General features: G+C 34.7%; 13 protein-coding genes and 4 long non-coding RNA genes across 21 annotated transcripts; 10 read left to right on the top strand and 7 right to left on the bottom strand.

Moving 5' to 3' along the window:
• Positions 1-18597: 18597 nt before the first annotated feature.
• On the top strand, positions 18598-19649 carry LOC131012019 (uncharacterized). Its single transcript, XM_057939925.1, has one exon. It carries the CDS (start codon positions 18741-18743, stop codon positions 19428-19430), a length of 690 nt encoding a protein of 229 aa, XP_057795908.1. The 5' UTR covers positions 18598-18740; the 3' UTR covers positions 19431-19649.
• A 30457-nt stretch (positions 19650-50106) lies between these two features.
• On the top strand, positions 50107-55217 carry LOC131011175 (uncharacterized). 4 transcript variants are annotated; one of them, XM_057938973.1, is made up of 13 exons: positions 50107-50559; positions 50963-51040; positions 51713-51870; positions 52374-52449; positions 52652-52716; positions 52862-53117; positions 53326-53439; positions 53528-53634; positions 53712-53765; positions 53862-53945; positions 54301-54464; positions 54613-54761; positions 54966-55217. In XM_057938973.1, exons 1-12 carry the CDS (start codon positions 50265-50267, stop codon positions 54758-54760), a joined length of 1599 nt encoding a protein of 532 aa, XP_057794956.1. In that variant the 5' UTR covers positions 50107-50264; the 3' UTR covers position 54761; positions 54966-55217. The 4 variants fall into 4 exon arrangements, with proteins under 4 accessions (XP_057794956.1, XP_057794958.1, XP_057794957.1 ...); XM_057938974.1 differs by having other exon boundaries at positions 50137-50559; positions 54990-55217; XM_057938975.1 differs by lacking the exon at positions 50963-51040 and having other exon boundaries at positions 50130-50559.
• Positions 55218-57224: 2007 nt separating this feature from the next.
• On the top strand, positions 57225-60396 carry LOC131011177 (uncharacterized). The gene is made up of 2 exons (XR_009096777.1): positions 57225-59978; positions 60060-60396. It is a non-coding gene; the product is annotated as an uncharacterized LOC131011177 (long non-coding RNA).
• A 3558-nt stretch (positions 60397-63954) lies between these two features.
• Positions 63955-65448, top strand: LOC131009683 (uncharacterized). Its single transcript, XM_057937095.1, has one exon. The coding sequence runs from the start codon at positions 63955-63957 to the stop codon at positions 65446-65448; it is 1494 nt and encodes a 497-aa protein (XP_057793078.1).
• An 8750-nt stretch (positions 65449-74198) lies between these two features.
• LOC131011170 (uncharacterized) lies at positions 74199-75036 on the bottom strand. The gene is made up of 2 exons (XR_009096773.1): positions 74827-75036; positions 74199-74680 (listed from the first exon to the last, which is right to left on the bottom strand). It is a non-coding gene; the product is annotated as an uncharacterized LOC131011170 (long non-coding RNA).
• Positions 75037-78798: 3762 nt separating this feature from the next.
• On the bottom strand, positions 78799-82419 carry LOC131011185 (uncharacterized methyltransferase At1g78140, chloroplastic-like). Its single transcript, XM_057938983.1, has 8 exons — positions 81932-82419; positions 81446-81549; positions 81150-81290; positions 80566-80650; positions 80059-80252; positions 79845-79956; positions 79359-79466; positions 78799-79256 (listed from the first exon to the last, which is right to left on the bottom strand). Exons 1-8 carry the CDS (start codon positions 82136-82138, stop codon positions 79116-79118), a joined length of 1092 nt encoding a protein of 363 aa, XP_057794966.1. The 5' UTR covers positions 82139-82419; the 3' UTR covers positions 78799-79115.
• Positions 82420-85679: 3260 nt separating this feature from the next.
• LOC131012014 (uncharacterized) lies at positions 85680-88496 on the top strand. Its single transcript, XM_057939922.1, has 6 exons — positions 85680-85877; positions 86226-86358; positions 86487-86590; positions 87060-87231; positions 87320-87460; positions 87531-88496. The coding sequence occupies exons 1-6, from the start codon at positions 85834-85836 to the stop codon at positions 88302-88304; spliced, it is 1368 nt and encodes a 455-aa protein (XP_057795905.1). The 5' UTR covers positions 85680-85833; the 3' UTR covers positions 88305-88496.
• Positions 88497-88670: 174 nt separating this feature from the next.
• LOC131012015 (ATP synthase delta chain, chloroplastic-like) lies at positions 88671-89855 on the top strand. The gene has a single exon (XM_057939923.1). The coding sequence runs from the start codon at positions 88941-88943 to the stop codon at positions 89685-89687; it is 747 nt and encodes a 248-aa protein (XP_057795906.1). The 5' UTR covers positions 88671-88940; the 3' UTR covers positions 89688-89855.
• A 6682-nt stretch (positions 89856-96537) lies between these two features.
• LOC131012012 (protein EPIDERMAL PATTERNING FACTOR 2-like) lies at positions 96538-97436 on the top strand. Its single transcript, XM_057939921.1, has 3 exons — positions 96538-96705; positions 96799-96854; positions 96963-97436. Exons 1-3 carry the CDS (start codon positions 96618-96620, stop codon positions 97146-97148), a joined length of 330 nt encoding a protein of 109 aa, XP_057795904.1. The 5' UTR covers positions 96538-96617; the 3' UTR covers positions 97149-97436.
• On the bottom strand, positions 96700-97126 carry LOC131012013 (uncharacterized). Its single transcript, XR_009097162.1, has 2 exons — positions 96990-97126; positions 96700-96875 (listed from the first exon to the last, which is right to left on the bottom strand). It is a non-coding gene; the product is annotated as an uncharacterized LOC131012013 (long non-coding RNA).
• A 100-nt stretch (positions 97437-97536) lies between the features above and the next one.
• Positions 97537-100234, bottom strand: LOC131012011 (uncharacterized). The gene is made up of 5 exons (XM_057939920.1): positions 99727-100234; positions 99196-99270; positions 98191-98330; positions 97953-98090; positions 97537-97878 (listed from the first exon to the last, which is right to left on the bottom strand). Exons 1-5 carry the CDS (start codon positions 99992-99994, stop codon positions 97675-97677), a joined length of 825 nt encoding a protein of 274 aa, XP_057795903.1. The 5' UTR covers positions 99995-100234; the 3' UTR covers positions 97537-97674.
• Positions 100235-101260: 1026 nt separating this feature from the next.
• On the bottom strand, positions 101261-102125 carry LOC131012010 (probable E3 ubiquitin-protein ligase RHA1A). Its single transcript, XM_057939919.1, has one exon. The coding sequence runs from the start codon at positions 101945-101947 to the stop codon at positions 101465-101467; it is 483 nt and encodes a 160-aa protein (XP_057795902.1). The 5' UTR covers positions 101948-102125; the 3' UTR covers positions 101261-101464.
• A 7104-nt stretch (positions 102126-109229) lies between these two features.
• On the bottom strand, positions 109230-112005 carry LOC131012009 (membrane-anchored ubiquitin-fold protein 6-like). The gene is made up of 3 exons (XM_057939918.1): positions 111204-112005; positions 109958-110128; positions 109230-109485 (listed from the first exon to the last, which is right to left on the bottom strand). The coding sequence occupies exons 1-3, from the start codon at positions 111331-111333 to the stop codon at positions 109430-109432; spliced, it is 357 nt and encodes a 118-aa protein (XP_057795901.1). The 5' UTR covers positions 111334-112005; the 3' UTR covers positions 109230-109429.
• Positions 112006-117457: 5452 nt separating this feature from the next.
• Positions 117458-121053, top strand: LOC131009682 (uncharacterized). The gene is made up of 2 exons (XM_057937093.1): positions 117458-118082; positions 120896-121053. Exons 1-2 carry the CDS (start codon positions 117458-117460, stop codon positions 121051-121053), a joined length of 783 nt encoding a protein of 260 aa, XP_057793076.1.
• Positions 121054-121939: 886 nt separating this feature from the next.
• On the top strand, positions 121940-124044 carry LOC131009681 (uncharacterized). The gene is made up of 4 exons (XM_057937092.1): positions 121940-122239; positions 122858-123194; positions 123328-123657; positions 123761-124044. Exons 1-4 carry the CDS (start codon positions 121940-121942, stop codon positions 124042-124044), a joined length of 1251 nt encoding a protein of 416 aa, XP_057793075.1.
• A 5953-nt stretch (positions 124045-129997) lies between these two features.
• On the top strand, positions 129998-130803 carry LOC131012008 (uncharacterized). The gene has a single exon (XM_057939917.1). It carries the CDS (start codon positions 130174-130176, stop codon positions 130687-130689), a length of 516 nt encoding a protein of 171 aa, XP_057795900.1. The 5' UTR covers positions 129998-130173; the 3' UTR covers positions 130690-130803.
• A 3442-nt stretch (positions 130804-134245) lies between these two features.
• LOC131012007 (uncharacterized) lies at positions 134246-138074 on the bottom strand. 2 transcript variants are annotated; one of them, XR_009097161.1, is made up of 3 exons: positions 137929-138074; positions 137487-137794; positions 134246-134971 (listed from the first exon to the last, which is right to left on the bottom strand). It is a non-coding gene; the product is annotated as an uncharacterized LOC131012007 (long non-coding RNA). The 2 variants fall into 2 exon arrangements; XR_009097160.1 differs by having other exon boundaries at positions 134246-134470.
• Between the last annotated feature and the right edge of the window lie 6105 nt (positions 138075-144179).

Raw genomic sequence — 144179 nt, 5'->3', positions numbered from 1 at the left:
TGATTCTCATTTCCTGGTTTCTGTGCTGACCCGATATTTTTGGAGTAGGGTGGCTGATGAGATCCTTACTCCTCATCATATATGACTTAAACAACGTAATATAGTAAAAAAATTTAATTAATTATTTAATATGATGTACTTAATTTTTTTAATTATTTATAAAGTCGAGCACTCCACAAACTTAGCCACTCAAGTTGCTTTCAACGGACAACTTCTGAAGTCAAATTTGAAAGTTATTTGGATTAGGCGCCCAAACCCAAAAGTAATTGCATTTGATTCAATTAAAGCTCACAATTTACACTAGTTCCTTTTCTAAATATATAGCCCAAATTTTAATTTTTAACAAAGAGTGACAATATCACGAGCATTCTATGCTAAAAAGAGTATGCAGATCATAATGAGTGGCAAATGCAATTCTTGCAACTCAACTTCCAATAATCAGGCCAATCTCATGCACATGCACCATCATACTGTATAATTTTTCTTGCCAACACAATATCCGCATTACTATTTCCCATAAATAACCCTTTACCACATTAATCGAGTCGAGCTTAATCTCTTTCACTACAATAGTATGGCCTCCGAGTCTCCGACAAAAGTGAGGGACGACCGAATTAGGATCAAGATGGAATCCCCGACGTCGGACTACTACATGGTGGTGGAGGAGACGACGGAGGTGAAGGTGTTGATGGAGTCCGTCAAGAATCGATGGGGCAAAGAATACTTCACTCTTCACCATGGCTCGGAGCTCATGGAGAGTCGCAAGAAATTAGCTGCTTATGGTGTGAGAGATGGCTCCATCATCAAAGTTGCATATTTTGCAGAATTTCCCTATCCTTAGTTATTACTTACATATATCTTGTGCTTTATAGTAATAGCCAGGGAAACATAAAATTGAGATATCTTGTGCGCAGTCACGGGCATATATGGGGTGAAATAATTATTAGTATTAATTAGTATTGTAGGTTTATCGGAATCTTGGTTATCTCAAGCTCCTCACAGTGTATTTTGTTGAAGCATGAATGATGAAAATTTACATTTATATATGGTTGGAAATTGGAATGCACTCTGAAATCTGAATTATTTGATTTGAAGGGGCAAGAATACATTCTGAAATTGAATTAAAAGTATATATTAACGAAATTATAAAGAGAATCTATGACTTCTTGATCACATACTTTTTTTTTTAGGGAAATAATCACATACTATCAAAGATGAGCAAGATTAATTGTGTTTAATACCAAATTTTAATCGAGTTAAATTTCAACATCTCGAACGGGACATGCTATCTTTTACATGTAACAAACTGTCAAACACCACTGGATCTAACTAACAATTAAATAGCACATATACATAGGAGACAAATAAATGCAAAACTATTAGTATTCTGCTGAAATAAGATTTTATTAAAAGAAAAGAAACGTAACAACGGAGAACCAAAAACCCTTGAAAGCACAAAGCTGCAGACTAAGGGCCGAGCCTCGTTAAAAACCTCATAACAGCTGAGGAAAAAGAGTACTCGTCAAGGACCAAGGTTGACAGAGCTGAGTTAGGAGGTCTCAAGGATTCCGGCCGAACCATTACCCTTAGACCTCCCGGCTCACAACCGATCCAGAACCAAGAGAAAAAAAAACCAAAAAATTAAGCGAATCGAGTAAAATAGGGAATAGAAACATCTTCCTTGACAAAATCATTTAAACCAGCAATGGTATGAGGCCAAAAACCCTCCTCCGAAGCTTGTGAAGCCAAAAAATCCGCCGATCTGTTGCCCTCGCGAAAGATGTGAGAAATGCGCCACGTGAAAGTATGGAGTTTGGAGAGAGCAAGCTGCCACCGAGGCTTGAATCTCCAAGGAACCGTCTCAGAAAGCGACCGAAGAAGCTGAACCACGTAAGAAGAACTATTAGTATTCATATATCAACAATATGCTAGAAGCCTAGAATCAAGTTTCCAATTGTGGGATTTAGAGTCCTAAATTATTTGAAAGACCAAGAATATTTTTGGATAATTCCTGGAAAGAGTTCTTGTTATAGAACTAGGGTGATGACTGGTATACAAGAACATAATTAGATGTGAATGAAATTGATTTATGAATGAAATGATGATGAGAATGGAATAAAATGAAATATAGTATTCTTATGGATGGTATCTACAAAGAATGAACGGATATGAATTCAATAGAATAAATACAATAATAATAGAAATTATTATTATTATTATTATTATTATTATTATTATTACTCCCTCTGTCCACAAAAAAATAATCCTAATAAGGGACGACACGAATTTTAATAAAACTAATTATTGTATTGTGAGTGAAGAATATGACCCACTTAAAAAGTACTATAATGATACTCCATTGTGAGTGGAGAATAGACCCACCATGTGATTAATAGTTTCCAAAAATGTAAAGAGACAAAGTTTTGTGGACATCACAAAATAACAAAAGAAGACTATTTTTTGTGGACGGAGTGAGTATTATTTTATATTTAATATTTTTGTTATTAATTATCATTTTATTATTTGACTATAAATATTTTTTAGGGATAATTGCGTGAAAATACACAAACTTTGCAAAAAATCCATATTTGACGCGAAGTTAGGATTTTACATTTTAATACACCAACTTTCGTTGTTGTTCAAATTTGACACAACTTAATTCTTAAAAATTCAAAAAACAACCCCTTTTTGTAAATAATTATACAAAGACCCACTTATGTTATTATTTGGGACATTTAAACCAAAACAAGATATTTCTTTATGATGTTTTCTTTTAATCTTTGATCCGCGCCTAAAATGATTTAAAAGAAAACATCATAAGGAAATATCTTGTTTTGGTTTAAATGTTCCAAATTATAACATAAGTGGGTCTTTGTATAATTATTTACAAAAAGGGGTTGTTTTTTGAATTTTTAAGAATTACGTCGTGTCAAATTTGGACAACAACGAAAGTTGGTGTATTAAAATGTAAAATCCTAACTTCACGTCAAATATGGATTTTTGACAAAGTTTGTGTATTTAGGTGCAATTTTCCCTATTTTTTATTTATTTTCTTATTATTATTCCTTTTATTTTATTATTGTTTCTACTATTATTACAATTATTTTTATACTATTTATTATTATTATTATTATCATTATTATTATTATTATGTGAGATTAAACTTGTAAAAATAAAAAGTAAATAAAAGAATTTTTATTAAAAAAGAAATAAAAAATTATTTTTGAGAAATCTTATATACGTGGGAATACACAACACCATGGTAGAGGAGAAGGGCTGATCACATATTAATTAGGGATATTTACCGTAAAATACACGAACTTTCAGCAAATTCTGGTTTTTCCCATAACCTTTAAAAATTGAAAAAAAATACACCACCTTTCGATTTTTTCTGATTTTTCCCACGGGTATGAAATACCTTCAAATAAAAGTTGATTTTAGGACTTTTGACTTAGATTTTTTGATACCTAAACATGACGGATAATAAATGTGGCATAATAAAGTCGATGCATCGGCTTAGGTATCAACAAATCTAAGCTAAAAGTTCTAAAATCAACTTCTATTTGGAGTTATTTCATAATGATGGGAAAAATCAGAAAAAATCGAAAGGTGGTGTATTTTTTTTCAAATTTTAAAGGTTATGGAAAAAATCAGAATTTGCTGAAAGTTCATGTATTTTACGGTAAATATCCCTATTAATTAATGGAAATAAACATTTTATCGAAAATGATGATTTTCATTATAAAATTCGTATCAATCATAGAATTAAAAATGAACGTGGAAATTGTCATTCCATTTCCATTTCATTCATGCATGCCAATCATACGTATTTGTTTTAAACTCTCAATGGTCATTTATTTTACTACAAAGCTCAATTCTCTTTTCATACATCAAACTTTTAACTTTGCCACTAACTTATATAATCTGATTTTAATTTACACATACAGCAATTGTAAGAAAGTCGATCCCATATTAGTTAAATATATAAGATTCATCAATTTAGAATCTTAGCTTGATCACATAAAACCTATAACTATCAAGATTGTGGACGGAGTCACGGAGGAAGTAAACACAAATCAAAATACGCAATTGTAACATAAATCTAACACCTTACACGCAAAACTCAAGTAATTGACACATAATAATCCTTCAACATTCAAAACAACAAACACTTTATACGTAAAACTCAAGTAAATGATATATAACAATCCCCACCATTGATTGGTAAACAACAAACACTTTATACGTAAAACTCAAGTAAATGATATATAACAATCTCCACCATTGAAGACTACCAAATCACAATTAAATATATAATTCTTAAAAGTTCCTGATATTAAAGTCCTCACACGAGTCTCAAGTTCCTTCGACTATTATTGATAAGTATGTTCCATGTTCTTAGTTCATGCAATAATAATCATCTTCCGATATCAAATTAAAGCAAATAATCATGCAAAATTGGTGATCAATCAACTAATCAAACAATAACTACACAAGAACATGAAAATGATGAACAAGTCTTGATTAATAGAATTAAATTTGTTTGATTTCCTGAATCTGTTGAAACCATGGCCCTGAGATATATATTCTTCATCAGTTTTATTTCTTCTTGCTTGTGTGATTTTATTTTCTGCTTTAGTTATTTTAATTGTTTAAAATCAAAACTTACTTTCTGTCACCCAGATAGAGGAAAATAGTTTAGGATAATACTCATTAGGAATCAATTTCTATGGATTCGACCTTTCTTGCTAATATACACAATTACACTCGTACACTTGCGATGGTAAAAAAAATAAGCGAATAAGTGTACATGTGACATGAAAGATACATAATTATCCTTAATGACGAAGCTAAACTCAAACAATTAATTTATTCTCACAATTGCGATTTAAAGTAATAAGAGCATCACTAACGCATTACTCGAGTGCCTACTCGAGTAGAGTAGTGCACTCGAGTAGGGCGTTGCAGGTGAGTGCTACTCGAGTCTTCGAGTATATACGAGTAATTTCCTTTTTTTTTTCTTTTTTTTTAATTCTCTTCTCCTCTTTAAAAATTTATCTCTCCTCTTTAAAAACTAAAAAAATCAAGTAGACTATCAAGTAACCCCAATGCAGCACTACTTACTCAATAACACAACCACTATCAAGTAGGCTATCAAGTAAGCCCATTGCGGATGCTCTAATATCATTTCTAACTTATAACAATCCCCAACCATCAAACACAACAAACAATGTATTGTAAAATTATTAAGATCATTCATTATCTTTTACTCATACATATAATCTTGTACATAGTCAGCTAATTCCTTATGCACTTCATTAATGTCCAACCTGGAGTATAAATTGCTTTATTGAACTGTTGGATAAATATACATTACAATGAGATAGCCAACCACCAAATATTTTCAATAAACTTCAATTATAACAAATACCAATTAATGCAATAGACTAGTCGTCTCAAAAAATCACCAAACTCAACTATTTCCTTCATGTATTTCATTACATAGAAACAACACTGAAAATCGTCAAGTTGTTTAGAAACCTACATTCGAATGCAAGTGTTAATGATTAGTTTTTTCTTTATCCACTTTTTTGAATCAAGTTACATATACAGTTACACGCCTGAATTACTAACCACACAAACATCTTTTTTCCTTTCCTCTATTTTTCGACATTGAAATTATTTAATGCCCTTCATATAGAAGATGTTAATAGTTTAATGCAAGGATAATTATATGTCACACCTCAATTTTTAAAGGAATAACTATAATCAAGGTGCAACCAATTCATAGAAATAAATAAGGAAACAATCTTGTAGAATCCGAATAATATGATAACAAGATGGTGGCAACGCCCCTTTGAATGATAAAAGATAGATATCAAATGATACTAATTAATCAATAGCGTAGCTCAACCTTAAGATCACAAGTTTTGTTTCATGCTTTTGATAACCAACATTCATTAACACAACTCTTAAAAGCTAAGAATCTAATCTTTACAAAAGATGTCATTCAGAAATACAACATAGAAGTCTTAGGTTGTATAAGCGAAATACAAAATAAGAGCTAGTGCTACAGCGGAAGTCAAAATACAAAGTTGAACCCTAGCCTCAGCTTTGCCCCGTCAGCACCAACTTGTCAACCTGAAAACATTTAAAAATATTTGGCCTAAGTACTAAAGTACTTAGTGGGCTACATTTTTTATAAAATTTCATAATTCGTGAGAGCAGTTTATCCAATCATTCATGACATATAACTTATAAGGTTTTAAAGTAAAAGAACTTCTAAGCATGTTAAAGCATTTTATTTTAGTAGTGCATTGTTGTCACACTCTATTCTGTTACTCATTGTGATCCGGGACTGTTGGGAAATAGAAGAAATATCATATCCCAGTTTTGATGATCCCAAAACCCTTAGTTTTCTTTTCCTAGACTAGCCTCTAAATTTGAACTTAATGGTTAGAGTTCAATCTTTTAGCTAGACTGAAGGTTACAGGTAACTGAAGTTTCTCCTTATCGAAGACCGAAGAAACTGAAGACTGAAGACTTAGAAGATCAAAGCCTAACTAAAGATAGAACAACTGAAGGAAGATACTGGTGATACAAAGGATATCCTGAACTAGAGACGTTTAGTTAAATGGAAGACAATTTAACTGAAGACAACAACTGCTCAAACGAAGGACAAAAGTTCTAACTGATTCTTCAGTTAAACTCAAAGACTCACGTGCAAAAACGTGTAAACGACGGAGCTTCGACTTGAGTTGATCAGTCAACATTCTTCATCAGACTGAAGCGCTGGCGCTATCATTAAATGCTCCGAAAACAACATTAAATGCACCAGATATGAGGATCATCCTTTCCAGTACACCAACTTTCCTTTTCCATGCTAAAGTTCAGAAGCACCCTGCTCCAAGGACATAAATGATTCAGACCTTCAACCAATCAGGAGCTAAGAAGATTGAAGCCTCAGCCCAAAGCACATAATGTCTCACAACGGCTGAAATCCTGAAGACCATCTCTTCAACGGATATATTCGGGACTTCACCTATAAATAGAGCTCGAGGATTGCCTTCAATCTTTTCCGATTCAAAAACATACGCTGAAGCTCTGTCAAAATAACAAGCCAGCCTTAACTTTGATAAAACTTTGAATCGAAGAAGAGAGTACCTAAACGCTGTAAAATCAGTTTTACTGATTACCTAAACTCTCTTAGAAATCTAGGCAACCCCTGTTTTATCTTAAGCCTAGAATCGATTACTTGAGAGTCTGTTCTCAGTAATCTTAGTTGGAAGATTTCGAACCCCTTTTCAACCGAGCGAAAAGAGTGTTTCAGTGGAGAGGAGTTCAGACCAGGGCTCTGACTCCAGAGATCTTAGCCAAGCGCTACAAAGGTATTTGTGTGTCTTAGTGTGCTAAGAGCGAGCGAGAAATCCAACCCAGTGTGTTGGTACTGAAAATTTGATTTTCAGTTGTAAGGTTTGCTGTGCACCCGTAAGTATTAGCCCATAGTGATTGTCAGACTAATCATCTGACCGTGGACGTAGGAATTTGTTTTCTGAACCACGTAAAAATTCTTGTGTTCTTTATCTGCTTTCAGTTATTCCTTATCTGCGTTAAACTTGTTTTACTACTGAACTGGCTTAACTGAAAAGTGTAACTAAGGATTTTGTTAAGTGACAAACTCTTTCTAAAGGCTATTTGGATTAAGTTTAAATTTTCGCTGATGAGTTATTAGTCTAACTAATTAATCATTTGATAGTCAGTAAGATTAGTAACTCTACTCTGTTTTACAAACTCTAGACTGAAGCCTTACGTGGATATCAGTTAAAGCTCTGTGCTTAACTGAAATCAAAATACTAAAGTTACTTCAGTATCAGTCTACAACCATTTTCCCAACTGAAATTTGGTTTGTTTGTTTTCGATCCGTGAAAAATAGCCTGCAGGTGTATTCCCCCACATACACCTGTTCAGTCAACCCTCCGGGACCCAACAGGGACCTTTTAGCCACCAACAGATCTCTTACTCCTCAGATACTTGAACTGAGAGCGTAACCCATACAAGTTTAATTTAAGCTCGGGACGCTACCCAAATAGGCCTTACATAGCATGCTCCGAACACATCCTGTCGAGCATTCTTATCACGCCTCTGGTTAGTGTTCGGTTGAGATAAGCCCATTGGGTCAGCTAGCAAGTGTAAATAATTCTCAAACAACGTGTTAAGTCATAAGAGAACCTCGAACGATTTATGTGCGAGCCTTAAACATGGTAAAGTGCACAAAATATTTATTGGATAAACAGTTTGCATTTCATGAAACATTTAGAACTTAATAACTCAATCATATTTAGAAAATTAGGCAAAGCCCGTAGTTTAAGAGTAACATGTCTTGGAATAGCAGTGTTAATCCTTCTAATCCACAAAGCCTACAAGAAATTATATTCTTAATAGGTCTCATGAAGCTAATCTTAAATCATCGTGGAACTGCTAAACATTCTTGATTTACCACGTTGAGTTTCCAAAATTTAACTTAATAAAAATTGAAAACTAAAATCTTGAGTTAAAAACACTAACAATATTCTTGCTCGGCTTTTCTTGGATAATTGGATTTATGAAAACCAATTAAAATCATATTTGCTTTAATTTGCAAAAATGCGAATCATGTCGTGCTTATATAAAATAAATAATTATACTTAAAACTAAGAATATTCTAAAAATAAATTAAATTTGAGTTTTCAACTTATCTGAAATTAGCTTAGCCAAAGTTGGCTTGCTGAAAAACCAGCTCAGCTAAGATAATTTAGCTCGAAAAAAATAAGCTTGCTCATAAATCAGTTTAAGAAAATCAGTTTGGGCTTAGTTCATTAATAAACATCAGCCAACTTACTGTCCTTTCAGCCCAGCTGAAAAGAAATTGAAGGTCCAAATCAGTTTAGCACAAAACCCCTCCTCCTTTCTTTGTCGACTTTGTCAGCCTCGTTCTCCCTCATTCGAGTTCTAATTCCGTCGTCCTTTGCGCTCATGGATTCCTTTTGAGATGTATTTTAACTTTCTATTTTCACAATTTTCCAATTTATTTTTTATTTTTCCTGAGAAATCACACAAAAATTACATTCAAGCATTAAATCTTTGTAACACCCAACTAATTAAAAATTTATTTTAAAAGATAAAAAAAAATATGAATTCGAATCTGGATCCGAGGCCCTATAAAATTTTAAAATCTAAACGTGAATCTCACTTTTTCAGATCTAATAAATTTAAACTGGGTCAATCATGATCCGATCCAAATCCGAATTATTGCCATCCTAAAATTTTTGTTTGAAATGCTAGTTTTTCGCGTTGGTTTGATGCTCCTAGTTTCTTTGTTCCACTTGACGTAGGGACGAATAATTAGTGGTGGGGTGTACGAATCTCACCCAAAATACTTTTGTACATTTGAGTCTTCAAAATTAATGTGGCTTATTTTAATATTGTTTGTCCAGTTTATGTGATTTGCAATTTATAATACATGAGAGATTTTATTTATTATAAAAAACATAGAAGAGTCATGTTTGTATTGGTTTAGCGATAATTGGTTAATATCTAAGGTTAGATGTTTTAATTTTAAGTCCATTGTGATTATAATTTTCTTATTTAAATATCTTATTTCTTTTCCCTCATTTTCTATAAAAGAAAATTTTATACTTTCTTGTTCCTCATTTTCACTTCAATGAGTGATAATATTATCACACAAAAAATGGAGGGATATTCTCTTTAGAGTGAAAAAATGAATGAAAAATGATGAAATTCTCTTTTATAGAAAATGAGGGAAAATAAAAAAGATATTTAAAAAAAGAATTTATCAACCAAAGAGAGCACGTCCTAAAAAAACAAAAGAGTTTAGGTTTAATATCATTTTTTGATCTTTATGAGATCAAATTTAAGTTTTTAATGAAAAATGTATACGAGGGAGACAAGAGCGTTGAGTAAACATTTAATTATTGTGATGTTTGTTGTAATTATTTTAATTTGAGGGTGTAATCATATACTCCCTCCGTCCCGCCCAACATGCTACATATTCCTTTTTTGGCCGTCCCAACGAAGATGCTACATTTAAGGAATTTTAAATACTTAATTAACACTAATTAAGTATTTTCTTATTATCTTCTCTCTCTTATTTTATCACTTTATTACCTTCTATTCCTTACTTTATCACTTTCTCTCTCATACTTTATCACTTTATTATTACACACTTAAAACATTGATCTACAACTCCTTAAATCCCGTGCCGAAAAGCAAATGTAGCGTCTTGGCCGAGACGGAGGGAGTATGAGATTATACCTGGATAGACGACTGATTTTTTCGTTAGACTTTCATTAATAGGTTATATGAGAAAAGAGACCTGGATTGGATACTCGAAAACCCACAAAAATTCTTAAGTAAATAGAAGTTTTTGCATTTACCAATTCAATTACTTTTCACTACAAGATTTTCACTAAGGTGCGTTCTCTTTATTTGTAAATTTATCGTGAAAAAATTAGGGATAAATCAAATTTCACCCTTTAAATTTACAACCAAGAAGAACGCACCCTAATAGACAATGAATTTTGTTTATTATATGTAAGACTATATTTATTCACGATTAATGACAATCGGTCGTAGAATAGAACAAAAAAATTATAAAATATTAAATGATAAGATAACCGATTGTGTCTGCATTTTGCAGACCAACCTTTCACTCACCTTTTTCAATCAAATAACAGAATGACGTTTGATATTTTATAGTAATTAAAAATTATGATAATAAATAATAAAAAAAAGTAAAAATATTAAAGTTGGAATGAGTTATTAATAAAGTATAAAAAATATAGAATTTAATTAAATTATAGGTTGCGTATGTGAAAAAAAAATATATTTTTTATTAAAAGATTGGGTTGAGATAAGTTGATAAAATAATCGTATCGACCACTTGTAATTAAGAAAATTACAATTATGTCACTTTAGCCATTTTTCTTATATCGGCAAACAAATGATTAAATGCTGCAATTAATTATCACCAGAAGATTCACATGTATAGGAAAAGAAAATTTTCGTAAAGTGGTAAATTCATGTTTTTGGCAATATATATCATCTCCTCTCCAAAAATAAAAAAGATTTCATAGCTAAAATGAAGAAAATGACAACCTAATTGCTAACAGCAAAAACATTAGCGTTTCAATCACATCATCTGCAACAACAAGAGGGTCCTATCAATTTCGAGTTCACTTAACAGTCACATGCATATCGCTTTTTGTAGATTTGATCATAATAAATTCGGAATTAAAATAATTTCGTAATATAATAAAGGGGTTTTGGCCTATATATACTCGAACTTTTCTCGTTTTCTGGTTTTGCACCTCAACTTTATAATATGTCCATAAATACCTAAAATTTGAATTCTTTCTGATTTTACAATCGGCGAATTTTTACCTACAAATCGTTGCTGACATGACAGCCGAATTAAGAGGAAAATTTGAAGTGCATAATGAAGCATATACGTTTGTTGTCAATGTGAGATCTATAACATGTAATTGTACGGTTTGGGATGTCAATCCGACTGTCTTATCAGCAATAATTTGAGGTTTAAAATTCGTCGGGTGCAAAATCAAAAAGAATTCAAAGTTTAAGTATTTATAGGCAAATTTTAAAGTTGGAATGTAAAACTAAAAAATGGTAAAAGTTCAAATATTTACAGACCAATACTCCTAGAATAAATACCAAATTTTAGGGTTCGTTACACTTTATCTCTTGATCTTTAATTGAGTCTAAGTTACAAATATATTACTCCACCGTTGGCTAAATTAATTCATTATCTCTTTTGATATTTTAATTTGTTTCTCAATTTCTTACTTTTTTTTATTTTTAATAAAATTACTTCACATAGTCTCATAAAAGATGGAATCCTTCATTTTAATCAATTTAACAACTATCATAATTTATAACTGCTCAATCTTTATTCCACTTACAACATTATTCAACCATTTTATTTAAACATGTGACATTCACAAAGAAGCATGAAATTAGAGGACGAGGGAGTATGAAATCTAAGATATGCAAACAAGAAAATAAAAAATGTATAAAGTAAATGATCTTCTTAAAAAAATTGCAAATTTGGCAAATAAGTGAATAACAAATTATTTGGTCTCAAAACATACGAGCTAGGACGATGGAAATTTGTTTCTTGCTATATATACTTTAGATAATTTTTGTTGTGCCGCCTCTCTGTCGCATTGTCCGTCTCTATCTCTCTCAGGTCTTGAATGCAGTCAATGTTCGACACTCGATGCTCAAGTGTTGAGCAATAGTTCAATTAAACTCTTGTTCGATGTTTGATGCTAGACGCTCAAGTATCGAGCGCTGCTCAATGCTTGAGCAATAGTTCAAGCGTCCAACATTCAAGTCGAGTATGTATAATGGCAATCGTGGTGGTGGCTCTGTGTATTGGTGGATCGATGGTGGTGGTAGTGGTAGTGGTCGACTTTTTAATTGTGGAGATGGGTGGTGGCATGGTGGATTTGCGAAGAGTGACGGTCAACAATGAATTTGGGAAGCGCATCGATTGTCGACGAATGGCGGCAGTAGGTATTATTTTTTATGAAATTAATAAATCAAATATCAAACTATAGAATAATTTAAATTTAAATTGATATAAGGGAAAAATAATTAATGGGTAGAATTTATATTTTTGTAAAATATTGTTATATTTTATGTCTTGTTTTTCAAAATTAGTATATCTTTTTTCCCCTTATTAGTATTTGTGATTTGCGGTTGCATGGTTTGAAATTTCATAAATATTATTATTATATTTAATATAATTTGGAAATATAGAAACGCATGAAATGTACGTGCTACATATGTATCAAGACAAGATTCACCTAATGATAAATTATACTCCCTCCGTCCCTAAAATAACTTCCTCTTTTTCCATTTTGGGACGTCCCCCAAATAACTTCCTCTTTCTTTCTTTTCATTTTTGGAAACCTACCCCACCACTAATAATACTTTATTTATTCTTACTTTTCACTTTTCACCACTCCCAATACTAATTATAACACTTTTCACAACTTTCAATAATAATTATATCACTTTTTCTCCATTATCAATACACTTTACAACTTTTTATTAAAACCCGTGCCGTCCCCAAAGAGGAAGCCATTTCAGGGACGGAGGGAGTATATAGAATAGGCCCCCAACTCAATAAAATACCACTAGAATATTGACTATTATATGAAAGGAAAATTGAAAAAGTAACCTAACTGGCATGCATCATGAGTCGTGACCACAATTCAACTATTAAACTAATAAATTAGTAATCATAGAAGCTACTCATAAGTAGTGAAAATCAAGAATATTCGGTGTATAAAATTTATATTACCAAATATATTATGCCAATTTAATTTATTTCAATGTTGTCTAAATAAAATTTCCATATTAACGATTTAAAATTTAAAACGTACCTTTATAATTACAATCTTATGTTTTGGACAAATATTCATGTTTTGAATTCTTGTACTTAATTATTCACATTTTGAGCAAATAATGTCATTCTTCTACAATATTTGAACGTTACTTTATTTTATCAATCTATAATTCTATATCATGACCTTTGAATCGTATTTTATTTTATCAGTCTATATCGGGCGCATATATATGCATGTACAATATATAATAACTACTAGCTATATATATGGAGTCACTAATTAAAATTTTTGTAAAAATATCAAAAGTCACTAATAAATTGGTGTGTTCTGAATTGCATGCTGAATTATTTGCGAACTAGTACGTATAATTTTGAATCAGGGAGATATATAGAGTTAGATATGAATTCGTTAATTTGCAACATATAGTAATACTATTTTGTTTGTGAAAATTACTAATTAATTAATTTATATTGGATTTTAATTGCCATTAATAATATAATACCTATGCTCATTAACAGGCTCTAAACATATAATACTTATGTTTTATAAAGTTGCTAACTAAAAGTTGCACAAGTAGTGTTTTATATATATTATTTAAAGAAAAGGGTTAAGGTGCAGATTGGCCCCTGAAGTGCGAGCCCTTATAGCGATTTGCTCCCCTTATTCACTGTGTGTGTGTTAGGTCCTGAGGGTCTCGAATAGGTGTATGGGGGGGGGGAATACACCTATAGGCTATTTTTGTACAATCTACTGACCTCAATCAGAGGGATCTCAGTCAGAGATCAAAACGAAACTTTGCACGCAAATAAGGACTCTTGTTTTACTGAAATCAGTTTTGACCAACAGGGTTGACGACTGTTACTGAAAGCTCTTCAGTAATGAGTTGTCAGTTAAGTTGCTGGAACTTAACTGATGCAAGTAAGGGCTTCAGTCGTGTTTGCTAGGATAGAGATGATATCACTCTTCCTGACTATCAGAGGATAGTTCAGTCAGATCGATATCATGCGCAGCGGAAATTAAACTTAGTTTCGTAATAGCCTCGGTGGAGCAGGTTGTTGGATTAAGGTTTCTCTTTGCTGTTAGTCAGTGTTCAGTTTTATCAATTGAAATAGCACAAGTAAGAATGTAAAACTGAAAGCTGTAAACAACACAGAGACTTTTACGTGGTTCGAAAAAACCCTTTCCTACATCCACGGTTGGTTGATCAGACCAACAATCCACTCCGCAAGTGCTTCACTGGTGCACTGCAAACCGTACCCGTGTGCTTGCCTGGTGCACACAACCGTGAACTGAAGAAAACCCTTCTTCAGCACCCACACAACCTCGCGTAGGATTTCCCTGCTAAGCACACCTCGTGCTCAGACTTTTCACTCAGAGTTCAGAGTACCTTCCTGAACTCCGAACCACTCAAACACTCTTATGGGGGGAGGTTTGAACGAGTGCCAACTATACTTACAAAGAACAAGTTCTTTGAAGCAAGTTTGACCTTTGGCTTCTGGGTAAACAGATATATGCCTAGGGTCTAAGAGAATGTATGTAATCAGCAGTGGCTGATTTTGGCTTTGAAATTCTCTTCTTCGATTCAAGCTTTGGGGAGGTTAAGCTTTAGGCTGAGTAGCAATTTTAGCAGAGCTTCAGCTTATGTTGTTGAATCGGTGAAGGTTGAAGTGATCCTCGAGCGCTATTTGTAGGAGAACTCTTGAATAGATCCGTTGGCGTAAATCGTCCTCAAGATTTCTTCCGTTGGAGAGCAATTCGAATTTGGGCTGAGGCTTCAATCTTCGAGGTTCCTTGTCTGTGTGGAAACGGCTCTCTTTGATGGACATGAGATGTGACGTCTCTGAAAAGTTACCACCAGATAGGAATGACCTCTGCAGAGATAAGATATTCTGATATCTCTGCATTTAATGCGGCTGTACTTGTGCGTACGTGGCTTCCTCTGAACGTTGGAAGATCAGTCCTAGGAGGAATGTTCAACTGATACTTGACTTTAGTATCAGTCCATTGCGCGCATTAAATAATCAGTCTTCAACTGATTCTTCAACTGATACTTCAGTTGGTATCTGCAGTCTTCAGTCTTCGTTCTTCAGTCTTCAGTCTTCAGTCTTCGACACCGCAAGCTAAACTAGAAGCGAACTCAAACACTTAAGTTCAAAACGATTCTAGTCTATTACATTTAAGTCCTATGGATTTTGGTATCATCAAAACAAGGGTTAGGATATTCCACAAGGTTCCCAACAGTGTGCATCCTCTAAACTTCAAAAAATCGCACATTTAAGCCCCTCTGACCTAACTCCGTCAGTCAACGTTAGTTAGTAATTTTTTTTTTAAATTCTAATGGTGGGGCCCACCTTCCTTTCTTCTTCTTCTTCTTCTTCTTCTTCTTCTTCTTCTACCTTTACACTAATGGCTTCCGATCCAGAATCCACTCTAACAACCTCACTTTTAATCTCAACTAACGAACTCGAAGACGATCTCCGCGCTTCCTCCTCCTTCTCCGCCCTCCTATCCACCGCCTCCCACCCCTACCCCCCAGGAAAACCGTCGCCGCCACCCTCGTATTCATCTCCCTCGTCATCTCTACCGCCGTCGCTCTCTCCGCCGCCACCGCATTCTTCTTCCTCTTTTTCTCCTCCGCATCTCCCCCCGTCCAAAACCCTAGCCCGGGTTCAACCGCCGCACTCTCCCTGCCCCTCGCCAAGTTCAAGCACCTCGTCGTCCTAATTGTGGGGCCCACTCCAAGCTCAAGCACATCTCCTTCCTCTTTTTCTGTAGAATTGATCCCTAATTTGTGAATTAGGGATTTTGCAGTCCATTCAATGGCAAAACTCGGGGATCCTTTAATCTACATGAGAGAGAAAGAGAATGAGTGAAGGATTAGAGAGGGTGGCGGGTAATGGCTTGTTATGAGGCGGTGGTGGCTGTTCTTCTCCGTTCAGACGAGGTAGTGGTGGCGGGTGTTGCCTGTTGTGGTGACTCGCGGTGATGGGTAGGCCGATTTAGTGGCGGATAAGGCGGCCGTGGGTGGTGGATCTGGAATTTTTGAGGTCGTTTTCTGACATTGATAGAGAATTGTAGAGGAACACTTATTTTGGGATTAGGTTCAGAAAACCCTTAACTGATGAGCTTGAATGATACCCGAGCTGGAGAGGGCTTTGAGAGGCGGTGGCGGGCGACTGGTGTTGCCGGAGTTCCGCCGGAGAGTTTTGAGGAGAAAAATAATCGGTCGATGGAAATTTCAGGGTTTTTGGGATTTTTCTTTTTTAGGGATGAAGAAATTTTGCAATGAGGATTGCCCAAATATTTTGGAGATTCGTCCCTTCTTGTCGGAGAATTTCGGAAGAAGATAAAATAAGCAATTATTATTACCGGAAACTGGAAAAGAAATAGCTGGAAAACATGAAAATATTGCCGGAGAATTAAACATTACAAGTGGGCCCCACAATTAGAATAAAAAAATAAAAAAATAATTACTAACTAACGTTGACTGACGAAGTTAGGTCAGGGCTTAAATGTGCGATTTTTTAAAGTTTAGGGAGTAAGTTGCACACACATTGAGTAAGGGGGAGCAAATCGCTATAAGGGCTCACACTTCATGGGCCTATCTGCACCTTAACCCTAAAGAAAATGATATTTATCAAATCATCTTCATTATAACCTACTGGTTGCCCACAAAAAAAAAATTGTGACCAGCGATATTAATATGATATATTCCATATACATACAAAGGTTTAGACGACCCTTAATTTCATATATGAAGTTTTTTCCTTTGAATTATATATAGGGTTAGGTTCAATGAAGAACACCAAATATTCAAAGAACAGAGAACATTGAACATGTCAGTAATTCCCGTTGAACGTTAAACGTTCGTCCAAATAATTTTATTGAACGTATGAGGTTTATGGGGTTCAAACCCTGATATATAAATCCGTTCAACATTCAATGGAGAAGTAAATGTATGCAGACATGATATCTACACCACACAAAGGTGAAAAATATAAAGATGAAAAAAATATAATACACCTTGAACCCAAGACCTCTCACAAAAGAAAATCTTGTGGTGCTTCAACTTTGTCACTAGTGTTAAGCCTCATTGTCAATTTCATATATGAAGTTATTAATCCTACAATTTGTCAAATAATTTTTTTAATTTGTTTTTCTTGAAAACATCAATCCCACCAAACAAACTAAAATTTCAACCCAATAAATATTCAAGGTGGACCTTGATTATTAAACATCAATTAATAAAATACGTATATACCTTGCAGAGACGTACTACTTGGACTAATCATAATTAGCCACTGAACTTAGAAGTCACTGCTAAGCAGTACAGATCAAGCAATACTTCCAACTTTATATTTGTATTATATTCTTTCAATATGCATCTTCTATACTATACAACTCATTTTAATAGTAGATGTAATGATATTATAATGTTACCAATTTTTTTGAACGGGAGAGTTTTTGTGTAAGATAATTAATCTTATCAGTCGGAATTTGTAAAATGGATTAAGGTATAGATCCAAACATGTTAATAAGATATTAACGAAGTCCCCAAGGGGACACCAAGCTGTGCGACCTCCTGTGTGTGAACAGTGAGGTCTCAAGTACTTCTCCTCCCTAACTCTCCCAAGTCAAAAAATAATAATAATAAGATATTAACGAAATTACAAATATATTATTGGTTAGGCTTAAACCTGATTTTTTATTGTTTTGCGAATTTCAAACCCTAAAAACGATCTTTCACAATTAAAATATAAGAGCATGCATGCTGACACATAAAATTAGCTAGACTGTAGAAAAATGTACAGAGAAAAATATAACCAGTTCTTTTTTCTTGAAACATAGATTTATCGTCAATTATACAAGTTATTTCTTTCTTGGTGATTTCAAATTAGTACTTTTTTAGTGGACTAGTACAATTTTTTAGAAAAAAAAAAGAGTAGAAATAATTAATGTGGCTTTATTATTGGATCAATTAAAAACGTTAATTTTTGACCCAAATATTCTTATTAGTGGAAAAAAATTGACCACCAATTTAGTAGTTAGCACTACTCATGTCCATGTAATGCATCCCAACCACTCAGCATAACTTATAAATTTATATAATAACCATTCATAATATGGCCAATATTGAAATATCCACATCACACCCACTTCTCTTATTATTTAATTTAATTCCCATTTTCTCCGCTCCTCTCTCATCACAATGAGTTGATGCCTTTTTTGTCATTTCACTATTCTTGTACATATCATTATCATCCATTCGCCAAAGTCGCACTATTTCAAAACTCTAAATTTTATTAGTATATGATGATAATAATTCATAATATCTTAGCTAGCCACGACACATTTTCTCCCTCCCCAAAAATGGTGCCTACCTCTCCAAACGGCCACACCACCCCACTCCTCCCAAAGGAGGCGGAGCCACCACATTCCGCCCCTGTATTCCGGCGGACAAGGCGGCGGACGCCCTCGTTCTCCTCGTCATCGCCTTCGAGCTCCTTCGACTCATCCTTTCGATCATCTTCATTCTCATTCAACGATGAATTCCCTCCATTTAGCCCAATTAGCACTCCTCTCATCAAATTCAAAGGTGTCCCATTTTCTTGGGAGCAAATTCCCGGAATCCCTAAACAACATTGCTCAAAGAAGGACTCCTCCGGCCACCTCCTCCCTCTCCCGCCGGCCGGGGCCACCACTGCCTCCGCCGCCAAGAAGCAAGAGGAAATTTCTCCCAAGAAAAGCAATAGGTTCCAAAGGGACGATCCATTCTTTGCAGCCCTTGTTGAATGCTCCAAAGACGGCGGCGACGACGATCATTGCTTGAATTCCGGCAACATTGAGAAGGGCAGCTCCAAAATCACAAGATCTTTGAGTGATCGTTTTGGATTGATAAACATGTACACTTCTTGCAAGAGAACATGTGCGGTTTCCGAATCAATCGTCAATCTTCCAAGACAAACCTCCCATTACCTTCTCGATCGTCGATCCAGGTAATTAAGTAGGTTACTCTCCTCATCCAATGCGATCAATAGATTAAGTTAAGTTAAATTCTTATCACTTTCGTCTTGCTACAAAATTAATCTCTCTTTAATTAAATGATCGAAATATTTTCTTGTATGCTTGATTTTGGACACGTCCCATCTGTCCGAAGTCATATGATGTAGTAAAAACAAATAGTAATTTATTGATCGTTTTGAACATTGTTACTAGAAACAAGAGCATGTTACTAATTTTTAATATTTTATTTAATTTTGTACAAGTGCTGCAAAATTTGTCTCGTTTGTAAACGTTATGCAAAGTTGCAATTTTATTGGGAATTATGGCATCCTTTCTGGAATGCATGTGAGTGATAATTTGGAAATGCAAGTTACAAAACCCCATGTGAAAACTGGACCACACATGTCCATTATTACTTACATTAATTAGTATTTAATATATAAGATAGCAATTATGCAACTCTTTTTATAAGGGCTATTGTATAGCAATTAGGTAAGTTTTGTACATAATAATTGTTGGAAATTAATGTTTGTTTTGTGGAAGTCAAGGTTATCGTAGCCCTATTCTCTTTTACCCAAGCTTCTAGGTTTTGACTTTTCTTGGTAACCAAAAAGAGGTTTTGTAATTTGTGAGTATGGGAAAATTTGTCTATCGGAACCCCACACATGATATTGAATTATGAGGGTAGTGGGATTAAATTGTAGTACAAACTGACTAAATAAAACTAACAAGTTGTGATTAATTAAGTAATGTATTTAGAAAAATTAAAAATATAGATATAATTATATATGGTTAGGTCGGATGACTTGGAACTAGTGTGATTGATGTTGCATGCATTAATGAATGAGATTTTTGCAAATGCATCCTATTCTTATGTACTAACTAATTTTGATGTTTAATTCTCGTTGATAACTGACTTAATTTAGAAATTTTATAAAACTTGAACATAGATAAAGTATTTTAACATATGAATTATATATAGTGTACAATTTTTAGCAGCATCTTTAAATATGTAAGAACATCTGTAATTGTTCACTCTATATTTTTAGCAGCATAGACTAAAATGTAGAGTAATTTCATATTGCTTTTCAAAAGTCAACTTTATATTTTTCACTATACAATAAAATATTTTTTTAAAATTTTCTATTATTATTAACTAATATTTTTATATAATTGTTAAATATTACTCCCTCTGTCCCGGTCAAAGTGGTGCACTTCTTTTGGGCACGGGATTTAAGGAGAATAAGATTGTAGTGTAAATGTGTGTGAGGCCACATTGTTTGTAGTGTAAAATTATTACTAAAAAATGAAATGCACCACTTTCGGTGGGACAGCCTAAAAAGGAATACGCACCACTTTCGGTGGGGCAGAGGAAGTATATATATATTTAGTTAAATTTATATCTATGCTAAATCTGTTTTATTTATGTTGTTGCATTTCTTCTTTTATGAAATGTCTTTTATATAAAAGTGATTTTGTATTTTATGTTATTATCAAGGATCAGTATTTATTTAAATTAAGTTCAATAGAGTAATCTTTTTCTATGCAATAATTCGCGCTAATCAATTTAATTTGTCCATTTAGATTGTAGTTCACTGAAGTAATGATAAACAAAATAGAAGGAAAAAATGAATTTTCAAAACACGGGATTCTTAGAAAGAGTGGATTGATGCCAAATCAGATTTACTCCCTCCGTCTATAAAAAATAGATTTTTTCAGTCATTTTGGTACGTACACAAAAAATAATTATATTTATAGATATCACCCCATAATATATTATCATCAATATTGTATGTATTTATCTATTCTATCATGTGATGGATCTCTTTCTTCACTCACAACACAATTAATTATCAATATTAACGTTATCCATTACGAGATCCTTTCTTCAGTTATAATACACTTGATCGCTTTTATTGAAACTCATCGTCTCATTCAAAAGTTATTTTTTGAGGACGAAGTGAGTATATTAATGATTAAAACTAAATATAAATAATGATTTAAGAAAAATCAATATCATCAAATTATTTTAAAGTGAAAGAAATAAATTCTACAAACAAAACAAGAAAGTGGTTTTGGCAAATAAAACAAAATAAAGAATAGTTCGTTTTGATAAAAAGAAAACAAGAAAAGGGTTTTAGCATATAAAATCACGAACTATTTCGAAATTGCAATTTTAACATGATTTTTGAAGTGTGGCGAATTAATTCACCACCTTTTCAATTTTTGTAATTTCATCCCCCCAATTTTCTTTCGGTAGCTGGAATATTGAGTTAGAGCCTACATGGATTAATAAAAACGACGTTGTGTTTGTGAGGCCTAAACAATGTTGTTTCGTACAATTTCAATTAAAAATTTCTTCAGATTACAAAGGGAATGTATCATGTATCGCACTCTAATTTCTAATATTCAACAATTTTATTGCAAACGACGTCGTAACATGAATATTATGTTGCGAACTAATCCACGTAAGTTTCAATTCAACAATTTTTTTTTTATCAGAAAAATGTAAAAGTATTACTCCCTCCGTCCGCCAAAAGTGGACCACTTTGGCTGAACACGGGATTTAATAAAATTGATGATAATTTTGATGTAGTGGAGAAAGGGTCCCACCACTTTATGAGATGTGCGGTTGATATTGAATTTGGGGTGGTTTTTTTTGTAAATAAAGAGTGTTTGTAAGGATAAAAGATTAAAGTGGATGGTGAGCTCATTTCTATAAAAGGAAAGTGGTATACTCTTTGCGGACGCCCGATATAGTAAAAGTGGTCCACTTTTGGCGGACGGAGGGAGTACCAAAGAACATTGGCACTAGAAGTACCAAATGCCCAAACAGAAAGTACATCCCAAGGAGGTGAGAATTCACCCTCCCGAAGAAAACACAAGAATAAGAAATTTGAAGCCAAAAAAACAGCAGCTTAACAGTTCCCCAAATTCATCAAAATTGAACCCTGCTCCTAATTAATCAAATTTGCGTCCCAGAACCATCTTCGAAAATCTGTGCTATGAATCTCCAAGTTATAGACCTCTTTCCATCCCCAAACTCTTGACTTAATTTCTGCCACCATCTTCTCTACTTTTCATTCACCTTGGTTGAATTTACATTCATTTCTTCCTTTCCACAAGCACCAAACAGCACACAACCAAATGCCAGAGAGAAAAGCACAATCTTTTTTCCTTCCCATGTTTGTAAACGCAAGAAGGTGTTATTTTGCTTTAGAGTGAAGAGCACTCGAAAAACCAACCCAAGATAGGAGAGCGTACCAGACTTCAACTGATCCACTACAGGAGAAAAGAAGGTGTTCCGAAGTTTCCATTTCATCCTTGCACACGAGGCATACCGCATCCGAAATTTGGTTAATGATTTGTCTTTGAAGGAGGTTATCACAGGTCGGCTATCTCCCTTTAATGATTCTCCAGCCTGTGGTTTTAATTTTGAAAAGTACCGGTGCTTTCCAGATTGTATTGAACTCCTCCATTGCTGCACTTTGGTTCCTGCTTGCGTCTGCCCCGTGACTCAAGCTTTTATATGCCGATTTTACCGAGAAAACTCCTGATGCCTCGGCCTTCCAACTCCAGCCGTCTTTTGCTCCTGCAGTAAAATCAGTATTTTGTAACACAGAAAGAAGATTATGGAAAAGATCCACTTCTCTTCCCCGCAAATCTCGCACCCACCCTAGCTTCCACTCCCAAACTCCCTCTTTCCATCCTCCCATGTTCTTGATTATCCCTTCTTGTTAGTCACTTAGTCTAAAAAGTCTTGGAAACCTGTCTTTAAGACTGCTCCCCCCACCCAACAATGATGCCAAAACAAGAATCTATCCCCCTCCCCAATTTTAATAGTAATATTTTCTCTAAGCCATCCCCCCATTTCTCCCCGACTCAAGCCCACGACTCTCTTCCACCATCCCAAAAACGCTGCTCTTTTCCTTTCAATTCAACAATTTAACGACTGAAAATAATTGGATGGGCGGAATGGATTGAAAAAATGATGATTTAATTCGTCAAGTTAAAATTGTAATTTTAAATAAAATAATTCATGATTTTATTTATCAAAATTTCAGCAAGAAAACAAAAATTAGAAAGTAAATTTTTTTAAAAAAAGAACCTACTGTGATGAAGAGTACCCCGCTCCAACTACAAAGGTGTCGTTCATCTCTGTAAATTATAGAGTTAAGTATAGTGTCATTTAAAAGGTTGATTAGTTCACGACAAACTAGTGTAAAGCAACAATTTACAGTGTTAACAGTTGCTCTAACTCATATACTTTTGTCGTAATCTTTCGCATTCATAACTAATAGAATAAATGGAATATGCGTTTGTGTATATGGTTGACAAGATAATTGAGTTACTTTTCTAATTTATTTGACTGATCATAAATTAGACTTAGAGTGCGTTTACTTTAATGGATAAATTTATTGTGAGAAAATAATAGATAAAAAAATTTATGCCCTTAAATATCTTATTTCTTTTTTCACATTTTATACAAAATAAAAATTCATCATTCCTCTTTCTTTGTTTTCACTTCAATGCTTTAATGAGGGATAATACTATCCCTCCATTTTTGATAATCAAATAAGAAATTTTATATTCGAATATAAATATATATATATATATATATATATAGGGGCGCGCTCCAGTGAGACCCCCCATTTTTCGTGTAACATGAGTACAATGAATAAAACATATAATACTAATGAACAAAACGTATATCTAATGAACAAGATGTATATACTGATGAAAAATAAAATTTTAAAGATTCGTAATGAATAAGACATATAAACTGATGAACAGGGCCGTATATACTGATGAACAATGCAGTATATAATGATGAATAACAAAATTTTAAATATTCTGCTCCCTCCAGGATTCGAACCCTGCGAAAAAAAATCACCCTCCAGATACAATATCAGCCATAGGATTAATAAAATAAACGCACCAGATCGCGCCCTAGATCTCACTAAAATTAGGGGGTCTCATTGGAGCGCCCCCCTATATATATATATATATATATAGGGTTTGGTTCTAGAGAGAACTACATTATTTGTGAGAACGAGAGAACCATCAAATCTAATGCATCCACTGTAAAAATTAATGCATTCGCTGTTAAAATTAATGCACTAATTTTTTTTTAAAAAAATGCTCCCTTCAGGATTCGAACCCAAGATCTGCATTCATCCAATAAGATGATGCATCCACCGTAGATCTTGATGATCGAATGGCTGAAAATGGTTCTCCGGTCTTCTTTTATTTATGGTTCTTTCTTGAACCTCTCCCTATATATATATATATATATATATAGGGGGCGGTTATTCAATAAACCATCCTTATTTTAAGAATTACGAACCAGCAAAAAGCATGAATTTTATGTATAACACGCATGAATAAACTGTATAAACGTATGAATTGCGAAAAATAATTTTTTGCTACCTTTGGGATTCGAACTCAGGACCATGAATTTATCCAACAAAATGATGAATCAGCCGTAGATCTTGATGATCTAATGGCTGAAAATGGTTCCTAATTTATATTTTAAGAAGCATTCTTATTTTAGCCTTTCCCTATATATATATATATATATATATATATATATAGGGTGCGGTTATTGTGAGAACCACATTTATGGTGAGAACATAAGAACCATTAAAATCAATGCATCTACTATATAAATTAATGCATTCGCTATTAAATTTAATGCATCCGAAAATAATAAAATTTTTGCTCCCTTCAGGATTCGAACCCAGGATCTGCATTCATCCACCAAGATGATGCATCCACCGTAGATCTTGATGATCGAATGGTTTAAAATGGTTCTCTGTTCTAATTTTATTTAGCGGTTCTTATTTGAACCTCTCCCTATATATATATATATATATATATATATATATATATATATATATATATATATATATATTCGATTATTTTCACTTCAATGCTTTAATGATCCCTCCATTTTTGATAATCAAATAAGAAATTTTAATGAGGGAGTATTATTCAATTAGTTATCAAATACAATTTCAAAATCATGATATGTGATTCGGTATTTACAAATATTCGATTATAATAAGGTTGCTATTTTTCGTGAAACATGAGAATAATAAACAAGGCAATATATAGTGTTGAAAAATGATGTATATAGTGTTGAATAACGATATTCAAAATTGGTTAAATTTTGCTCCCTCCACGATTTGGACCCTATGTAAAATTTCACTCCTCCATGTAAAATGTGTGGTCTAGATTTGGTACTACATATTACCTATCCAGGTAAAATGTGTTGGGTTTCGGTAGCACCATGTCCTTAGGTAGTATGTAATACCAAATCTAGACCACACATCTTATACACGTGGCAGAGAGCTTCAAAAATCTTCAAAGGCAAAATCCGCATAGAGGTAATATTAGAATAAAAATCACGGATATTAAAAATAAAAATCTTTTTTTAAGCTCGCATATTTTTTATGCCTAAGTTTTTGCACACAAAATTACATTTTATTTTGCAACCAATCAGATACTATATTTCTTATCGCTAACCCCTTCCCCTCCCACCCATCCCCTGTCATTTTTTTTTATTTATTTTTTGCATACAAAAATTCTAAACATAAATATGCATAACATTTCACACAAAAATGCATGAATTTTATGCATGGTTCAGATGAGGGAGGGGTTTAGCGGTGAGAGGTACCGATTGGTCGCATAATAAATGCCTTTTTGTGTACAATGTTATGCATTGTTGTGTGCAAACTTATGCATCAAACCCATGTCAGCTTAAAAAAATGAATGAAACGGGTGGGCGGGTGGATAGTGGGTGGCGGGGTTTAGAGGCAAGAAATATATGATCAGTTGCAAAATGCAATGCATTTATGTGCAAACTTATGCAGTAAAAGTATGTCAGCTTAAAAAAATTAAAAAAATGACGTGGGGGTTGGGGGAGGGGGGTGTCAGCGGCAAGAAATATCTGATCAGTTGCAAAGTACAATGCATTTTTGTGTGAATGTTATGAATTTTTGTGTGCAAACTTATGCATCAAAAACATGTCAGCTTAAAATAAAATGATCTTGTTCTAATATTCAAAAATTTTATTTCGATTTTACCCCTGCGCGGATTTTGCTTTGAAAATCATCTACCGCATGTCACGATCTTGGTGTACCACATGGACAAAATGTATGGTCCATGACGTTAAAAATACAACCCTCAAATTCATTAAACCATAATCAATTGAGTACACTAATTACAATTCTATTTCAGGACGTTTAAAGATGAGTTTAGATAGAGGATGAATATATAAGCGTGTTGCGAATGAACCTCTAACGACACTTCCAAGCCTTCCAACGCTATGTAGAAATCATTGTCACGTCATGGAAGGTGCTCACTCTAGGGACGATTGATGTTTATTTCAATCAGTTTATGGTATGCGTTTGTTTAATTAATTTTCTAACATTATTATATTATTAATGCTATATAAATTAACATCACCTAAAATATGCAGAATGCATTTCAATGAGACTCGTCTGTGTATTTTAGAGATGTGATCTACAAGGCATGGATCAGGATGGCTAGGACTGCATACAAAGAATTTCTAAGCTCGACGAAGAAGAGCATCCTTAGAAAGACTACTTAAAATGCGGCTATTATTAAAAAGAAAAAGAAAAAATCTAAGGAAAAACCCTTGAAAGCACAGAGATACAGACTAAGGGCCGAGCCTCATTAAAACCACTTTAAAGAAAACCCAAAGGGAAAAACCTTAAAGGGGAAAAAGAGTACTCGTCTAAAGAACTTCACACACGTAAAGAAAATAAACAAACAGCCAGTGGAAAGGGGAAACAACTTCAGGAGCTCCGGCCTAACCATCGCCCCCAAGAGTTTCTGAACTCCCCACTGGCAAGAACAAACCACGGGCGAAACCAGAAAAATAAAATCATGACTAATGAAAACAAACTTCCAGAGGTAAAGACCTCGCCAGATAGATCGTCGACGACCAATCCATCTATCAGCGGAGGCAATAACCGTCGCCAACTCAGTCCGCAAGATGACACTGGACCAAGTTTGACTCCACCAATGAAGGCAACCCCCCCTCTAAACCCCAGCCGCTAGCGCACCAGACGGCTGAAAAAAAAATTGAGGGGATCCTCCAAACCACACCCCAACAACCGAACAAACAACTAAAAAAAGCAAAAACCTCTCGCCGAGCAATCTGCATGCATGTCGACAACCCATCACAACCCTCCCCAAAAATCGAGCAAGCACCCTACTTGTTCGAGCAAAAGCGAGCGCCCCAAAATAGCAGCTTCAGGCCCGAGAAACCCACGCCTGACATAAGGCAGCAAACATCTCGCATCTTACCTCCAACCAACCCTAAACCCGAGAGTTCACAGCCCCAACACCAAGCTTCCATCACTGCATGCCACCTGTTCGACGAAAGGTGGCAGACCCAAACATGTCGCTGCATTACTTAATCATCCTAATATGGCTATGAGAAGCCATATCCAACGCCACCGCACTTCTAATCTCCTCGATAGGGAAGGGCCACAGCCTTCAATACGATCCTCGTTCGCCATAATATCAGCGGGCTTATTTTCTTCTCTATAAATATGTGTAACCATAAGGTGAAACTCTCTCAAAATCTGCAAAATCGCCTTCCACGATGCAATGAATCTCCATGGAACATCACAAAACTTAGAACTGAGAAGATTAACAACGTAAGACGAGTCAGACTCAACCTACAAATACAGCCAGCCACGTGAGTGAGAAATATTAATGGCTGTGATAACAGCTAACAACTCCGCCTCAAAAGCAAAACCCGAACCCCCTTTCACATGAAAACAGTCGCGGACAACCGCCCACTTATCACGAAAGACCCCTCCAGCCGCAATGTAACCGGGAGAACCCGAAGCGAATCCATCAATGTTCACCTTCATCCAATGATTGGCCGGGGGCCACCAATGAACCTCAATCATCGAAGGAGGGGGAGCCACACGACTAGCGATACCAATACATCTTGTGATGAGATAATCAGACCAAGTTTTATGAATAGCTTTTAAATGTTTGAAAGTCGCATCCATCTCACGAAGAGCAATTTTGACAAAAGCAATAACACTTCTCGAATTGAAGTTCTCATTCTCAAAGAGAATTCTATTACGAGTATCCCACAGCTTCCACAAAAGATTGATAATCGCCGCTTTCTAAAGATTGGCAATTTGAGAACTAAACTTACTACTCCAAGCACCGACAAGAAAAGCATGAATATCCACACTCTGCAAGAGCTCCTTACCAAACCAACCAAGTAACTCGCGCCAAATAGGACTAACACGATCACAACTCCAGGAAAAATGCGTTATCGACTAGGTAGTCATACTTGAAGGCAAGTAATTTGGTGGACGTCGTATACCACCAAATAATTCCTGCAATAGCTAAGAATTAGAATAATATAGTAGCAAGCAGGGTCGAACCACAGAAAACGGAGTAATCACAATCAAATTCCTAAATACCTAAATTGGTGTAACCACCACGCCTTAAATTGAGAGAAAAATTAATTAGCTAAGAAAACAAATAAATCAACGAAAATAACTCTAGAAAATAATCAATGAAAGGTAACTCGGATCGAATAAATCCATATTAATTTAATGACTTTGTTCATCGACGCAAAGATAAATTAATCCCTATTAACCAACCATTTATAGGATACCGTAAACGCACTGACATACCCCAATTCCTACTTACTGTGTCGATAGACAGCTGTAGACGTCAGACCTACCTATTTCTCTTATTAAAACACAACCTAGTTGTAGACGCCAGACCTAGATTTAATGTTCTAATAGCATTAAGATGAAGGAACCCATTTTAGACAAATTACCCAAGAAACGCAAGTAATAATTCGTCTACCAATTTAATCCTACTACGAAATGGTAGTTTTATCATTAATCAGCCATATTCCAACAATTAAGAATTGGCATGAACTGATTGACTTTAATCTAATTAAATCTAAGTTGATCAGGTTCAAATAAAATCAGAATTGTCTTTAAACACAAGGAATAAATCGGAATCAACAAAAATAAATTATATGCTCAATTAGGTCTCACAGATTATTAAATCAATACTTCATTATTCTTGCCGAATTAAGAATTTAGCTACTCATAATTAAACTAAGAACAATCAATAAAATAAAAGCAAGCATTAACTAAACGAATAAATTAAATTAAAAAAAAAAAAACAAGAGTCACCACAATGGAATTAACAAAAGTCGTCTTCTGCCAAGTCTTGCCACCAATACCAAATCCAAAGCAAGAAGAATTAAAACCTAATTCTCAAAGCAAATTATAACGGGTGTCTCAAGAACTAAAACTAATCTATATATATTACTCCCTAAAGTGGCGGCTATGAGTTTAGTTTTATTTGATTATTTGCTCTATTTTTCCATTATTGAGTTTAGTTTTAATTCTTCATTCATCCATCTTGCTTGAGTTTGCCGGATATTGTTGGAGTTCTTATTAGGATTATTTAGGGTGATTTCGTTTATCAGTACTCGTGAATACGATACTTTACTTGTTGTTTATTGTTACAACTACACATTTATAGTTGCAGATTTCGTTGCTAATAAATTAGTGATCAAGCCCACGTAGTAAGGACGGGAAGATACCGTCGATGACCTGTCGTTAATATTATAAGGACGGGATTACCCACCGTTAATCATTTTTCTCCACTGACGATTATTTCCCGTTGGGATAATTTTAACAACGGGTGCATTAATTGTATTTTACGATGGGAATTTTTGTAGTTAATAACGATTTTATTTATTGTTGTATTTTTATGAGATTTTATAAAGGGCAAAGGTGCATATTAGCCCCCGAACATGACACCCCTATAGTCTTTACCCCCCAGGATCGGTTAAGGTGCGTTGACCTCCCTGAACTTTCAAAAAAAGGGTTCTCTTAAACCCCTCCGTTAAACGGCCGTTAAACGAAGGGTTAAACGTCGTTTTCTTTTATTTATTATTTTTATTTTTATTTTTGGCCGGATTGAGCACGATTCAGTAGATGCTAACGCCGGAGGTGTCCGCCATCCTGGCCCAATCCATCGCGGAGGCACGCCGCCGCAACAGCAGCAGCCCCTCCTCACCGTGCCTGCAGAAATCGTCCCCAATATCGTGTTGATATATCCCAATTTCCAATTACGTGTCAAAATCTGTAAAACCTCTAATTTCTCTGCACTCCCTCTCGTCCCCTCCGCCGTCGTGCCTGCAGAAATCGAAGCTCAAAATGGCGCCGAAAGCGGCTGCCGCCGCGGCCCCCACCGTGCCCATTGAAGATCTCTTCACGTCCCTCAATCGCCACATCCGACGCTCCGAATTTCACCTCTCCGGTAGGGTATCAGATCAAGGTATGTAGAACCAATTCGCTGGTTTCAACATTTTAAATCAGCCCAGAGATCTCGTATGTAAAATCGCGATGCTAATTTTCCTTTTGATTTGGTTGCTATTTTAATTCTCATTTTAATTTGATTTATGTTTTGTGGTTTGTTAGTTCTGTCGATTGCGTCGGGAAATGAGGATGCGATTCTATGTAAAGTCGTGGCTCTGATTAAAGACGATAAGATTAACGATGCATTATCCGCCATTGAAAACTCCTTGAACACCTCTGCCGCCTCCCTTAACTACGCACCCACCTTGTTTGCTAATCCGCCTCCATTGTCTCGCAATCGAAATGCGTATTTGAATCCTCGGTGGTGGCGGAGATGAACAAGGTGGTGGAGATCATGCAGAGGAGCAAGAAGAAAAACCCAATTCTCGTCGGAGATTCGGAGCCGACGGCGGTGGTGAGGGACACCGTCTATTTCCAAAATAAAATTAAAAAATAAAAATAAAAGAAAACGGCGTTTAAACAACCGTTTAACGGAGGGGTTTAAGTGCACCCTTCTTCGAAAGTTCAGGGAGGTCAACGCGCCTTGACCGATCCTAGGGGGTATAAGTTATAGGGGTGTCTAGTTCAAGGGCTAATGTGCACCTTTGCCCTTTTATAAATACAATATATTTAAGTTTATATAAATAAATAGATTATACCAAATTCAACCGTTCACTGTTTGACCTAAATAAGCCGATTCCTTTTTATATTCATAATTAATTGTTTGCCAGCGGTATAGTGTGTGTGTGTATATATATAGTGGGAGTTTTCAAAATGAATATAGGTCTAGATTATATATGAAATTTGTATGAAATATTATGAATTAAAAGAAATTAATTTTTGCCACCTTTTAAATTTAAACTACGAATTATAAATTCATAATAGATCTTCACATTTTAAGAGCTACTAAAATAGTTCATATTTTTTACAATAAATATTTGGACTCATTTTTTAGTTATAAAAATGAATATAGGTCTAGATTATATATGAAATGTGTATGAAATATTATGAATTAAAAGAAATTAATTTTTGCCACCTTTTAAATTTAAACTACGAATCATAAATTCATAATAGATCTTCACATTTTAAGAGCTACTAAAACAGTTCATATTTTTTACAATAAATATTTGGACTCATTTGTTTAGTTATAGTGAGAATGATATGTTTTATGAGAAATGAGAATAACAAATATATATCAACAAATAAAATGCTTCTAATGCACGAATAGTCATATTCAATTAATGTGGTGTGATTTTAACTCCTTCGATCGGGATTCAAAGCCAAATTTGAATGCGTTATTCATGCATTACAATTTTATTCGTAGATTTATATTATCTTATTTGTTATTATCATTTCACAGGATTAAAGATCCTTTCTATATAATATATATATATATATATAGGGAGAGGTTCAAGAAAGAACCATAAATAAAAGAAGACCGGAGAACCATTTTCAGTCATTCGATCATCAAGATCTACGGTGGATGCATCATCTTGTTGGATGAATGCAGATCCTGGGTTCGAATCCTGAAGGGAGCATTTTTTTTTTAATTTTTTTAGTGCATTAATTTTAACAGCGAATGCATTAATTTTTACAGTGGATGCATTAAATTTGATGGTTCTCCCGTTCTCACAAATAATGTAGTTCTCTCTAGAACCACACCCTATATATATATATATATGTGTGTGTGTGTGTGTGAATAATATCCAATTCCTCATATGTAGAGTCTAGGGCTATATGCAGAAAAATTTACCGTGAAGATATATAATTTTCTAAATTTTGAGTTTGAGTTTTTGAAAAGATAACTTTCTTACGATTTAATTTATTGATGGAGATTGTTATACAATGATTCACATTGATAATTTGATAATTTTTAAAAAATAAATAATTAAATAAAATCTTTTGTTTGCTGGGGTTTAACTTTTAAGCCCCTAGCTCCTCTTGGATCCACCGGTGCTCATGTCCTTAAGAAGCTGATGCTAGCATATATGAATAATTTTAAAATAACATATATTTACCAGTATAAATAAATTGAACCCAGTCGAATATACACGTATTCGAGTTTTTTTAAAATATTTTGGATTTTAATAATTACATTTGAACAAATTTATCCACTAAATCGACCTTACAAGAGATTTAATCCAATAGAACTGGAGTAGCTTAATTAAAACATGATTTAACATAAGGTTAATTGCATGTAATACACCAAGTTTAGCCAAAATTTATTTTTGACGCACAATTAGAAAGTACAATAAGATACATGAAATTTATTAATTTGTTCAATTTTGTCTTCGATGAGCCACATAGACACCATCTAGACGTTATGTAGATGTCACATAGATGTCATGTAGACGCCATGTAATTTTTTAACTTGGAAAAAATAAAATCAAAGTTGAAATTGAATAACTATATAATAAAATTTATACTCCCTCCGTCCGCGATATCGTTTCCACATTGTGGATGGCGCGGGTTTTAAGAAAAGTGGTGGATAGTAGTGGATATGTAGTGAGTGGAGTTTGGGTCCCACTATTGTTGTGAGTGAAAGTTTGTGGACCCTACTTCTATAAATGGAAGTGGAAACGATATCGCGGACGGACCGAAATGGCAAATGTGGAAACGATATCGCGGACGGAGGAAGTATATTTTATTGAATTTTTCGGAGTATGTCAAAAATAAATTTTGACCAAAGTTGATGTATTTATATGTAATTATCCCTTTACTACTATTTAATTAACTTCAGCTTGATTCGAGCTTACTTATTAATCGGAGTTCAAACTAACACTTGAGTAATGATCACGAATTGAGCATATAATCATTTAGCTAGTTTAATTTCTATGTTTAATGCTAATTGAATAAAATATAGAATTAAAATTACACGATAAATTGGAATTAAATCAAACTGCTTTTTGGTGACAAGGATCCACAATTCTAGCTCCACGCAGTCTTTTCATATTAAATGCTTGTTCTGTTTTAAAATACTATATCTGCCATAACTTTTTTGTAAAGTAATTTAGTTGGCGAATATTTAATTTATAGGAAAATATTTTCATCGGTGCTGGAGTATAAAATTTTCTGGAGTAAAACTGTTATTCAAGATCTTCATTATCATTTGAATAATAATAATAAAAAAGATCTTCATTATCATTTTTACAAAAAAAATAGTAGTATTTATTATGGGACAGAATCTAATTTTTACTTATTATGTCCACAAATAAAACAAATATTTAATTATGATTGCAGCTTTATAGCTTTATCAATAAATGTATGTTTATTGTTCCCAAAAAAATGTATGCTAATTGAATAAGACGTGGCATCAACTTCATTTCTATTTATAGATTACAATTTGCAAATAAATCAAATAAAAATAAGCTGTTAGATGAGACATCTACCTACAAATCTATAAATTATGAGCATCTATCGACATATCTTTTTTCTCCGAACATTTTGAGAAACTAAAGGTATAAAGCAAAACTAATTAACTCATCAGCCACTTTATTTATTATATCTCTGCGAATATGATAAAATTCAAGAACCAAATATTTACGAGCGTATTCAAACATTTTCTATAAATCATCACACAATGAGTTCGAACCCCAACAATTAGCATATAAGAGGCTGAGCATCAACAATCCTTCCACCCATACTGGGTGTCCCACTTCTATTGCACCCACTCCAGCAATGGTATTGCACCTACTTGGGTGCAATGGATTTTATTTTATTTTTGATATATTTTATTCTGGTTTCCATTTTAAATTTACAATAATTGATAAATTAAAATTTCATTCAATTCAAATTCAAATCCTACATTGATTGAATTAAAGTTGCAATACAAAAAATTAAAATCCTAAATTACTTAAATTAAAACAAGCATAAAATAAAAAATCCTAAAAATCTAGCGGATGTTGTTTCGTTGCTTGATCTCCGCCACCTTGCACATGTGAAACGCCAATTCGTCCGGATTCATTTGAGAGGTGTCCCGGCTCATCAACATGCTATCGGCGAGGTCACGTTGAACTTGGGAGAACGTTTCCATTGCAGTCACCATATTCGCCATGTACCCGAGAGCTTTTTGGTTATCCTCCGACTAGGGATGACAATGGATCTTGGACCCGGTCCAGATCCGTGGATCCAGATCCGTAAATTTTTTTGGACCCGCGGATCTGGATCTCATTTTCTAAAACGGATCTGGATCTGGATCTTGAAATTTGAGATCCGGATCCGACCCAGATCCGACCCGTGGATCCGATTTTATTTAAAATATATTATTTATTTTTTATATCTATTTTATTAATAGTATTAGATATATTAAAAAAATTAAATTAATAGAAAAATTAGCATAACTTTGAAAATTGAAATCACTCTCTAGTCTCAGACTCTCGCTTCCTCTCCCAATCTCCCTCACTCTGCCGCCTCAGCCACTCTCCCTCGCCCAACCGCCGCACGCCGCCTTACCAGTTCGCCGTCTGCCGCCTCACCAGTTCGGCCGCCAACCGCCGGCGAAGGCGGGGACAGCAGCAGACGTCGTCTTACCAGTTCGCCGCGGCGCCGCCCCTCTTTCCCTTCTCAGGCCGCCTACGTCCGGTCTCCATCTCCATCTCAGGCCGCCTGCGACCGGTCGCCGCCTGACTCCACCACCGCCAGTCTCCGATCCATCTTAGGCCAGTTTCTGATTTTGTCAAAAGTTGATTTGATTCTCTGATTTTGTCTAATTTTTTTACTTATTTTCTCTTTTGCAACTCTCAAAATTTATTTGGAGCTAATACTGGGACCGTGTGATTTTCAAATTGGGTGTTATCTTGTTGTTATCCTGATTGAGAGAAATAGTTGATTATCTATCTGAATTTTGGTAGATTAGCTCGATTGTGTGGTTAATATTGATATATTTTGCTCATGCTATGAAGACAATTGAAATATTTCATTATGAAAATTAGATGTTGTTAATTTTGTGATTTATTATTTAATTTAATTTAAAAACAGTAGATCCATGGATCTGGACCCGCGGATCCGCGGATCTGACGGATCTGGATCTGGATCCAAAATTTTCAGATCCGCGGATCTGGATCTGGTATATGAAAACGGATCTGGATCTGGTATTGACCAGATCCGGTCCAGATCCGGCCCGTTGCCATCCCTACCTCCGACGTCTCTTCGGCCTTTTTCTTGCCTTTGGTTTGTCTCTCTTGGCCGCCTTTTGCCCTTGGGGCCGGGTGGAGATACTCGCGTCGCTAGAAGTCGTTGTGGGAAGACCGTCGGAGCCCTTGGATCGTTTGTCCGAATGGACATCGGAGTGGACATCCTCGCCGAGACTTGCAAATTTTTTGGACTCGCGCAAGATCTTCCATGCATGCGGATACCGGAACGGAACACGGAACTCGGCTAGCCACATTGCCTCTGCTTGCTCCGTGATTTGACCATCACTCATGCCTGATTTCCATTGATCGTGACATTTTTTGTGTATGGCCTCAAACCTCTTCGAATCCTTCACCACCCGTTGAAAGTGAGATTTGATTTGCGTGACGTCGCGTGAAATAGATCCTCGGGGCTTTTCAGCGTTGTATTGGGTGCAGAGGGAGCCCCAAAAATTCGCCCCTTTTTGGTCGACACCCACCACAGAGTCGTGGGTGTGCTCGAGATACAAACGGCAAATTATCACCGTTTCTGGCGGATAATAGTTGCTACGTTTGGTGGCCGCCGGCATAGAAGCAATCTCCTCCACGTCGGGCTCGGGGTCGGCAACGGCGGCAAAGCGGGGGTTCAAATTGGTGGCCGCCGCTTGAAAGGCATTCGATTCTTGCGTGAACGGCGAGAATCCTTGCCTGGAAGCATTTGATTCGTCGGGGGATGGATTTTGAGGGTGTTCACGCCAATAGTTGCTCCAATCGCCTTCCATTGCTATTTGTTGAAATAATGTAAGTAAAAGATGAAGAAGAAAATGAGGAGAATGATGAATGTTTTTGGTATTTGTTGATATATATATAGGTGCTAAGAATTTAAAAAAAAAAAAAAAAAAAGGCAACAGATAGAATAGAAACGGTAAGAAAAAACGGCTACTGCCGATTTATTTAAATTTTAATTTTTTTTTCAATTTTCCTTTTTTTTTTGGTTTGAAAAGGGGCGCGTGTCAACACGCCCCCTCCTTCGCTCCCGTTTTGGTTTGAAAAGGTGCAGCAACGCCGACGGGTGCGATAGGCTGGATTCGATCCCGCCATTGCACCCGCCGTTGGAGGTGCTCTAATACGTGGATAGCGAGGGACGAATTCGTCAAACAAAACAAAAATCAATATTATTGCATGAAGTTTTCTCATTAAATTAAACGATTGCCGTATAACCAATGCGTTGGCTGGCAGCCACCGCCACCTTACCACTGTGATCCGATTCCCTAAGACTAAGATTGATCCCAAACCTCTGTCCATCCTCATCAAAAGCGACATCAAGATGCAAATATTTAAAAGGGTTAATAGTATTTTATGTCTCGAATTTTTAGTATTTTTTATAAAATATCCCGAACTTTTATTTTCTCCTAAAAAGTCCCGAACTTTTAACTTTTTCCATAAAATATCTTGCAATACAAAATTTGGTGACAAAAAGATAACTTATCTCGCGCGGATGAAATATTTTGAAAATTTTCATTGTTAAAAAACCATATTAGGCATCATCGTTGGTGTAAAATGTTGAAAGTTCGAGATTTTTTGTCATCTTTCCATCATCGAATTTTGTATAGCGGGACATTTTATGGAAAAAAATTGAAAGTTCGGGATCTTTTAGGAGAAAATGAAAGATTGGAACATTTTATAAAAAATGCTGAAAGTTCGAGACATAAAACACTATTAACCTGACCTATTTAAAAACTATTTGATTGGTTGTATTAATAGAAAAAATTTAGAACGATCTCATTTTTGTCTTCACAGCCACCATAAAAGGAATATGAATTTTTTGTCTTCACGGCCACCATGAAACTACTTATAACTCATTATTTTATTTAGGATACTTTTATTTTGGTGGCAAAATTTTCATTGGAAAATGATGGATAAGAAAAGACGATAAAATATTATCTTTTTTTATCATATGTATTAGAGATGAAAAAATAAAAAAAAAATGTTGAAAAATATTTTCATACTCCTACCATAAGATAATATTATTCAATATTAAAGAGAAAATGAGTGAAAATAAACTGCCCGAAAAAATATTTCACTTTATCCAAAAGAAAAAATTATATCATAATAAACATATGAAAATGATGAAAAATCAGTAAACATGTATTTTTCCTTCTTTTTTCATGAAAATAGTCTGATATTGACAACAATATATTTAAATAATCTTTCACTGTCCACCTGAAAAAAATAATCTTTCACTGTCATTTCCAAAATATAAGGCCTCACCTATATTCGAGACTCATGTTGACTTTTAGTTACTACTGTTTTTTGGTTTCGGAAGCAACTTATTTATTTCATTAATTAATTGTTGGGTGCGGCGATTCAAAGCGGTGGGAACTGATTAATTCTTGTTCGGTTATTTATTAAAAAACGGCACAAGAGTACGAGTATAATTGAGTGTAATAATAATTAATAAGTAAAGTTGTATTTTACAAAAATTTAAAATTATAGTAATAAATTATTATCTTGAATTAAGATATTTTATTTAGAGGGTGTTTGACTGAACGTATAAGTCTTTAAAATAGCTTATAAGTTGTTTAGGAATGTCTGGCAAAATAAGCTCCTAAAGAGCTTATAAGTTCTAAAAATAAGTTCTAAGAGCTTATAAGCTCCCAAAAAATAAGTTCCTCTACCCCCAACTTATTTTCTCATTATCTTATAAGCAACACTCATTTTACAAAAATAATTCAATTATGATTTTTTATTTTCATCATATATCATTCTAATTTCATTTTTCTTCGATTTTCTTTCTCTAACAAAGATTTTCTCTCACTAACTAAAAATCATCTCTCTAGCTTATAAGCTCAATTATCCAAATACTTTGACAACTTATAAGCTCTTAAGAAACTACATCTTATAAGCTCCAAGTGCTTATAAGCTCTTTAAAATAAGCTTAGCCAAACACCCTCTTAGACTAATGAAAATTTAGATTGATTTTAAATCTAAAAGAAAAAAAATAAAATAAACAAGCACTGTAAAGTCAAAGAGAGTTCAAACGAACAGAAAAATATTATAGAGCTTTGGTTTTAATAGATTCGGAAATCAAATAAATTCAGATCAATTAATCATTCTGAGACTCAATTCTTCCTAATATAATCACGGATAAAGTTTACACCTACTATTATAGCGTATAAACAATAAATTACATGCAAAATTGTGCTCCACACATATAAGACTACAATTTCCATATCGTATTTAAACATTAAACATACAATTATGTATTTGATTTAATTAATACAAAATTACGTACAACTTCAATATTTGTAGATTAAATGTATATGTGCGGGTTGCTATTTGATCCACTGATTCTTCTCTTCAAGTTGATTCTTGGATGCTCTTTAAGTAGTCATTGAGATTTTTTGGTGAAATATGCTTCTGATTGTCTTGAACTTGATCTTTAAGCTTTATGCCATTAATATAGAGGGTATTCACCTTGTTTCTGGATCGAACGGTGGGTTTCATTTAAGCTTTGGGTTTTGTAATGTTTATGCAGAGGGCTTATGCCTTATTTCTGAATCAAACAAATGTTGAGCTTGACTTGAGCTTTGAGGTTTGTAATGTTGATGCAGAGGGCATGTGCCTTGTTTCTGGATCGAAATTGGGTTTTACTTGAGCTTTGAACTTTGTAATGTTGATGTTGATGGCTTATGCATTGCTTCTAGATCGAACGTTGGGTTCGATGTGAACTTTGAGTTTTGTAATGTTGATGCAGAGGGCTTCAGCATTATTTCTCGATCGAACATTGGACTTGATTTAAACTTTGGGCTTATCCCATGAAGAACGCCTCGAACCTTGATGAGACACCTTGAATATTGGAGAGAAATTCATTGTAGAGAATTATCCTCCAATTTTTGAACTCTTCAATTATGATTTGTATGTTTAGAACTGATATAAAGACCTCCATTTGTAGTTGTAGGAAGATCCAAACTTTGGGCTTGAGCCCGTATAATTATGGCCCTAGCTAGAGCTGATGTGGCACAATTTTATTGGCTCTTGAAGATTGATATATATTAATATCAAGACTTGGCTTGTACAATATCTTTATTACTAATATAATATATCTTATTTAAGATTCCAAAATAAACAAAGATATCAAATTAATAAAACTATACTCCCTATGTCCCATTGATAATGTTTCACTTTCCTTTTCCGTCTGTTCCATTGATAATTGCATGTTCCAAAAAAATGGACCATCATCTCTCACAAAAATTTGTGGACTCCACCACTTTCTATAACTGTATCGAACAATATTGAGCCATTATCAATGAGACATATAGAGTATTTATTTTCTAAACAATTCTCGTGTCTACAACAACTCCCAACGAATCCTAAGATTATAAGTATCACACTAATCTTAAGTACTTCCTGCTAATATTGAAAAGCATGTTTCATGTTCCCGTTCAAGCATCAATAATCATCTCCCAATATTATCGAATTAATGCAATTAATAATGCAAAATTGGTTGTCATTCAATTAAGCAAACAATAAAATCAAGAACATGAAAAGCGAGAAAGAGCCTAGCTATTAATCAATCAAAATAAGTTCAATAATCCATCAACTGTCAACTCTCGAACTCTAGGACAAAAGATTACTAGTCACACATAGACATGTAAACTAGCAAACTATAAACAACGAAAAACAAAATCATTCAATAATAAAACCTATAATAAAATTTTCAGAATCTCGCTATCTCTTATTTTGATTCAATAGATCTTCTCTTCTCGTCTCTTGAGCTCTACAATGCAAAAGTTCAAAATAGTAAAGGCTAGGGTCTTTTACTTACAGCTTTTTGGGGTATTTATAGTCCAGGGTGTCAGCTACTGAAGATTTCATTCAAGTAAAAGTAGAATTTGGGTAAAACAAAATCACATCAAATCGAGGTTAAACCTAGTCGAATTTGACACTAATGGACCCATCACTTTTGAAAATAACGCCGCCAACTACCATCACTTTTTTTAATTTGTGAGACTTCTCTTTCACTCACCAAATATAGAATCAGTTTTTCTTAAAACTCATATAATCTCCTTTTAAAAAGATATTTTAGATAGGCGGATGGAGTAATATTTATTTATTCTTGAGCTTAATTATTCACGATCAAATTTTATTTGAATTCGAGGAAATTTAATATTTTGTTTGCTGCATTTTTTAAAATTTGGACTTGTAATAATAATAAGGGAAAATTGCACCTAAATACACAAACTTTGCCGAAAATCCATTTTTGACGCGATTCCAGAATTTTACATTTTAATACACCAATTTAAGAAGTTGTTCAATTTTGACACAATTTTGAATTCCGGCGACCGGGATATTGACGTGGCAGCCGGAATCGCCACGTCACACACACACACACACTCCACCATCTCTCTCTCTCTCACACCCCTCTCTCTCTCTCTCTCCACACGTTAGCTTCCCCCCACCCCCCGGTCGAACCCTCCCCCTCCCCCAGAACCGCGTCGCACCGCCGTCGTCGAGCCCCCAACCGCAAACCCTCCCTCCCGCCATCAGCCACTTCCCCCATCCCAGAACCGCGTTGCACCCGCCGCCACTTCCCTCACCGGCTTCCCCCACCACCATCACTCTCTCTCACCGCCTCTTCCACCGCCGCCCCTGCTCTCCCCACCACCACACCTCTTCCTTCACCCCTGCTCTCCCCACCACCACACCTCTTCCTCCACCGCCTTCCCCACCACCGCACTCCCCACGACTCTCTCCCTCCACCGCCCTTCCCCACCAACAAAATCGACAAGGGATTAGGGCTCGATTTCTCCTCAAATCCAAAACCCAAAACCCGAATTCACCTCTGCAATTCCCCGATTCAGTACTCCGACAACGCGTTTCTGAGGACCACGACCCCGATTCGGTACTCCGACGATGGGCTCGGCGGTTGTGGGGGAAGTGGCGGCGGGTGGTGGGGGAAGAAAAAGGGTCCGACGCGGTGGGAGAAGGGGACGCTTCTTCTCCAGCCCCCTCTGCTGGGGCGGTGGATATGTGATGGTGGTAGGGAAAGGAAGTGGAGGAAGAGGTGTGGTGGTGGGGAGAGCAGGTTCGACGCAGTTCTGGGGAGGGGAGGGTCCGATCGGGGGGTGGGGGGAAGCTGACGTGTAGAGAGAGAGAGAGTGTGTGGGGTGTGAGAGAGAGAGGGTGGAGTGTGTGTGTGTGTGACATGGTGATGACGTGGCGATTCCGGCTGCCACGTCAATATTCCGGTCGCCGGAATTCAAAATTGTGTCAAAATTGAACAACTTTTTAAATTGGTGTATTAAAATGTAAAATTCTGGAATCGCGTCAAAAATGAATTTTCGGCAAAGTTTGTGTATTTAGGTGTAATTTTCCCTAATAATAATAAGAAGAAGAAGAGGAGGAGGCACTCGAACCAAATGCTCCCTAATAATCTACTTAATTTGATTTTGTGATTATTCGAACATCCCTAGACTTCGAAATGAATATGCAATTAAGAATATATTTTACATTGATAATTTTTTTTAATACAACAAATTAACCAATTTAAATTTAACATATTTATAGATTTGAGAGAAGATATACACCACTCATTTGGGCCGGACCCTCTAGAAATAGCCCATAGCCACAAACAATGTAATTTCAGTTAACAAATTAGTAATATATTTGGGCTAATATTTTTAACTTAATTCCCTGATCAAGATTTGACTTTGGCCCAATAACCATAGATGTGTTGACAAATATAATACTCCCTTCGTCCGCCAAGATTATGTAAAATTACTATATTTGGCGTCCGCCAAGATTATGTCACTTTCCTTTTATGGCAATGGTCCCACCATCTTCTTTAATATTTTATCCTTACTAACACTCTTTATTTACAAAAAATCCACTCAAAACTCAATCTCAACCACACATCTCATAAAGTGGTGGGACCATTTCTCCACTACATCAAAATCATCACCAATTTTATTAAATCCCGTGTCCAAGCAATTTTACATAATTTTGGCGGACGGAGGGAGTAATATTCAGCCCTTCAAGTTCAGTTTTCATTTCAATACATATTGGAGCAATTTTATTTTATACTCCCAAGTCCCGGTCCAATGTATTTCTTTTTGTGACGGAGATTAAGAAGCTTGTATTTTGAGAGAAAAGTAGTGTGCTTTATTTTATTTTAGCCATTAACTACACTCCTAAAATAAAAATGAGACTATTACAGTGGGACGTACTAAAAAAAACAAGATTATTAGAGTGGGACAGAGGGAGTATTAATATTTGAACTAGCGTTTTCATATATTATTGTTAAGATTATATTAATTACTCTCATGTCTACAAAAAAAAAGTCTTTTTTTGCTATTTTGGGATGTCCACAAAAATTAGTCTATTTTTAATTTTAGAAACTATCTATCACATGGTGGGTCTATTCTCCACTCACAATACATTTAATTATAAGGGGTTATTGCCAGAAAATACATATACTTTGTCAATTTTCTGGTTTATATCACGACTTTATAATTTGGCCAGAAAATACATCAATTTTCAATTTAATTACAATTATAACATGACTTTATAGTCTGGCCAGAAAATACACCAAGTTTCAATTTATTCTCAATTATAACATGACCTTATTTAGATTATTTTTCATCATAGATGTATTAATATTTATTGTATTTATATTAAATTGTTATGTACAAAATATTTATAATTGATTGATTAATTTTTATAAAAATTAAGTTAGATGATTAATTATTTCATAATATATATATGTATGTATTTTTAAGCCATCAATATAATATCTTGTTTTATATATATATATATATATATATCTACATTTTCAAGACACAAATGCATATATATATATATATAAATTTTATTTTAATGTTCTATTAATATATTATATATATAATAAGTATTTATTTATTTAAATTATGAAATTATAAAATATTTGGACCAATAAAAAAAATTGCGTACATATATAATAGAAACTATGTTAAAAAGTAAATAATATTATATATTATTTACATATAGATATATATTTATCAAATATATATGTATTTATATATAGTATATTGTGAGATGAAAAGAAAATTAAAAATATTTAATGTATTAAACTTGATATTATTATACTAAATTAATTATAAGGTCATGTTATAATTGAGAATAAATTGAAACTTGATGTATTTTCTGGCCAGACTATAAAGTCATGTTATAATTGCAATTAAATTGAAAATTGTTGTATTTTCTGGCCAAATTATAAGGTCATGATATAAACCAGAAAATTGACAAAGTATATGTATTTTCTGGCAATAACCCCTAATTATAATTATAAACACTACTTTTTAAGTGGGCTCATTTATCCACTCACAATAAATAAATAATTGGGGGAGGGTGGGTGGGGGTGGCGAGAAAAATTTAAAAAAAAAATAAAAAAAAATATTTTTTTTTGGGGGGGGGGGGGGGCATGGGGTTGGCAAGAAAAATGAAAAAAAAATAAAGGAATGAACCAGCCATAGGATTGAGAATGGACGCAGGAATCACTATTTGGGGTGGCGAGAAAAATAAAATAAATAAATAATTGGGGGAGGGTGGGTGGGGGTGGCGAGAATATTTTTTTTTTAAAAAAGGGAAAAGGTGCAGATTGGCCCCCGAAGTAGTAGCCCCTATAGCGTATAACCCCTCTTACTCACTGTGTGTGCAACTAAACCCTTGAACTCTGAGAAAATGGTGCAAATTCCTCCCTCTGACCTAACGTCGTTAAGTGTCCGTTAACGTTTGGGTTTAATTGCACCATCTACTTCAGGGGTGGATCTGCACCTTAATTTTTTATTTTTTTTTATAATTTCAGCAACCCACCTCCGGCATTAACTTAACCGCCCCCCGTACTCATCGGCTCCAACTTACACTTTGTCAGATCACACGCGCTCAATCTCTTGATCGTCGACTGCTTACTGCCGACATGCAGCAGCATCACCAACTCCAGATGTGGACCTGGATCGAATCTTGCTTGATCCAAATCCATATCCGTATTTTTTTACTTAGGTCAGGATCCGGTCCAAATTCATTAGGTCCAAAAAAACGAGATTCATGTCCAGATCCATTAGATTCACAGGGTCTCGAGTCCTGACCCGGATCCATTCTTTTTTCTCTTTTAAAATAAATTTACAAATATTAAATTAACCAAAAATAAAATCATAGTTATTATCTAGAGTTTTAATAATTATTCAAAAATAAATAAATAAAATTTAAATATATATTATATAGATAAATATATACACGATTAATATCATAAGATAAGCCTAAAAGGTTAAGGTGTTGGAGGAGATGCTGTTGTGCGGGGCGGTGAAGAAGCTGGTGGCGTTGCTGCATGTAAGTGGTGGGCAGTCGACAACCAAGAGATTGGGCGCGTGCGAGCTGACAAGGTGCAAGTCAGAATCGATGAGTACGGGGGCGGTTAAGTTGATGCCGGAGTTGGGTTGCTGAAATTATAAAAAAACAAACAAAATAAAATTAAGGTGCATATCCACCCCTGAAGTAGAGGGTGCAATTAAACCCAAACGTTAACAGACACTTAACGGCGTTAGGTCAGAGGGGGAAATTTGCACCCTTTTCTCGGAGTTCAGAGGTTTAGTTGCACACACAGTGAGTAAGAGGGGTTATACGCGCTAGGAGCTACTACTTCCGGGGCCAATATGCACCTTTTCCCAAAAAAAAAAAATGGGAGGGGGGGGGGGAGAGAGAGAGTTGGGGTTGCAAGAAAAATGATTTTTTTTTTGTAAAGGTTAATTTAGTAAAACAAAATAATTCTATTTAATTCCTAGAATTTATTTTTAGCTACCAATCATAGAAATGGAATCAAATAAGGAATTACAATTTCATTCCTTATGCATACCAAGCAAAGGAATCACCATGGTTTGTCATTCATTTCCCCTCCTTCATTCCATTCCTATCTTTATTCTATTCCACCCTCATTCCATTCCAGCATACCAATCACCTCCTAAGGGTATAGCTGGTATGCAAGAATGGAATGAGAATGGAATAGTAATTCATGCGTCCATTCCCAATCCTATGGCTGGTATAGTCTTTGTGATGAGAATCGTCATCCCCGATGGAATTTTATTCCCATGCATATGGGATTAGCCATTCCTCCCCTCCCCATGGTATTTTGTATTCCCACAGATATGGTATTACTCAAAAATAAAAGTTTATTTATTTTAAATTAAATAATAATAATAATATTAATAATATAATAATTTTAATAATAATAAAAGATTATTAATAATATGATAATATAATATAATGTTAATGTAACAAAGATTAATAATATAAAAAGATTATTAATAATATAATATTATATATTGATATATAATATTAAATAATAAAACGTAACAATAATTAAATTATATAATATAATAATAATAATTAATATTATTTTATTGTGAGATTACTCAAAATAAAAAAAATTATTTATTTTAAATTAAATAATAATAATAATTGAAATAAATAATTGTATAATAATAATAGTAGTTGTTTATTATTATTATTATTATTTTTATTATTATTTTATATTTTATTATTATTATTATTATTATTATTATTATTATTATTATTGTGTTAATTTTATTTCATTCATATCCATTCATTCCTTGTAAATACCAACCATGGGATTACTACATTTCATTCCATTTCATTCTCATTGTCATTCCATTCCAAAATTCATTCCATTCCTTTTATTCTAATTCCATTCCTACATACCAGCCATCACCTAAATGTTTGGTTTGGCAACTGTAGTTGATAAGGCAGTTTTGTTTATGATGGAGTTATTTGTTTAGTTTGGCAGTGCATATGAATAACTAAGGCAGCTCTATTTATTCGGATTTTAAATTTACAAATTCTTTCTTGTTGTTTTGTTTTATAGTTTGCTATACTGTTATGGAATCTTCTCGCAATAGTAATAGAGTTCGGGAAGATGATATTGATATGAATGATAATATGGATGATGATGGGTTAGAGCATATTCCTATTGGCGAAGACGGGGAAGAAACAATACAAACTGGAGCTCAAAGTGGTGCATTAAAGAAAAGAAAAGGAAGTGCACGCTCAAATCACTGGAAAGCATACTTACTTTTATGGGTTGAAGAAGGTGATCATCCTGAGAAGACGCACAAGGGGAAGTGCAAGACATGTGGAGCTATAATTAGCGCTGATTCATACCGTAATGAGACGAATAACCTCAAAAATCATACTATTTCATGCTCTAGAAAGCATAAAAATGCAACAGGTGGTCAAACTGTATTGCATTTCACACCTACTCGCACGGATGGGACTAGCGTGTTGTCAGCTTGGAAATTCGACCAGAAGTTTGTTCGGCTCACTTTGTGTGAGATGATTATCCTTGATGAGCTCCCATTCATACATGTGGAAAAAGAGGGTTTCAAAAAATTTGTTGCTGCTGCTTGCCCAATGTCCCATATTCCATCAAGGCAGACGATTAGAGCTGATTGTGTGAAGGTCTTCTTAGAGCGGAAAGATAGATTGAAGACTTTCTTCAGCAAAAAGGGCATGGGTAGGGTCTCATTGACCACAGATACCTGGACTTCATTTTGTGATTGTGATGTATTTGAGTATTTGACTTTGACATTTGTTTATGTAACAAGTACTAGGAGTACTTTAGACGTTCGTTCAATTTAAAATTTTAAACTTGGGAGCTGAGATTTGTGCTTGTTGATTTTTGATTTGTTGTTATATGTTACTCCGTATTTGTTAATACAGGGAATTGAAAACATATACGATTATGTAGGGCAAGGGCTGAAAGGGGCTACATTTTCGATTTTTTTTTAAAAAAAAAATCGAGTATTAGGGTACCCGAATACCCTATTAAGCCAAATCGGGTAATTTGGGTACCCTAATACCCGATTTACCCGAATTCACAGTTTGACTTTGAAATTTGCCATTTTGACTGGGTAATTTGGGGTACCCGAATATCCAATTTTTTCGGGTAGGGTACCCGATCCCGACCCGATTCTCAGCCCTAATGCCATCCACTCCTAGAACTATTTTTGGTGGACGGATGGAGTATTACTATATGACAGTTTCATTTGAAGAGTATACTTTCTTTTAAAAGTAGAGATATTAAATTTTGGGCATATTTTGATTTTAATCTCTAACAAAAGATTTTGTCTATAAAATTTAAAATTTAGGGCATATTCTGGTTTTAACTTCTAACAAACATTTGCGTATAAATTTAAACTTTTAATTGTTTTTTATTTTAACTACGAAAACAGTATCTGACCATATATGTTGATTTAATATAAGAGCATCCACAATAGAGAGTCAAGGTGGGCTCTTAAATGTGGTCCCCATCATTTAAGAGCCCATTCTCCACAATGGGAGAGCCCACCTTTGGCTCTCTAATTTTTTTTATTTTGTATTTAATTTTAATTGTTGTTTTTAATTAAATTTCAACAACTCAAATTTCATTAAATTTAAAAATTAATCATACATTGATTGAGGTCGCGTTGAGTTTGGGAGAATACTCCCATTACCTTCACCATCTCCGCCATGTATCCGAGAGCTCGAGTATTTTCCTCCGACGTCTCCGCCTTCTTCTTATTTTTTCCTTTGTCTCTCTTCGCCGCCTTTTGCCCTTGGGGCCGTGTGGAGATACTTTGGTCGCTAGAAGTCGTTGTGCCGCAACCGTCCGAGCCCTTGGAGCGTTTATCGGAGTGGACATCTTCGCCAATGCTTGCGAATTTCCTAGACTCGCGCAATATCTTCCATGCATATGGATGCTTGAACGATGAACGAAACTCGGTGATCCACATCTTTTCTGCTTGCTCCATGATTTTCTCGTCACTCATGTCGGATGCCCAATTCTCGCGGCACTTTTTGTGTATGCCCTCCCACAACTTACAGTTCTTTGCAACGCGTTGAAAGTGCGACTTGATTTGCTTGATGTCACGTGGAATGGTGCCTTGGGGCCGTTGAGCGTTGTATTTGGCGACAATGGCGCCCCAATACTGAGTGAATTTTTGGTCAGTCCCTACCACAGAGTCATTTGTGTGCTCGAGATACAAACGACATATGAGTATCGTTTCCGGCGGAGAGTAGCCACTTCTTTGTTTGGTGGTCGTTGGCATAGATGTTATCTCCTCCACCTCGGGATCGGGCTCGGCCGCCGCCCCAAATCGGGCGTTCAAATTTACGCCCACCGTTTCAAATGCATTTGATTCTTGAGTGAAGGGCGAGAATCCTTGGCCAAATGCATTTGATTCGTCGGGAGATGGATTTTGGGGGTGTTGGTTCCAATAATTTCTCCAATCTCCTTCCATGGTTTTTGTGAGAAAAGAAAGAGAAGAAGATGAAGAATAGTAGGAGTAGAAGATGATAGAAGAAGTTGAAAATAAAGAATGAGAGCATCAATTTATAGATGAAAGAAAGAAATAATAATAATAATAATAATAATAATAATAATAATAATAATAATAATAATAATAATAATAATAATAATAATAATAATAATTAAATGGCCAACATCCGAAAGAAACGGCTACATTTGCAACGGCCACATTCTGATTTTTCTGCCAAATATCTTTTTCTTTTTTTTTTTATAATAAAAAAGGCTGAATATGGGGGGTGGCTTGCACGCGCCATCCCTTTCTCCCATTTGAGCCCGGAGCGGAGGGGCGCAGCGGTTCCGCGGGCCGCTGGTGTGGCAAAGGGGAAGGGCGCGCAGGAGGGGGGCTTGATGCGATTTCTGAGCCCTCATTGCTGATGCTCTAAGGTACATTCTACATGATTGTAATTAGGGTAGATTTAATTTATTCATTTTTTAAAGTATGAAACAATGCCGTTTTAACATTTATTAGCCACATCAGCTAGTTATATGCCACGTAAATTAAAATACCACGTATATTGCTGATATTGTTCTCGTAATTAAAATAAAAAATAATTAAAAATTCAAATATTCATACGTAATTTTTTTGTTAAATATTTAAATCAAAATATGTCTATAGTTTTGATTTTACATGCCATTAACTCATAATTATAATTATAAATTAATAATCAAGCATATGTCTAACTAAATATTCATTGGTCTAAAATTTTGTACTATAATTTATGAAAAAGAAAAATATACTCCTATATTCATTTGGCTCTTTGAAACTAAACTAAAACCCCGGTCACAGAAAAAAAAATAAAAAATAAAATAAAATTCTGAAGCTTTGTGAATCTCATTAGTCTCTCTCTCCTCTCTCTTTCTCTCTCTCTCACACACACGCACTCACATCCAACGATCTTCGTTAGATTGATGCACTGAAATCGAATTTCTTCCAGAAATGCCGCCACCTGATAAACCCACCCGTAGATTCTCATTCTTCGGCCTCAATTCGACCGCCTCCTCTACCGCCAGCGGCGGCGCCAATGTAAAGGCGCCGCAGCTGAAGTTGGACGCGGACAAGGAAGTGTACAGACCCGGCGATTTGATCACCGTCACCATCGAGATTAAAAACGCCAGCAGTTCCTGGTCACTTTTGATCGAGAAGCTCAACTTTGAAATCAGAGGGATCGAAAAATTGGATACACAGTGGTTCACCACTCCTAAGCCTAGTCCTGATTCTAGGCAGCGCAGAGGTAATTATTTTCATATATATGTTTTTAAAATCTAATTTATCTTCTCATTCATGTGTGTGTGATTGTTAGCTTTGAAATGTACGTGTACTGATGCGTAGGATTTATAGCAAGCTACAGAGAAAAATGCAAGTAACTTAGAATTGTGAGGAATGAGGTGAATTAATAAGTACAGAAGCTGCAGATGATTCTAGACTTCTAGTTATCAAGTGAAATGTTTACTCAAATGCCTAATTCAGTGACATGTCGAACTTTATATGTAATGCTCAATGTTGCATTTGCATTTCTTCTTTCTAAAATGAGATGAGATTGAAGGAAAAATCCAAAGAAGAAGAGGAAAGAGAGGAAACCACTCCACAAGGTGTTATTCTGCATGTGTAATTCTTTTTTATCCTTTTCTCATCAGGTGAGTATGTATTTTTGGATAGCTCGAGCCCAACTATAGTTTCAAATCAAGTTCTGTCCAGCGAGGCAACTGGAACTTGTAAGGCTGATTAAAATTGATAGTTCATGTTGTATATTACTTATTTGCACTGATAGAATGTCGAAATTGGCACCAGCATATTTGGGATATGTAAACTCGAATTGATGTCAGTCCACACTGCTCCACTATTATTGTTGCATGCTTCTTAATGTATTGTAAATTGATATGGTTGCCTTGCCAGTTAAACCATTTTCTATTGATACATGTCTGCTAATCGTATGTTGTTAATAAACCTAAATAACTCTTCCAGTGTGGTCCATATTAAGAAACATCAATTGTCTTGGTATGTTATGTATTTGGTGCTTCTCCTGGTAAATGATGCCAATGGTCAAATCAAGCTTCGTTTGTCTAAAACTACCCGTCAATGCCCTTGCAAAGGGCTGTTTGTGGCTTGACCTAGCTTTAATTAGAGTATGTCTAGAAATTACTTGCATCTCCATTTATGTCCAATGATTTGTCAGAGCAGTTAAATGTATGGGTTAAATTTATTGCAATGGTTTCAGTAATCTTATTCCATGTTCCTGTTGGTATCACATCTGATTGTAGCTCTTAGTTCTAGCTTGCTATAATGTAATTTCTTAAATTTATTGCAATGGTTTGAGGAGTAATCTTTTTCCATGTTCCTACTGGTAGCATATCTGATTGTAGCTCTTAATTCTTTTTAACTTGTAGATGTTGTACGGACCCTTCTACCAAGCCTTATACCTCCATCTTACAGAGGTGCAACAATACGGTATTTGTACTATATTAAGACTACATTGACTGGTCAATATCTGGTCTCTGAAAATGGAACCTCTCGAGTAGAGTCAAGACAAGAAGTTCCTGAACTGGTTAGCTTCTCATTTTTCACGGCTTTTATGCTTGCTGCTGTACTAGTTGTTTCTATTGTACTGACAAGTACTACTTCAAATCTTCTGGTGATGTTTATACTGTCAGCTCTTGCATATTGTAGCCATTAGATATGTTGTTAATTGGATCCTCCTTTATTTTGATTTATCCTTTATGTTACATTTAACATACCAACTCATTTGTTTCATCCTTACTCAGACTGCAGATTAATAGACCCAAAATGTTCTGTTCCTTTTTTAAGCTGTTAGCTCTCTCCTAATTTCTCTTCTGAATTCCTTTTGCGCACTGTAAATGGTGTAAAGATCTTATGGGTCATGTATTTGTAGTTATCCTTTTCTCTGTCAACTGAACTTGGTTAATTTTGTTGTCTTTTCACTCATGAATAATCCGATATCTAGCTTCACGCTTTCTTCCTTTTAATTGATATTCTTCCATTTCCTGGCGCATCTACTTTGGTCATGCTTAAATACCTTTGGAATTCCAGGAAGAACGTCTACCCCTACAGATATGGGTTACTCAGAAATCCAATGGCATGGTCGGTGAAGAAGGTCACACTGATGGTAAGTTTATGTCATGTCCTTTTCCATTTTGTTCTTATTCCTAAATAAATGTATTGGGTTAGATTATATTCCAAATATTATCTAAGAGCTTAATTAAACTAAAAGACTTGTCTTCAACTCATACCTCATAACAATTGGCTTTATATAGTATTTCCCTTTCATTTATGAAATAGTTTTGTCTTACATTGTTTGACTTTCTCAGGAATAGTTCCTGTAGTACCAGCCCTCTTGGATGTATACTGGAAAGAACTTGGTGCTGATGAGTGGGTAAATCCGCTCCCTCTCTTCCAAAACTGTTCCTTGACTTTTAAGTGTTTTAAATCTGTTCTCCATAAGCCTAAGAGAACACGAGGCAATGGGTAACTTCAGTTCTGGTATAGTGATTATGGATTGTTTGGTTCTTTCTTTATAGGCTAAAGTGAATGAGTCTTCTGATGGAGTTGAAGAAGGGTATGAAAGTTCAAGGGATGAAATTTCATCAGTCTCTTCCTATAACCCTATGAAGGAAGATTTAAGTAGAACTTTTGGAAGTTCATTGTCCCTGCAGTCATTTTCTGGGAGGTCTTCAAATCGAGGTTCTCTCTATGTTGAGGGACGTGCTAGCATAGCCTCAAATGCAGGACTTCCTAGGCTGTCTATAGCCGAGGTGTTAAATGATTCAGCTTCCGGTAAATGCTCTCTCTCTCTCTCTATATATATATATATATATATAATTTGTATTCTTAATGCTTACTATAATACACGATACTACATTTGATAGTTTAACCACCTATAACAAAGTTTGAACTGTTACCCTTTGAGAAAATTCTTAGTAGTAGGCAGCTATTTGTGTTGTTTGCACTTTGAGGTGTTGATGAATTTTGATACTGTCACCAGACAGGTCTCCAACTACTTTATCTCCCAGTCAACCGCCAAGACATCTTAAAGCTTTTTCTGCAGAAGATGACTCAACCATACAATCTGCCTCTGTACCTGTTGAATCTGGAACATGTAAATTGTTTTCGGTTTTCCAATTTCCTGGTATGTGAGTTACCCTTGATTATTTTAAGACTAATGTTTCTGCTAATCTTTTCTGCAGCAGAAGGTTTTGTTAGAGGAAGGTCGTATAATATCAGACTCGATGATCAAGTACTGCTGAGATTTTCACCTAAGAACTCTGAGTCAACTTACTACTTCTGTGATATGGTAAAGCATGAGAGTTTTTCTACCCAAATTTCATTCTTCATTCTCTAGTCATCAGTCTATCCTTTTGTAATGCGCAGATCGGTGGAACCCTTACTTTCTTTCATGAGGAAGGGACTAGAAAATGTCTTGAGGTATTGGTGAATTTTCAGTACTATAGAGTTGTAAACAGCCTTTCATTAATATTTAATGCTTTCGAAGTTGACTGGGATATTTTATGCCACTTTTAGCTGTCAGTATCCCTGGAGATGACAGAGACTATAAGTCGGAATTATGTACATCATTCTCGAAGACATACTCCCACTATAACCAAGGTGCATACTTAACTTGCAAATTGACTGCATATTCCCTCTTAAGAATTAGAAGTCTTGTGGACATCAATGTGATGGTTGTTCTGAAAGTATGTCCACACAAGCTTTGCTTATAGCACAATATTGTTCTGTTTCGAGGTTTTACACTACTGCCCAAGTATTTAGAATGTTCTACTGCAGTATTTTCTAAATCTGGGTGGTCCTAGGCTACAGATTGAGACCACTGGAAGCCATTAATTTAAGTGCATTCATGGCGTAGAAGTAAACAATATTAAACAGTGATTCTGAAAATAAGAACCACAACTTCATTTTCAATAGCAGCAACTAATAGCTGCCGTCTCTACCTTGTATTCTACAGGTTTTTAGCGATCACCATGAGGTTGTGGCTGATTTAGTCCAGACAAGCTTTCTCTTTTCCATTCCAATGGATGGGCCCATGACTTTCACCACCCGCTATGTCTCTGTGCAATGGGCTCTCCGATTTGAATTTCTTACAAGTCCAAGGAATATGGACTTGACAAGGTATGATTCTTTTACCGACGAGTGTGTGGTTACCTGCTTATTAAAGTAGAAAGGGATCAACATATTACTTCTGTTCGATCTTGATGCTGTGGACAAGTTCTTTTTACCTTTTGGTTTCTCAATCGATTTTGCTTCCTTTCATGGATAGGTACGAGCATCCTCTTATGATAGAGGGGAGGGATAAATGTGAGTGGATTCTTCCAATTACTGTGCACGCACCTCCCTCACGAACAGCATCATTGCAGAACAGAAACGACAGGACAGTCTCTTTGGACCCCTTGTGGGTTCGGACATGAGGTAAACTGATAATTGGACTAACCTGTCTCAAATCCGAAGCACAGGAGATATTGTGGCTTGCACACATGCACACTCGTGTGAAAGAAAATCGAGCTTTATGAGTGTAATTGCATTAGCATCTGAATCAACCTGCCTGACTGTACTTTCGCCTCAAGGGGCTTGAAGCGAGATCCTGACAGTTGTTCCTTTGAAATATTTACTCAGGGTTGCATTTGAACAATTTCACAGGTGGGAATGCTCGTTCCTCGTCGAATATCGAAGGTAGCTGAATTTTTTTTCTTCTGTGCTTGTGTTCTTGAAGATCATGATAGGACCTTAGTTTTAATCCAATGCACTCCTTTCTCACTCTAGTAAATGAGTTTTTGAGATTCTCTACTTTTTAGATTTGTTGTACTATAAAAAATAGATATTTTTCCAACAATTTTACACACCTGAAAATGGCAGAATTTTATACCACATTATTGTCTCCTCTGCAACTAATTTATTTTAGTTTTTTCTATTGCTATGCCGGAAATTATAACCTTAGAATATTCCTGGTTTAGTGTAATAAATTTTCTTGGTTTAATCTCATTTTATTCTTGGAGTGGAAAAGGTGTTAATTAAGTCAATTTTACACTGCGTGCCGTCTTTTACTATCAATGTTGGTTTTTATCGTGATCTTGAATTCTTGTCCTTCACAACTTACCAGTATTGTACCTGTGCATGCACAATATACGTATAAAAAAATTTATAAGAAGGGAGCCAAGCAGTAAAGACCATTTTTATTAATAGAGAGAGTTATGATTCAATCTCCAAGGTACCCCTCTTCATCCAAAAAAATTTACAAACTTATTGTGTATTAGTGTATAAATTATACTATAAAATATAAATTCATTAATTTGAACTTTATTGTGTGAATTATTCTAGATGAATTTACATAATTTTTTTTTATAATTATATTTTGAGAATAATATTTTATTCTTGTATAAAAAATAAGATCATTCTAAACATAATAAATATACTTTCTTAATATTATAATTATACTAACTATTTTATTCTTATATGCAATTTTGTAAAATAACCACCAATTTAATATTATAAGGTTCATGATATTGACCATACTAAACATAATAAATATACTTTCTTAAGATATCATAATAAAAAAGCGGAAAAAGTTGAAAAGTAAATATAATTGCAGCGTTATTCTATGGTAACTAAAATTATACTCCCTCCTCCTTATAAAAAGTATCCATTTCGAAATGGCACTAGTTTTAATAAAATAATTGAATATGTTGTGAGTGGAGACTTACCAAAAATAGACTGGATACATTTTACGAGGACGTACGAAAATGACAAATTGGACACATTTTATGAGGATAGAGAGAGTATATAACTTCACTGCTAAAAGTATATTTTGTACCAATATGTTACATAACATGAATATCTTATAAAATTTCTTGTGTATAATGGAATATTTATATGATATATTACAATATATATTAAAATTATACAAAATATAATGATTTGTTCATCAATTAATTATAGGAACCAAAAATATTTTTAAAATATAAACAATACTATAAACATAGTTTATGAGTATTTTATGCTTTTTTTTCAAATAAACTATTTTGATATTGGGTCAATGCCCATTTTATTTAATAATTTAACCCATCACTAAATGATTATAAAATATTTTTATTTATTTGTTTATTAAGAAAGTATTTGATGAATAATAATCACGATCCATTAACCAATAATTAAAAAATTAAACCTAATATTCATTGGGTTATTTTTTACAATCAAATTCTTTGATTTAATATATAATATACATATTGGACTTCATCTGAACTTCTTTTCTGTTATGACTACCATTTATCACAAAATTTACACAGTATTTTTTAAAGTATTTCATAATAGGTTATTCATAAATTATATTCGAATTTTGATTTTATGGTGTTATTTTAATTCGAATTTAAAAGTATTATGAATATAATTTGTATTGATCTCTTTTGTTTATTTAATGGCTCAATTCAATATTTCTGATCAGATTAAGATGATGCGTCTATTTATGAATAACCCTCCATAGGATAAATGTATATGTAATGTATTTACAATTATTGAAATTATAATTCCTTTTCATATGCTTGTAAGTGTAATCAGGGTTGTCGATCGGTTCGGTTGCCCTTACCCAAATTTTCGATTACCCGAATCCGATATATGTTATATTTTACTAATCGTTTCCGAATCGTTTTAGATGTTCGGTTACCCAAATAACCGAATCGGTTTGGATATCCGAATACCCATTTAAAAAATTAAAACTCTCAATAATTTGCTAGTTAGATGATTTGAACACTGATCTCCAAAAAACACACATAACAACTTATCCATTAAAATAAAACTCATTTTTATACTTTAAATATAACGTAATTTTATTTTAGCTAAAAATTGATTTTTTAATTAATAATTAAAAAATATATAATATATATAAATAATTAATTAAATAATTTTTATTATTCGGTTAACTCGAATAGATTATCGAGTTAACCGATACCCGAATTTCTTTTTAAAGTGATAATCGAAACTGATTCAATAATCAAAAATTTTGATTATTAAATACCTGAACCTGAAAATTTCAATTCGATTAATGAATTATCCAAAACTCGATAATCAATTAGACAGGCTAACGGCCCTAACCTGTAATAAAGTGCTTCTTACTTTACAGATAAGACTCAAATCATGTATGGGACAAACAAATTTAAGAACACACCAAATTTTAACACTTAATGGGCCCACACTTATAATTGCCGACCGGGTTGACTCATTTGCAGAACCAACCCGCAACTTATGATTCTTGATACTATTGTGATAACAAATTATTCATTTGAATTTTGACAATATCATGTGCCCATTTAATTTTATGGAATTCGATAAATATCATTTGCCAACCCACCCCACTTGGAGCACCTTGTCACCTTTTAAAAATAAATATTGTTTTTTTTTTTTTTTAACTCTTATCTTGTAGGTACAACTAATTAGATTAATCTACTACCTTTTGGAGGTGATGGATGATAATGCTGGTATGATAGCTCAATCAATGCATTTAACTTGTTCTATATTTTAAGTTTAGTTTAGTTATTAATTTATACAACATCTTCAATGTTGTAACATGTCATCATCACGGAAGTAATAGGTTAAACTTATTATTACTCCCCCCGCATATGAAAATAATGGCAATTTGGTTTAGTAGCGATTTTAGTATAATATTTGGTGAATTTTATGTAATTGAGAAATCGTTTCATCCATTTGATGGACGTTAAAAATAATAAAAATGTTAATTTTGATGGACAAAAGAGTATTATTATAAAATTTTAAGTCGGAAAGGAGGTGTTGTGACTTGTAAGAATTGAATTTGGGATTATTTTTCACTTAGGACTCATTTGCTTGACAATATCAGATAAAGTAAAAATATTTGAGTGGAATGTCTTATAACTTATAAGACATCAATATTATGTTGATTACATATGTTAAATTATTGAATTTATAAATAAATTATGTTAAGATAATAAAAATTTGAAAGTTTAATCTATTAATTAATTAATAAATGATATAATTAGGATTTATATTATGTATTCCATCTAAGAGATAGTATACAAAATTAGAAGGATTTGTATAATACATATTGGACTTGCTTTATAAAGAGTCTAGTGTTCTTAAGCAAACATAATACTCCCCCGAGTCTCATTAATAACATCTTAAAAAATTAGATCACATAAGGGCATTCACATTGGAGAGTCAAGATTAACTCTGAAAAGTGGTCCTCACCATTTAAGAGTCAATCCCCACATTGGAGAACCAACACCTTGATTCTTAAAATTTATATTTTATTTTATCTTTATTTTTATTGTTTGTTTTCAATTAATTTTAACAATATATTTAATAACATAAATTTTATTGAACTTAGAATTTAACACTACGTTGATTGAAAATAAAATTGCATTACAACAAAAATAAAGTCCTAAATTACTTCAAATTAAAAAAAATATATAAAAAAACCTACAATCTATGGGAGATCATTGCGTTTCTTGATTTGTGTGTGAAAGTGAATAGAAAAAGGAAACAATTTATAGAAACAAAATAATAGATAAAGAAAAGAAGAAAAAAAACCACAAAGAGCCGTTTGGATTGGCTCTATACCAGATTTTGCCCGCAAAGCCGTTGCAAAAATTCAAATTTTAATTAATTATTTATTTTTTATTAATTTATTTTAATTAAAAGGCTGAAATTTTTGTGATTGGACCATGTATATCACGCGCCCAATCAAAAGGGGGATTGCTCCAGGTGTGGAGGGAAGGTATGGGTGCGGACATTGGGGGTGCGACATTGGGGGGGAGAGTGTGGGGCGCCAAGCTCGAGCCGGCGTCCGCGCCCCCAGTGTGGATGGCCTAAGGAATAATTGTTTATGGCATAAAGTAGTGACATCTCACTTGTTTAATATTGAGAGAGAAAACAAAAATTGCTTTAATCAAAAAGTGGGAGGAGTCCATATGTTCCTTTTAGTATAATTAGGAGCCTAATTTATTTTCTTATGAATTGAGACATTATTGATGAGGCAGATAAAGTATAAGATTGTCAGTGACTCGTAGGCATACACTAATCCTCTCTAACAAACAAGCTCTTAAATAATAGGGTTAAATAGCAAAAACAACCTCAAGGTAGTCCCGTATTTTTTTAATTTCATCCCTCACGAATCGTAAGTGGCATGGCAGACCTTATTGTATTTTTTAAAAAATTCCGTCCATGTTTGCGACGTTCGATAATCGTCCGTCCAGTATTTATTTATATATATTTTTAATTTTTACTCGAAAATGGGCCCCACTTACCGTTGAAACTCTTAATAGCGGGATATGTCATCCCCAATCCTCAATCTTGTATACACGAACCCTAGTTTTTCACATTCTTCAATTTTCAAAGTATTAGATGAAGAATTACACGAAATTTGCACGATTGAGCTTGGGGTTTCTCTCCCTTTAGTCAACACATAAGATGAGTTCCAATATGTCTTGCAATTTGCGGGGCAGTTTGGCAAGTAGGAGTAGGAGCTCAAAGATGGATATAAACTATGAAGAACCAAGGTATTGTTCATGCGTATTTGAAGGTAGGAGGTTGAAAGCCCCTAGAATGACATCTTGGACCGACGACAATCCCGGTCGGAGGTTCTATGGCTGTCAAAACTGGAAGGTATTCAAGTACTTGTAATTTTGACATCTTGGACCGACGATAAATGCTTGTGTAATTTTGTTGTTAATACTCCCTCTTCAGACTAAGAATTGCGGGTATTTCGAATGGCATGATGAAGCATTGTGTTCAAGGTAGAGATGTTATCATAGAATTGAGGAAGGAGAACAAGAAGTTGGTGAATGAGTTGAGCCAAGCAAAGAAAACTTTAACATGTGAATTGGAGGATGAACTCGAAAAGCTATGGAATGTAATCCAAAAACTGAAAGAAGAAAACAAGAAAGGAAGAAAAAAGATTAGAGTGACATATGTTGTTGCAATTATATCTTGGTTGATCTTCCTGTATTTATTTTCTTTTTAGTGTTAGATGGTCTTCTTGTAACCCACACTTTGAATGCAATAAAAGGATTTGCTTTGATCATCATTCAAGTGCAAAATAGGATTGTTAAACTGAAATGCAATACAATAATGTAAAATGAAATGCAAAACTAACATGTTCATTCTTCATAAACAAAATTAAATGACAACAAGACCTGGATTCAAGTTCAGGTTCTTAAATAACACAAAAAAATAATATTTCAAGTTCAAAAGAAAGCCATAACAAGGCATGGTCTGGTATGACTGTTTCAAAATATTGATTCACAAATAAACCCAATTCAATTACAATCTTGTATCATAAAAACACCTCATAGCCCTGTGTAGTTGTGGATGCAATCTGTGATGACTGAGTTGCACTCTTTCCCCCTCCACTTCTTGTCCTTTTTTATATTCATTCATCAATGAGGTGTTGTGTGGTCACAGATCTTTTGCCTTTCCACTTCAAACCTGGAGCTTTGAATGGCAATTGAGTTGGTAATCTAACTTCAATTCCTTCTAGTTAGCTCCATTGAATCGAATTTGGCTCCCTGCTCTTGTGCTTTTTCTTATTTCTCTTTCTTTGTCTAAAACAGCTATGCTCCATGAACAAAGTCTTGATAGTTAGTCTGCCATTCTCACCATCCTTAGAAACTAACATCTTGAATGGGCAATTCTCAGCATTCAAGCAAATAACTCTAAGTCTTGATGTCTGATTCTTCACAAACTTCAACTTATACCTCATACTTCACTCCATAGTCATTTAGGGCTTGTCTTGCTTCAATCACATTTGCAAATGACTACCCTAAATTGAAAGTTCCATCACCATTGCCTTCATTCCTAAAATTCTTTTCAAGTTACTCGGTTGTTTCATCTTCAGGATGAACTTCTACAGAAGCTTCATCTTCATCACCATCTCACTTTGTTCATCTTCCTCACTTACATATCGAATGGGATTTACATACCATGTGTCAATACCCTCTGCCCCAGCTAGTTCATCTTCATCTTCCCCTCTAATATCTACCCCAATGTCCATGCCCTCTCCCCTATTACTCTCAATACCCTCTGCCCCAAATCCATCATCTCTCTCAAGCCCTAACTCCCGCATCCCTCTCAGTTCCCTCTGCCACAACTCCCTTAGGCCTCTCAGAACCCTCTACCCCAACACCCTCATCCCTCACAGTACCATCGACCTCAGCTCCACCATCATTCTCAACACCATCAGCCCTCTCAACATCCCTTGCCTCTGTTAAAGCAGTGACTTCTCTGCCATTCCCCATTTCGGTTTCATTCTCTGTTGGCAATTGAGCCCTAGTAAAATATGTAGGCAAGGGTGTTTCTTCATCATCAACGAACATATCTATTTCCTTAAAACCAAGGGCATCTAGATATTGAATCACTCTCTTACAATAAACTTCATCTTAAAAAAAAAAAAAAAAAACCCTCTTCAACTTCCCTATCAGGATCCCAAATGTATTTGCCATTGGGATTTGGAAACCCTAGTTCACTAAACTGATTCTGGATACGAGAAAATGACATTTCCTCTAAACAAGCAACTACCTTATCCAAATCATAAGTTTCGAATAGCCATTTATCCTTCTTCTCCCAATTCACACCAAAATGAAAATTGAATTCATTTGCATCAATCATACTGTTACAATAAAAAAAACAAGAAAAAATAATAAACACTGTGCCATTCAATATCGAGTTGTTCATAATGATCAACGAAAACACATAAAAACTATACATTCGACATAAACAAGGAAAAGAAACTTTTTAACTTACCTTTGTTTTCCTTTATCTTCGCCGGCCATTACATGTAAAAAATCGCCAAACTCCGACTAGATTCAAACGCAAAGAAGTGGTGAAGATGAGAAGTCGAAGGGTTCTTTTTGGTGTGGTGTTCTGCATTGAAGGCGTCTTGCTTCTCCCGGGGTTTAAACAGTTAGTGGGGCCCGTTTGAAATTAAAAAAATAATGATAATTACTGGACGGACGGTTAACGGACATTGCAAACGTGGACGAAAAATTAAAAAAAAATACAATAAGGTCTGCCATGTCACTTACGATTCGTGAGGGATGAAATTGAAAAATACGGGACAACCTTGAGATTGTATATGCTATTTAAACCCTATGTTGCATAGGTACGGAGGTGCGGATGCGGGGGCGATACGATACGAGTACGGGGATACAGGTTTTTAAAAATTATAGGGTGCGATTCGGCAATGATACATCTAATTATTAAAATTTTATGATATATAATGCTTATAAAATATATACAATTTAAATTTTTTTAAATTAATTATATGTAATTTACATTTTATTTTACCCAAAAGTTAAGTATTTTCAATTATATAAGTTAATTGAGCAACAATATAATGATTCAAATATTATTAGTCCAATATATAAGTCATAACTGAAAATAAAATTATCAAAATAACCTTGTGTAGGCTTTTCGTACACGAGATACGTGAATTTCGCCTATGGAATTTGTGAATCCGGTTTATTTTTATAAATTGTTTTAAAAGATATGCTACGTGGCGAATCGGGTGCGAATCCGAGAGAATCGCACCCTAAAAGAATCCGATTAACCGTACATGCTAATTTTTGAAAAATCCGTGCATCATAGTTTAACCCTAAATAATATAGTGATTAGATGCTTACCTAAAAATTATTTAAATATTGTTAAATCTGTGACAAAAAGAAAAGTTAAGCTCTTACGAGAAAAAGTGTTCACTCCTGCATCGATCTTGTGAACTAATTTTGTTTAATTGCCTCGTTTTTTTTCTTATTAAATACTTTATTTGTCTCACTAAAAGTGACATGTATTCTATTTTGGACCGTCCCATTATAAGTGACATGTTTCCATAAATGAAAAATTTTAACTTTTAAAAAAATATAGGCACTATAATTTCTAACTAATTTACACATTCTCCTTAATTCTGGTGTCCAAAAATTTTGAGCCACTTATAGTGGGACGGAGGGAGTACTATATTTAATAAATTGTTGTGCATAGAATATCGGCTTTCAGATTAATATATACTTCTTTCGTCCCAATTCAATAGGTCACAATGTTTTGATATAGATGTTAAAAAATAAATATTAATTTATAATAAAAGGAAAAAAAAGTAATTTTTTAAAGGATATATTTGTCAAAAAAGGAAGGAGAGAGAAATGAAGATATTATTTTTCAGATGAGAAGAGAGATAATAATTTGTGGTCCATAATAACATATGATGTAAATAAAAAATTATATATAATTATTTGTTATATATTAGTAATTTTTTATTTTAGAAAGTGACCTATTGAATTGGGACAAGAGAATAGTGAGACAATTGGAATTAGTGGAATATGTATTCGATTATATTCAAATAGAATTAGATGTAATCCCATCTATTGGTGCTATTGCAAATATGAGCCTTGAGTCTTCGTCCTCCGTCGAGTCCAGTTGGGTCCTTCCCCTCCGGTCGGCGGCCTTGCGCTGCCTGGTTTTTTCCTTTTCCTTCTTTTCTCTCTTTTCTCTGTCCGGTTTTGGTGCCTATTTCGGTTCGCCCCTTTCCCCTGTTCGGGCTCTGGTTTGTGTGATTTCTATTTTGTTTCTTGTTTTCTCTCTTGGTGGTGCAGGTATGGAGCGCGGAGGTCCGTCTCGGGATTCTGAGTTGTTGAGCGGCCCGGAAGAGCGTACTGAGCGAGAGTCGAATTTGATTGATATCTCCACCATTGTGAATACGGCCAATCAATCGGAAGACGGGTTTTGTTTGGTGGGCAGTCTCATTACTGCGAAGGCCCCAAATGGATTCCATTTAATGGAAATCATGAGGAAATCGTGGAAGACCTCAAAAAATTTCGAGGCTAAAGAATGGAGGAAGAATCTTTTTCTGTTTTCCTTTGCAACTTTGGAAGATCGGCAATGGGTTTTGCAAAGGCAACCTTGGCACTTTGACGGACACCTCTTTGCGGTGATGGGACTTGATGATTCAGCGCAGCCATCTGATATAAGAGTAAACAGAAGCAGTTTCTGGGTAAGAGCATACAATCTTCCGATAAAGTGTATGAATCCTTCCATTATACGCAATATTGGAAAGCAAATTGGTGTGGTTGAGGAGGTGGATGAGAGGGCAAATTATGCAGGATGTTTTGCTAGATTCAAAGTTAACTTTGATGTTACTACGCCTCTTCTTCGCGGTTTAACGATCTGTCTTGAAGCCAAACAATTGTGGATTCCTTTAAAGTACGAGCATCTCCCAACTTTCTGTTATAAATGTGGGGTCATGGGACATCATAGTCGTGCTTGTGATATAAATGTGGAAGATGATGAAAGTGGCAAGCAATTCGAAGACATCATCTATGGCCCCATACTCAAGGCCTCGCCTCTTAAGAGGCTCCGCCCGACAAAACAAAATCATGACCGTCCCAGAAAATCAAACCCTTTGATTGATCTCCAATGCCATGCTCCTTTCCACCCTCCGGTCCATCCCTCCAAACCACGCCCATCACCTCTATCCCCAAACCCCTCTTCACACCTTTCAAACTTTCCCAACCCTATGACCCTGCCCTCAAATGCTGATACTGTGAACCCTGATAGAAACCACTCCCACAAAATGCAGAAAGATAACACCCTCCCCCAGAAACATTCCCCAGCCCCCACTGGCCAAAAACCTCCAACCAAATCTGAAGCCAAGATCAGCCAAGTCTTTTCCAAGACCCAAACATCCCTTACTACAGCCACCGAATCCCAACCGAAAGCCAGAGCCACTCCTCAAAACAGAGGCCCCTTCGCTCCAACTGAAACAATCATCCCTACTGTTGATATTGCTAAACTCCTCAACATCGATCTACCTCCTAAACAACAAGCCAATAATACCCAAAAACCTACCCTTAAAACTTGGTCAAGATTAAACCGTTCCCCAACTCCAAAAATTCCAAAGGTTCAGTCTTTAGCTAAACCAAACAGGAAACGCTACTTGATTGAAAACGAGGGAAATACTTCCCCTTCAAGGGATGCAGCGATTGATATGGTCCAAAAACGTCTCAAAGGAACAATCCTGGATGATGATTCCACCACTTCAAATGCGACGACGGCGGAGATTGCTTTGGAGCAATCCCGCCGAGCACAATGAATTGCTTGGTTTGGAACTGTCGGGGGCTTGGGAACCAACCGACAGTTCGTCAGCTTGTTTGGCTTGTCAAACAAAAGAAGCCCGATTTGGTGTTCATTATTGAATCTAAACTTTTTGCAACTGATTGGACACCGGTTCTGTTGAAGCTTGGGTTTCTGAATCATTTCTTGGTTGACTGTGATTGTGATGGTGCTGGTAGAAAGGGTGGCTTGGGATTGTTGTGGTCGGAAGAGCTAAAAGTCGACATCAAATCTTCCTCTCTGCATCACATTTTGGCAACTGTTGACAACCATTTGGATCCGGTTTGGGATTTCTGCGGCATTTACGGGTGGAGCCGGATGGAGGATCATCATCTGACTTGGACCCTTATGACTTCCCTTCTGATGGAAGTGGGCGAAAGGTGGCTCTGTGGAGGCGATTTTAATGAGACTTTGTTCCACTTTGAAAAAAAAGGGGGCAATTTGAAACCGGATGTGCGCCTTAATACTTTTCGATCGACAGTTGACGCTTGTGGTCTTGTAGATTTGGGTTTTGTAGGGGATCCTTACACCTGGACCAACAATCAAAAGGGGAAAGATCATATTCTTGAAAGGTTAGATCGCTGCTTTGGGAATGAGGCATGGATGGAAACTTTCCCGGGATTTATGGTTACTCATCTCTTGCGCAAATCCAGTGATCATCGCCCTTTACTGCTCTCTGTGGATTGTGCTGGAGAGGAAGAGAAGCCTCGTCCTAAACCATTTCGCTTTGAAGCTATGTGGTTCAAAGATGAAAGATGTAAACCTTTGTGCAGCCGTCTGTGGGAGATGGGTGGGCGAACTGATTCAGCTGTGGACCTTCATCTTAAGATGGAGGCGATGGGAATGGAACTTAAAAACTGGGAAAAGGCGGAGTTTGGTAATGTTAGAAAGCGCTGCGCTGATCTTAGGAAAGAGTTAGATGATCTTCAAAAACACTCTAATGACTCTGATTCCAAAGATCAGCAGAAACATGTAGAGGATGAGTTGGATGGACTCCTCAAGAAGGAGGAAATCATGTGGAAACAAAGGTCTCGCGCGGACTGGTTGGCGGAGGGTGACAGAAACACTGGGTTCTTTCACAGGGTGGCGGAGGGGAGGAAAAAAAGAAACCATATTCGGGATATTAAACGGTTGGATGGTTCTTTGGTTCGGACACATGAGGAGCTAGATATCACTTTCAGACTCTACTTTCAAGAACTCTTTACGGCCGGCCCTCCTCAGAATCCCGCTGACATCTTGCGCACCATTGAGCCCACTGTGACAGATGACATGAACAACTTTCTCACCAATCCTTACTCAGCAGAGGAGATTGTTAGCGCTCTGAAACAGATGCCTCCCCTAAAAGCCCCTGGGCCGGATGGTATGCCTGCTCTCTTCTTCTCTTCTTGTTGGTCTTATGTTAAATCTGACATTATCCCTGTGGTCCTCAATATTCTTAATCGAGGGGCTGACCCTGGTCCTATTAATAACACTTTCATTTGTCTTATCCCTAAAAAGAAAAAATGCACCACCCTGGCTGACTTTCGTCCCATAAGCCTTTGTAATGTTGTCTACAAGCTGGTTTCTAAAGTTATTACTAATAGGCTTAAGACGATTTTACCCGACATCATTAATGAGAGTCAATCTGCTTTTGTCCCCGGTCGACAAATCACTGATAATGCTATTCTTGCGTTTGAGATTTTTCACATGATGAAAATGAATAAAGCTAGAGATAAGGGCTGTTTTGCTTTTAAATTGGATATGGCTAAGGCATATGATCGGGTTGAATGGTGTTTTTTAGAGGCTATGATGAGTAAGTTGGGGTTTCATTATTCTGTGGTGAATTTAATTATGCGCTGCGTTTCTTCAGTGTCTTTTAGTGTTCTGGTGAATGGCTCCCCTGGCGAGTCCTTTGTCCCTAGTCGGGGGCTCAGACAAGGAGATCCGTTATCGCCCTTTCTCTTCCTTTTTTGTGCTGAAGCTTTATCCAGCCTGCTTCGAAAAGCGGAGACCAACCAACTCATTCATGGTGCTCGTTTGTGTCGTACTGCTCCTCGGATTAGCCATTTGTTGTTTGCAGATGATTGTATTGTGTTTGGCAGGGCGTGTAGAAAGGAGATTGAGAAGGTGAGGGATATTCTACTCCAATATGAAGTGGTTTCTGGACAGAAGGTTAACTTGGACAAATCGGCTATTTCCTTTAGTGGTGGTGTGAATGAAATTGTGAAATCTGATCTTGCAGCAGTGCTTGGGGTTCGGCGAGAAACTCATCATGGGAAATATTTGGGCATACCTAGTACGGTGGGAAGATCAAAGGTTGAAATTTTTCAGATGCTTGTGGATCGTACTCGGAAAAAATCGAAGGACTGGAAGAGACGCTTTCTTTCGGGTGCTGGAAAATTGGTTCTTATTAAGTCGATTCTACAATCCCTCCCAACTTTTCTTATGAGTTGTTTCCTCATTCCTGATCAAATTTGCCAAAACCTCAATAGCATCGCAGCCGGCTTCTTTTGGGGACAGAAAAATGATGAGCGAAGGATCCACTGGAGAAGTTGGCGTAAATTGTGTACTCCCAAGAATGAAGGCGGTCTAGGGTTCCGTGATATCTCGTTGTTTAACAGGGCGATGCTTGCAAAGCAGTCTTGGCGTATCTTACAAAATGGAAATACTCTTCTGGCTCGATCTCTCAAAGCTCGCTACTTTCCTCGATCGGATATCCTCTTGGCAGGTAAAGCTCATAATCCCTCTTTTGTTTGGAAAAGCTTACTGGCTGGACGTGATCTTTTGGTGGATGGAATTGCATGGCGTGTGGGTAATGGAGCGAGAATTAGGATTGGTAAAGATGCGTGGATCCCGGATGGCAAAGGTAAATTCAAACCAGCGGATGTTATTGACTCTTGGGCAGGAAAACCTGTTGAAGAACTCTTCATGGACGATCTTCCTGTTTGGGATATGCCGAAAATCTCCACTCTTCTGCCCAGAAATGATTTTTGGAAGTTTTCAGAGCAATTGGCTGTGAATGAGGCGCTGCCTGACAGACCTCTGTGGCCTCTTAGGAAAGGGAGTTCATATTCTGTTAAATCAGGCTATCTTCTTGCTTGTTCTCTCAGGGACAAAGGCGATGCCTCGTCGTCTAACAGTGATCAACAAATTTGGAATTGGATCTGGGGTTTGGAGGTAATACCAAAAGTGAAAATTTTTCTATGGAAATGCCTAAGTGGAGCTCTCCCTACCGCTACTGCTCTCATCTCACGCTCTGTTGCTGTTGATCCGTGCTGTCGTCGCTGTGGGGAAAAGTTGGAAACAACGGAACATGCCCTTCGTGACTGCCCATGGGTTTCTTTCCTTTGGGAAATTTCCCCACTCCGGCTGCCACCCCTTGGCTCAACGGATATTTGTACCGTTAAGGATTGGTTCTATAGAATCATGGAAGTCCCTGATAAAGAAGTTCACAATTCTTTTGCAACTCTCGTTTGGGCTTCCTGGTTTGCTCGTAACATCTTAGTTTTCCAGGAGAAGAGGATCTCTCATGCGGACTGCTTATTGATCTCACAGCGAGCTTTATGGAGACGACCCATTTGCTCTCTTTCTAATTGTTCCAAACCTTCTCGTGTGTTTTGCAGCAGGGCCGATCAAGTTAAAATACAATGCGATGCAGCCGTGGGTGAAGGAATTGGGATTGGTTTTGGAGCTATCATGTATGACGCTGAAGATAAAATTCTGGGCAGCAGATTTGGTTTTGTCCCTGGCTGCTTTTCGGCTGAGGAGGGAGAAGCCCGAGCAGTTCTCGAAGGTATTATCCTTTGTGAAGAGAAGGGGTATTCCGACGTCATCGTGGAAACCGACTGCCAACAGCTATTCTGGAGAATTGTCAAGCGTGAAAAGGATTTATCCTTCATAGGGGATTCACTTTTGGATATTTTTGGTCGACTGAATCGCCTTCGGCTCTCGGAGATCAGCTGGGTTCCACGTAAAGATAACTATGTTGCCGATAGTCTTGCTAAGCATGCTCTTTTACTTCGTTTTTCTGTTTCTTCTTGTGATACTCTTCCTGTTGGTTTCAACACTTTGCTTTAATGAAAGTTCCTCCTTTTCACCCTAAAAATATATATATATATATTTAGACTCATTTTGATTTACAATAAAATTGTCTGATAATGACATCATGAAATGTGTCATAAAATTTACTAAGCTACATTTTTTGTGTAACGAAATTAGCTACATTCACACATGCATTTGTATATTTTTATCACATATAAAAATATAAGTAATCTTTGTTACTTACACAAATTGATACATTCTCAAATATCACTATATTTTATCATTAATACTTTTATTTTTGTGACACGCGCATAATAACTACTCTTCATAAGATATCACAATTTTGTTTTAAATATATCTTTGTTTTAATACATATGTTGATAACATAATTGTACTGTCAATTAAAATATAAAAATGACAAGGAATTTAACAAAGGATCTAAAAAACTGTACTATTGAGTAAATATAAGTAAGTTGTTCACTTTCGATGTTCTTTAATTAGATTAGAAAGGAAGCATCATGTCGCATTATTATTGACGAATTAATAAAGCATCTTTAATTTTTAATTGGACCTTGGGAAATGAATATGTTCTTTTTCTTTTTTAATTCCTCAAATTGCACCCTGCAGTGGATTGGGAAACAACATGGAATATTAATTAGCTAGAAAAAGAGGTAGCTGTGCTTTTTTGATTTCACAATTCACATCAATCCAGAATAACTTTCAATAAAAGTTGCTTTCTTCTCAATTTTATACATTACTTTAGCTTCGGTAAATCAAATTGGATCAATGTGACACGATTCTAGAGACATTTTATCAAACGGGTCGAAGATGTAATGTCTCTAGTGGGTTAGGCACTTCGATTCTCCAATTTTTTCCCAATTAGATAATTGAGTTTAATTATATATAATTAGTGTATTTTAATTATTATAGTGGTAATTTATTATGCATTGATAAAATAGTTATACAGGAAAAGAGTGATAAAATTTCTTAAAATGTTTTTGAAAAAGAGCTCACGGATTCCCATGCATATAGAAAATTTTCAGAAAAAGAAAATAAGGTTTTAATATATTATGTACTTATAAATGTGAAACGTACGCTGATGAGGCCTTGCTCTAGTGACAAATTTGAGGCATCCAAAGACTTTTCTTTTTAAGAGGTCTTGGTTCAATCCCGTCAACGTGTAGTGAATTGATCATATTCAGATATCTCATGTAATTTCAAAAATAAAATAAATGTGAAACGTCCAAAAAAAAGTATAGCATAGTATTTAATTTACTATTGAATTAAATTAATCATGCTCTTATCCTCTTTTTGGTGGTACAAAAAAGAACAAAGGAATAATTTATTTTTGAAATACTCGTGTAAGTATGATTTATGGTGTTAAAAATAATTTATTTCCTTCATATTTAAATTAATTTTAGAATATGAAAATTTAAGGGACTTTTATATATACTCTTTTGTCCCATTAATCTTGATCTATTTTCATTTTTTAATTGTCTCAATAAATTTGGTATGAGAATCACTTTGTATTAAATTAAATACGTGGATTAGACACGTTTATATTATAATCTTACTCTTCTGTATAATTTCGTTGAAAAAAAAGTTTCAAATTTAATAAAATGAAGAGGATATAATTTAACTGAAAACTCTCTTAATACTTTCATGGAAAAAATTTCCCATCTTAAAAAACGAAATAAGTTTTACCTTTATTTTACTATAAGTCATTATTATACGGCAACTTACTATATAAATGTCTATCTCGTGACTCGATGCAACTATTTAAGATAAAGTTATTTTATATATTTAAGATGGATGCAAGTTGATTTTGAGGCAACGTACATGATGATCGATGAAAGCTAAGCTATATGATAGTAGTTTTGAAATAATAATATTAAATTAAGTAATTAAAGATCCACTTGTGCTAGTGGGCATGTGCTTTCCAATTATAATCACTTGTGCATCTTAGTCCACCGAAATTATGATTAATTATTGGTTGGCGTTTTATTAAAAATATCATGGTGTGCCTTGTCAATGACGCCTAAGATTCCTAATTTTTGAGAAACCCAACCATGTCATAACATTTATAAATTCGCCTATAATTTTATTGGTCACGCTTTTATACAGAGTAGATATAAATACTCCCTCCGTCCCATAAGCTTAGGCTTGTTTTCCTTTTTTGAATGTCCCATTTATATAGGCTTGTTTCCATAAAAAGTAATATTTTTTTACTCATTTACTATTATATCCCTATTTAATTCTTTAATTTACTCCCACTTTAATACATCATTAAATAATAAATATGGGCATACTAGGAAACTTACTTATATATTTTCATTTCCAATGATTTTTCTTAATCTTTGTGAAAATTCCAATCAGCCTAAGCCTATGAGACGGAGGGAGTAAATCCTTCACTAATCAGTTATAATCACTCATTTGATTTGTATGTCTCTTGCTCCGTAACAAATTTACATTGGATAGTTGTGGTTATTATTTTATTTTTTTAGAATTATAAGAGGTATTTATTATATAATTAAATAAGCAATTCACACGAAAATGATACCTCTACACTACACAAAGGTGGAAACTAGGGATGAACCAAAATATCGAAAAATCGGTATACCGCACCTATCGTATCGAAAAAATACCGAAAATAGCGAATTTTTGGTATACCGTAAATTTCGGTACAGTATGGTATCATACCGAAACTTTTCGGTACGATAATGGTATCAATTTCCTCATACCGCGATATACCGATACTGCGGTATATGTCGGTTATTTTGGTTTATACCGGTATTTCGGTGTATAACGTTGTACCGATATATATATATATATATATATATATATATATATATATATATATATATATATATATATCGAATATCGATATACCGTATCGATTGAAATATATATATATATATATATATATAATTAATGATAAATTATAAATTTATTTTCATAATTATATTTGTTTGATGTAATTTCGATATGTACAGATATACGGTTTACCGTAAAATTTTGATAATTTAGACATAAAACGATATACCAATAATTTCGGTATACCGAACTTTGGTACGGTATACCGCACTATTGGTACGACATCGGCATGAAAAAGTTCATACCAATTTTTTTGGTATACCGATCTTCAATATGCCGAAGAGTTTGGTACGATAACGGTATGAAAAATCTCATACCGCAATTTACGGTATGGTATACAGTATGGTATACGGTATGACGAAAAAATTTCGGCATACTGTACCAATCCACCCCTAAAAAAACTATCCGCACGTAGACGAGATTACTGCCCACACAAAAGTTATTCTCAAACTTCTAGAAGTGACCCATTTTCTCATTTTTAGTATTCTTAATTCGTGAGAAAAAAATTCATGAAATATGTATATGGTTTGGATCTCCTAAATATCATTGCAAGTGTAGATTTGCAAAATCATTCTTCTTCATCTATACAATTAATAAAAAAAAATTATATAGTACGTAATAGTTTTTATATGTTACAATGATATATCTTTTCATAAGAATCCATAGACCATACAAAAATTAATAGTCCAAATTAATTCATAATTCATTAATTGCAAAAAGTTCTTATACGATCCATTGTGAAGTTAAAATTAAAAAAATATTGTGAGAATTGTGAAAATTATTACATTGAACCTATAAAATAATTGTTCACAATCATACATTTTTAAATCACCAAGCTTATTAATTACTCCTTCCGTCCCCAAAATAAGTTCATCTTTGGAGACGGCACGGGTTTTGAGGAAAAATGGTAAAGTGTATTGATAGTGAAGAAAAATATATTATAATTAGAATTGGGAGTGGTGAAAAAGTGAAAAGTAAGAATAAATAAAGTATTATTAATGGTGGGGTAGTTGTCGAAAAATGGAAAGAAAGAAAGAAAGATGAACTTATTTGGGGGACGTCCCAAAAAGGAAAAAAGAGAAAAAGAGAAACTTATTTTAGGGTGGAAGGTAGTAATTCTTTTTGGAGACATGATGATCCTCTTTGAAGGAATCTATTAAATTAGAGGATCTCATAATCTTGTTTCCTCGCTTAATAACACATAGACTAACCAGGGGGCTTAGCCCACTGGCCACCGGGTCCTCACTTAAGTGAAGTGACCCGGGTTCGATCCCTCTTGGGAACGAATTGGTGATTGGAGATATAAGGTGGAGTTTGGTGAATGGAGAGATAAGGTGCTTCTTGGAGTGGATGGAGAACTAACTACTAACATCTAACATGACTTTGACCGATCAAAAAAAAAAAAAAAAAATAACACATAGACTAGTTTAACTGTATTTATAGTTAACTAGTTAAGGCACGCCAAATATTGTTTCAATTTAATACTAATATAAATGTACAATAGACGCGATAATAATTAATTGGATGGATTTAATTAACCAGATTGGGCCAAACTCGATAACTGCCCCACTGAAAAAGGAAAAATATATGGGTGATTCTATTCATAACCCTCATTTTGCTCCTCGTAGCCTTTTATATAAAATTAATAAAAATTAATTATAAATTTACAGTAATACCCTATGCGGCTATAGGCTATACCTCATAGCCTCCTAATCAAAAACTTGCAGAATGCAGATGCAATAGATGAATTTCGAGTTTCATTTTTAGTCCAAATTTCTGGTGATTCGTCAATGAAGGTTTTATTTAAACATATTTTATTGGAGTTTCCAGTGTGAATTCGACAATCAGGAGATGATTAAGTGTATCTCAGAAAATTTATAATAGTGGTCAAACAAAAACTTGAATATACACTGTATTTTGTTGTCCGCTAGATGAGAGTTTCTTGCACACAAAGGCCTCAATATAAATCAGTTTACCAGTTGGAATGCGTTCCTCCACAGGGTAAGCTCTCTTGCGGAGTCAGAAACAGGAGTTATTTTAGGCTGATCAGAAGCCTTCTCTCCCGACGCTGCGGATGACACCCTTGAGAAGAATTTTGTAACAAGATCATCATTCTTGATATCATTCATGGAGATGTCATCCATCTGAGGGTTTTGGATGACGTTGAGTAAATTTGATGCATGAGATTCTCTTCATCGCTTGCCCTGCCTCCATCTTTCTCTCTCCGATGAAGGTTTTATTTATATATAATGATTTCCACAAAATGATGAATCAGCGACATCAGCTATTGGGATTCACCAGAAATCCTCTTATGCTTCCTGGATAAGAAAATACGCATTGCTCACTCAAATTCTTTCCAAAAATTCTTCCTAGAAAAATTGAATACCTAAATTAACAAGAATCAAACCCACACAAATTAATTGATAAAACTGAATTAAAAAAAATAAAAATAAAGCAGTAATACCCAGTTCACAGAACCATCAATTACATCAAGAATTTACATAAAAATAGTTTAGAAAAAGATAAAAAAGAAAGCAAGGGACTATCAAATTCGATTGATTGAATTTATGAATCTGAATGAGTCGACTTAATTTCTTGTCGACAATGATTCCGCAACCAAGAAGTTCTTAATAAAACACGAAGACAATCAAATCAAATTGGAATTCTTTATAATATTTCACCAGATATTGAAATTACTAGATATATGCGATTTAGGAATTATAGGGTATAATTGTAAATTTATATTAATTATTTATTATTATTTTAAATAAGAGGCTACAAAGAGTAAAATGAGGGTTATGAATAGAATCACCCAATATATATATATATATATATATATATATATAGAGAGAGAGAGAGAGAGAAGGGTTCAAATAAAAACCATTCTTATCGTAAGAACGTAGAACCAATCTTATCCATTTATGTTGGTATATTTAATGGTTGATGCCGCCGCTAATTAGCGACGGCAGCTGCCGTCGGTAATGTTCCGGCAATTCTCCGCCGATCAACGTCGGTAAATTCCGGCTGCTGTGCCGCCGTTAATTGTCGGCGGCGGTCGATCGTCGTCGGTAATGTCGTTACCGATGAGCCCATTAGCGGCGGCACGTTGCCGACGGAGCCGCCGCCGGTAACATATTTTACCGGCGGTCGTTCTTTATTACCGACGGCATTCTGCCGTCGGTAATCCTTGGATTTTTTGTAGTGATCATAATTAATTTATTTTTATAAAATGAATGTTGTTTATAAAATAATGAAAAATAAATTAAAATTAATAAATTTTTTTGAGAAGTTTATAAACTCTTAGAATTTATTTTTATAATTTTAAACTTTTTAAGGGCTTATTTTACAAACAGTACTACTTATAACCTCAGCCAGCCAAACGCCTTAATTCTAAGTCAAATTCACCACTTGACTTCCACCTATCATGGTCCCGAAAGATTAAATGCCTTAGACATGAAAATTGAAAACTCGTGAAAATAGTTTTTGTTTGAGGGAAAAAACTCGTGAAAATAGTTATGCACACACATCAATTACTCCTATAAATTAGTATATAATCTTAACTACACAAATTCACGCACGCGTATGCATAAACACACGTACGGGCGCGCGCACACACACTCACAAAAACGCACGTGCATGTGCATGTGCACATACACGATCACTATACACTAAAATAATAATTATATATGTTTCTATGTAATTTTAGTAACAATAGCTATAATTATTATTAGAAAAAGGTCATACCGATTATTATATGTATATCTCATAGCAAATAAAGTAATACCTATGAAAATGAAAATTTTAAATTATGTTTCCGACAATTATTTATTAACTTGAGTATATATTAGTAATAATAATATGAAGTGCATACATATGTAAGTTATGTGTGAGTATATATATATATATATATACATATAATATGCATTTATAAAATAATATTATATGATAGATTAACAAGTTGGTATTAGAGACTTGGAGTAGGGTCCATGAGGTCAGTACTTTGCAATTAATCATTAATTAACTTTTTCATATTAGTGAAAATAAAAGTTTGTCAATTGTTGATTTGTTGCTACGGCATTCAATTATTAATCAAAACTTTGGGCTCCCACTTGTTTGGACACGACCTATTCCCGACCCTTCTAGATTCGAAGAGCTCTTTTTTTTTTATTTCTTTCCAATTATTTAATTTTAAAAGTTTATACTCCTTTCTTCTTTTCTTCTTGGTTTTGTTTTTTCATCTTCCCGCTATTTTTATTTTATTTTATTTTATTTTATTTTTCTTTCACTTTGATGATTAGATTCAATTGGGTGGGAAACAGTTTCTTTCGTTTCTTTAATGCAATTGATCATTTGCTGACTTAAAACGGCTCTCATAACTGTTGATTATTTGCTTGATTAATTCAGAGTTACTGTTAAAAAAATAGCCCAAAAACTGACTTGGCAATTTGAATTAACAAAAATTATAGAATTTATCAATGATGCTTAAAATCACAAGCAATTTTGGCAATTTAAAAAAAAAATACATTAGATTTTTTTTTATCTCCATGTTAGCTCCCAAATGTCAAATTTTACATCCAATTAATATTTGAACTTCTAAGTGAAATGCTGATGTTTAGGAGCTGATGTGGTGATACAAAATTTGATGATTTTTTTATTATTTATTTAATTATCAAGTTAATTTTCGGTAGGCCACGTCACCTCTCAGTTGGCCGAAAATTTGACTCGAGATATAAATAGAGCAACAGAGATACATTCAAATTATATTTATTGTGGGTGTGTGACTGAGAAGACCTATAAGCTGAAGGACTAAGTAGCAACTTCAGAGAGGGACTAAAGTGCAAAAGTAACAGATGTTATGAAATCTGTTATCTAATGTGCAGCTGCATCTTTGCTCAGATCTCCTGTCCTCTATGAACGGCTATGATTCATCTTCTTTCTCATGTATATTAGCTGATGATAGGAGATTAGTTTAGGTGATTGTTTTCTCATTGTAACCGACAGGGATGGCAATGGATCCGAGACCCGGTCCAGATCCGCGGATCCAGACCCTTTTTTTCGGATTTGGACCTTGCAAAATTTGGACCCGGCGGATCTGGACCGGATCTGGACCACTCTCTAAAAAATCGGATCCGAATCTGGAGTAGTTGATATAAAACCCAGATCCGGTCCAGATCCGGTCCATGGACCCGGTTATATTTAAATATATAATATTTTTATTTTTAATAATATGTAATATTTTTAATTCTCCAACGCTAAGCTCATTTTTATATTTTTTTAAGCTCATTTTTATATTTTTTTTCTTTTCTTGTTTATGTTTTTGATAAGTAAAATGTATTTATTTCATGAAAAACAATATATATATACAAATAAATTGATAGTTCTAATTGCAAGTGAAACTAGGCACGAAACATGTTTATGCAATTTAGCACTTGTGGCTGGAGTAAACCTATCCTGACATGGGGAGGAGAGAGTTGTAAACTAGTAATCATGGAAGTAAACAAGCTGATCTTACAATTGACAATTAGAAGATAGTTAAATGTAATTTGATGTAGGAAATATATTTAAGTATTGCTTATTCGAAATGTTAATTTTAGTCACAATTATTTTAGAAAAGAAAATAATATGGATTTGGGTCTGGACTCGAGACCCTGTGGATCTAATGGATCTGGGTCTAGATCCCATTTTTTTGGATCCAATGGATCTGGACCGGTTCTGGATCTAAGTTAAAAAACATGGATCTGGATCTGGACCAAACAGGATCCGGTCCAGATCGGGTCCATTGCCATCCCTAGTAACCGAATACAACACAAGAGAGAGAGAGGTAAAATTGAGAGGTGATTGAGATAGAAGTTTGCTGTTTCTTCTATATTCTGCTCAAGGAATTCTTGCTGTATTGTGATTGTAATCTTCTTGATTGGATAATAAAAATTCTTGTTGACCCTCCGTGGATGTAAGTCTCTTTGAGACTGAACCACGTAATTGCTCGAGTCTTTATTTTTCAGTTCAAGTTCTTGGTGTTGATTGCTTGATTTTGCAATCTTGTTTGATTTTGTATCTTTCCTTGTGTTGCTGATTTGTTATTTCTGGAGCTGATATCTTACATTTATAATTTTTGTATATTCTAGCTGAAAATTAAGCACATAGTCAAAATCTGAGCTATTTTTTAATAATAACCTATTAATTTAATATGATTTCCCTGTTTTTTTTAAAGATAATATAATTTCCCTGTTAGTACATTAACATTTTGATAGCACGCCCACAATTATCGCGTAATAAGGCCTCAAGTCATTCTAATCTCTCGAAGTGTATAACTTACATTATTTTTTGGTGTTTAAATATTTGTAAAATTTTGTATAAAATGGGATGGATGATTCATGTAGTAATTTAATTGAGAATGAAATAATATATTTATGGTATATATATATAAAGAGAGTGATTCAAATGAATTCAAGTGTATATTGTATAAAATAACTTCTCGAATGAAGATGCCTTGCATCATTTATCAGAAAATAAAATAACGAATTAAAAAGCTTACAACTGGAAATATAACGTTTCAAGTCAGCAAATAACATATAAATTATCTGACGATTCAACTCCATAAATAATATGCGCAGCTTACACTGACTGGCTTCTTCAACTCTAAAATCAATCGATGAATCATCGTCCGACAACGATCTTCTTCTTCTTCTTCTTCTTCTCCTCGAAAGAATTTGATGTCGAATGTTTGTATGAAATCTACAAACCTGGGCAGATCTATACAGGTTTCGTGGCTGTAATCATCACGAAGAGCCTATTTCTCGTGCATGTGAAGTTGACAAGCCCACAAGATGCGCACAGATCTTCAAGTTCCTTCTCGGATAAAAACACATGGCTGCCCGAGATCTGCGCCACGCCCTACATAATATGTGCAGATACATAGTAATTAACACAATGTATCCCATTTCCTTGCATCATGCTTCTCCCTCAACATCTATAAAACAATTTGCTTGGCCATACCTGACGTAGAGGTCTGCTTAGTGGGAAGTACGAGAGGAGGCCATCCATGATGTAAGTTGTAGCAACGAACATGCCTCCGGGTTTCAGCACACGACTTATTTCTGCTACCTAGTAACGGTGAAAAAGAAGTCACTAACAGCAGATGTACAAATTTGAGCATCACAAGCAAATCTCATATTACACCCCACCTCATTTAAGTTGTCCCTTCAACTAAAAGTTGCAAACATTAGTCAAAATTCAACCTTTGTGGATATTTTGGTAAAATTTAATATAGAGTAGTTACAGAGTGGGATTAACGGGCATTCCCCATCTATAACAGCACATAAAATTACACAGGAAAAAAAAGCCAAATGCAAGAAGGGGTGAGGTTTAAGCTTTTAGCAATCTCTTTGCTGAACCTCTGCTCTGTTTCGACAATGTGCAAGTCAACAATAATGATGAAAACTTGGACTACGGAATTAATATATAAAGTTCAAGTATGCTCACTGCTGCAGATGGTGAAGGCCAGCAGTGCAAAGCAGCACCAGCATGAACAGCATCCATACTACCCGATGCAAATGGAAGCCTCGAGATATCAGCTCTAACGAGAATCAGTTTCCTGTAGAAGGAAGATACTTAGAGAGAATTGCAATTATATTGTCACATTGTATACATAGGAACTTGCCAAAGGAATGAAAAATACTTTTCGTGAAAAACGTACTCTTCGGGGAAGTTATCCTCCTGCTTAATGAAGTCATAACACTGACGTAACATAGCCTCAGAGTAGTCCAAAGCAACGACAAGGGAAAATAGTCCACTTTTGGCAAAAAGTCGTGAAAACATTCCACTTCCGCAACTTGCATCAACAATATTCCCCCCTAAGACTGGTTGGAGGTAATCCTTTATTAATTCAAACTGCATCCAGTGCCATCAGGTAATAAGCTCACGATACAATCAGGGTGGATATACTTTAAATCAGTAGTAAAACAAAAACTATATAGTATTATGAATTCCGGTCACCCAGTAAGTTCAATAGCAGTAATGCAATAGGTAACTACGCACATAAAGGGCCAAGAAAATCTACTTAAATGACAGTTAGTTTATGGCAAATCTTACTTTTAGGATTTTAAAGGTCAAATTCTTGATACAGCAAAATACAATCACTAGCATGGATATGACGAGGCAACAGACTGACAACAAATCCAACAAAATATCTAGCAATTGTTACCTCCTGTTCCGGGCCAGGAAAACCTCCCCAAACTGAAAAACTTTGCCGCCAACCTCGTTCATAAAGGAATGATACTAAAGGAAACCTATATCAACAAACACCTAAATCAAGTTAGCAGGCACAAGAATATTTGTTTTGAGAATTTCACATTTATATGCGTGTGACTTGATGTATATTGCAGCACTCTGAGAAAAGAGGTCCTTAACAGGTAATATTTTCAAACGACAAGTATAAAAAGAGATTAATTCGTGAGCGAACCTTTTTTTCCAATATATCAACTAGATACTATCAAACTATAATTGTGAAGACACCACATTACTCTCACCTAAAGTCAACCCAGTTTTTTATCATTAGACACAGATAAGAGCCAAAATAAAGAAGGCATTTATCACTTCAAGTAAGCTGGAATTATTTCTTCGACTCTCACAAGGAATGACTGGGGCTAAACAGCAATAAGCCCATTAGTTACTGGATTATTTTGCTAATAGATTGGTACTTTGTTAGCTCTGAATGTTTTTCAATTGGCAAAACAGTAGAGGCAGCACAACAACAACGTGCCAATATGATTGTTACAAACATTCTACCTGAAAAGCTCAGTAGAGGCAACCACAGGTTCACCATACACCCTGTTACCACCAGTAACTGTCAGATCAAGATGAGAATCCTTGCCGGTGTAGGACTTCCTGCAGCAGCCGCACACCAGAGTTGAACGAGCTACAGCTTCCCTGCAAAATACACCTACCCGAAATGAATACTTATTTATGTAAATAAGGATGTAAAACTACCTTAATGGAGTGAAATCAATCATCATCATCATCATCATCATAGAAAATACTATAATAAATGGCCAATGCAGAAGATACTCAAATAAATCACTCACAAAGATAGATCGGCTCCTCCATTCCAAGAAACCCTCTCATAGCAAATGGGACAAGCTAGAATTTCTTTGCGAATCTTCAAACTGGATTCATCAATTACAGGGTCCTAATACAACAGCCGCAGCCAAGTTATCGGAAGCAGAAGCAAGTTATTCTATATTATACCCTTTTCAAATTTTGTTTTCTCAAGAAAACCAAGTAATAATGCAGATTTCAGCTCAATTTTCACATCCTCTTAGAGTGTATGGGAATGCAGCATTTGAAACCTTTATACAAACTGGCTTCCTAAATAAGCAAATTTTCGAAATTCCAAATGATTAAGTCAGCGATATAATCATCAATCAGGTGTCGCAGAACAAAAACAAATCACTCGACCTAATCGCCTTTTTGTTTTCAAATAAAACAGCAACAGTTTTGTTCTCTTCATAAGACCCGTAATTCCAATTGCAAACACACACACACATAGAGAGAGAGAGAGGGAGATGTACGGGCTTGGTTTCAACAGCTGTAGCCGAAGAAGCTGGCACTTTATAGGTGAAAAGCCGGGCGCGAATTCTCGCGGGAATGAAAGGAGACGACTTGACGACATGAAAACAGCATCGCACCGGGTTGAAATTGAGTGGACTCGGCAGCAATGAAGCTGATGCTGACAGTATATCGACGCCCGCTGCCTCTCTCGCCATCAATTTCTCCATAACTCCCGAGAAATTTTCAGCTCCCAATAACCGGCAGTTACAATTCTGCTAGTACTAGTATACATAACTGACATATATAGTAGTATACTCGTAACAAATTAAAAATGCACATCAATTGCGCCAAAAATATTGCGACTGACGTGTTTCAATGGTCGCCCAAAATTTGAGTGATTGGAACAGTGGTGTTTGTGTGTGCGTGTCTTTTTGTCGTTTGTTTCGTTAGGTATTCTGCAGATATTACGGAAGGCACAAAAACTGTGGCTGAAACGTTGGATTAAACAAAAATAAATAAAAATCAAAAGTAATTAAATTTAAACCTCAGAAACCCCAATCCTCCTAACTTTTCGATATTGTATTTGTACGTACAGATTGACAATTATACATTTCATTTTTTGTCCTTTCTAAAAAAGAAGTATACACGAACTAACTTATCCCATACAAAAAATCTAGATTTCAGCTTAGTTGATAGAACGTCAATATATTCCAATTTATGTTCATTTACATCTACTAAATCAGATTGATGATTTATCACAAAATTATATGATTGCAATATCGTGTATCTTATTTCATCTATAAGATGTTAGCATCAACAGAAACACAATAAAGCGGACGAAGTGACATCAAAAGTTGTGCCATTCATCATTACAACCATTTTTCAAAGATAAGTTTTTAGAATAGTATGACAGATGAAATCTTAATTTACGATTCAATACAAAGAAAATAGATAGTTTAAAAAATAATATGCTGCAGACTCCACAAAATAATCAGAGACATAGTATAGATTAACAAATCATACAATATAAGAAATAAAAAAACAACGCATACATATAAAAATGCAATGATTGAACGATCAGAATAATTGAGGACAACTAGAAAATGTTTATTTAAGGTCCACGGACTATTGGGCTATATATTAGTTCGGCCCGGTTTTATAATGCACTTTTAAGTGGCGGGTAATTATATTCATAGCCCCCAATTTACTCTTCATAGTCATCTTATTTAAAAAAATATTAAAATTATTTAATAATTTACTATCCTATCCTCATAGCCTCCGGTTAAGAATATTAATACATTGCATTGTGACGCTCGTCGACATCGCTTGCCTTCTTCGCCGCCGATCATGACTTCACCACTGACCCCGACAGTGATCGGAAGCGGCTCATGTAGCAATCTCTGTCGGAGGCGACGACGCCAACGTGCTTCTCCGACAATCAATTAATGCGATCGATGAGATTGTAAACGAATATTACCTCGGCAACAAGGTTGTCACGGACTCGGAGGTAATTAGTGAAAATGATTGAAGGCAGGCTTGGGTTCGCAAGGAAGAAGGAGAGGCTTTTGACTGAAAATGGAGGAAGAATGCTACTAATGGAGTAATTGATACTCATTCAAGTTAGATGCAAATGATTATTTACCGCCGCCCATTTGTTTGGTCAAATTATGCTTTTAATTCTTATGAAGCCGGTCTCAAAAAAAAAATTCTCATGAAGCCATTTGCCTTGTAGTGGTCCCCAATTTTTGGGTATTTAGAGCTTCGTTGAACAGTAATGAAGCATAGATGAAAATTATCCCATCCCTTCATTTTATTTCTCTCTCTGCTTCCCTTTATTTTGATACAATCAATACAACAATAACCCATCTTATCCAAAAAATTACAAAATAAAGAAATCACAAAAAATCAATACAAAGGTACTCAAGAAAATAGGTGATGTGCCCCACTGAAAACTGGAGCGCCACCGTTCATGGATTTTGGTGTCGATTTTTTCACATCGCCGGCTCCACTGCCTTCGGCACTCTTGATTGGGGTTGCATTCACAACTTATGTCGTTGAATTGAGATTTGTGTGATGTGTTGGGTTGGCAAATTTAATGTTGATGTCGTCGAAAGCCATGGAGGAGAGAGTCTTCTTGGCGTTGCAGACCTGCCCCTTGTTGAGGGGCTGCTGGCGGAGAGAGACGAAGATATGGGCGAGACTATGTTAGTAAATTATTTTTAAAATTAAGGATAAAATAGTAAATTATTAAATAATAAAAATATTTTTTTTTTAAATAAGGAGGTTATGGAGAGTAAAATGGGGGCTATGAATAGAATTACCCTTAAGTGGCCCGTCATACTTTGCTTACAAGCCCATAGATTGGGAAGATTGGGCCATATCGTGAGGACTTAACCCAACTCATTGCTGCATCTACACTTGCACTATGGTGCCAACAAAAGAAAAAGAAAATCCCTAAAAAAAGAACAAAATAAGAAAAATAAAATATAACAATTTGAAATGTATGGGTAAATATTGTATATACTAACCCGCGTCTAAAGATAGAGGTTGTGGTTCCCACGAAAAACAATAAAAATAAAATAAGAAAATACGTATGTATTTTAAAGCTTATAAAAACTACTAGCTTTTAACTAAGGTGGGAAGATAGGGTTCGGGTATAGGGTACCCGATTACCTGACCCGAAAAAATCGGGTATCGGGTACCCTATACCAGAAAAATTCGGGGTCGGATAGTTTAGGGTGTAAAAAATCAGATATATTAAAAATATGGCTGAATTTTAAATTTTAAAATTAATTTTCAATAACAAATTCCAGCCCTAATTTTGACTATTTCTCTCACTCCCTCATTGTCGGACACACACATCTTCAAAAAATTTGCACTTTCTCTTTCTAGCACCTACGGGCTACTCATTTTCCCCCTAACTACCCGGCACTCCCACCCCTCTCCCTATCGCACGCTCACCACCCCATCTCCCTACACCCATCTCCTTCTCAACCACCCTCCTTCATCTCTCTCTCGACCACGACAGTAGCAGTAGCAGCGCGGAGGGAGCAGCAACAACAGCACCACGACAGCAGCAGGCGAGCTCCGCCGACCTCAAATCTGCTCGCACTCCTCCCTCACGTCCTACACCTTCGACGACGAAGGGACAAACGTCGGCACCGTTAAGCGGCCGAGCTCTACAGGGTCACTGCTGCCTCTCTCTTTTCTATCAATTACCCACCCTCGTATCACTACTTGACCGAGTAATTTAGGGTACCCGAATACCCGCTTCGAGTACCCGAGTCGAGTATTAGGGTACCCAATTTTTTATTCGGGGTTGGGGTCGGGTATAGTGTTTAGGTCTTATTTGGAATCGGGTACCTGATCCTGATCTGATTCTCAGCCCTACTTTTAACTATAGAGCATCACATATATCGTACAATTACATGAAAATGAAATGAGGATTTTATTAGATCCGGAAAATGTTGACACTAAAAATGAAAATACATAGTTATCACGTTTTTATTTTTAAAAAAATTTAAATTAAATCTATGAATCTTCATTTGTAAACAATAGACTTTTTAGGAGAAAAAATTAATCATTATTTTATTCTATTTCCAACAAAGAAGATAAAAATGAAGTACACTTACTTAATATAGATGTCGGCTGCATGACACGTGTTATTTCCTTTCCCAGTAAAAGAATCTCAGTCACCTCACCTCCCTCCAAAGAAAAATATTAATTAATTAATCATATATATTGAATCCAAAACAAATTTCATCAATACTTGGAAACTAAGGAAAGTCGCAGCTCATACGCGTAGCATCCGCTTGTTGTGGAGCAGCTCCCCGTTTTCTGTTCATATATATTTATTTGATACACCGATTTTCTCCTCTCGATATCGATAAACAGATCATAATTTCGAAACACAGTAACGACGATGCTTGATTCTTTCTTCAGCAAAGGTTTCAAATCTTCCAAATGGTAATATCTCTATTCATTTTATCCTCTGTTCTGTTTTTATTTTTCGATGCAGTGAAAACGGCTCCGGTTTCTGTGCCAGGGTTTTGTATGAATACTTTTAATTGAGTTTATTCGCGAATTGTTGAGAATTCATTACGCAATTTTTTATACCGGAAATCTTATATTCGACGAAGATGATATTGATAGTTCCTGGCGCAAGCATTATGGATTTTGCTCTGTATTTTTATTCTAGTATTGAGTATTGAGAGGATTGTAATTATGTAGAAGTGATCAGTAAATTATTGGGGGTTTATAGGTGATTGTAGAGGCATGCAGCTTGATTTAGTTTAATTGAGAGCCAATTTGCAGTAAAACTCTGTTGAAGCTTACAATCCCTCGGATAAAGTTGTTGAGGAATCGAAGAGTGATTCATATAAACCAGATGCGTCGAGAAATCGCCAAGCTCCTTGAGACTGGCCAGGAAGCCTCGGCTAGGATTCGGGTTAGTATATCTCGTTGTACGCTCTGTTAATTGATTTTTCTGATGTTATCTATATAGCTGTTTGAGGTCCTACTTTATTATATACTACTAGTAAGCTGATTGCAGGATTATTACATTGCCATGTTTAGGTAGAGAATATTCTAAGGGAAGAGAAGATGATGGCTGCTCAGGAATTAGTTGAATTGTACTGTGAGCTTATTATTGCTCGCCTTCCAATCATCGATGCACAAAAGTATGTCATTGGTTTGATCCTCTGTGTCCTTAGCGTATTAGTAATACTTTAGTGTGAGTTATACATAATAGATAGATAATGATAATGATCTGTTCTCGGCAATTGATCTTGATGATAACTTAAAATTTTGGGGAGTTAAGGTCACGATTTTCTCTTGTGCATTCAGAATATCTTCTAGTTGTTCAGTGCCTTCTACACAAACAACCTGACTATTGTCTATTGTTCAGTGCCTTCTACACAAATGTGTATTGGGCCTTCTGTTGTTGAACTGAACCTTTACTCTCCTATTTGTAGAACATTTTGATCTTGTGACAGTGCTTAATGAGTTTTTGGTTGTTCCATATTTTTATTAAATATTATGTGCGTGTTAGTACATGTAGTGTATCTCAATTTCTCATGTCAAGAACATGTATATGTGGAAGTTGATCCGTGTTAAGAGGTTAAGCTATTTATGCTGTACAATTATCAGGGAATGCCCTCTTGACTTGAAAGAAGCCATTTCTAGTGTATGCTTTGCTGCACCAAGGTGTGCCGATCTGCCAGAGTTGCAACAGGTGCAGATGCTATTCGCTGGTAAATACAGTAAAGAATTTGTGTCTTCTGCAACTGAGCTTATGCCCGAATGTGGTGTCAATCGGCAGGTGACTCTAATTGCCGTCTTTTGCATTTTATCACAGGAAGTTCTTGTTATGGATCCTTTAACAGCTTCATTAAAACTTGACATTGCAGTTGGTTGACCTTTTATCTGTGCGAGCTCCATCTTCTGATGTTAAACTGAAACTGCTTAAGGATATTGCCAAAGAGCATGAGCTTGATTGGGATCCAAGTGCTTCTGAAAATGACTTACTGAAGACTCATGAAGACTTGCTGGTAAGAATAACTTTTGCATCTTTATCGTGATTCTATTTTCTTGCCTTACGTTTGTGCCAATCCTTCCCAGAATGGGACAATGCAGTTCATCAGCGATCACACAGTGCCCCTTGCTGAATCCCATAACGACGAGGCTAAGTCTACAAATTCTACAACTTCAGAACCAGATGCCGGTGAACACCCTGATTCCGATGAGGACTTTGATATCATTGATTTTCCAGAAGTTCCTAGGCAGCCGGGAGTTGGTTCGGGACTGAATCCTATGATGAAAGAAGATGCAGCGGTCAAAATTCCAACTGGCGAACAATTTGTGCCATTCATACATCGTCCTCCTTCACAGTCGTGGTCTGTACAGTTTCCTGTGAAAGAAAATGGTTTATCTCCCTCCGTCACAAAGGCCATCGGTGATGATGCTGATTTACAGGATGTGTTGGCTGCTGCTCAGGCAGCCGCGGAGACAGCAGAGGGCGCAGCTGCAGCTGCTCGATCAGCATCTACCCTTGCTCAACTTCGTATCACTGAGCTCATGAAGAAGAAGAAGGACGATTTCTCATACTCTGAAACTGAGAATCCGTTTCACCTCGACAAAACCAATTCAGACCTTGAAGAGGAGGTTGAATTAGATGCAGAAAACCCGTTTGCTCATTCTAACACAACCCCCTTCACTTCTCCACGCCGGAACAGCACCTCGGAACACTCTTCCGGTGATGCAAAATGCGGCTTCGGGTCCTACGACGATGCTTTTAGCTATGGCAGTCTTAACCCGACTCAGGCATCGTCACCAATGGATGACGATACGTATTTCTCGTACCCAAACCTATTCACATCTCAAGGCTCCAAGTAAGCAAATGAGGCTTAGTTTCCAGTTTTGTGATTACTCTTTCTTGAGATTTGTTTCCTTTAGGGGAAATATTCGAGGTTTTGTTGTGTGTTGTATGTATGTGTTCAAACAAACTGCTGTAAATTTGACTCGCAATTTTGTTTGTTGATGTAACCATATGTTGAGCGCCAAGAATTTTTACAATCTTCATCTTCATCAATGGCCAACGGTGAAGGCATAGAGTGCAGTTTGAGGCAATTAGAATGGATTTTAAATTTGAATATACACAACTTTTTGCCGTTACTAATTGCACATTCTTAAAAATGAACTTGTCTAATTCCCTACTACCAAGCTACAAAATCCTCAGCCAAACAATCTCCCGCTTGATAATGCAAGCACCTCTTATTTAGTCATGAAATTTTTGACTCATCCAGTGCGAGACATCCACGTGTCAAATTTTTATCCCCTGCTTGAGATAAGATGCTATCTTCTCAGAATCACTAGATAATCATATCCGATAACAACCGTCGATCGCTTCCTCTCTTCCAATCCTATCCGTTCATTCTCGTCCTAAACACCTCCTTTCAAGTTTCAACGTCCATACATTTTCAAAACTCTCTCTCCCTCTCTCTCTCTGCGCGCAACCACGTCGCCGCTATAATGGCCGCCGCTCTGCAGCAGACTCCAATCACATTCCGTTCCCGCTCGCCGCCGTCGGCGCAACTCCAATCGAAACCAACAAGCAAGCTCTCCCTCTCTTCAAGTTTCAAGCTCACCAGACTGACCATCAAACCCTACCTCCGCCGCGGGGGACGTGGCGGCGCGTGCGGCGCCAGGATGGCCAACACCGCGTCGGCGAGCTACGCCAATGCGCTCGCCGACATCGCCGTCGCCAATGGCAGCCTCGCCGAGACCGCGGCGGACGTGGAGAAGCTCGTGGACAAGTTCTTCTCCGATGAGGCGATCATGAGCTACTTCACCAACCCTACCGTCCGCATCGAGGCGAAGCGGGAGATCGTCGACGAGATCTGCAAATCGATGAATTTGCAGCCGCACGTGGCGAATTTCTTGAACATCCTGGTGGACATGAAGCGTATCGATCTGATAAAGGAGATCGTGGAGGAGTTCGATCTGATCGTCAACAGGCTGTCGAACACGCAGGTGGCGACGGTGACGTCGGTGGTGCAGCTGGAGCCGCAGCATCTGGCGGAGATCGCGAAGCGCGTGCAGAAACTGACTGGGGCGAAGAATGTTAAGATCAAGACGAAGATTGACGAGTCGCTGCTGGCGGGATTCACGATCAGGTATGGGGATTCAGGTTCAAAATTGATCGACATGAGCGTGAAGAAGCAGCTGGAGGAGATTGCCGCGCAGCTTGATCTTGGCGACATTCAGTTAGTCGGTTGATTATATTGTTTTTACTTTTTTCTTTCTTTCTTTTTTTTTGTATAATCTCCAACGCTATAGTTTTGTATGGATATATGAATTTTTGGGAGAAGTATATGTATTTATGGATATATGAATTCGGCGAAAAGTTTTTTCGATAAGGAATAATCATGATATATTGATATGGCCTCTCTCTCTCTCTCGTTAAAACAATAACAAAGAAAAGAAAGATTACAGTCAATAAAGCATTGAAAATGTTACTATTACTTATTCTAATCATGATATATTGATATGGCCTCTCTCTCTCGTTAAAACAATAACAAGAAAATGTTACTATTACTTATTCTATTAATTAAGTGACAAGTGAATTAATCCGAAAAATTACTTCATAGCCATCGGTGCGACTTAAATTAATGATCTGTTATGAGAGAGAGAGTAAAAGAAGTTTTGATGCCTCAGCTTTGGGCTAAGCTTCCTCGACTCCATTAATGAATACTCTCATAATGTCATCGGGTGGGTATTACCTGGATCAGAATCGGAATCGTTCATTACCCGTTGAGCTATAAAATAATGATTCTGGTTTTGGTTCTACACCCGACCGCTCAGACCCAGATCCTAATCGATCCAAACGCAATTCAACTGGTTTGTTTCGGGTCCGGTCCGACCCAACCCATAACCCTTTTTTTATTTTATTTGGAGTCCATTTTCTTTTCCTTTTCTTTTTTTATAATTTCAATCCAGATTCGACCTAACCGTAAATATTTTTTTTTAATTTGAGTTCGGTACGACCTGAACCATATAAATGCATTTCATTTTCACAAATTCTATTTTTGCCAACCCACCCCCCACCCCAAGCAATTTTTTTTTTTCACAAATCTGATTTTTTGACCGCTGCTCCCCCAACCTCCAACCCCCACCCACCCCAAGCCAATTTTTTTTTCACAAATCTGATTTTTTGACCGCTGCCCCTTGCCCCCACCCTCACCAAGCCAAAAAAAATTATTTTTTAAATTTTTTTCACAAATCTGATCATTTTACAGATCTGAAAAATATAATTTTTTTTGGCTTGGGGGTGTGGGTGTGGGGGTGGGTGGGAGGGGGCAGTAGTCAAAAAATCAAATTTGTGAAAAAATAATATATATATATATATATATATATATAGGGTGTGGTTCTAGAGAGAACTACATTATTTGTGAGAACGGGAGAACCATCAAATCTAATGCATCCACTGTAAAAATTAATGCATTCGCTGTTAAAATTAATGCACTAAAAAAATAAAAATAAAATGCTCCCTTCAGGATTCGAACCCAGGATCTGCATTCATCCAACAAGATGATACATCCACCGTAGATCTTGATGATCGAATGGCTGAAAATGGTTCTCCGGTCTTCTTTTATTTATGGTTCTTTCTTGAACCTCTCCCTATATATATATATATATATATATATATATATATATATTAGCTTGGGGGTGGGGTTGTGGGGGTTGGGGCAGCGGTCAAAAAATCAGATTTGTGAAAAAATAATTTTTGTTTTTTTTTGGCTTGGGGAGAGGGGCGCATGCCTTACAAAAATAACAACATAAAAATGAAATGGGTATAAAATGTAGTGAATTTAAAAAATTGGGGTATTTTGAGTACATAACTTGACAAAGTTGGATAGTTTCGTATATTACCACAAATATTAATGTAAAAACAAGAGCAAATGCACTAGTCAAATTGTTTATGACTCCTGAAATAGTGAATAATTAATTTAGAAATTCAAAGTTATCCACTTTTGAATAATTGATTTGGGTTTTGGGCATTATTACCCTGAATCATGATTCATGATCCATCCCGATTAATGGAAAAGTGTAACCAAGTTTAAATTTTTGTTTCGTGATATGTCATGATGGGCTCATATTTTAGTGTTTGATTTTTGATTAATTGTTCATTATTTTAAAATAATCGATAGTTTATATTATAACTAATAGTAGTTTAAAATGATATTTATCCTTGATTTTTGTATGTTCTTCTCGTATGGAATTAGTCTAATAACGGTCTCAAAAAATACTATGTCGTCCAACGAAAATAGTTAAATTTGAATTTTCGCATACATTAAGAAAATACAATTAATATTTTTAAAATTATAATTTATATATAATTATTTTATTTTACCTTTATTTATTATATGTTTACATACATTTAAATTTATTTTTATGAAAGAATGCTTTAATTGATTAAGATAGTAGGCTAAATTTGGATATATACATCTAAAAAAGAAGTGATATATTTAACAAATCTCCATTTCTATTTTATTGGAAAAGATACGATAATAATCTCGTTTACGCAACTCCCAAAGACAGACAGATTCTTTCATTTTTTATTTTGTCAAAATCTTTGGGTAAATAATTAAATACTGTCATTCTATCACTTAATACGTTAAACACCATTAACTTCGCAGCTAATTGATTCTACTAATTAATAATATTCTAAATCAATATCATCATACCATTTCAGATTTTTCAGCCGTTTCAATTTTTTCTTTTACCTATACTATATAAAGATCACTTTCTAGACCTAATTATATTTGAATTGAAAATAGTTTTGGGTGAATAAAAAATATATAGGGAAATGAAGAAGTTGGCAGTCACCTTCATGCTCTGCCTAGCCGTTCTTCTACCTTCTCTTGGTACGAACATAATATTCTCATCTTGAAACCAATATTGGTCGAACTGAACTTTGATGAGGAGACATTTTTATGTTATTAATATAATATGTGTATTATTACATATTTTTCTAACCTTGGTTGTTATAATATTTTAGGACAAGCGTTGAAATATTGTCCGGCTCCAGATATTCCAAGGAAAGGTGCATGCGCTAAAAATGGACAAAGTGAGTGTGTTTTATATGTTTTGGGGGCTTATCCAGCAAGCAAAATGCCCACTAAAATTCGTTGTGTTGATGTAGGAAAAAATATGAGCAAATGCACTAGTCGGATTCTTTGTTAGTCTTGAAATATTGAGGAATTAATTTGGAAGAATAATGTTTATGTATTTTTTTTTGAACTTTTGAATAATGGACTTCGGTTTTTGGCATGATTATCATGAATAATTGATCCATCCGAATTAATGGAGGATGTAATCGAGTTGAAAATTTTGTTTTGTGATATGGGCTCATGTTTTTAGTGGTTGGTTTCTGAATGTTTTATGCTTTCGTTTGTATCATTATAATAGCTGAGAAATTCAAATACTCTCTTTTGTGAGAGGCCTATGATTCAATTTTCGTATGCTTGCAATGTAGTGTTCCCACTTTATGTGTGGATAATGATCCCGTCTGTGTGTCATTATTTTCTCACCTTCGTGTGGTGTAGCGATCTCACCAGCATGCAGTTTACTTATTGATTATATTTAGATATATAATACTAGTATATCATTATATTTGCATATATGTATCGTATACCAATAATTTCACTATTTTATAAAGATTTATTGTTAGAATTTAAAAAATATGCTATAATTATGGATTAATTAATCCTATAAAACCAATTATTAATCAAAAATATAAAAATAATTATAAGTTTTAATTAATAATCTTAAAATTATAGTAAAATATATTAATTTAACATTAAAACTAAGTAAAAAGTGGCCGGACACAAATGAAAATCTTGAGAGAAGGACAATACAACTTGGTCATAGTTTGAGTAAATAAAAAAAATTTAAAGACCGTGTGACAGAGGAATTGAAACAAGGGCCTTAAGTCTTGGTTACAGTTTCTTTACTCTTTTTGGTGGTTTATTAACAAAGTGCATGAGATTTGAGCCGGACGACATTTAGACTACAAATATCAGTGATCAATACCAACCTCAAACTTCGACCGACCACGGTCTCTGTGGAACCAATATGAGACCAGTGGTCTTCTTACCTTTTTCATTAAATTTTGATGATGTGTCATTATTTCATTGGTTGAATATTTTTAATTTAGATATTAAGATAAAATTTTAATATTTATTATATGTTTTATATTGTGTATATATTTATATATATCAAAATTTATAATTTTAATTTCTCTATAAATAAAGATCTCATTTGTTATATTTGTACACACACTAAAATTTCATTTTCTTCTTTACATATTTATCTTTTGTCATTTCTGAAATTTTCAACTTTCTCCATTTTGCAATGGATCCCAGAAACTTTTTCAGAAATTATTTGCAAATGTGTTTGAAACACAATTTGTTTGTTTGTAATTTTGTATTGTTATGTTATTAATTTAGTTTGTGATTTCTTGGTAATGATATTTTCTATTTATTGCTTCTTTTTTTTGACAATTTTATCAATTTTCATTAAAAATATAATTTTTTTTTATTATATATAATTATTATACTTAAAAATAATATAATAATTCTATTAAATGTTGTGGTTGAATGGTTGGAGTGGTCATATATAAATCTCTCAAAATGTGTGTGGTTGGATTGTGATGGTTCGGATGGATATTAGTGATGTGAAAGAGAAAGAAATTAATTAAATATTAAAGAGGTTGGAGTGGTTGCTTTAATGATAGTCTTAGACTATGTTTATCAATGTTGTCCTACCCAACCTAGTCCACAGCCACATAGATAAACGAAATTAGAAAAAAAATTAAAAAAAAAAGTCAAGTGGTTGGATTAAAGAGACATTGGACCAGCTCAAAAATGAGACCACCATTAGTCTCTATCTCTCTCCTATAAAATAGATCAATAGTAATGAGACACTTTTCTATATTCTATTTATTTTGAAGATTTTATTTAGATAATATTTAAAATTATTATATCTTTTATATAAAATATTTTTAAAAAAAATCCAAAATTAATTTATATTTTTTCATTCTATATAAGTAGAGACAACTCTTGTTATATTTCAACACACCTTTAAATTCTTTCATTTTCCCCCTCTACATATAACATTTAGTATTTCTTTCTCTATTTTTCAATGGATCGAAACAATAATTTTTTCTTCAACTCTCAAAATTTCAATCTCTCTCAAGACTATGGTCAAAATCTTGTTGATATTCCAAACCCTAATCCATTCAATTTCGAGTTTGGACTGTTGTAATTTATATTTTTAGTTTGGGGGGTTGGTGGGGACATGTGGGGTGGGGCCCATGGGCTTTTTGGGTTTGATAATGGGTATTATTGGATCCATGGATATTATAAGACCCATGGGTAATTAACCTACACAGACCATTTTATTTTATAACTTAATGGTCCGGTCCGATGCGGATCCAATAAGCAATGGGGTCGGTTCTGAATCTGGAACTGTAATAATTTTAACGGTTCTGGTTCGGGTAATACCCACCCACTGACATCCCTACTCTCCACTCTCACTTACTATTTTGAGTTATCCCATTATTGTTGTCTCATTTTCATATAAGGTAAATAACTCTTCAAAAAGTGTAGGTTCTACCACCTTTTATCAATTTACAAATTCTTCTTACGGTGCCCAAAAGTTTTGGAACAACAATAATGAAACGGAACGAGTATTAAAAAAGTGTATTCATCATATCTATATACTACCTATTATAGTACTATTGCTTTACTCCTTGGAGCAAACTTTCCAGGTATGCTTAATGCTTGATTTTTGGTTATAAAATACATCAATTTTAAGAATATACATTTATTTTAGGGATTATGGCCAAAAAAATACACAAACTTTGAAAAAAATTGCAATTTTCACCTGAATTTTCAATTAAGCCAAAAAATACATGAATTTACATTTTTGTTGCAATTTTCGCCTAAATTTGACTTTCAACGAAATTAGAGCTTAATTAATTGACAGTCGAAAGTTCACCTGATGTTGGTCTAACGTCTGATGATGAGGAGTATTTAGAAGCTCGGAGGTTTAAAAAGGCAAAAACTAATATATTTGATTTAATTTCAACAGTCAATTAAGCTCTAATTCCATTAAAAGTCAAACTTAGGTGAAAATTGCAACAAAAATAAAAATTCATATATTTTTTGACTTAATTGAAACTTCGGGTGGAAATTGCAATTTTTTTCAAAGTTATGTATTTTTTTGCCATAACCCCTTTATTTTATTATAAACATAAAATTTAAATTAGTGTCTTCATAAACTTTTCGTGTCATATATGTAAGTGTCATATCATACTTTATCATATTATTTGTCACTATAAATGTGTTCGTATTGTGAGAATGGGTGAAAACTACAATAATTTATACATTCTATACAATAAATTAAGTTTCGAATATATATCGCGAATTTACGATTTTTACAGAAGTATCGCTATCAGAAGATGCAATAGAAGAATAATAAGAGAAAATAATAAATAAAGTTGAGAGACATTGACGTTGGTGTTCGTTCATCATTCATATCCACGTGAATTTCCTCATCTCTCTCTTCACCATTAATGCATCCATATATTTCAAATTATTCGCCAAATGCTCATCTCATTCAGTATCCGAACATACAGTATGCTTAAAAATGAAGATTTGATAAGTTTGAGGTCGAAATATTATGAATATTCTTCTCGTGTTTGTATGAATACGACTATATGCTACGAAGCTAATTAAGTATAACGCGGAAATTTTATTTCACCTAATGCAAAATGATGCAGAGACTACAAACAATTAAAACAGAAGATTATATATTTCCTGCTAATTAGCAAGAAAAAACTTTAAGTTATAGATGATATTTTTTTAATTTTGAGAACATGCATTTCATAAGACGGAACGAAACTCGTGACTTTGGAAAAATCCCCTCTTTGAAGAGGCAGTGGCGTTTCATGTGAAGTTGATCAGATTGTACTTCCTTCCAACATTAAATTCTTGATCCCAACTATATCTTATAAATTAATTCCTTCTCCACTACTGATTTCCAACCCAAAAAAAGAAGAAGAAGCACTCTCATTTTTTTTGCTCAAAACCTTCTTCATTTTCATCAAAATCTTGTGATATTACACAGATTAATTCAATAGAAATGAGGCCAATTTATAGCAATACCTTGTCGGTTGTTTCGATTCTTTTCTTGTTACTTCCCGGTGGTCAAGCTCTCAGGCCTTATCATTGTAACAACTTATATATTCATATCTTCATTGTTAAATTTATTACACATTGTGTGAAATGAACTCATATATCGTCGCTGTTGGTTTAATTTACAGTTACCCACCACAGTAGAGGCACCAACTACAAGGATGTAGAAAACCAACATGTTAAGGTACGTATATTTTCTCCACACCTACAATGTATATAATAATCATTTTTACTTTTTTGTTCAAAATAATAATAATAATAAGTTGAGTTGAGTTAAAATATGTGTGGGCAGGAGGGAGAGTTAGGAATGGAGCTTTACCCGACGGGGTCGAGCCTGCCGGACTGCTCGCACGCTTGTGGGGCGTGCCGGCCTTGCCGTAGGGTGATGGTGAGCTTCAACAAGTGCGCAGTGGAGTCGTGCCCCATCGTCTACCGCTGCATGTGCAATGGCAAATACTATCACGTCCCATCTAATTGACCTTTCATCTCTTCTTTTTCTTTTTAAGTTCATGGAAAGCTACCTTTGTTACTGCTAGATACTATCATGTCCCACCTAATTCACATTTCATTTCTTCTTTCTTGAGTTCGTGGAAATCCGCAGCCGCTACCTTTGTTACTGCTGATTTCTCCTCTAGGCTTACCAGTTTTGTAGTAGTGCTCATGGAATCGTAGGCAGCAGCTCAAGATGAAGAAATCTTGCCAAATGAGACAAATTTTGAGTCTATTTAGATGTAAATACCAAAAAAATTATTCAATTTTGTGTTTTTGAGTCTCGCCCCTTTTATATATCTTGTAGCTCAATGATATTCCTCACATTGGTAACACGAAGAGTGACTGGGGTTCAACGACCCAATGCAAAGAAAAGATTAAATACAACTCTGCTAAATGTGGTATTTAATAAAACAGGATTTGGATATACAAGTATATATGTTATACAGTTTAATCTGAACAGTAAATCATATACATACATATATCTACTTAAAATTGAGCAAGGTGAGTTGGAACTACTTATCTTCATCCTTGTCGAGTTCAAGGCCCTCCGCTGCTAGAAGCTGCCCGATTATCTTCTTCTTTTCTTCTTCGGCTTTCCTGCGATTTAGATCCCTTTTTTTAAGGATAAGTGTGTGTCGTCTTAAAGTGTTGTTGAAGTTCTCTATTGAAGCCTTCTTCTCTTTCACCAGTATCTTCCTTTCTTCTTCCGGATCAATCTGAACAACACATACAGTTTCTAAGCAACACGGAAATGATTTTGGTTTAATGCCAATGCAATGCAGAAACAAACCTTTGAACGAGCAAGACGACGTGCACGCAGATTGAGTTCGAGTTGCTGTTGTTCCGCCCATGCTGCAATAGCCATATCACCTCTTTGGTCGAATGCTTTCCGCTTCTTTAGAAGCCACTCCAACCATGCTTGAGAAGCCTATAAAAATTCCAGGTCAGTCGCACATAGATGAAGATCCATTAACAGGACTTGAGAATTAGAAGGGAGAATTAACCAATAGAATGGGAATAAATATCACCTTCATTGGATTCACACGATTGTCAATGTCATATTGTCTTCGTTTCTCCTCATCTATTAGAAGCTCATACGCAGCCTGAATCTTTATGAACCGAGTCTCTGCTGTTTCATCTTCATCTAAGGTCCCTCTCCCATTGTAAACTACAACAGATGAAAACATACACATCAGTACTAGAGGTCATAGAACAATAAGTTTGTCTTAAGCAGATCATTCGAAGAGCTGTAGACCCAGCACTCACGAACAATGGGAGAGGAGAAAATCAACTACTTTTTTTTTATGAAAATACAACTCCTCGTCCATTTTCTTTAAATTATCTGAAATTTACTTTGCAGTGAACCTGCTATCTGAAATTTAGTTACTGAATCACATTTCTTTAACAAGACCTTTCTTTCTCTCTGATAGTCTGATCCATGCTCCTCGAGGAGTATTCACTTATGCAAAAAACTTCAAAGCTAAGCAGAATTCTTCACTTCATATTTGGTAGAACTATATATAAACCACAACATCATTATTCAAATTAAATCTACAGAAAGGAGTATAAAACTGTTGATGATCTTTTACTGGTTTATGATGAATAACAACAGAATGTAACCAGCATATATTTGCCGGTTATTGGAGATAGGAGAAGAACAAGATCAAAGAAACACTACATTACGTTGGCCACTATTCCGTCAAAGATACACCTCATACAGCTAATCTAGGGTGCTAAAAACAAAACTTTGTATTTTCAAGTTCTGGTGACACTCACAGATCTGCAAAAGGGACCTTTACGTTCGAGCCTGACAAGACAGTTCGTTACAAAATTCAATCAAATCTTCATAGTAGGAAATGATATATATTTAAGCCAGCAAACCCATTGCCTGTCCACCCTTTTATATTTAAAGAAAAGGATTTAATTTCTTAACTGAGAGCAAGACAAAATTTTCCTATGTCTTCCGACTCTTCCCAATTCATTAAACACAAAGTAACGTAAAAAGAATAAGCTACAGCAGATCAGGGACAAACCATCAGGATGATAGAACTTAGCCAAGCGTCTATACGCTACCTTTATCTGCTCTTCATTTGCATCCCTCTCCAATTCTGCGAGTGAAAAGTCGCAGTTATTGTACATCAATCATGATAAATAAAGTTGCATAATAAGCATTAAACTTGCGCAACCAAACAATAGAAGAAACATAGAATCCATATCTCTGCGCTGTGGCGACTTTGTCGACATAAGAAGATACTCCGATAATCTAGATTAAGTTGCAGAACCGGAAAAGGAAAGCCTGGAATAAAACAAGTCTGGCTCCTCCCATGATTGATCTCTTTCATTTCACAACAAATTTCCCTAATGAAACAGTAAGTTTCTAATATAACTTCAAAATTATCAGTGTCATGCCTCAAAATTATCAGTGTCAGGCAGGCCATACTATCTTTCAACAAGCATTAATTTTAAATCCTACATCACAATTCTCAACTAACTTCACGCAAACAATTACTGAATACTCGTAGAATAACACAAACAGAGCAAAATCCGAAAAAGGGGGGGTTTACCAAGAGTTTCATAGGGAGATTTGGAATTCGTCCAATTGGAAGCCTTGGTAGCAACCATTCTCCTCTGCCGATTCTGCCTCACCCGCGGTTCATACCGTCTCTGTTCCCCCAATCTATCGAACCAAACCGCGAAATAACGCGGCGGCGGCGGACGACCCAAGCTGCAATTGTGCTTTTCAACCGACAAAACCCTACCCATCGATCTGTAGCAACACGCCATGGAAGCGAACACGGCGTGGGGCTTGCATATAGCCCTCAGATTGCTCATCGTCTCCAGCTACCACCAGCTAATCTCGTCGGATTCTGAAGTATTTATTTAAAATTTCGACGGAATTCTAGAAATGAATTGGGTTATGGTGAAGACGTGAAGGAAGAGTCTTGGAAAATTAGATTGGCTGATGTTTTTGTCTTCTAATTCAGAATCTCTCCGAGTTTCAGTGAATCACCGTTGAATTCTAATTTTCACATTTTTAATGTTTTTTTCCTTTTATATTATGTGGATAGTTTCGCTCCTTTTTTTTTTTTTGGTCTTTTTTGAGATTTCGCTCCAAAATAAGCTGGCAGTTATGAGAGTGGAATTTAGTTTTTTTTTTTTTTTTAGTGATGGAATTTAGTTTCAAAATTGTCATATCCTTAAATGGGCTTCCCGTTCTTTAAGTTTGGGCCGTCAAGAATTAGAGTTAAGGACCCAATTAAAAGAAAATTAGAAGTGCAAACATAATTTTCTTTTTCAAATTTCTACATATTAGTCCCCAAAAAATACCGACTTAAATAGGAACTGGGATCAGTTAGATTGCCATTAGTTGAATGCATTTCACAATTAGTCAGTTTCATTGTTTTTGTGATTGCTTTTGCATGCCTATATCTATCTACACTCATCGTCATGGGAACAGATCCCCTGCTGTGCACAGCATGATGTTGTGCACAAAAACAAGGTAAATGGGTGATTTAATATTTTTCTTTTTTGTATTTTTTTTAAGTTATGTATTTATTTTCTTCTTGTTTTTGTGCACAGCAGGGGATCCGTTCCCCATCGTCATTTATAGTAGTTGTGTGTAAGTGCTGGCAAAATGGCAGCCCAATCCGACTTATTTGGCTTTTGGAATTTTATTGGTTCGCCCCACCCGAAAATTAATGGGACTGAAAATTTTACAAGTTCTATTAGGGCCATCAAGCTAAATTCATCCAAAAAATAACAAAACAAATGATGTTCAACTAATAAATGAAAATAAATTAAACCATTATTAAGATTTGTCAAAGTTAGGATGTAAGTTATAACGTAAGATCTTAAGCCATTCCACTATAAAGCTTGGAAATAGAGTGAAAAAAATAGAGAAATTTGTGTAATTTTTACACGCATCATTAAAGGTTGGAAATAGTATAACGGAGCAGTAGGTGAGTTGGTTTAGTTCATGATGTAGGCTATAACTAATTGATTAGGTATTACAACTTCACAAACTTCTCTTTAACTCGACTCATAACAACAATTATATGCAACCATTTCACAAGTAAAGATCGATCGGTAAAACTATACTTGTATTCTAATTTATAATATTATTGGTAAATTTGTACTTGAATTTAGAGTTTGAGTCTCACACAAAACTTCCTCAATACAATAACTAGCTAATACATTTACTAATTTTACAAATTGTGTGCATGCGTTGATTTACTGGTAGAAAGTATAAATATTTATAAAAGAAATTAAGGTTTAAGGAGAATAAATGAATAAAGTGTGGAACTAGAAAAAGAATGGATGGCGACGGGTGCGATCATGCAAAACCTTGAACAAGATGTGGGCCAGCTCCTTGTGAATCCCATCATCGGTTTCTCGATCCATCCGCGTGCGGCGGTACTCCTCCACGACGGCCTCCGGCACCACCACGCTCCGGCACAGCGGGCACGTGGCGCGGTGGCACCGCAGCCACCGCTCCAGGCAGCGCCGGTGGAACACGTGGCGGCAATCCACGAGCTCCGCCGCTTCGTCTCCCCTGGCAAACTCCGAGAGGCAGATGGTGCAGCAATATTCGCTATCGGAGATTGCGAAATTGGAGGTTTTGGTGTTGATGATGGAGGCGTATTTGTAGGTGGAGGTTGTGTGCTTCCAATGCTTCCACAGACTGCAGATGGCTAGCACCATTAATCGGAGCAGTTTGGGGAGGAGCTCCACCACATCGCCCACGATTTCGTTTGAGAAACACAACAGCTTTGTTAAAGCTTTCATCACTTTTTTTGTTAAAGAATTGTAGTGAAGATATATATATATGTAGGAGGCTTCGAATGAGAACTTTGTTTTTTAAATGTAAATGTGTGAACTATTTTCAGTCCATTAAGATATCTATAGTAGATGAATGCAATACATGAGTTTGAATCCCATGAGGGATGAATGTTTTTTATTTTTCTAATTGATTTCAAATCGAATACAGTAATTTTATACGTTTAGTGCAGTACGGTTCTCGATTTTCATAATTAATTTAGTTTTTACGTTAATCATGCCATACATCTACGTAACCTTGGTGTGTTTGTGAATTTGATCCATGAATTTGAAAACCTTTTTTTTTTTTTTTTAAAGTTTCGGTAGGTTTGAAAAATCAAGACTATGTGCATATACACCACCAACTACTATGATTATGAGGGTTGTATTAGTTAAATGGTTTAGAGTTCTAGATTTCTAGATTTGGATTTGACTAGTAACAAAAGATTATTGTGATAGATCGATGCCCACGAGAATATATAGTACTCGCGAAGGTGAATATTACTTAATGATTAGTTAATTTGGGGGGGGGGGGGGGGGGGCTTAACTTTTTTTTTATTATTGTAAGAAGAGTGAGTATATAAAGTAATTGCACTGGGTCAATAAATAATTGTACTGAATTTTATATTCAATAAATATTGCGAACTACTTGTAGTTAGAAATCTCACAGTTTTTACAATGAAAATATTTTTATTTAAATTCACTCCTGTAATATATAAACCTAAGAATTTGGTTTTGTAATTTGAATTTTATTGAGATGGTGGTCAGGCTAAACTTGAAAGTTTTCCCAATGAGAATTGAGAAGAGTTGGTGATTTGTTTCAGTTTAACAAGTTTTAGTTAAATTAATGTAGGGTTTTTGTTCAAGATACAAGAAACACATGCTATCTCTACCTACCAACATCGAACAATTCGCTTAATTTTCAAATGTCGGTTGGTGAAGCTTTATGTTTTTATGTTTATTTTCCGGATGTATTTATAAATACAACAAATATATATATATATATATATATATATATATATATATATATATATATCTCTTACAAAAATAAATTATAATGCAGATATTTTTTAACCATTTGAGTAAAGTGTATTTGAAAACATTTCACTTTAAAAAGAGGGTGTTAGTAATTTTTCCGGCGAGGGAGATTGTCGAGTTTTCAACCTCGGCATACTTTTTCCGAAATAAAAAAAAATATAACATTGAATCAATCGCCAAATAATTTTTCATCATTGTTGTTCCTGATATGTCATTGTGTAATTGACGTGGTCAATATTTTACCTGAAAAAAAAAAGACGTGACTGATTGATGTTGAGGGGCCTCAAAATTTCACCTTTTCAAACTTCCATTAAGGTTTTGACTCTTTTCATGCTGCGTCACAACCCAATTCTTTTTGTTTAAAGAGAGTAGGAGTAACATTTAATGATATTTCGTTTTTTTTTTAGAGAGAATGATATTTCGTTTTTTGTGGTTCATGAACTCGCTCGTTTTGCCTTTAATTTTATAAATGTAATAATTTAAAAATCGAGTTTCACTTCTTGATTTTTTTATATTGTTTGATTCGACTTGAACTAATGATGTTTCATTTTTTTCCATCTCAAGAAAAAAAAACATTTAATATTTATTCTGTATTATCTAATAGCGCATATACTAAATTTCTTTAAAAATGATCCAAATGATGATTTAGTCCACAATGGTCAAAATGGACTAAGACCTTGATTATAGGGCGCGATCTCATTGACGAAATCAAACTAATAAGTACATACGTGACTAATTAAAGATGAAATATTAGTATTTCAAAATAAAATTAAACGGCGAATGATTCATAGCTCAAGTAGCAAAATTAAAATATCTAAAGACTCTCCTTTATGAGAGGTCTTGGTTCAATCACGTCTGTAAGTGGGTAATTTTTTTATTTTTATTTTTATGTGAGTAGTGATTCTCGTTTTAATTAAAGATGAAATATAATCAATTGAATCTTGGTTCTGATGAGTTATGCGGTTGGTAACACATTAAAAAATTAGAAGGCACATGGACCATTTTAGTTGTGCACTACAAACCCACTCAAACATACCAAAATGTGATTTCCTCACTTTCTAAAAATTTGTGGAAAAAGTGATTGTGACTTTGGAGTGAACTGTATGCCACAAAATATCACACACCTAACCAAATCTTTCTTTAAAGTTTCAAACTACATATTTCGTGGAGTTGTTCACTGCAGCAACCACTCGAGCTAAAACGTAGAAAATTTTACTTGCTCAAAACATTTTTTATTTGTTGTTTAATCTAATAGTGTGCGTGAATTGGATCGATCCGTGTATTTGGTATGAATCGATGCATAAGCTTCCATATGTAAACGAATCAAGTCGCTCGCAAATTATTCGGAGCACGGCTCGAAAAAAGCTCGTTTGAAATTCGTTAGTCTCCTAAACAAGTCGAACTCGAGCCTGAAACCAAGCTCGATAAAATTATCGAGCCGAACTCGAACTTGCATATGTTCGGCTCGTAAACTCGTGAACACGACTCGAACCTGTTAGAGAACATGTTCGCGAGCTTATTCGCGAATAAGCTCGCAGATGTATTCATGAATTGGCTCGTGAATATGTTTATGTAAATTAAATAATTTTGTATAATATCAATTAGTTTATTTATTTTACTATTTAATTATAAAAAGTTATTCTCTAAATATTTATTATTGTATATGTATTTTTCTAATTAATCCTCAAATAATATCATGAAATTATTAACAATGAATTCAATTATATATTTTCATATATATTAAAATGAAAATCATACAAATTAACAATTTATTGTTATAATTTTGAAATAAGATGCATATGAGTAACTTATACTTTTATAAGATAAGAATATCCATATATAATTTTATTATTATATAATATATATAAAAATTAAATATAATAATAGATAAAAATAGTTGTCAATCAAGCCCCGAGTTCGGGTTCGAATAACAGATTCTATATTTTATTCACGAGCCATTCGAGCTCAAGTAACAATTTGCGAAAATTTGTCGAGTCGAGCTCGAATTCAAGCTCGAGCTCGCTCTTATCAAATAATTATCAAACATAATTCAAATCAAGCTCAAGCCCAATATTTATTTGTCGAGCCTAGCTAGAGCTCAATTTAAAGCTCGAATTCGAACTCAAACAGGTTAAAAAATTAACGAGCTGAGCCCGAGTCTAAAGATATTCGGCTCGGCTCGATTCGTATACAACTCTAGCCACTGTCAAACTCAATTACATGAAACAATTACGTGAGACCAATTGTAGCGGGGCTCGACCGAGCAGCTCGAGTCAGCCCTCGGCGAGCTCCGCTCCATTGCCGAGCTCCTTAGGCTCGATGGGGGGCACGAGCTCGGTTTTAAGGAGGAGATGTGGGGCATGTGCACTGCACACACACCCCTTTAACAAAAATATATATATTTTTTAATTTTAAAAACATTAAAAATTATTTTAATTTTAATTAAATGTAGCTTTTCTTTTTATAGTGCATTTCACATTGTATAGAAGTTTATACTTTACGATATGGGATTCAATACAAAACTAAATTAATATAGCTTCTTTTTTTATAGTGCAATTTATATTGTAGAAAAATACACACTCTTCGATTAGAGACTCAAAGTGTATGTTTCTAATATTTTTAATTTTTTTCTATACTCCCTTCGTCTCACAAAAACATGAACAAAGAGAAATACACGGGTTTTAAGAAATGTTAGTTGAGAGTTAAAGTAAGTGGAAAATGGGTCCCACTTTAAAAGGTGTTGTGAGAGTAATGAATTAATTAAGGAAAAGTAGTGGTGGGTCATGATGTACTAAAATGGAAAGGTTCATGTTTTTGTGAGACACCCAAAATGAAAAAACGTTCATATTTTTGTGAGACGGAGGGAGTATTATTTATGATAATATTTGAATTTAAATTTAGTGAAATTTTCGATTTTAATTTTTTATAATTATTTTAATCTTTGAATACATTATTTTTATACTATAACTTAATTAAAACCTATAGGGCCCTTATATAGCCCACCATTGTGAATGAGTGGCTCTAAGATGAGGCCCATCTCTTCTATAAAGCCTCCAAGGAAGCTCTCCACCTCAAAAAATTGGTTATGTTGGTATAATTGGGAATACGATTAAAATTGAAAAATTTAAATACTAAGTATGAAATGTTGAAGAATATGAATATTTGAGATTCCAAAATGATATTATGAACTAGGGGTGAACAATTTTGCTATTTAAAATTGATTCTATTTTTATGTTGACTCAAAAAAAAATATTGATTTTTTTGTTATTTTCTCGGCTTACTTTTCGCTTATTGTCAAATGTCAATAACAATAATGCTAGATTGATAAAGAAATTTGTTATTTAAACATTATATAAAAATCCATATTGTCAATTACCTTCATCAACTGTGGCAATTTGAAATCAATTGCCATCTACATACACAAATTATGGCCAATCTATTATATAATAGGATTAAGCCTTAACCTATGTGGCATATCTAAAATCTCACCATTTCAAAATTTACCATATATAATCTTCATCATTTATTAATTAATTAAGTATTACATTCTATATAAAAATTCATTAATCATAATAAATATAATTAATAATAAATGTATATATATAATAATATTATCATTACATATAATCTAAATTAATAAATTTTATTATTTATTTTTTCTATATAAAAATTAGATTTACATGTCTGATAAGAAAAAAATTATAATCTATATACGATAAATTATTTTAATTGAATGTTAGTGATTAGATGTATATTTGTTATTAATTTTATATTTCTCAATAGCGTACATATTATATGTATAGGTTGCAATATATTATATTGTATGAATATATATATACACATATATATATATATAATATTTATATTCTTAATTTTCAATAAAATTAATTTTAAATTAAGTTTGAATTGAGACATGCACGTATATGTAAATTAGAAACGGGTCCGGTCATTGATTTACATGTTTGCATAATAAGGCACAAATTCTATAAACTGATTACTTTAAAATAAAATTTTATTTTATGTCTATCCAAATAATTAATTTTTTTTATTTTTTATAAAATAAATCCATACATTTTATTTATATAGGGAAGAAAAATATATTTTTCATTTCTGCAAACTTTATTTGTTTCTGTTCGTCCATTACTACAATAATAATAATAATAATAATAATAATAATAATAATAATAATAATAATAATAATAATAATAATAATAATAATAATAATAATAATTAAAAAAAATTAGTAATGCATAAATGAAGAATTTAGATAAAGAACAATAGAGGATATGATGTTAAAATATATTAGAAATCTTTAATCATGTATCAAATTTATAATAATCTCAATCGAGTGAAGAATTCATATAAATCACCTCATTTCACATTGAGTATTTTTATAAGATTTCACCAAAATAAAACTTATACAAGAATAAGCTCTTGCTCTCCAAATTAAAAATCTACATTTAATTGGCGGAATGATTGAGACTAATACAATTTGAATTGTTTTGTCAATTTAATTTGACCAAATTTATTTAATTAAATACATGGTCTAATTAATTTAATTTGAAAAAATAAATTGGTTTGATTAAGTAAATTATTTCTTCAATTTAATTTGATTATAAAATAATATATTTTGTATAAAATTTTAGAAATAAAATTTGGATTCAACATAGATTTTTTATGAAAATCTATCAATTAAATTACTAAATAAATTAATACAATTTGAATATCGTGTCAACTTTCTTAAGTTACACACGAGATGATTTTCAAAACTTAGTTATGGTCTTTCAAACTTCAAACGAGATAATGTTCACGAGTCAATTTTATTATTTCAATTTTCAGACGAAATGATGCTCGAAACTCAAGATTTGAAGATAATTAATGTTCACGAGTCTATTTTATTCTTTCAAATTTCAAACGAAATCATGCTCGAAACTCAATTATGATATTTCAAGCTCCACATGAAATAATGCACAAAAAATTGTCAAGATTTTTCAAGCTGCATACAAGATGATGTTTAGAAGTTAATTATGATCTTACAAGCTAAAGATGATAATGATATTTAAAGCTACACACAAGATAATTCTTGTAACTTAATTGTGGTCATTCAAAGTTCAAATGAGATGATACTCACAAGTTAAATTTGCTTTTTTAAACTCCGAACGAGATGATTGATTCTTGGAACCCAATTATAATATTTAGAACTAATAATGCATAAAAGTTTGTCAAGATTTTTTCAAGTTCCATACAAAATGATGTTTACAAGTTAGTTATGATGTTAGAAGCTCCAAATCATACAATCTCACAAGTCAACTTTGATTTTTAAAGCTCCAGATAGTGATGTTAAAAAAACTTGATGCATAAAAGTTCATTTTTTGTATTTTAAGGTTTAGACGAGATGATACTCAAAAGTCTGATGTTCAAACGTCAGTCTTCCGAAACTTAGATTATGATATGATCCTACAAAGTTCAGACGAGATGATGCTCAGATGAAATAAAATTTTCAATATCGATACATTTTTCCAAATATTATTAAATAAAAATCTACATAAAAAGAATATTTATTATTCTAACAAAAGGTTAACATTTAATTAAGGAATATGATTCAAATTAATATAATTTCAACTATATTACCTTAAATTAAATAAATTTAAAAATAAATTATATAATAAATTAAAATAATTTCCCGTCGAATTTCGACGGGTTGCGCACTAGTTACTATAATATGTATAGTACGTGATTTTGCAATCAAGGTACGATCTTGCAGGAATATAATAGGAAAGGTTATCGCAAAGCTCATGTTTTTATAATTAGACTGTTTATTTTATTTTACTATTTTCCAAATTAATCTCCTACATGATCATTAGAAAAGTGTATCTCACAATATATACATTAGAGCTTTTAAATTAGCATCTAGTAGAATTACTTTCTAGTCTATCTAATTGTCACGTAATTAAATGAGTGGAATTTAAAAATATCAAAACTAAAATAAGAAAAATACAAATTATTCATTAAGATAAAAAATAAAAAATAAGATGGGTGAAGGAGGGAGAGAGAGGAGAGAGTAAGAAGAAAGTGAAAAATCTGGTAAAAGAATAAAATAAGGGTAATTACGTGATTTTACATAAAAAATGATTTTAAAAAAAAAATTATTCCTGGATACTTTTTTAAGAATGAATAGTTTCATGTATTGGCTGTAATTAAATTGATAGCCATCTTTTCTGATCGGAAAATATGTTTCAAAAGCAAATTACTTCTTCTATAAACTGTTCAATCCAGTGACATACATATATGATATATTCATCCTTAATTTTGTTTTGAATCCCACTTTTTTCTATTTGGGTTGTACAGCTTGTAAAATGCAGTTCAGCAACCTGCAATGCAAAAAACGACGTCGTTTTGGCTCTCTCAAATACGTCACAGGATCGAGCAAGAGCATCCGACCTTTTTCTGGGATTCATCCTGCAATTTATCTGAGACAATGCAGTATCAGTGACCAAGCTAGGTCTCGTGCTCTAAAACAAACAACGCCATCAATGACTATAAAATTGCATAACTCAAAGAAGAAAAATTGCAGCAAAGTTTGTGATTATGTAAAGGTAGGAAGATCATGTCAAGATTGACACCACAAAAGATATAAAAAAGTGTCTGATATAGAAAGATAATCGCGTTTATAACAACAGATAGACACGGTTTAGTAAAGGATTTCACAACTTGTTTTATTATTAGTTGCATAAGTAAGTTGATTTACAATAATACTTTAGCTCACCTGCAAAATCTTGGACAACAAATTTACCATAGAAATCAATATGGTGTTGTTCTGTTTTTTCTTTTTCTTTTTTTGGGGAGCATTTTCAAGAATTAGTACGCTAAATAAGACGACGACATCCTACATATGGAAGCATGAAATAGATAATGTTAGGACATGAAGTATTAGTTTATTACCACTGTGTTTGTCTGGAAGAGGAGGACGCACAACGACAAGCATTGTGATGACGCCTCCTGGAACTTCACTTAGAGGAGTTCGTGATTCAGCAAGTGTTCTGTTGTTTTCTAGTATTTTTCCAGCGTTAATGAGCTTTATATCGTTTATGGATTTAGGTCCATTTTCTTTATCTGCAAATAGCAAAGAGCCTCTATGAGGATGATGGATAATAAAATAGCAAAAATAGTTACATGACAAGCACATATCACAAAAGCAAAAAAACACGAATGAGACGGACTAAATCGACCATATATTTGTACAGTTGAAAAATTATGTTCATTTTGTATCAATCACTACGCGTTAGCCTGAGTTAATTTATCGTCTCCTACACATTTAAATATTGTGCAATACGGAAGGACAGCATCAAGCATTCAGAGTTAATTCTACAAGAAAGTTATAGAGCATGTTCAAATTTGAAGTAAACAATCTGACTTAACCTGCATTGCAGCTAAGAATAAAACATCTGAATCCTTCACAATATGCATTCTTGGCGTATAATAGAAAGTACCACGACTTCGTACAATTGATTTGACATTGCCTTATAAGAAAAGGATTTTGAACAACAAGCATATCATTGGGGACTCTAAAGCTGTAACCAAAAAGGGTCAACCTTCTCTAACAACCGTGAGAGGCACGCGAAAACCCTATGAACTGATCAACTACACAGGGTAGGTTTTCTATCTCGGTGTAATTCACAAGTGAAAGATTCCCCATGGCAGCTAATAACGGTTATATGGAAGACAAAACCTAGATTCTACTGTGAAGTTAACAGATACGAGTCCAACCAATTTTAGGCCTTTCGTATTTCAGTCCAACGTGTAGCTAAAATTCATCTATAGTTAGAGATGAGATATGCATTTCTTTGTTACTATGCTCTGATATTCTAATGTGAAGTTCAATTACGAAACTTTTCACAATAGCATGAGCATTTCTGATTTCTCCTAGATAAGCTTCTCATTTTCTTCTATCAGTTTTGAGCTAAAGCAAGAAAGGAGCAAATGAATCTCAATACATACAAAGTTGTAGCATATACAAGAATTGAACAGAACAATATGCATTAGATTTTAAATGAAATCAGACACAATTATTCAGCACTTGCACCTAAAGCTCCAACAAAAACTCCAATCAAGACTTCAGCAACCCAAAACATACACATACACAAACAAAGCAGGGGAAAAACACAATTACAAGAAGAGATTTATAAACCTTTGGGCCATTGTGAAATGATCCTTTCCTTGAGAGAAGTCACAGTTGTAGTAGAACTATATTTGCTAGGTCCAATATCACTGCCATCGGCCAGCCTAAATTTAAGCTCAACTAATTCGTCCACAGCCATCAAAATAAACCCTTCAAAACTATGCACAGCCCCTCAAATTCTCAGAGCCCAACTAATTCAAAATCAATCTAAACAAACAAATATGAAAAAAAAAAAACCACCAACTTTATTCGAAAATATACAGCTCCTCCAGCTCAACAAAAGTAAAACCACATCTAGATCAAAACTTTTTCCAGAGATTGTCTGAAAATTTCAAAAAGAAGCAAGAAATCGGCTTTTGGACCACAATTGACCACTTTTCAGCTGTAAAATCCTCAAGAATTCCATCAAAATCTTTACGAAATCTCTTATGCCAAAAAATCCAGAATTGACTTTGAAGAATTGGGAGATCTAGTGGTGATGGGAGCAGAAAAGATCAAATTTTGGGGAGTTTTTTGAAGTCAGAAAGAAACGGTAGCGGAGATGAATCGATAACTAAATTTATGGGCTGCAATAAATGGATAAATATTATTTTAGCCGCAAGAAGAGAAACTTCTTTTTGCTTTGAATTCAAAGACTGAAATAGAAGTCTACTATGAATCGATCTGAAAATTGGAAAGCTAATAGACAGATTTCGTTTTTGCAGGCCAAATTAGTTAGTTTATACTATAAATCTGGGACTAGATAATTTTTTTCGTTCAAAAAAATACTAGATAATTTTTGGCGTTGTATGAATTTCTGTGAAAATCTATTGATTTTGTTGTTTGACGTGTGCTGAAATATAATTGAATAATTTGGAGTTGGAAAATTCTTATTTGACTTTTAAATATGCAATAATTATAATAGTACCTATATTTCTAAAAGAGTAAAATTTTAAAGTAGCCAAAATAAAGCATAAAATACAATTTATGGTCACACATTGAAAAAATATAAAATTTGGCAATTTTATTGATTTGGACGTTTTTACCCTTAATGAGGCGGATCTAGTTGGATCAGGCACGCGGGTCGCGTGCTGGGTCGGGTTATGCACTTATGGCACTACCAAGATTTTACTTTGGTTTTATTTTGGATTTTCGTTGACATATATGACACTAATAAAATCCAACGAAAATCCAAAATAAAACGAAATAAAATGGTCCTTTTGGCAGTGTCATAAGTGCAACAGAAACAACAGTAATAGAATCAAGAAATCATAAATGGATCATCTAAACCCTAAATGAATAATCTAAACCCTAAATCGAACATCTAAACTCTAAATGGATAATTTAAACCCTAAATAAAACATTTAAACCCTAAATGAAACATCTAAACCCTACGGGGAAGTGTTTAAAATGGTTATTTTGGCACTTATGGCACTAATAGTGCCATAAGTGCCAACGAAAATCCAAAATAAAACCAAGTAATAAAATGATACGTATGGCACTTATGGCACTATTAGTGCCATACGCGCAGCGGGTGCTGGCTTTTCACCGCGAGCGCGCCACTCACCCATAAGCTTCCAGCGGCTGCACAATCATTCAGCGGTCGCGCAATTACCCTAGCGACCGAGTAGAAATGGCAAATTAGGCATACCACCTAATTAATGGCCATATTTTAATGTTTTAAGATTAGGGGCCAAAAATTGATTTTCAATCTTCATTATGGCCATTTGACTACGTTGCTTCTTTCTAAAAATGCTAAAAGTAAAAGGCAACAATTTTTCATAAACTATTTAATTTTTCAATTAATAAAGCCAAAATTGAAAACAATTGAAATACAACTGTAGCAATTACCAGAAAAAGGCTTTGTTGACTGTCAATGTCAACCCTGTATTATTGTCTGCTTTCTAAATTCTAGGTGAATTTGCAATTTGATATCCAATTAAATAAAATACAAATTAGAAATAATCAAATAAGACGAATTTTCAGTTCATTGAAATGTGCAGAAAAGTCCCACTTGCAATTTTTCCATTTCAAAATAAGTATCGTTTAATATTATTATTGTTTTCCGAAGAAGATAGTGTTATTTTAGAGTTTTTAGGTAAGTTTTTTTTTTATTTTTCTTCTTAATTTATTCTTTTGTCTTAACTGAATTAGTAAATATACATATTATGGGCTATTTTTCCATTGATCAGTCAATACTATGGAATGCACTTTAAATTTATTTACTTGTTTTAAGGAAACTTAAATTTATTTCTAAATATGCGTGCAAAGCAACAAATTGATACTCATATTGAAAAAGAAGACTAAGATCAATAGCATATACAATATTGCTACCTAATTTAATTTTCAAAAAGGAAAGAAAACGTTTAATTCAATAGTTGAAATAAATAAAATTGATAGGATTGGAGGGTGATTAAATAATTCACCAAACCTTGGAGTGATAAATAATCACTTAATTGGATTATTGCATACAGGTTGAATTATCAATTGCAGATTGAATCATGCAAATCAAACACTTATTTAAGGTTAGACCTATCAAATAGGTTGTTTCGGATTGTTTCATTTTTTATGTTGCTTCATTGGTCTTCTGAATATAATCATTTTTGGGCAACATCTATGTATGTTATAGCCCATTCTATTTCTGTTTTTTCGTGTTTATTCCGTTGGGCGTTGTCACTTTTGGGCACCGTCATATATGAGATATTGATTGATGTTTTATTTATAAGTTGAGGGTCTGCCTAACCCCTTACCCTTAAGATATTTATTTATTTTTTCTTTTAAAAAATAATAATAAATCGGATCGAGCTAGCCCGGTCCGACCCACCGAGCTTTTAAAATATAGTGGGTCGGCTGGGGGGGCGGGGTCAAAATCTGATCGAGCTGCAAAATAGCAAGCCCAACTCAGTCGCTCTCGGGTCATCGAACGGTCGAATTAAACCCGTTCAATTTTTTTCTTATATATTGTTTTTTAGCTACATAAATGATGAAAAACAAAATAAATTGAATCGACTAATATAAAATTAAATCATCAACTCACAAATATAATGGAAAAAAATTGCAACTAACTAACCATTTTCATATTATATAATTGAGCCACACCAAAGCAGTCATTGGATCAATTTTGACAAAATGAACTATTAATTAGTTTACATATTATTTTAGTATATACTATCAAACTTAACAACGTATTCTCTCTTCCAATATATCACGTCAAATCTAGAAACTATTTACATATTCATAACTACGAATTTTATGTATTCATAATTACACATAAACCACACTACATGTTTGGTTGTATTTTTAGAAAACTAACCTAATAAGTATGGAATATTACCACACATGATAGTCCAGCGTTAGGTAATTTAGTATCTTAACACGTTCGTTATAATTATATAATTATCTAATTTTTATTGAACGTGTATGACGAAATCGTCGTTTAACTTCACGCAAATAAAATTTTTGTGTCCACAACTACACTAATTAGCAGCAAGTTTGGGATCGAATCCACAAGAAATTGATTGTAATCTCTTCGGCCGTCAAGGTGTCACTAAAAATAGTTGATTTTGGTACCATGCTTTAACTACCGTTGTGGGCAAATGAATAAAGAAAATTAAACTGAAATAGAAACGTAGATTGGTCAAATGACAAAACAAACCTGACTTGGACTTGACTCATTAAACATGAACTTCACTCGGTCATAGGTGCAAACATATTCATCACATGCATACGTCAATCGGTTATAGGCATAAGACATAACGCTCCCAATTGTCACGCGTCACACACTCTACAACCTCTTGCCCAATCTTTCCTTTCAGTGTATAAGCCCATAAATTATTAATTAATGCCTTTATCTATTCTGGCCATAAGCTCTCCCTACATTGGTCTCTCGCTTGAAATAGTTATACCCAAAATGCGTTAATGTTTAGAATAACCCGATTCGACCTCTTACATGAAATTAACCAAAAATCGCAACTCTCCAACACGAGTTGTACTCTTCAGAGGCTGAAATTTATTTTGCCTTGTGCCCAAAGGTTTCCCAAACCGTTTTAAATCAAACCTAGTGTATCAGGAACATATTCATGTGACTCTTAAGACCAATTAGTCCTCGCAAGTTTAAGTATTTCATGCTCAATTCATCTTGCCCAAATCAGGTTTTAATACTAAGCTAGACATCGACGAAATAAATAAGACAAAAGACATAAAGGAAATCATACTTTAACTCAAATGGAAATAACTTAATATAAATAAGTACTTACGGCCAAAATTGTCGTCCAAAACATGAACAAAAAATGAAATACTTGCCCACAGACAGGAGTATATATAGGGATGTCAATGGATATTGGACTCGACCCAAATCCGTGGATATGGATCCGTTTTTAGGGTTTGGATCTCAAAATTTTGGACTCGACGGATCTGGGCCAAATATGGATCTTAATTTATAAAAAAGATCTGGATTTGGATCTTGAAATTTTAGATTCGGATCCGCCCCCACCTCATAATACATTTATCACTTTAGTCAACTACACTTATATTTCACTCATAATACCTTTATCAGTTTTTTTAGTTTCCTTGCTGACCATCAAATGAGAGTGTATTTCGTGGACGGGGGGAGTATTATTTATATTTTATATTTACTTTTAATTTATAATAATATAAAACATAAATATAAATATTAAAAATTAATACGCAATACTAATACTTTAAAAATCAATACACAATACTAATACTTTACACAATATAAATATAAAACATAAATATAAATATATAAAACATAAATAAATATTAAAAATCAATACTACAGTAGACCCACAGATCTAGATCCGTAGACCCGTGAATTTGACGGATATCTAGATCACAAATTTTTAGAGTTCGTCGGATTTGGGGCTGATCTAGATCTGTGAAAATAAAACGGATCTGGATCTGGTATTTATAGGATCCGATCCAGAACCCATTGGCATCCCTATATGTGTAGTTTGCTTCCCGCACTAGCGCTGAAATAACAACACAACAGAAAATGGTTACCATCAGGCGATAAGCCTTCATGTATTAATAAGTGCGATTAGGGCTCGAGAAGGCCCAACCCATGAAGAGTCAGTTGGAATGAGGAGTCTTGCGATTCATCCATATCTTTAGGCCTAATTTTGAAATTTGAATATTTTTGGATAGGGAAGAGGTTTACCTCTATCGGCCTCTTTATAGATGATCATCCCCTTCTGCCCTGGATCAAGCGCCTACATGTCAATCCTACCTCGTTCGTCTATTGTGTGCGTGTGTTGTCAAGCGGTAAGAGGTTAACCGCCTAAGGCCAAAGAGCCTATGTTCGACTCTTCTGTGTAGGGGTGTCAAAACGGGATGCGGCTATCGGGTATACCCGACCCGTCCCGATACCCATGCGGGTTTCGGGTACCCGATACCCGCATTTTACGGGGTGCGGGTCGGGATCGGGTATTAAAATTTCAAAAAATGTGGGTATCGGGTATACCCGAATACCTACCTAATATTTAATTAATACATATTTTTAACATTTTATATAATTTAATAATATTTTAATATCAAAATGCAAAATCCTAAATCTAATTCCTAAGTTGAAGAACAGAATTCTCTTCTGCCTTGAAGGAAGCCGTGCCTTAGGACTTAGGTTAGGCCCCTGGTATTTATAAATGATTATCAAATAAATTAAGCATTAATAGTTTGAATTTGTAAGTATATATATTACACAATATATATAATCATATAATGGGTTCAAAGGATACCATAACTATTTTATCATCTTTGATCACATAGAATTATAAATTACTACAATTTGTCAGATTAAATATCTGAATTAGTAATACTTTTAAAAATAGTAGTATAGTACTATCATTGATAATGGATTGTGGTTTATATTCAAACTTTTCCCTTTTCCTTTAGAAGCATATTATTTTCGTAAAATAATACTATTTTTTTTATGTAGAACAATTATTTTTTTTTAAAACATATAATAAGCCTAAAACTTAAAATTTTTAATTAGCCAAAAAAAAAGGAAAATTTTGAAAATTTGGTTAAAATGCGGGTATGCGGGTACCCGCGTCGGGTATTAGGGTACCCGACAGTAGGGTCGGGGTCGGGATCGGGTAGGAAAATTTAGGAAATTGCGGGGTCGGGTACCCTCAAAAATCGGGTAGGGTACCCGACCCGTCCCGTTTAGACACCCCTACTTCTGCGGTACGACCTTTATATTTATTTATTTAATACTATTAGTTTATCCAAAAATGAGTAACAATAAAGAAGGGTCAATTAGTAGCATGGGGGAGTGGATTGACGGGGTGTGGGTCTGGTCTTTGAATTGGATCCGAGGCTTACGCGCGAGAGATGAAGAACAGGTGTCTTACCTCAAAACGCATATCAATAACTTTGCCTTGGTGGCTGGGAGAAACGATGAGTGGAAATGGAAAGCAAACTCCAATGGTGTGTTCACTGTTAAAACGGCGTACAGAGCTATTCGGAAGGCAGCTGCTTTGAACGAGACTGGGGGAAAGAAATTTGAGTTCTCTCTCATATGGAACACTCCGGCAGCACACAAAGCTAAAACAACGGCGTGGAGAGTGTTGATGGGAAGAATGGCAACAATTGAAAATTTGCTGAAAAGGAACGTTATCATTCCGACCCAAGACATCTCATGTGTACTCTGTCAAGAGAAGACCGAAGACTCAAATCACCTTTTCTTCTCCTGTCAAAAAACAACAGAAGTCTGGTATGATCTCCTTTTGTGGATTGGGAAATCTGCAGCTTTACATTCAAGTGCGAGCAATCATCTGATGGGCTTCTGTAATATTGGTCACAAGAAGGATATTCTTTTTCTGACTGGTATTTGGATCTGTACTGTCTGGTGCATTTGGAAAAAAAGGAACGAGGTTCGGTTCAACCATGGTAAGTGGAGCAGGGATGGAGTAACAGCTGAGATCAAGTCACACGTTTGGAGTTGGATGCAGGTGTTCTCTAAGTTTGGGAGCTGAGCTGATCTTTCCTTCAGAGATTGGTTCAAAGCTGTTTCTCTTGCAAACTGATGTTGGGCTCGGTTCTGTCAAATCCCTCTTGTCCTCTTTTTTTTCGGTCTCTCTGTGGGCTGTTGTTTTCCTTTTTTGGGGGGGTACTCCTGGTACCTTTCCATTGATTAATAAAATTCCCTTTTCCGATCAAAAAAAAAAAAAAAAGTTTATCCAAAAAAAAATATTAAAATTTTTTCTTAATATCTAAATTGAATCAATCAAACAAATGACATGTGTCTTATCTTTTATTTAAAACTCAAAGAGATTGCAAGGTCTCGTTTTGATTGGAACCAGACCACAGTAGGTCGACATAATTAATAGAAGAACATTTTCTTTTCTTTTTTTAATTATTAATATCGTATGTGTAAGATTGACCGCCTGCTTCATGGTCTCTGTTAGCGGCAATCTTGACATTTAGGACAATTTGTAGTTAAATTATTTCTCCTTTGCAATGTGGGCTAAATGGTAATTTGTGATTTTGCACCAAATATAGTGATTTCTTGCACCATGACAAATTTAGGGCAATTTCCAATTGAAATGTTGCCGAATGCCGATTTCGATAGGAGCACTTGATAATTCCATTTAACTCTCACTTATATAACATCAAACATCATACTCATGCCCAAACATTATTCACTTCGACTCACTTATATATATATATATATATCTCGTAAATTTATCAAACAATATTTTTCAAAAAATTATATAACACAAATCAATATCTAGGTTTAAATTCATTCAGTGATATATCGATCTATATATAGTATTTTTACTATTAATTGTTGCCTTCAAAATTGAATATTTCTTACAAATTTTGACCCTTGAGAAATTCTCACGCAAGACTTCTCCATAATTAATTCATGAGCTTTGAAATCATCAATAATTATATATATGGCTATCAACATGTGCAAAAATTATATAATTGTAACGTTGTCAAACATTTAATTTATCTATATTATGTAGAGGCCATTTATAATGTGTAATGCATTTTGTGCAAAACATTATATAATTGTAATTAACTTTATCAAACATTTAATTTAATTTATCTATATTATGTAGAGGTCATTTATAATGTGTAATGCATTTTGCGCAAAACATTATATAATTGTAACGTTATCAAACATTTAACTTATCTATATTATGTAGAGGCCATTTATAATGTGTAATGCATTTTTTTTCGAAATACAAGAGATATCTATTATCTATATTAATAATAATAATAAAAAAGCTTAAGGCATCCTAAGGCACAACTTGTGGATTGCCTATTTTACCCCTATTACATATTTTATTTTAAGGTTATTTTAAATATTATATATTTATAAGAATATATTAATTCATTAGATATTACACTTAATCTATGTGATATATATCTGTAGCTATTGATAAGGTTTATAGATAAATATAATCATTCAATAAATTATCTAATAAAAGTAATGAATTAATAGATTTTTTTAAATCATAGATTATCAAATAAATTAACATTAATTACACGTACAACGTACGTTCTCTCTGCTAGTCAAATTAAATAAGCTATCCGCACGCAGGCGAGACCTCTATGCCATCACACAAAGGTGAAAAAATAATGGCACGCAGGCGGGATTACTACCCACACAAAGGTGAGAAAACTATCTACACAAAAGTGAAAAGACTATATATACCGCATGCATATAAAATTGAACCCAAAACCTCTTGCCTCTACAAGAACTATAGAAACTATAAATTGAAATGATTTTTCCTGGCCCAATTAATTAAAGAAACATCCTTGGATTGTCAATACAAAATTTGAGACTACAAGGATGGAGCCCGTGCCAATAACGTCTAATTCAAGTGGTAAAGTTGAGGCACTAAAAAGTTCTCTCTTATGAGAAGTCATTAGTTCAATCCCCCATACGGTAAGCAGTGCTTCATTACCATCCATCATTATAGATACTTCTAGACTCGGTTCTCACTTATTTGATTCGAGTCATCATGATGGGAACAATATAATGTGTATATATGCTGATAATAATTTCACCCAGACGTAGTTGATATGCACATTACATATATATTTGGTTTTGAAGAAATTGAAACAAAAATTTATTTGTTAGCATTAGCAATAAGAGAACTAATATTTACTTTTATGATTTACTCAACCATAAATTAAGTCTATAAGACTCTGATTTAGTTAATATATATAATATTAAGTTCAAATTATTATCTTTCGTATAGAACGGCTTATAGGGTTTCTCTATTTCTCATTTTTCGTATGTTGATGATATTATTATCTTCACGCAAGCGAAGATTGAATCCTTGCAACGTCTGGTTGACTGCCTTGATCACTATTCCACTATTTCTGGCCAGAAAGTGAATAATGGCAAGAGTTGTTTCTACATTGGAGATCAACATGGGCAGTGGGAGTAGAGTATTAGTGTGATTGGTGGCTTCCAGCGTAGTACCTTGCCCTTCACTTACCTCGATGTTCTGATATTTCAAGGTTACCGTCGTGTCTCTCATTACCTTGGTGTCAGAAAGAAGGTGACGAGTAGGATCCTTGGTTGGACTCATCGTCGTCTCTCTTTTGGCGGGCACTTGGCACTGATTTGGAGTACTCTCAGTGCGATTCCCCTCCACATCCTGCATGTTATGGAGCCTTTGCAGTGTGTCCTTCGAGATTGGGAGCAGTTGAGACTACTCGATTTTTTTGGGGTTTTGTAGGTGAGCAGCGGAAGATTCACTGGGTGAGCTGGGAGCAGATTTGCATGCCTTTAGCGGAGGGAGGTCTTGGTATTCGTCTCTTCTCTGAGGTTGTTCGTGTCTTCAGCTTTAAGTTCTGGTGGCGTTTTCAGGCTAAGGAGTCTCTGTGGGCTAAGTAATGTGATGGAAGGTTTCCTCAGCGTTCTCATTATACGGTTCATGTAAGTCCTACTTGGTATCGTAAGATGCGTATTTCTGAGTCTGCTCATTGTCATATTATGTGGTCCATATTATGTGGTCCATGAGGAATGGTAGGGTTAGTTTCTGGGATGACATATGGTTTGGGGATCACCCCTTGAGCTTATATTGTCATCTCGGAAATGGTCACAGCTTTCCATGTGTTTGTGATTTTTGGCATGATTTTACTTAGGATGAGACTCGTTTGCATGATTTATGTGACTTGCATAATATACATGTAGATTTGATTGTTGCTCTGAGCCGGGCCGATTGTAATGGGGACGGAGGATGTGATGCAATGGGATCTGACCAGCCATGGTGAGTTCTCTACTTTCTCTGCTTGGGATCTTGTCCGGAGACAGCTTCCCAAGCAGACTTTGTTTGTTGATATCTAGAGTGACTGTCTTACTCCTTCTATTTTTGTCTTCCTGTGGCTTCTGATTTTTGGTCGTCTTTCTGTTGATTCTCATCTCTTCAGTGTCTGTGTTGTGTGTCTCCCCAGTCCGACTCGTGTCTTCATGTATTCTGTAGAGTAAGGTTGCATTGATTGTTTGGGCTCATTTTGACTCTTGGTTTCCTGCTATGCACACACCTTATCACACGAGCACTGATATTGTCATATTGCACGTAGACTAGGTCACCGCCGGCGCGTCTTCCCTAGGAAAGGCAAGAGACATATTTCATTTTTGGTCTCGTGTTTGGTTATGTGGTTTCTTTGGACGGAAAAGAATAGTCGTAAGCACAAGGTTTCATTTGAATAGTCCCTAATGAGGCTGCATTCGATCCACTTTGGGTCGTTGGCTCCCTCCGCAGTTTCCATGGGTGAAGATGAACACAGATGGTTCTTTCGATTCTCAGACGCAGCACGGTGCTGGCGGAGGAGTGGTTCGTGATCATAGTGGAGCCCTCATTGTTGCCTTCTGCTCCCTATGTGATGCTACTTCTAGTTTTGAGGCTAAGTTAACTGCCCTGCTCGAGGGCCTTAGGTTCGCTATCATTTTCTCTGATCATATATGGGTTGAGATGAATGCGGCGGCGATCGTTTTGCTCATGTCTGCTGTGCATCATGGTCATGCTAGTATTCGTCATACTGTTGTTTGGATCAGGCAACTTATTCAGCATAGACAGGTTAGGTTCACTCATATCCATCGTGAGGGAAACTGAGAGGGCATCAGACTCAGACGTTGATTACTTTCGATGGCTCTTCTGCTCCTCGGCAGTTTCTTGCTCTGGTTAGGATGGATCAGCTTGGTTACCCTAACTTTCATTTAAGTTTTCATGTTGATATAGCTAGTTTGTTTTGGCTTGTTGCCTTTTTTATTTTGTTTCGTTTGTCCTCTGGGTGTCGCCAGTTTTGGGTCACACCTATTTTTATTTTTGTTTATCCTTGTCGTTTCTGCAAGGCGTTGTCACTTTCAGACAACGTCATGTTTGGGATACTGGTTGATGATTTATCTATTGGTTGGAGGTCTGCCTAACCCCTCACCCTTCTAGGAGTTTTTTAAAAAAAGTTCAAATTTGTTGCAAGTTGCCAAAGAATTCATGAGAACTAGTATTTTTTCATACACAGCATTGGTTTGGTGATATTAAATATATTTCTCATGGATCATAGGGTATAGTATTTTTATAATATGAAAGAATATATCCTTCGTATAATGCGGTATCAAAAATTTATGTTTATTTATTTAAATTAAGGGGCATCAAATCACGGATAATATCCTTATTAGTTTCGAATGCCAGCATTAGATTCGCCAGTTAAAGGAGGGTAAGGCCGGGATGGTGGCCTTAAAGCTTGATATGAGCAAGGCATATGATAGGGTCGAGTGGACTTATTTGGAGGCCGTTATCCAAAAACTGGGATTTCTGGACCGTTTGCGAAGGGTGATTATGAAGTGTATGAGGTTAGTGCCTTTCAGTTTTCTTATGAACATGAGCATTTTTGATGACCTTGTGCCGTCGAGAGGCTTGAGGCAAGGGGACCCTTTATCCCCATTTCTCTTCGTCCTCTACGCACAAGGGATATCTTTTCTTTTCCATAGGGCTCAAAGGAAACAAGTTATCCATGGGGTTCCGATTGTGCCAGGCGAGCTGAATATTTCCCACTTTTTTTTGCTGACGATAGCTTGATCTTCTTTAAAGCTAATGGTGTTGAGGCGCAACATATCAAAGGTATTTTGATGGCTTAAACTGAGGTTTTGCAGGCCTTGAATGTTAAGGCGGGAGCAGGTATCCATCACTATCTCAGCCTCCCTACGTTCCATCTCTGGCAAAAGAAACTCCAATTTGGATAATGGAGAAGATTCAGAAAAAGCTTGCTTGTTGGAATCAGCGTGAGTTCATTGGAGCTGGAATAGAGGTTCTTTTGAAGGCTGTTATACAATCAATACCCACTTATGCAATGCAGTGTTTTCGGCATCCCGATTCAATTTGTGAAGACATTAATCGCCTTAGTGCTGGCTTTTGGTGGGGGGATAAGGAGGACAAAAGATATATGCATTGGCGAAAATTGGATGCTTTGTGTACCCCGAAAGAATGGGGCGGAATGGGTTTCCGTCATCTTAAGAGCTTCAACAAGGCACTTCTAGCGACACAAATTAATTTGGAGATTGATCAAAAATTCGGACTCTTTGGTGGCTCATGTTTTTAAAGCTCGCTACTTTCGGGAGGGAGATATCATGAACGCGGAGGTCCGACCCAACACATCCTATATTTGGAGGTCTTTGGCATGGAGTCGCGACCTCATTGAACGAGGCCAGATTTGGAAGGTGGAAGACGAACATAAAATAAAGGTTTTTGATTATGTATGGGCCAAGACTACTTATGGTATAAAGCTGGCAAGAAAAGAGGACGACACCCCTATCGATATTAGGGTGGCAGACCTCTTTGACGAGGAGAGGGCCTGGGATAGGGACAAAATTCAGCGCCTGCTCTAGCCTCTGGATGTGGTGTCGATTTGTGCCGAGCATAGGAATGATGATGAGCTAACTTGGTGGCTCGATCCGAGGGGAACTTTTACTGTGAAATCAACGTACTTACTGGCGGTGGGATATTATGATCAACACCCCTCGAGTAGTAGTCGTGACATGAAGTGGTGGAGTCGTGTTGTTTGGAACCTTTCTATTCCGCCAAAGGCAAAATTTTTCTGGTGGAGGGCTTTGTCAAATCTGATTCCAACCAAGGTTAACCTCCGCGAACATCATATTCCGGTGGAGGGACTATGTGGACAATGCCGTGATAATTGGGATACAACAGCTCATAGTTTGTTTTTCTGCCAGACACTTAGACCTATTTGGCGTGAGTCACATTTCTAGCATGTACTCTCGAAGGCGATACACCTTGATTTGGCTGGTATCGTAGAGGCTATGAGGGCAGAATTTCAAGTGGATGATTATGAGGTTTGGGTGTTGATGACTTGGCAGGTTTGGGTGGACAAATGTAAGTCTAAGCATGAAGGGAAAGTGGAGAAGGTTTTGGTGTCAGATATGCACTGCCAAGTGTTGTGGGAAACTTTCCAGAGTGCTAAGCCAACTTTTGCGATGAGTTCTGTCATGGGTATTAAATTGGGGGATAAGAGGTGGTTGTATCCGAAGCATGGTATTTTTCGCGTTGATGTGGACGCACTCTGTGACGAGCAATCTAGTTCGTTTGGTGTGGGCGTCATTGTGCGTGACAGTGATGGCGCGATTTGTGCAGCTATGTCCAAACGCACGTAACCAACTTCTAATCCTTTTCTGGCTGAAGTTATGGTGGTAGTGAATGGCATCACCCTTTGTGTGGAGCTGGATATTTTTCCGTTCTGTATTTTCACAGATTCTATGTTGGCAGCCCGGATTATGGCAGGCCCAGACGATGATCGAGATTTTCTTCCTCATGATATTCGTGAGATCCTTGAGGTGGCTAGAGACCTGCTTGCTGGGAGTTTTTCATATGTTTTGCACGGTGAATGAGGCCGCGCACTGTTTGGCGCAACATGCGTGTAGCGTCGAGTATAAAAAGGTCTGAACTAGAGATTTTTCTCTTTAATTAAAGGATATTGCAAGCCATGATCTAGAGTAATAATATTCTTGTCTTCCATCTCAAAAAAAAAAAAGTGATCGTGATATTTTTCTCACTAAAGAAAATAAGATAAAGATTAAATTGCAAAAGTAGTTTGCCAAAAGTTAAAACTTGTTTTAATTTGCAATATACTATGTATCAGTACTTTGATACTTTTCTTTATAAAAAAGAATAGGAAACAAGTACGAATCCCACCCCTTAGAATTTTCATTTACTAAACAAAAGTACTTCTTTTAATAAGTTTTATCCTCATAAAAAATAAAATCAAAATTTACGAACTTGATATCATTCAAGCGGTAACTTCAGTAACAATTAAAAGCTAAAACATACTGCTAAAAATACATAAAAACAAGGTTCAAGTGGCAAAACTGAGGAACCAATGACTCTCATTTGTGAGAAATTTTGACTTTAATCTTGCTTTACTTATTTAACTATACATTAAATACCTCTCTTAATTAATTCTAAAAAAAACTAATATATTAAAAACATACTGCTAAAAATACATGAAAAACAAAGTTCAATGCAGAAATAAGCTCTCGAATTCTCACTTTTGTTTGGTTCAATCCCCAAATCTATTTCTAATCTAAAAAGATCTCAGAACTATATATTGCTCTTAGTTCGTATATCACAGTACTATCATAACTTACTGAATAACATAATATGAAGTTCGAAAAAAAAAATTAAAGTATTCAGTCGCAACAAAATTGAAAATGGAAGTATATGTACTAAGGGAATTTTTAAAAAATTAGTAGAAAAGAAAAACAGTAATACATACATAATACCATTTAATTATATAAAAATATTAACAAAATCAAAATCAAAATGTAACAACATACGTATATTGTGAATTCTCTTATCTCCAGCTGTCAAAAGAACAAAAAACAAAGGCTTATTAAATAGTGGTGCTAAACAATCACTTCACAAACTAGTTAAATACTCTATTTTTTAACTTATTTAACTTATTTTTTTAAAATAGTTATTTTATTGTATTTTATATTGTAGTTATTTTTTTAATAAAAAATAAAAACGTAAAATAATTAAAGGCTATTTTTATTAAAAAAATAAATGAAATAAATTAAAATTTGTCTTATTTAATTAATTTATGGATGACCACATATTTATGTTGCATTAAATGGGATATTATGGAAATACGTACAAGCATCGAGCAGCAGGCGCCCAATCATTAAACAACTAGGAGTAGTACGTAGCTGTACTACACATCTCCATACCATGCAATTAATTTTCTGTATTTTTTTTTAATTTCTGAAATTATGCAATAACTATTTGTACACATATAAATTGGTTGGAAATTGTTCCAGATACTGTCACTGCCTCTGCTTCTTCTCCTCTTCCTCGGGAGATGCTCTACCATCATATCCTTCCTTTTTTTTGTCCACTTCTCATCACCTTTAAACTTTTCTAAATTAAATTTAACCACCATTATTTTTATATTTTTAAAATATAACAATAAACACTATATATGACGAGTAGTATAGTATGAATTATATATCTTCCCCTGTTGTTCAAATTTACAGAGTTTGTACCCAATCACATTATATTGTTTAAGTTAAAGAGTTATTAATTAATTCCAGTATGAATCACGCCCTTGAATATTGTAATACTGGAGTAGTTAATTTATTTCCTGTAATAAAAGTACTATGAATTAATAAAACTGCAAATCAGAGATAAATGATAAGCTGGATCTGGAAGAAACTGTTGATGTTGAGCTGTCTAGCAGAATCAGAATTTGCTAAGTTCTCATTTATTCAAATTCTGGTTACCAGCTTCGTTCAAATCCTCTACTTCAGTAATTTATGTTAATGCTTCCAAAACGGTCCTTTGTTTTATTCTTTAATTAATATTGTTAATATTCTTTATTATATTCATACTGATAAAAATAATAAAGTGATAAATATTTTTATATACGAGTATTTATATGTACATGCATTTGTTTATTTATGATTAATTGTCGCAATTTGACCCATAACTATAACATGACCCATATCCATTATTTGAACCGATCATATTTTTATTTAAATAAATTCGGCACACTGTTTAACAAAATTATTATTTTTTTGAGGAAATGTTTAACAAAATTATCAATCGTCAATTAAATGACTTGTTATAATAAGACAAGTAGCCTTGGTAAAAATGCTAATTAATACTTGGAATTAATTAACACAATTCGTCAATGCAGAAACAGTTAAAAAAGAAAAGAAAATAGAACTTAGTTTAAGTTAATTATATTTTTTAATTTTTTTTTTGTCAGAAAATAACTTGTATTAAAAATAAATGGGGACCGGCACCAGAGATGCCAAAGATCCCCCCAAAAAAAAACACATACAGCCCTACAATTCACCAAACATAAGAAACGTCTGAAGCCCACAAAATCAGAAGAGGCCCGACGAGATCAAAAGACAGAGAAGCTACATTTTCCAACTAAAACCATCTCTAAAGATCACGCAAGTTCGGCTACTGACAGAAGCCGCCATCCATCCCAACTTCTTAGGAAAATTCCTCCACCTCTCTATCTGTTTACCATCCCTCCTAGAACGAGATGCAGTCTGCCAACGAAAAATTTCATGAGCACCAGACATCAAAACTAACACCCACATCATCCACCTTAAAGATTTTAGCCCAACTCCTACCCTTCACCTCCAACACCAATTAATCTGTTTACATCACACACAATACCTTCAAATCTACTCTTATTTCTTTTTTCCCACATGAGCCAAATAGTAGCAGCCCATAGCATCTGTAGGAACTTGCGGCACTTCTTCTCTCTACCAAAATAACAAAACATCGTGCAATACTTCACAACACTCCTTGGCCGAACTGTACTAATACCAATCCAGCTTTGAATAGAGTTTCATATCATCGCAGCTTTCGGGCAGCATAGAAAAAGATGATTCGCCGTTTCTTCCGTTGAAATGCAAGCATTGCACCAAGTTTCTTCCACAGTCAACTTCATGTTTCTATTGAGGAGGTTGTCACATGTTGCAAGCCTATTTTTCAAATATATCCACGCCGTTACTCTAACCTTGTGTGGGGCCGCCACCTTCCAGATCTTAACAATCGCATCTTGCGAGCCAACACTTGGTGTATCCTCCGACTCCTTTGCAGCGATGACAACATAAGCAGATTTGGTTGTGTATGTCCCAAGAGAATTTGCATTCCAGCGCCATCTATCCTTCAAATCTCGCTGCAGCACAACACCTGAAATAAGCACCAATAAGTCGTTAAGCAATCCTTTATCCCACTCCGAACATCTGCCTTCTCCACCTAAACTCCCACAACCACGTCCCCTCCACCCAGTTCCCGAACTTCTCAATCGACACATCTCTATCAACACACAAACGAAAGAGCCTCGGGTCAACATACCTGAGAGGTTTAGCCCCCAACCATCTATTACCCCAAAATTTTGTATTCCTCCCGTTACCAATAGAACGGGATAGATTTTGTAAGAACCAGCCCCCACTCGCTCTCCCTCCCAGGTCACCCCCTACCCACACCCGGACAACCCAGCCCCTCCTTCCCCCCCAAACAACATCACCATGAACTGATCTCAACACCCTCACCCACAGTGCCTCTTCTCCCTCCAAGTATCTCCAAATCCACTTACTCACTGACGCCCAACTAAACCATTCAAGATTCTTAAACCCCAGCCCTCCTTCACTTTTATTAGAGCATAAGACACCCCATTTAATCCACGCTATAGACCCCAATTTCCCCCCGCCCCCACCCCACAAGAACTTGACAAAGATAGAATTAAGGTTTCTCACGATCGATTTTGGAACACAAGAGAACGAGAGCTGATATATAGGTATTGCTTGCAAGACCGCTTTAATCAAAGTGATACGACCTGCCAAAGAGAGTGTATAAAATAAAAATTATTTTTAAATTAATAATTTTTCACAATAAGTTCATATATATTATTTTATAACGAATTTATTTTATACAATAATTGTGGTTTATAAATTTTTTTTTAATCAGGAAAAAACAAATTAAGATAAAAAGAAAGGTACCAGGAGTACCAAAAAACCAGGTTCAGAGTACAGGAGAGAAGAAAAGGAGAAAGAAAGATGTAGCAACCACCGGGGAAGAAAGAAAAAGAACAAGGAAAAGCGAAAAACTAGAAGCTAACGAAAGGAGAGCATCCAAGCTTTGAAATCTCTCGCTGCGGGTTCTGAACCGATAGCCGAGCTCCATGTCCATGTTCTTGTTTTGATTTCTCTAATCAGATTGTCCTTGCTCCAAGAAGATTAATTTGCTGAATTTGCACTCATTTCTCGGGTTCCAAATGCACCAAACCAAGCAGATCCTAAGGCTGGTAGCATCTTTCTTGTTGCCGAGATTAGAGAAAGTGTTGAAGTGCTCTTTAGCACTTGGTTGTAATGTCGTCTGAACTCCGAGCCAAGAAAGTAATTCATACCAGATTTCGGAGGTTCGTTGACATCCGAAAAACAGAGCACTTCCCGAATAACCACTCCCGAATACATATACATATATCAATATATCATACTTTTATAACGAATAAAGCATTGGCTATCACTATATATATTTTTATTTAAAAATAATATTTTTTAGATAATTCATTAATGAATTACCAAAAGAGTAGAGAGATTTTCTCAAAAAAAGTGTTATTTCGGCATGAAAAAGGAATTCCAACCGGATATATCACAATAAGAATTTTTTTTAAAAAAATCTATATAAAATCGAATTTCCTAAAATTACTTATTTTTTCCCAATAAAATGAAATATCTTAAATCAATCTAACGCCTTGATATATCCATATGAATATACAGATAATAAGTTACCATGTACAAATATGAAAGCAGAATGTATTAATTTCAGGTATCGTAATCCAAATCCAAATTTACCCAATCCCCCGGATTTGTTATGATTAGCTGTCAACCCCCATTCCTTTCCCCCTCTCTGTATTTATCCCAACCGCTCATGCAAAACCCCCAAATCCACACACTCCACAAATTTCTCGATCGATCGCCATGCCAGATCCGGCATTCGGAGACTGCGTCGGCGTCGAGAGCAGCGCCGATCTCGAATCGGACGTCGACGCCGCGCTCGCGCCCCCCCGCAGGCACAAGCGCCCGGCGGCGGCGGAGAAGAAGGAGTTTCCGCCACCGATCTCGTGGCTGGCGCGCACGGAGAGCCTCCCGTCGCACATGCCGCGGGTCATGAGGAAGTACTGCACGACCGACGGGCGGCTGATAATCAAAGAGGAGAGAGTGAGGTGCCACGACTACTTCCTCGCCGATCGATCTGACGGACGCCTCGTGCTCAATCTAATACACGTGGACGACGACGACTCCGTCGTCGAGGATGCGGCGGCGGTGGAGGAGATCCGGTCGACTGAAATCGGCGGCGGGGAGGAGGGGATCAAGCGTGATTTGACGGTGGAGGAAGTGGCGGCGGAGTGCTATAAGTATAATAGCTTGGGGTTGAAGCCCTGCGGTGGCTTTGTTGCGACGGTGCCGGTGTTTAGGCCTCCGGTTCACACATGATTTCAGACCTTCAATTTTCCCCCCCTCTCTCTCTCCCTTAAACGAGTGCAATCTTTTGGTTCTTTCTTTGATTTTTTTCCAATAATGTTCGATATTCTTTTACGTTGATTTCAACTCGGAAACTAGGAGATTATTTAGATTTTATCAACTTCAATATTTTAGTTAACTAGTACACGACTAAACTACAATTAGGACTTCAAATGGATTAGGGTTTAGAGATTTGGTAATTTTGAGAGATATCACATTATTTGTTAATTTTACCATTTAAACATTCTTTTCTCAACTCAGAAACTAGTCTCAGTTTTCTCATCTTGTTCATACTAAAATATTGATAAATAACTTCACGTTTATAATCACATACATGTTAGCATGGAAAATAGAGTAATGCTGCTAATGCCGCAATTATTTTGATCAATTAAATCTCCGTGTAAATTTTAATCGTACAGTTGTTGTGCTACGCATATGAAAACAATCAATGTAAATATTAAAAAAAGTAATAGTATAAAATGTGGCAATTGACAGCACAATATTGGCAGAAAATGTGAAATCTTGAGTAAATTCGCCTGCCCGTTTCGAAAACAGTGAGAAATTAAACTGATCCAAGTGTGTATGCTTATAAAATTTCGGTTTGACTATAGTTGTACGCTTTTTATTTAAAAATGATAAAAAAAATAAGTATTTAAAACCTGCTGATCACGGAGATTCAGATGCTCACAACAATTAGTGGCAGACGGTGAGAGGCGGTATCTTTTTTTCTGGCACCGAACACGTGTACATTAGAGTCGTACACGTGTCAGCCGTTCAGGGTAAGAAGGGGAATCTCTGACTGCCGCTTGCGTCATCTGTGCTTCCGCTGACGTAAGCCTTCAAGCGGTAGCGAGTCGCGACGTCTTGCTCTCTCTCTCTTCGATCTTCTAATTTCGTTTTGGGTCGGAATTTAAAGTACCCACTTTTATAACATGTCTTACAAAACTACCCACCTAAACCTAAAGTCAAAAAGTCAAAGCCTGACATGCTTGGTTTTTTGTAATACGTCCAACTCACGTCACTTTCACAATGGATTTAGTTAATTATGACTCTAAATCTGAGGACACGTTAAAATAATAGCAATTGTTGGATAAAAAATTTATAAAATCATATATTATGAATCAAGAAAACATAATAGAGCTTAAAAATTCACTATTATGTATATTATGCAACAAAAAAATATTATGAAACAAATGGCGTAATTACCCGCCACAAATTCATAGCCGTGAACAGTAGCCGCGCATATTTGGTACCGGCGGCTACTGTTCACGGCTATGAATTTGTGGTGGCTAATCTACCCATTTGTTTCATAATATTTTTTTGTTGCAAATGGGTAGATTAGCCGCCACAAATTCATAGCCGTGAACAGTAGCCGCCGGTACCAAATATGCGCGGCTATGAATTTGTGGCGGTTAATTACGCCATTTGTTTCATAATATTTTTTTGTTGCATAATATACATAATAGTGAATTTTTAAGCTCTATTATGTTTTCTTGATTCATAATATATGATTTTATAAATTTTTTATCCAACAATTGCTATTATTTTAACGTGTCCTCAGATTTAGAGTCATGTTTAACTAAATCCATTGTGAAAGTGACGTGAGTTGGACGCATTACAAAAAACCAAGCATGTCAGGCTTTGACTTTTTGACTTTGGGTTTGGGTGGGTAGTTTTGTAAGACATGTTATAAAAGTGGGTAGATTCTCCTATTCACAGTTTTTGTTATTTATTCTGTGCGAGATTTTTTTTTTATATATATAAAAATATATACATATCTTATTCTATGGAACGATAATAATAGGGGAAAGCGTCGAAATTTTAAGATATTTTATTTAATTTGTTGCAAGATAACTGCGGGGACGAACGAAATCTTTTCTCAAATTACTGAAACATCACACTGCAAGATAGCCGCTGCGGGTACGCAACTCAAAATAATAAAAATAAAATTAGAGAGATTTCAGCTTTGTCCTTTCCGATGCTGACAAAGAATCCTCTTCTATCATTTTGATTTCTTTTTCAAACATCATCTTAATAATCTACTACGAAGGAACATTTTGAGTTATTGGCTGCGTTGTCGTCACGGTAGAAAGTTAATGTCGAAGATCTAAAATTCTGAATTCGAATCATCAGTCTTTATCGCGCCGTGTTTAAAAAAAATTTATTTCTTTATATAATTTATTAATAAAAAACATTTTGAGTTGTTGAATTTTAGATTTTCGACTATTGATGTTCATCAGATGTAAAAATACTATTTAGTACACGAAACTAAATTACCAAAATATATATGAAATATATTTGATAGTGGTTGTACAAAAATATTCTTAATCGGGACTTTTGAAGTGCGGCGAATTAAATCACCATATTTTCAATTTTTGCAATTTCGTCCCCCCAATTTTTTTTCGATCGTCAGAGTGTTGAATTGGAGCTTACGTGGATTAGTAAAGACGATGCCGTTTTGTTGAGGCCTAAACGACGTCCTTTCGTACAATTTCAATTAAAAAATTCTTCAAACTATAAAGCAATTGTATCATGTATTTGCACCATATATAATTATCAATATTAAGCAATTTTATAGAAACCAACATCGTAACATGAATATTATGTGACGAACTAATCCATGTAAATTTCAACTCAACAATTCACCAACCGAAAAAAAATTGCAGGAACAAAATTGCAAAAATTGAAAAGATGGTGATTTAATTTATCACACTTCAAAAGTCACGTTAAAATTGAAAATTCAAAATAGTTCGTGATTTTATTTGTTAAAACCCCTTAAAAATTCATTAAAGATAAATTAGAAATTAATTCAGTTCTTAAATTATAGAAATCTATATTAGATTCATCATTTTATTAAATGGATTTATTGAATTAGAATTCCAGGGAGGGCGCGCATTTTTATTTTTTAAATCTCATCACTTTTTATTATGTTACTCATAAAATTCATCATAATTTTATATTGTATTTCGTATTTTCTATTTTTTTTTATAAATTTGTGGCGTAATCACTCCCATCTTAATAAATTGCAAATAATTAGTTTGGGGAGCTAATATATAGTGGTAGGTATATCACTCGGCTCCGCCGTAAATAAAACTTTTACACTGCTTTTCTGCTAGTCTCAAATTATAACGTGACAATATGAAACTGACTATATTTTTGGATAGTTAGTAGGGTAATATCATCGCAATCCATAACACAGCAAATCCATCTTCACCACAACCGTAACTAATATCTGCAGAAAAACAACATTAAGATAAAGTATGACGAAGGACAGAAAAATCTTGGTTATAGGACAGAAAACAATCATGATATTACCCTACTAACTATCCAAAAATAATTAAAGTCGCCTGAAACGATTTACCCGTGTCAAAACAATCATGAAACGATTTTGCAAAGGACAGAAAAATCTTGGTTATAGGTGTTGTACGATGCTGAGGCATCATACCCGGAAATACTTCCCGCATGCACTTCACAGATCAACATTGTCTACAAATAACGGCATCATTTGAGAAAGTAATCCAACAGTTAGTTAATCAGAGAAACAACCTTCATAGAAACTGAATCCAGTGAAATCATTACAACTATTCCTAGTCACATCTAGGGTGACAAGGTAAGTAATGTTGTGAATGGGATAGATAATAAACAGCTCAGCCATTTGATAAGGGAGTTGAACGCGTCATCCACTTTCCCTAATGCCATTTTCTTGAACTATAACGAGACACTTCATGAGCTTGCACTGCAACTTCATGCTGAACTAAGACAACAAACAGATTCCAACATACAAAAAGTTGACAAATTTAAGCAGATAAAACAAAGAAGAAAAAGAATCAAGACTCCTCAGCGCGGGCAAGATACTTCAATAAAGCTACAACGTCAACCAATGAGTAATATCGACATAGATATTCATAATTAAGTCGAACATGAAACTCAATGATCCATAGTTACCAAATTATACATTAACAAATAAGATAATACCACTGTTGGGATTGGGTCGAAAAACGCAGCGGAAATAATTTTTTTCAAAATTATAAATGAAATAACTATTATTTCATTCCAACGGTATTGACGACTTCACGTTAACATGATGAGAGAGCGAGAAAAGAATCTCATACCTTTTCGCACTCCGGTTGATGTCGGGATTAGAAGCAATCGGTTGCTCGCAGGGATCCAAGCGTATCCCCTCTATCAAGTCCACACTTTAGCGACCGTGTCAAGTGATTAGTTCTTCGCTAGCAAAACTATGCACTCTTGTGTTCTAGAGAAATCAGAGAGGGAGAGACCGAGGAGAGATAGCATCAGAGAAAAAAAAACAATGCAGAAGACATTTTTTAACTCTTGCAGAAACGATCCCAATTAACGCAATAATTAACTCGCTTAATTATGGAATTAACATCTTTCTGCGGTTACGTCTGCTGGACAGCCGCCTCTTTTCTTCTTCTCCAATCTGGAGAGTATCCAGATATCTTATATCCATATACAGTTATATATATATATATATATATATATATATATATACTGATTTTACTAGATTTAAAATTAATCTAATTAACTTAATCTCTAACTAAATTAATTCAATTAATTTAATATAGAACCAGACTTGTTAATCTGATTACATTCAATAAAACTAATTTAATTGAATATCTAAATTAACTCATTAATTTAGAACAAGTCTCAATTTAATTAATCGGATTAATTAATTCGATTTAACTATTAAATCGATTCAATCTAATTTATATTCACTTTAAATGGTGGAGCAATTTGTTGGAAAAGTTCTAAACAAGAAACGGTTGCTGATTCCACCACAGAAGCTGAATATATTGCTGCATCTGATGCTGCAAAAGAAGTTGTTTGGATAAGGAATTTCATTCAAGAGTTGGGTGTCGTTCCTTCAGTTGTTGATCCAGTACCTATATACTGTGATAACAATGGAGCTATTGCGCAAGCTAAAGAACCAAGATCTCATCAAAGATCCAAACACATTATGCGAAGATACCACTTGATTCGAGAAATCATTGGTAGAGGATATTGAATTGTTGGAAATAGCTCACACATATGATACATACTCATAAGATGAGAATGTTGCGTTTCATCAACATTAACGTAGTTGACGTAAGTGTATATATGTGGGTGATTGTTGGTGAACAAGTACACCGAACTGACCCGATAGAATTTCTTATATGGAATTTGTTTTATCGAAATAAGAATTACTATATTATGATAGTATACGATTAGTCCTTTGACTTGAGACACCATAGTAATCTTGTATTAGTTCAATAAAGAATCTATTACTTGTGAGACAAGAGAATTTCCTATAGTTTTCATTGTTCATAACTTGAAGACCTTGGCCAGGGCATAATGAATTATGATTCATTAAAGAGTTATTGAATTCAATTGAAAATATGATTATTGGATTATTTTGAGTTTTCGATTTAATTCCATACTCAATATCCAATTGGAAAATTAGATGATAGAAGGACCGTACGTGTATGACGATTCATAATCAAAATAGGTTTACTCGCTATTTCACATAGTGCTAGATGGCCATGCTACTTCCTAGATGTTCCCATGGTTTATAGGTTCTTGAAATTAAATACTCCCTCCATCCCAAACGAAATGGCCTATTTCTTTTCGGCACGGAGATTAAGAAATGTGTATAAAGTAGATAAAGTGGGTTGGTGGAAATTATTTAAATATTAAGTGTAGAGAGAGAGTGTATTGCCAAAAAAAGAAACATGACATTTCGTTTGGGACAGCCCAAAAAGGAAAACATGACATTTCGTTTGGGACGGAGGGAGTAGTTAATTTCAAGTGAATTAATTTATCAAATAAATTAATTAAGTTGTAATGTGTTACAAGCCTGTTACTAATGCTAGTCGTGAACCTAAGAGGGTCACACACAATTTAGTAGAATGTGTCAGATTGAATCGATTAAATAGTTAAATCTAATTAATTAATTCGATTAATTAAATTGAGACTTGTTCTAAATTAATGAGTTAATTTAGATATTCAATTAAATTAGTTTTATTGAATGTTAATTTTAAATCTAGTAAAATCATATATATATAAAACTGTATCCGGATATAAGATATCCAGATACTCTCCGGATTGAAGAAGGAAATAGGCGGCTGTCCTACTGCAGACGTAACCGCAGAAAGATATTAATTCCATAATTAAGCGAGTTAATTATTGCGTCAATTGGGATCGTTTCTGCAAGAGTTAAAAAACGTCTTCCGCATTGTTTTGTTTCTCTATGCTCTTTTTGCTCGGTCTCTCTCTCTCTCTGATTTCTCTAGAACACAAGAGTGCTTAGTTTTGCTAGCGAAGAACTAATCGCTTGACACAGTCGCTAAAGTGTGGACTTGATAGAGGAGATACGCTTGGATCCCTGCAAGCAACCGATTACTTCTAATCCCGACATCAACCAGAGTGCGAAAAGGTATGAGATTCTTTTCTCGCTCTCTCATCATGTTAACGTGAAGCGGTTAATGCCGTTGAAATGGAATAATAGTTAATTCATTTATAATTTCGAAAAAAATTATTTTCGCTGCGTTTTTTGACCCAAAATCATCCTCGAAAAATTACCCTCTTTACCACGCAGTCAAAATGCATACATGACCACAAATTTTAGAATCAGCTTCTGATATCACTCGTGCGCTAAAAAAATCAATCAAACATTCAAACCTACCGAGCTTCACAAATGAAATTACACAAAACGCAGGAAAATTTGGAGCATGCTAAAGTATATAGAAGCAGGGATTGAAAATACTCACTCCCATTGTAATGGTGGACACCAACTTTAGCAAGCATGGCGTAATACTCAATCTCCGACTTCCTCAGAGGCGGGCAATTGTTGGATATCAAAATCAATTTACCAACATTTCGATTTTCACATACACATTCAAATTGTAAAATCTATGAAACTAGTAATAGTAAGCAATATAAGAAAATCTGAAACAGAAAATTCAAACCTTTGGAGCTCCTGATCGTTTTGAGAACAGTCTTGTAACCAAGAGTGTACTTTCCACTCTTCATCACAAGCGCCAACCGGTTGTTAATTTATGCTCTCATGAGTCTTTTTCTGCAATTTCCCCAATTCTTTTATATAGGTCCGTTTTTTCAATAGATCCAAATTAACCAAAATAGCAATACAATATTCAATATTACATGTATGTGTATATATATATATATATATATATAGGGCGAGAGAGTCACCGTCTTCTTGCCGGACGACACCATTGTAGCAAAAGAAGAGCTGCGAAGAGCAACCGCCGATGACGAGATGAAACGAGACTTCAGCAACCGACGCCGTTTTGCGTTAGGGTTTAGAGAGGATATTTGTGCTGCGCGTGTGAGTCACGTGTCTGTTTATGGACTAGTAGTATTATTTAATTTTGGGTAAAGCCCAAATTTAGACTTGGGTATTTTGTGGGCCATATTCATGTTATTGGGCTTTTAGTTGGTTTGCATCATCAACATTATAATAAACAAAAAAGATATTTATTCCCTAAAAAAGAAAGGTGTTTATATTTTCATTTTTCTCCCCTTAATCAAGAGTCTAAAACATGTCTTCTAACAAGTCATTTTTGTAATGACATCTGTGTGATGTTCAATTGAACAGGAAGGTAATTCGTAAAATAGAATCTTTTCAAGTGTACGTGCAATTATAGCAATAATAATCTTGCAAGTCCATTTTTTTATCTATTTAAATACATACTATATATCTGAAAATTGATTAGTTGTAAATTATTTAAACTTATCTACAAATAGAGGGTACGTGTTTGTCAGCTACATATATATATCTAAGGAAAAACTGAGAAACCATGTATAAAAGAACTTCAAGAATTACTAACATTTTTAGTTCGAGTTGCACCAATTTTATAGTATGATCTGTCAATTTTATATGATTTAGGACTATAACATTAACAATGAGATTTATTTGGAGCGCGCTATCTATTAATTTGATCAATGCATGGTTTTAAAAATTTATTAGAAAATACTCTCCCCATCTCATTTTAGTTTATATGTATTATTTTTTTTCGGTTATCCTATTTGACTTTATATGTTTTTAGATAGTTATTTTACATTATATTAACATATCGTTATACTACAATTTTACCTTTTTAAATAAATGTGTCGAAAAATAATTGGTCAAGTAAAGTTGAACAGATGGATAGTTTTTATATAAGATTTCATGCTCCTTAAATTACATGCATACCGACAGAAGTTTAGATTTTATGGACGTATATTTGACTTAATCCCGCAGTTAACTAGTATAAAGTCATGATTATGAAATGATTAGGCGCAAAGATCGATATATAATTAGGATTTGGCTGTGTTTTGTGGAATGCCTGATGAAGATAAGAAAGCGATGCGACATTGGGATTATTGTGATTGATAATACGTGTCCTCATTTGCATGAATACTGCTTTAATCAAACAGTTGAACTAACTGTATTTGTGGCCTCACTCTTTCTACTTTGTGGCTTATGAAAGGGACAATGTCTTCTACTCACTCTCTCCAATTTTAATATTATTTTAGTTTCATAAAATTTACTGTTATTTTTTAAATATAGTCAGAACTTTGATAATATGCAGAATTTTTTAACTCGAATTTATAAATATTTTAATATATAGCATGTATTTACTTTTATTACTTAATTTTATAGCGAATTTTTCAACCACATGTTAAATAACATCATAAGTATAGAAGCACACAACTTAGACGGATTGAAATCAATTGAATGATCGATGTTTGTACAGTTATCAGTCGGATGATCACTCTTAAATGATCAAAATTTTAGTTTGAATTATAACCTGGACAATGAAGATAAGCAGTGAATATATTTATAATAATAATTGTAATTAAAGTCACCATAATTTGGCTCTATTAATTGAAATTTCAACTCGGTTTGACCGAGTCTGCCTAGTGCTATAAAATCGTGAAAAAAGGTAAAATAAAGGTGATGTTATAATCAATAAAAAAATCATAATGTTGGATGGCTCGAGACGCCAAGAATGTCCATTTGTTAAAAGAAAACCTCAGAAACTTAGGTAGTTGGAGGAATTTATAAACTAGAATAGTTGTATGATAATCAATAAACTTATTTATTGTTGATGGGCCATAAAATATATTCACCTTTGAAAATCAGAGACATTAGTATATCAGACCCTTACGCCAACTAAAATCAATCAGTGACCCCTACACAATTTTATTATTCATGTCCCTTTACATGCTACGTCAAGCTTGTATTTTATGATGATTGCTTGATTATTTTCCTTTTAACAATACTATCGCATATGATGAACATTTGGATCCGTATTATATGTGTATGCATCTCGAATGATTCTAATATTTCTTTATTGAATTATTGGAGAAGATCTAATTAGATATTTTAGTAACAAAACCAATGATTGATTAAAGGTCTAATATATTCAATCTTTGTTTTCTTTTCCCTTTTTGAGTAAACACGTATTGAGCTTGGTTTTGATGATATTCGAAATTTAATAAACCAGTTCCTTTTCGTTATCCCGATGAATAATATATATGTCCTTTGCATATAACGCTAGCTATGGTTGGATTAATTACAAATATATTTTTGACACTAAAATATATTCTTAATTTTGAACAGGATGGAGTATAAGTTTTAGTGTCAAATTTCGAGCCAATGTTATAAATAGAATGTATTCGGGAACTGACAAATGTGTTGAGGAAAAAATTACTAAAACAAATCTGTAAGAAATTAGATTGAAATATAATGTCCACTACAAAAAAACGCAAAAATAGCGGCCAAAATTAGCGACGGCGAAGCCGCCGCCGGCAATTACCGACGGCACGGCGGCGGCAAAAACGGTGACCCGCCTTTTGCCTATTACCGGCGCATTACCGACGGCAAAACAACCGCTGCTAATTAGCGGCGGTTGTGCCGTCGCTAATTTAAATATATTTTAATTTAAATACAAATTATTTATTAGCGACGGCGTTGTCGTCGCTATTTACCGACGGCAAGAGGCCGCCGCTAATCACCACCGCCGGTGACATCCGGCGATAGCACCACCGCCGCCCGGCCAAAATTACCGACGGCATTTTTCCGACAACTCTCCGCCGTTCAACGGCAGTATTTAACGGCGGAAATGCCGGCGGCGGCCGATCGCCGTCGGTAATGGCGTTACCGACGAGCCAGTTAGCGACGGCGATTTGCCGCCGGTAACGCCGTCGGTAACCTTTATCACCGGCGGCCGTGCCTTATTGCCGACGGCAAAATGCCGTCGGTAATCGTACGTTTTTTTGTAGTGGTCGTAATTATGACTCGTACCAACAGATGATAACAATTACTAGTAGTATTTATTTCGAGAATATTTTATGACATGTGTAGAGTACTAACATGCTACAAGTTCATATGTGGTATTTTTAGTACACGTAGCATCTTATCCTCTATATATATGTCAACAACCCCTAAATTCGAGGTCTTGTGTATCAATCAGGGATGTCTACATTTAAGAAATTAGTTTTAATAGATAAAATTAAGAGTAATGCTAAACAGCCACATTGTGGCTGCCCACAATTTACTTAAGTAGAAAATAATTTAATTTATTTAACTTATTTTTTAAAATAAAAATAAGATTTAGTCATTTTATCATATTCTCTACATTATAGTAATTTTTTTGCAATTTTTTGGTAACTTTTTTATTTTTATAAAAAATAAATTAAAAATAAAAAATGCAAAAAAAATTAAAAAAATAAGTACAATATAGAGAATATAATAAAATAACTAAATCCTATTTTTATTTAAAAAAATAAATTAAATAAATCAAGATTATCCTTATTATATTAGTGTGTGGGTGGCCACAATGTGACTGCATAGATTTATTGTAAAATTAATTACCTCAAAATTCTTGATTATTTAAATTATTTTTATTCATATTTCATTGAAAAGGTTTGATGATAAAATACTCAGTAATTAATGTTATAAAAAAAATACTCAATCCTATGAGATTTTTCCAGTACCATGCACCGTATTATTTGATGAATTGAACAATATTAAAGATTATTTGATTATATAATTCTTTAAATACGATCCGTCATATTATTGCATTAATCCAATCTATTAACCAGTCGGCCCTAGATTCCAAATTCTAAAAACATCGTCAACATATCGTCCACAATATATATTTCAAGTAATTAATTCATGATAATTTATTAATAATATTGTGTCTTAATTATAATTAAGTTTATATATATGAATTTGAAAACAAATATTGCAGAATCTAATCGAAGCCTTTACGAGTCTTGATAAAAGTCCCGAATTTAATTAGCGGCAAAAAAGTCTAAACAATTCTTTGGGATAATACGTATCTACATTTTAGTGGCAACTGAATGCAGGAGTCGTGGTCGGTGGGGGCAAATGACTTTCTTTGACACTTCTTCAAACATATATAGAATCTTAAAATTGCACTTTAATTTTTTAATAATATATACCGTATTATATTGCTAGATTTAGACTTGGTAACTGCATTTCAGGCCTAATTCCAGAGAATTTCATTTTCATTAGATAATGTCAATGCATACGTGCAATATGCAACAAAATATCATAGCAAAATTAGTCAAATCCAGAGAAAATAAATTAAGATTCTCCTCATACTTTGATTCCGTTCAAGGAGGTCGGCTACCAATGAATCTTGATTGCTGTAATGAAACTTAGTACACTCAACATCTTATTTCTTTTTCTTTGTTAAACTATTTGATGCCAAATGAATCGTAAAATATTCATGAGTTTCCAACTAATTTGTTTACTCCATGGGAGATGACTTTTGTGTGTAAAAAATAGGAATATTTATTCAGGTACTTTAATTTGCTCTAGAAATATATTTAAAGAGACAAGTTTTTACCTTATATAAAATAAATAACTCTAAATCAGTTTAATGAAGGCTATACATGGATGAAGCTAGTATTTATTTTTTAATGCTAAACTGCAGAAGGAAAAGGTTCAAGTGGAAAAGTGAAATAAGAAAAAGCTGGAAAGTTTTGTGGTGTGGATATATATAAAAATTAATTAATTTGTATCTACCACCCAAAAAGTTAATGAATTATTGTAAGTGCTCCAATAAATTGAAAACATAAAAACATTGTCGATAGATGCATGCCACATCTTGTGGAGAGATAACTATTTAATTAGTGGCCATGCATATCCAACCCCCCTCTCACTATTTTCCACAAAATAAATAAAAAAATAACTAAATAAAATTAGAAAAAGAAAAATAGAAATTATCCCACCGCCCAAATCAACCAAATTGTGACAAATGGACAAATTCTAGTTGTAAACATCAGCTCATTTCAGGTGCACAAGTCACTACCAACTCCTCCATTTCAATTTTTTCTTTATTTACAGATGGTCACCTTCGAAACCCTAGATTGCTTACACTGCCACGTGTCCAAACAATCGCACGACAACGTGGCGCCAAAACATCGCATCGTAATTAATATCACATGCAAACAGTCATCGTTTATTAATTAATTAACATTTTTTTATCCCTCCGGTGCCTTAAATACGAAGTAAATTAATTTTTGTTTAGTCAAACTAATCCTACCTTTCGGAAACCGATTGATTGAATAACGCAGAGATTCCAAAGATGATTTCGTTTTCCGTCATCGTCAAAGTTGATTAAATCGCCTTCTTAAAAATTCTATTCATCAGAGATAATTAAGTATATATATCTACATTATCATGGAAATACAATTATTTTATCTTCATTGGAATTGATTGGAAGTGTTTGCCTCCACGTTGAGCGTAATCAAAAGTGGATGCATGAAAATATTCGGGGAAGTGATAATAAATTTTTTTATAAAATAACAAATACTATAATATGATTTAAAAATAAAATAAAAATTGGTTGGAGGTGATGAAGCTTGTTTGCATTTCCTGAATCTCATATGAGATTCTCTTCTCAATATTTAGCTAGTGTCTTACTATTTTTAATAATTTTAATTTTTTTTCTTTGATTTTACTTTGTTATGGTTTAGAATAATTTTAAGATAATTAATTAAGGTTCACTGATCTAATTGAAAAAAATTATATTATTTTTTATATTTATTTTCTAATTTTTAATTAATAATTAATTATTAGAGTTAATTAATGTAAATGATGGTATATTCATTTTATAATAATTAAGATTCATTAAATAACGATATATTATTGTATTTTTTATAATAAATAGTAATTATAAATAATAAAATTACTATCAGGATATTATTGAACACAATAAAATACGGAACAAAGAATTCCATCCGCTTATAGAGATATGTTTAGTAGTGACGACGTGAAAGTTGATGCAAACATTGTTATATGCATTAAGCTCCAATGACAAAGTTGAAGTACTCAAAAATTCATCTACGTACGGTGTAGTTTTTTCACTTTTGTATGGTATAAATGTAATGACCCGACTTTTAATTGAGGATTTAAAATCTTC

Source organism: Salvia miltiorrhiza, chromosome 2 (assembly GCF_028751815.1).
Source record: "Salvia miltiorrhiza cultivar Shanhuang (shh) chromosome 2, IMPLAD_Smil_shh, whole genome shotgun sequence".
In the NCBI taxonomy this organism is placed as follows: domain Eukaryota; kingdom Viridiplantae; phylum Streptophyta; class Magnoliopsida; order Lamiales; family Lamiaceae; genus Salvia; species Salvia miltiorrhiza.
This window is presented reverse-complemented; position numbering and strand designations above follow the sequence as displayed.

What these genes read in the sequence shown, in the direction of transcription:
- LOC131012019 (XM_057939925.1), top strand. Translation starts at nt 18,741, where the DNA reads ATGATGATAATAATTCATAATATCTTAGCTAGCCACGACACATTTTCT.
- LOC131011175 (XM_057938973.1), top strand. Translation starts at nt 50,265, where the DNA reads ATGCCGCCACCTGATAAACCCACCCGTAGATTCTCATTCTTCGGCCTC. An exon ending in CAGCGAGGCAACTGGAACTT is followed by an intron (nt 51,041 to 51,712) that starts GTAAGGCTGATT and finishes TTTAACTTGTAG; the next exon opens with ATGTTGTACGGACCCTTCTA. An exon ending in GGACTAGAAAATGTCTTGAG is followed by an intron (nt 53,766 to 53,861) that starts GTATTGGTGAAT and finishes TGCCACTTTTAG; the next exon opens with CTGTCAGTATCCCTGGAGAT.
- LOC131009683 (XM_057937095.1), top strand. Translation starts at nt 63,955, where the DNA reads ATGGAGCGCGGAGGTCCGTCTCGGGATTCTGAGTTGTTGAGCGGCCCG.
- LOC131011185 (XM_057938983.1), bottom strand. Translation starts at nt 82,138, where the DNA reads ATGGAGAAATTGATGGCGAGAGAGGCAGCGGGCGTCGATATACTGTCA. An exon ending in TTCCTGGCCCGGAACAGGAG is followed by an intron (nt 80,253 to 80,565) that starts GTAACAATTGCT and finishes CACTGGATGCAG; the next exon opens with TTTGAATTAATAAAGGATTA. An exon ending in TAAGCAGACCTCTACGTCAG is followed by an intron (nt 79,257 to 79,358) that starts GTATGGCCAAGC and finishes CATATTATGTAG; the next exon opens with GGCGTGGCGCAGATCTCGGG.
- LOC131012014 (XM_057939922.1), top strand. Translation starts at nt 85,834, where the DNA reads ATGCTTGATTCTTTCTTCAGCAAAGGTTTCAAATCTTCCAAATG. An exon ending in AAGCCTCGGCTAGGATTCGG is followed by an intron (nt 86,359 to 86,486) that starts GTTAGTATATCT and finishes TGCCATGTTTAG; the next exon opens with GTAGAGAATATTCTAAGGGA. An exon ending in CCAATCATCGATGCACAAAA is followed by an intron (nt 86,591 to 87,059) that starts GTATGTCATTGG and finishes TACAATTATCAG; the next exon opens with GGAATGCCCTCTTGACTTGA.
- LOC131012015 (XM_057939923.1), top strand. Translation starts at nt 88,941, where the DNA reads ATGGCCGCCGCTCTGCAGCAGACTCCAATCACATTCCGTTCCCGCTCG.
- LOC131012012 (XM_057939921.1), top strand. Translation starts at nt 96,618, where the DNA reads ATGAGGCCAATTTATAGCAATACCTTGTCGGTTGTTTCGATTCTTTTC. An exon ending in AGCTCTCAGGCCTTATCATT is followed by an intron (nt 96,706 to 96,798) that starts GTAACAACTTAT and finishes TTTAATTTACAG; the next exon opens with TTACCCACCACAGTAGAGGC. An exon ending in TAGAAAACCAACATGTTAAG is followed by an intron (nt 96,855 to 96,962) that starts GTACGTATATTT and finishes ATGTGTGGGCAG; the next exon opens with GAGGGAGAGTTAGGAATGGA.
- LOC131012011 (XM_057939920.1), bottom strand. Translation starts at nt 99,994, where the DNA reads ATGAGCAATCTGAGGGCTATATGCAAGCCCCACGCCGTGTTCGCTTCC. An exon ending in TAAGTTCTATCATCCTGATG is followed by an intron (nt 98,331 to 99,195) that starts GTTTGTCCCTGA and finishes CATCTGTTGTAG; the next exon opens with TTTACAATGGGAGAGGGACC. An exon ending in ATCGTGTGAATCCAATGAAG is followed by an intron (nt 98,091 to 98,190) that starts GTGATATTTATT and finishes GAATTTTTATAG; the next exon opens with GCTTCTCAAGCATGGTTGGA.
- LOC131012010 (XM_057939919.1), bottom strand. Translation starts at nt 101,947, where the DNA reads ATGAAAGCTTTAACAAAGCTGTTGTGTTTCTCAAACGAAATCGTGGGC.
- LOC131012009 (XM_057939918.1), bottom strand. Translation starts at nt 111,333, where the DNA reads ATGGCTGTGGACGAATTAGTTGAGCTTAAATTTAGGCTGGCCGATGGC. An exon ending in CATTTCACAATGGCCCAAAG is followed by an intron (nt 110,129 to 111,203) that starts GTTTATAAATCT and finishes TGCTATTTGCAG; the next exon opens with ATAAAGAAAATGGACCTAAA. An exon ending in TCTTCCAGACAAACACAGTG is followed by an intron (nt 109,486 to 109,957) that starts GTAATAAACTAA and finishes GCATTGTCTCAG; the next exon opens with ATAAATTGCAGGATGAATCC.
- LOC131009682 (XM_057937093.1), top strand. Translation starts at nt 117,458, where the DNA reads ATGGGGGAGTGGATTGACGGGGTGTGGGTCTGGTCTTTGAATTGGATC. An exon ending in CGAGGTTCGGTTCAACCATG is followed by an intron (nt 118,083 to 120,895) that starts GTAAGTGGAGCA and finishes GGGGTTTTGTAG; the next exon opens with GTGAGCAGCGGAAGATTCAC.
- LOC131009681 (XM_057937092.1), top strand. Translation starts at nt 121,940, where the DNA reads ATGAACACAGATGGTTCTTTCGATTCTCAGACGCAGCACGGTGCTGGC. An exon ending in TGGGGTTCCGATTGTGCCAG is followed by an intron (nt 123,195 to 123,327) that starts GCGAGCTGAATA and finishes TTGAATGTTAAG; the next exon opens with GCGGGAGCAGGTATCCATCA. An exon ending in GAAAGAATGGGGCGGAATGG is followed by an intron (nt 123,658 to 123,760) that starts GTTTCCGTCATC and finishes ATGTTTTTAAAG; the next exon opens with CTCGCTACTTTCGGGAGGGA.
- LOC131012008 (XM_057939917.1), top strand. Translation starts at nt 130,174, where the DNA reads ATGCCAGATCCGGCATTCGGAGACTGCGTCGGCGTCGAGAGCAGCGCC.